A 140,118-nucleotide genomic window follows, 5' to 3' on the forward strand; every position below is an offset into this window, starting at 1 on the left:
AGCGAGTGTAAACACAACAGTATCTTTTTAATTGTGCTGTTTCAAGCCCCGCTTCTCTGTCGAATTAGAGAGCGGACCACTCTCTGTCTCTCTCCCCAAGTCTGGCAGATTAGGGGGCTTGCTGTAAGGAAATGCCGGGGTGGCTCGGTTTGGGTTGTCACCGAATCAGCTTAAACTTTGCTCAGCAAGCATGGCGAACAGCGATAACAACCAGATGCTTGTTTGCGGTGCAGAGATGGCACGGTATGGGGCAGTTGGTGGAAGGCGTGTGTGAGCATGTGTGTGCATACGTCCAGCAGACTTTTCTGCTAGTTGTTGTCTTATTTGTTAGAAAGCTGGAGATAAGAAGAGACAGAGTAAGCAAAAGGGATGCAGATACTGTAGCTACTGAGCATGCATAAGTGTGTGTGACAGAAAAAGAGATTCACAGTAGCTGAAGCAATGTGGGAGTTAGAGTTTGAATACAATACACTGTGGGTAATGTACATTGGGGTAAGCAATCATATTTGTTCTGCTTTAAAAACATTGTGGCAACTTCCCCCAAACACAGCTAAAAGTGATTGATTGGTTTGATGATATCTGTCCTGTATGTGTTAGTTAATAGATATAGGAAGATGAGAAAATTGCTCATCCCCAATGACTTACAACTAGGTCTTAGGCCTCAACCAGGACTTTGCAGTTTTAGAGTTACTGAATAGTTATCATAGTTGCCAACATGATATTAGAGCGGAAGATGAACAAGGGTTGCCAACCAAAAAGTTTAAATATTTTGTCAATAAGCAAGTTCTACAGGTTGAGGTGAGTTGAAAACAGACCTCATTTAAATTGGCTTCATTACCTTTTAAATCACAAAGATTTATTTCTTTGTTCAGTTTTTTAAGCATCCTGACCACTTCTTCAACACAAAACAGAGGTCGGTTTAAATCTCATACGTTTTCTCAGTGCTCACATGTGTACATTCTTCTTATCATGAAAATGAGATACAATTGTTTCTGTTTTTTCAATCCCAATCACTAAAAACTTCTCCAAGATCGTTTGAGATACATTTTTTATTGTACCATGTGCTTTTGTAGAAAGATCAGCTGGAATTAAATTGGTTAGGACGGCTAAGTTTTAAAAATTTAAGCGCTGTCTTTAAAAGACTCAGGCAGAGATATAACCTCGACGGTTGAAATGAGGTCCATACTCACAGAAGGAATTAACCTTTTCTGTATTTAAGATATGTGGAGAGGAGACAAGAAAGTCTCTGTCTGTCACCTCTGGCATTCAGGAGAGAGAGGAGAGGAAGAGGGGTAGTTATAGAGAAGAGGGGATGAGGGAAGGAGAGAAGAGGAGCACAAAGGAGGGGGGAGGGATGCATAAGCTCATGAATATTATAATGATACTGGTTTTATTTTTTATACCATGGGTGCTTCATAATAAAGTCAGGCCTTGATAAGTTCCCTGACATGAGATTGGCATGATACTGTTCATCACAAATGCAGAGAAGCGTGTGTGTGTGTGTGTGTGTGTGTGTGTGTGTGTGTGTGTGTGTGTGTGTGTGTGTGTGTGTGTGTGTGTGTGTGTGTGTGTGTGTGTGAATATTCCTGCACTTCTTAACTACCTCAAGTGAAGGCTATTGAGCAAGTGAGGACATTGTTTCCATTTGAGCCTTCATACATATTGTTCATATTGGTCTCAGCAATGTAAGCCTTTCACTGATTTATGGGGGGGCTTCAGGAAATGAAATCCTTTCCAGAAGGTTTTTAATCCAGCCTTGAATTTAAGAGTTTTTTCTCGAGATATAGGCTACTATACACAATCCAACATGATAAATCTGTGATTATGTGATTATTTATCACAATGTATCAGTGGATCTCTATTTTCACCTTTGAAGGGAGTCCAATCAGACGGTAGGGTTCAATCAGGCTCAACAAGAGACAAAATAATACTAAACCTCCACAGCCGAAAGAGAAGGACGGACATTATTACACCAGGGTGCAGTCAAACGATACATTTATTTAATTGTGATTCATCGCTACATTTAATCGTGATTTATCACATTTTTGATCGCATGTTTGAAATTCCATTATTTTTGCATTTCCTTGTAAAAATTGTTAGGCTTTTATTTTGAATATGTGTACTGTCTTAAGCTGAGGGGTACTCTACTTTCTGTTTGAATTCAACCAAGCTTTTATTTTGAAATAAAGTAAGGACCATCTGTCAGATTGAAGGTAACAACATTAACTTAACCAAGGAAAAAGAGACTCATCGAGGATCAAAAACTAAAAGAAAACAGCAAAAAAAGAATGGTAAAAAAGTGAAATGTTTGGTGTCATTGGTTGGTTATTACTTATGACACCACAGCTGTGCCGTCTGACAGTTTCTCAAACTTTCTTTACCATCAGTGTTACAACATGAATGCATTCATTTCATATCTTTATTCATTGCAATTACTGCTGACAGCCCAATGTTATATACAATATAATTCAATATTATGTGGTGGTTAACGTTAGAAAACACATGAATAAAAAACAGTTTAGTCATTATAATGTTCCTTCTTTGAAATATGCTGTACTTGCCTTTTATTTACTCAAGAATATTTTTTTGCAGCATTCTAACATAACTGACATTAAAAACACCATTAGTGGAAACAGGTCCTTATTTTTGGTTGAACATTGGCATGTTGGCTTTGGAATTGTGCGCATGTCAGCATGCTGACCTTCGCATTTATATTGCTGTAGTGCACTGATACTTACTTACTTGATTTACGGATACAAAAGCAACCTTCTCAGCTGTTGAAGCTCCAATTCAAAGAATCCTTTCTTTGATTTCAGCTTCACTTTTGGCAGTTTAAGATGTTTTCTATTAATGCATTGTGCCCCCATTACACTGTGCTCTTACAGTTCAGTGTCTGGAGTATTTGAGGTCTAAAATTGGTTGTAGTCAGTCTCTTAAAATAAAACAGTTCATTGTCTTGATAGTTAAATGTCATTGATATGCTATCAGTCAGGAAATATGTTTAAAATACATAAATTCAGCAGAAAAAATGAATTGATATTAATATTTTCATAGGAAAAGAAAAAATCAGGCCTGAAGAGCACTGAGGTGATGCCCATTAATCCCCTTCTATCCGACAGCAGCGTTGAAAAAGGTAGAATCGTGAAATGACAAGCCCCTAAAAAAAGTGAACGAGCACACTTGAACGATTTCAACTACAGCTCCCTTCAACCATGCCTGTGGTTTTGAAAAGGGGGTGAATATGGTTGAATTCTGTCTGTAGACTGACGCAAAGCTGAATGGACAGGCAGGTAATAGGAGGGCGAGGCATGGAGAGAGAGACAGGCATGGAGCAATCATGAAAATGAATGCAAATGGAGGCAAGGGCAGCCATGGGAGGTCCAGGAGCATGGAGGTGGGTGTGCTGAGGAAAGGATGTGTTCATAGAGCACACAAGGCATAACCCTTACATACAAATAAATGGATTTAATACAGAGAGCAATCAGTAGATATGATACATACTTTTTCTTTAGAAATGACAAAGTAAGTTAACAACTATTTTTTGGAGGACTTAAACTTTAACGGATATATTTGTCGCTGTTTATTTTTTTCATAAGTAGGAGTGTATTACTAATACTGGCCTGAACTTGCCCATTGCAGTGTCATATATAGAAGGCATTGGTGTCATTTTATAAATGTCTGCCAATCATTTTCTTTGTTCAATTAGTACAGATTAACTGCCAGAGAAAGTGCATTTGTTGCTGTATCAGCGGTAATTTTCCACCATCAAATAGTCATGTGTTAACACCATCTACTATCCTATTTTAATCTGTGGTGGGACCAGAAACTTTACTTGAACTGGCCCTACAGTATCAACCGATTGTCACAGCTTTCTCCTGCATCTCCCGGAGGTCTATTAATGTCTATAGCTTTTTAATTCTTTAATACTTCACCTCTCTTATCCATACGTTTATCCTCCACACAAGACAAACAAATAAAGCCCTGTCAGCAAACACTGTCAGAAAACATTACACCACATGCCCTTGTGATACCTACAACTACATCAAAAACTAGAATGGAAATATATATATGAAAACTGTGAGGGTACTTTTATGTGTTTGGATGAAGGGTTTACTCTCTCAAGTAAAGTGTTGAATATATTTTAAATAATGGCTATTTAATTGTGAAAAAGCAGGACAAACCATTCCAGATGTAGCTCCTTAAAATGAGTTTGAATAATGAATACATATTTGTCTGTTGTATTGTCTACAACTTAGATGTCAACTACAGAAGACAAAAGACACAAATATCAGGTCGGACAAAACGTGCTTTTCCAACTGAAAAAACAGTAGCCCAAATAACACTGCTGTTTCAAGCCTCGATATTTACGTCCCTGTGACGTTTCGCATTCAATCTCATGTTGCGGAGGCGTAATGGGGGGACTAAGTGATTTCCCCACTGTACCGTCTTCAGAGGTAGTAACAGAAGCGAGGCCGAATGAGCTGAGCCAGGGCAGCACTGTGTGAGAACCTGTTGTTTGGTGCTTCTGCAACAGGAAAGGCAATGTGAATTCACAGACTGGGACAAGAATATTACACAAACGCAAAATCAATATGAATGTACAAAGAGGTAATAACTGCTGAGCTTAGTTACAGTGCTTTTGCAGAAACAGCCTGAAAAGGGCAATTCCCGAATATCACTAACTTTTATCACTGCTATTAGAAGATGTCTATCCCTTTATTGTGCTGCTTCATATGGACAAATTCAGTTTTAATATCCAGTGCATCTTCACTTACAATAAACCAGAACTGAGTGTTTTGCTACTTCCAAATAACTCAAATGATAAAGACAATATGTAACTGAAGTATAACCTTAACAGCCTGGCATGTTTCAGAAGGAATAAACTTGATGAAGGCTGCTTTGTGATACATTCCAGTTCCCTTAAAGTTCTGTGACTTTCCAGATAACTTTGAAGGTAAGAGCTTGATGGTAGGGGCTCCTGATGAAGTGTTGCCAAACATGCATACATAATTCCTCTGTCTCTCCCCTCCCTCACTTATTTGCCCTCTTTCTCTGCACCACAGGTTCTGGCCTTCCTGCAGCTTTGAACATCTCAGCTTGTGGTTCCAGATTAATAAAACAGGAAATTAATGAATTTTGGATGAAATCCTCCCAGTTGGGGGCAGGTTGCGCCTCATTAAGGCCTGTATTATTGATCAGATTGAAAACCTCCTGTACCTCTGGAACCAAACTGTTATAAGCAGGCGCCCAGATCCCCCCCTCCTCCATAAGGAATGCTAATTGCATGGAGGTAAAGGATTAATAGCAAACTGAACATATTTTCAGACAAATCATCATCATGGCTTGACACTAAAACGAATGCCTTTAATATTCATGGGGCCAATCACACATAGTTAGCATGGTAATATTATCAGCAAGCCTAAAGGAAGTAGACAAGTAAGAAGGGATTCACACCAGATTATACAAGGCCCTCGTCCCCCCTGTTACAGCTTCATGACCAACATTATTTTACTGGGCTGAGCCGCAGTTGTAATACTTGTCATTACACAAACAAATGTTTTTCAGGTTAGCTCTTTTAAACTATTTTACATGTTTTCTTTGGAAAGCTTCTATTTATAGTGCCAGATCAAAGTGGGAAATTTACCGCTCTGTAACATCTTGCCTTCAATGTAAATGTCACAGAGGCATAATGGGACAAAGTCGTACCGTCGCTGAGCATCAGAGGTAGTAACAGAGGCATAAAAGAGGGGAAAAGGTATCATTATGAAACTGTGAATTCGACAGGGTAAACCGGCATGTGACATCTATCCATTACCCAGGTCTTGTTGATCAAAATTCAAAGAAACTTTGTTTTATTTTGCAGAATCTGTACAGTGAGATAAGTAGAACATGCAGTTCATCAGCCATCATTGTTTTGAAAGCATTCGCCTATGATGCATCATTAACATTAATGAGGCTGCTGTTTTATATGACACAGCTGTCGCCTCCCATTTGGTTCCATAACACCAGAATGGAATGTAAAATCACAAACTGGGACACCAATTCATTGTAAAAGTACGGTTGGAGTTTTGTTATTGCGCCGTTGCGGAATGGCAAAGTAAAAAAGGGTTCATGGAGGATTTGCATTATTACCCGTCACAACACAAGCTACACAAAAAAAACACTAACTTGAAAAATAAGCACACACTGACATACAAGTACACACAAACACACGTAATGAAACAATACAAGACACACAAAACAAATGTCACAACAGTAGGATCACAAATGGAAAGGACCAAGATGCAGATTATGATGCTTACAGAAGTATAAACAAAAAATAATAAAAAGGCTTTTTCTCAACTGCAAAATTTGGAAATTGTAGAACTCTGTGTTGGTGCTCTAGGAGCAGAAGTGATCATATTTGGACCAGAGTGTGAAGCTGGAGATGAGAGTAGGGTTGGCGAACACCAAGTTACTGAAGCTAAACAGTCTGCGCCTGTGACTAATTCATTATCGTACCCTTATGTTTCCCACAGTATGAAATTCTATTTTTGGTGCTGGTTGACATTATCTGTCAAATAATCAAATTTAAGAAGATAAGAGAGCTTGTTGAATGTAGTGAACTTTGCTAAAACTTGCAGGAATCTTTAGTGAGTGGCAGACTACTGACACATTCAACCAAACATAACACTTCCGGTCATCACTAGCTTACTGTTCGCTACAATCTCTCTTGGTAGAGCCAACAACCTCGACTCTTATGCAGGGGCCGAAAAATAGATAACGACAGTAATCAGTAGTAGTTGGAATTGGCTACCAAATAGTCATTTGAAAAGCTTTGGCCTCAACTGAACGGCAAGTTAGTGCCATAAACCAGACAGAAAGTCATTTGGTTTGTTACATTTTTGAATGTAACAATCCAACAACATAAACATGTCTGAGAGGTATATTGGGCTGATGTCTAGCAGAAAGCCAGCAGTATCCTGAAGCTCACAGCATAGGCTGATAACTTTGAGGCTTAATTAAACCAAGATGGGTGACATGTGTAAAAGTTCAACCCTGTAAACCATACAGTATGTTGTACCAGGCTACTGCTATGACAAATAGGCGACATGGGGCTTGATGCGGTTATATTTGACTTTTGGAGCCAGCTTCAAGTGGGAACTTGAGGAACTGCATTGTATTTGCACTTTCACATTTCCTCGTCTTTTTAACACATAAGGTTGCAGCTTGAGTGCAAGAAAGTACATCCATAGGATACAAAGATGTCCAACAAAGCAGGTTATAACCACATGTAGAGTCATGTCAAACATCTATGAAAAAACACTTGGAACAGGGAAGACAAAGAATAAGGTAACTCAGGAAAAGGGACAGATGATACACTGAATGCACATGTGAAAACAAATAGGGCTGGAAAACACACGAAGGCAGAAGGTGTGGCAACAGGAGAGGGATTTGAGTGCCTAAATAAAACAGGAAATAATGACTGAAATACCCAATATTATTGAAATAACTAAACAAAAGTACTATACACAACTATAATGTATTACACATTTTTTTATTTTATTTTTTTATTATTATAAATTGACTCTGGCTGTATTTTCTCCATTAAATGTATGACAGTGATTGAAATGAAAGGCAATTTCAGAAGCAGACAACTTTAATAAAAGAGGAAAAAGATTGTCTTACAGTATATGTCAATTATGAAATTGCTTCTCTATGTCTCTCCAAAGATGTTGAGCATTTTCTTATAAAAGAATGAGATGGATGAACTCAGTTGGGAAAATACCTCTTTTTGGACTCCGATGCCAACATGTTACCATGTCGTCCCCCCTCTGTGATGACTGTATGTAGCTGCATCACGTGGTTCCATTTTGTTGTTTTCTCTTCGGTGACTATGTTTTTTTCTCCCGAGCAGCTTGCCATGAAAAATTAAATGGATGCTAAGTGACTAATGCATTTTCGCAGTTGTGTGCGAGACAATAAAAGATTAACAATAGAAATAATTAATTTTGATTGGTGCCCGCAGAACTCAAAAACTTGTGTTGTGCCTTTATGAGTAATTCATATCTCATGCAAATTCTCCTCCACACTTACATGCAAAATAATGTCACCTCCATGTTATATAAATTCTGAAAGACTTTGAACTTATGTTCCAGCATGTTGTGATTACAATATGCCCCCGTGCACCTCAAGCCTGGCTCTGAGATTGTATTTGTTTTTATTTTTCAAGTTCCACGCAGTCATCTAATATGCATTTAACCAGAGGTAAACATGGATCCAGAGCAAGATTTCATTTTGTAACTATTAATTTGTACCTTTCTCCCTTGCATGGTTCATTGTCACACTATTGTAAACATCTCTGCTTTTGTTTTGCTGTCTGCTACTTGGCAAAACTGCATGCTTTTAACTGTCATTTAGCCTAATGCAGCATCCAGTTCTGCTTGTTTACATGATGTTTGCCTGACTACTACCACATTAGTTTCTCAGATTCCTAAAGTGATTCAACAAATAGAGTCAGTGTTACCTACAGTGCAAGTGTGACTGTACACCTTTACAATATAAAGAAGAGTCCATATTACATACAGACAGTAAGTATGACTTGACAAGTGCAATATTGTCATTATTTGGGTTTGGGATGAGTACTTCTTGTACTGCCAGGCATAACACTGGAATTGCGTTGGATATAATGTTTGTTCATTTATAACTTGTGTTAATATTTATCATAGTATTTACTTACATTTGTGGCACTTGAGACTTAATGAAATTAGAGGCATTAGTATGACTGAATCTATATGATCTCTATATGTATGTTTACTGGGCATTCTACTTTATATACTACATTTCAGATGGCATAATGCATATCTTTGCAGTGTGTGCTCCATGTATAATCTTTAAAGAAGTCACAATTCTTGAACTGCTAACATTTTATTTATGTATTAATCCCATTTGTACAGGAAGAATAAATACCACACCTGTATAAATAAATAATAACAAACATATATAAACATGTGTAAATAATAGATGATTTGGTTTACTCAATTCAGCCAATAGCTCATTCTCTTCAATGTCTACAAGAAATGTGGATGAAATATATTTAAAAAGAAAAAAAAGAGTGAAATATACCTATAAAAGACACAAAAATATATGAAGTCATAAAGCCATAAAGTCACACAGACAAGCAGAGTTCACTGGTGAGTAAAAGCACAAACACTCACACAAACTGCTTTGTGCCCCTTATGATCCCCTTGTTATCCCCGTATGGCATCTTGCTGAATGAGTGAATCTATCCTGACAACAAATGGGATATAAGACAAAGAATATGTTTCCCCTCACTCTGGCGTATTACTAATAGATAGACTGTTGGGTTGCATAGCATAAATACTTTAACCACGTCACCTCCATTTGTAACTGTGTGGTCCAAACAGATTCAAACAGGAACATATGAAATATAAATTGGCATTTTATAATGGCCCTTTGTGTATAAGTGCGTCTTAAGTGTGTGTGTGTGTGTGTGTGTGTGTGTGTGTGTGTGTGTGTGTGTGTATTGCATTGTAGTGAAGCTCTGCAGGGACTCTGCAGCCCAAGTAGACAAAGTAAATTGAGGAGGATGAGAGACCGAAGCTTTTCTGTGGGGATTTGAGATGCAACGGCGGGCCAGTACAGGGAAAATCATTTTCATCCAGTAACTTTTCTGCCCTAATTAACCCCATGTACCACACACGTGCACAAACGCTCAGACACACACACAAATACTCAAACGCAGACACACATGAACACATAAAAAATGTAAAACAACAACCCTCACACCTAAACATACTCTGACATGGACACACATAAGTATCAAAAAATAAAATAAAAAGACAAACACACACACATACTCATAAACAAAAATAAACATGGGACATTTCTAAACATCTTGACAATTTGGTGTGGTTCCCAAAGTTCTTCTATTAGCAATCTAATGTTGAAAGTACAAAGAGTAAATCCTAACATTTCAAAAATGTATTGTACTGCATAATATGTATTTTTTTCATGAAGATCAAGTGTAATCATCTCACCAGCATGAAACTCTATCATGTCACCCTCCATATTGAGCAGTTATTCTAAAAAAAACAAGACAAAAGCTATTCATTAACAAAACAGTTAAAAAATAAATAAATTGAAATGTGTATTATTTATAGATGTACGAGTTAAACGCAACACTAAAGGAAGGAGGAAAGGAAGGATGCCACAGAGGAAAGAAAGCTGCCCCGAGGTGGAAAGCGCTCATTCCTCACCACAAAAGGAAACCTAGTTAGCTGAGTAAATGCACAGATCATGTTGACCAGAAGCAACATGGTTTCTCTGAGCTTGTACTACACTCCTGTTGGACATCATGTCAACCCAGGGCTGATCCATCACACCCAGGAACACACACACTCACACTATTTGTGCATCTCAGACTGCAAGTCTGTCATTGTAAAAGCTGTGGAACATCTTGTCTGTCTTGCAAACACACCAGAGTTAAACTGATGTACTACATCTTAAATCAAGGATCCATCATTGTTCTCAGTGTAGAACATCTTCTGTCTTGTTACAAATCCAAGACAGCAAAGTGAGGCGATGATGGCTTCATTGATTTAACACAAACACACAAAGAAAATGTTACACTGACTGGACTACATTGACATAATGCATCTGCACACTCCATTAAACAGTGGCTTAATTACATGAACATAAATAGCAATTAATACCGGCATATTGATTGTGTTCCTCCAGGGAACCCTACAAGCCGAGTAACCAAACTCACATGCTTTACTCTCACTAACAGAAAGTCGTACAGAAATAATGTGTTCAGTCTCGAAATCGGTCACATTTTTGATGGCATGGTTGAAATGTCATTATTTAACATTTCAAAACTGTTCTTGTCGTGATTTTGATTTTTCATTTACTGTCTTAAGCTGAGAGCACTTTACTTCCGGTTTGGATACAAATATGATTTTATTTTGAAATAAAATAATGAGCTTCCGGTTGATTGAGGATTAACACATTAATATAACTATGGAGAAGGAACTAAAATTAAATGAAAACAGCTAAAGAGGATGGTAAAAAAGTGACGTGCTTGATGTCACAAGGTAGATGTTACTTTTGATTCGTCATCTGAGCTGTCTGGGAGTTTTGTTCAGCTAAATGAGCCATTCAGTACGACGGAGGATTAGGGCCACATTAAATAATAATAATAATAATACATTTCGAGATTAAAGTCGTAAATTTACGAAAATAAACTCGTAAATTAACGAGTTCGAGACCAGCCTGCGCGAAAATTATGAAAGTAGAACTCGTAAAGTCTTTAAAGAATAAAAGAATAAAGTCGTTATTTTAGTCTATATCAGAAGAGCAGCAGCATCCTGCTCTCAAGTGACAAACATGGCGCACCTTGTCCTAAAGGTTTCACTAATAAGGAAATAGGATACTTCCTTGTGTAATCGGTAAAAACAGTTAGTTCAAGAGACGTTTTCACTTCAACTTGCAAGATCTTGTTTATCTGTAAAATGATGAACAGGACACAAACTGGCTCTGCACATGAGACACTTTAACAAGGCAGACCGATAACAGACACAAATAGTTGTGTTGGGGCTTTACTTATGCAGATATGAAACTATGATGCTTTTAGCACATCATCATCTTCACATTGTCATAAAATATCAACACCCTGAAAAGATACTGCAAGAAACTGAAGAAAGAACCACACTGACATGGAGGAAGTTGTCTGCAGAGGAAAATACTTTAAGAGTTCTACTTTCATCATTTTGCGCAAGTTGGTCTCAAACTCGTTAATTTACGAGATTATTCTCGTAAATTTATGACTTCAATCTCAAACTTAAAAAAAATAATAATAATTAACATGGCCCTAATCCTCCGTCGTAATTCAAAGGTGCAACAGGGTTGTTCTTTTTTCATCACTGTGACTAACTAACCATACCCTGTGGTGCCTTTCCTAAAGTGCACTAAGAAGGACAAAATAGCACACGACTAATGCCATTCAAACAAATGTATGCATTAGTTTATGACCATAACTGCACTGAGTTTAACGCATAACGCTGAAAGCCCTAGTTATGCTATAAACTTTTATTTGCATAATTTTGTTATGCCACCCAAGATTTTGTCATCATTGTAATTGTGCTTTGGTAACACATGTAATGCCAAAAAGCCTATTAAATTAAAATAAAATGAAACTAAATACACTTAGTCTCAAATCAATTCAGAACATGGGAAGAAGACACACAAATACTTGAGTGGCAAAATCAAAAGGATGAGAGACTAGGACACTGAAAGACTGAAAGAAGAAAAAGTGAAAATTGGGCAGCATAGAGACAGAGAGGAGACAGAGAGAGTCTGTGGGAGTAGAGACAAGCCTGTCCATCCGGCTCAGAAAAGAGCCAGTTCTGATAGCGCTGAAAACCTTTGATTTAGAGATTATCTCCTTATCCTCTCCTTTGTGATAAGTGGACATTGGATATCTGAAGTGACTCACTGCTGCTCTCTGTCTGTCTGCCTGATTGCCTTGTCTGACACACACACACACACACACACACACACACACACACACACGCACACACACACTCACACACATCCTTGCACTCAAGCAATGGCTGGCCATACACAATAGCAATACATATTTAGAAAACATAGTCAGGTTAGGTTTGAGATCACATGCAAACCCTCAGGTTTTAGCATTGACACAAGTTGTGTGTCAATGCTCTCGCTCAAACACACACACCTCGAACAATGAGGGTGATCTGAAGGCCCAGGGGATGGATTGCATCACATTGAAACACTTAACAGACCAACTGGCTGTCTTAATGTATCTCAGACTCTTGCTCTCCGTTGTACAGCTGCTGTGAGAGATAGACTGATACTTGCAGGTGTTTCTACTAATGGATCAAAAGACAAATGGACCTTTAAAGGGGAAAGCTGCCCCACAGGGGTGGTCTGTCTAGGGGAGATAATTATATGACATATATTCTCTGTCTGGTGATTACATCATATGCTATTTTTATCAACACTGCTGAGAATATATTCTGCAACCTCAGCATAGCAATGTATCACATTGTGAAGCACATGTTTTATTATTCTAAGCCCAGTGATGTTGTCATGTAGGGCTGTCATTATAACAGAAATGGGGGGTTCAATGTTACATTGTAGGGATTAGGTTTTGTTTTGTTACTGTAACCATTTTATTTCCCAGATTAGTGCAGGTATAAATGCTTTAGTAAAACTTTTTCTTTTGGATATGACAAGCCTCTTTCTTCGAAACATGTGCATACTTCACTCTTCATTGTTAAAGATTTTATTTCAGAGAGAAACTGAAGCAGAAATGGGTGGTAAGTCTCTCACTCAGTGTCTCAAGACAGGTAGGCTACACTGAACTTAAATAAAGCCTGCTTTTGCAGCTTTTCTCTGGACTGACCTGTACTGACCAGAGAATGCATAAAGGTGAAATAGCCTCAAAGATTGAAAGAGAAAGTTTTTGGTGTCAGATTTACTCAAGTTTTCTAAAAAATAAAAATAAAAAAAGAGAGAAAAAGAAAGAGAAAAAGAAAAGAAATAAAGAAATAATTAAATAAAGAAAAATAAAATCAGCCAATTACCAAATATACATAGTAAATCTTAACTGTTGTTGAGCATATTGAGTGACTTATAGAGAGATATTCAGTATACAGAGTTATATAGAGACATACAAGCAATGACTGATATTTTTATTTTTTATTTAATCAATTAAAAGCACAATGAAAACACATTATGAGACTTATTTTGTGTGTTTTTTTTTCTTGAAGTTCAAGACTTAGGAAGACATGGTTAGGTTAGTTATATTATAAGTTATTGCCTTCTTTGAGCTTATTCGAACCAGCTAAGGCGAAACAAGCAATATGAAGACATCAGTGATGTTGTTGCATCAATTTAAAAGAGGTGAAAGAAGGAGGAGGTATGAGAGAGAGGGGAGAGGAAGAAAAAAAAGAATTAAACCATTAGTCAAATGTTATTAATGACTTGCCCATTTGCATGGGCTGGACAATTAACCATTCACAGGTGAATGTAACCGATAGGCGCTTGCTTTCTCTGAGGCAAATCGAATGTACCTTGATAACATCACTGGCATCCCTCTTTTTTCCTGCACTCATTCATTCTGCTCTGTGTGCGTGTGTGTGTCTGTGTGTGTCTGTGTGTGTGTGTGTGTGTGTGTGTGTGTGTGTGTGTGTGTGTGTGTGTGTGTGTGTGTGTGTGCGCGCGTGTGTGTGTGTGTGTGTGTGTGTGTGTGTGTGTGTGTGTGTGTGTTTGTTGTTGTTGGCAAGATGCTGGTGTCTCTTTGGTTATCAAACTATCACCAAAATTTGTTTGCACATCTATCGAGGAAAAAACAGAGGGAAGGAGGGCGGGCGAAAGAGAGGGAGCGAGGAAAGAGCCTAATTACTTTAGCCTGTTCCTCTGTCAGGTCATTAATAAAAACCTAGTTATCTTCTAGTGACGCTCAGCCAGGAGCCTCCCTCAGCCATATCTAAGCCTTATCTACTATGAAATATTTGGGAAATTTTTCTGTGAAAATAATTCAAGATTTTTGTCTGGGGTGGACATTAAGAAAAGGAAAAAAAAAAAAAACATACGGACCATTCCAGAGATATTCATGGCATAATGGAAAAGTTTCTCTAAGTGTGTGTGGTTGTGTCCACGTGTTTCAATGTGCATGTCTACACGCGCGTGAGTGTTCCAGCTGGATAAATGTGCTAGAATTACACTGGCCTTGGCTTCATAAACATTGATGGATCTGGGCAACCTGCAAATGCAGATAAGGACTGTGAAAAAATCACTGGGGCAGCTTTTTACTTCTTGGCCAATGTATATTTAAAAAGGAGTGTATACGCTATAGGTTACATATGCATTACTTATTCCTTTACCCACATACATCAATGACAAGCAGGGAAAAATGAATAGTCAATAATAGCTTGGCTGGGTTGTCCCACTGAGTCCAGCTGTGCATATTTTACACCAACCTCTATCAAATAGAAATAGTTACCTGATATTGAGTTCATTTCCTGTGGTGTAACCTCTTTGGCCTGTTTGCTCGGGAGTCTGGAAGATAGAAAACACAGCACAGAGTTTGTAAATCAGTCTGGGAACATGTGGCAACATGGTCTTTTACCTCTTATCATCTGTCTTGCTACAGGCCTGGCACTAAGTTTACATTTTTTATCCACTACCTGCTTTATCAATTTTGGCAAGCTGCTCACACGGCTTGGCTTGGGCTGCGTATGGGTGCATTAGTAAAAGGCAAAGTGATTTTTCATGGACATTATGTTGACATCACTTTGTTATTTGTCTTTTAGTGTGTGTGTGTGTGTGTGTGTGTGTGTGTGTGTGTGTGTGTGTGTGTGTGTGTGTGTGTGTGTGTGTGTGTGTGTGATTGACAAAGCCACACAACAGAAGGCTTCCACATTCACATCCCCACCTTATTTAAATTTGCAGTGACTTAGCATACACAGCAGTGTCCATCTGTTTGGTTTAGCATAGCATTTTCAATAATACATCTTTTGTACATCACTTTTTGGCTTAAGTGCACACATATTGTATATTCTTTGTTACTGACCCAACCAAGTGCTCTGACATCACGGGGGGGTCAGGTTTACATTGTGTTATGTTTTACTTATTTTATATGCAGTCCTCCTCTGTGTGTACGTTATGGTTTGGTCAACCGGTTTTAATATCCCCCACTGTTCTTCATTCTGTAAGGTCTGTTTGTTGAGTTGGCATCTGGTTTTGTCAGCATTTCAGAAGAATTACGTTATTTTCACTGCTTTTAAAGATGCCTATTACTTATATATTTCAATGTATTTACTTTTGTTTCAATTTTTTCCCCTTGACTGCTTTGTCCACAAGAGTGTGTAAAGAATGTAAGATTGTACAAGCACAGCTGTCTGGTCTTAGTTTCCAAATCCTGTTCAGGTATCACAATTTAATGCATAAAATATGTGCACACATGTGTTAAGAGTGGACGATAATCCTAAGCTTTCAGATACAACCCATTATTGCTATCCATTATCTCCAACCCCCTGTGATGACAACTCCATCCCAGCTGCTTTGAAACAGTAGTGCCCTCAGCTGTGTACAGGTCTCTGATCACACAAGAGCTGCATTCAGCAGGAAGTTGAGTCACTGGATAACTTGAAATGGATCATAAAAGATGATGTTCGCTCAAAATATCCACTCCAAAGCATTCCAATGTAACTTAACTCAGCTGAAGAGAGGGAGGAGGAGATATGTGTAGAAAACAAAGTGTGGGGAGATAACGGGAACAGGTGTCTCCATATGCTGAGCGCAAAAAAAGAGTGGAGGACTACATTCAGATGAGTTTAATCCGAGTCTTAAAGTCACCCTTTAAGAATTGACTTTATGACTGTACAAAGACATGACTAAAATCGTTTTTGTTTTTTTATGAGTGGATGTAATCACATTTTCTTTTTAGAACGAACAAAACTGTAGTTTCTGCAGCCTATAATCTTCACCAAAAACCGTGTATTGTTTATATCTTTAACTTTTTTATTATGATTCCTTTAAATATGAAAAAGCTGTAATTGTTTCAACATTTAGCCCCATGCTAACAGATTTATTTTGATATGATTCTTAATTGGCAATCATCTAGAAATTTGACCAGCACAGCCATATTTATAACTGGTAGATACCTCATGCAATAAAATAATCCCCCATTTGGATGCATAAGTTAAGTTGATCAGTTTGCGTACATATGAAGCTTCCTTGGAATTGCATTATCTTCTATACATTTATTTATGTAATAACTTCTTTTTGCATGTTACCTGAAGTACTTATACAAATATATTCAGGTTTTGGAGAACTGTTTGAACGTCTCCTGTGTGGTTAGGTGATATGATAAAAAGTTGAACCATATAATTAAAATAAGAAAAGTAATGAAAATTTGAGCAATTCTGTGATCTGTCAGTGATGGACTAAAACATATCAAACTTCGCATTTGTAGTCTTAGCAACTTACTTTACAACATATAAATGCACGAAAGACACAAGTTCTGGTTAAATATATACATGAGAAACGCTGGACACAAAACCTCCAACCCCGCTGCTTGACCTCTTCTGTCATTGTCAGAGTTGGTGAGTTTAAACAAGACCCTCAAACAAGTTTTAATAAAATGTAATATATGCTCTTTGTTTATCTTAGATGGCCCTGTAGATAAAATCAACATCATAGTTGGCTTACTGAGTTTGATTCAATCACACTGCTTTAATGTAATATCCCCCCATCCCCACCCCCACCCCACACACATATACAAACACACACCATGGTTCAGGGTCAGCCATGCCCATCTCCTCTGCTCTGCATTTAGGACTCATGAATAAGTAATGACATCTCTCATCACCTCAGAGCACTGACAGTCGGGCCAAGAGCTTTCATCTGCTCCAGCCCATGTTCAATGTTAATGTTTTTCTTCCTCCCTGATCATGTGACAGACAAGCAGCTGACCCAAAACCGCCAGAAACAGAAGCAACCTGTAAGTGCATGACGGTGAGAAAATGGAAATATCCAGCAAGATAATTTCATTTAGATTTAAAGTCATTACTCAGGCAGGGTCAACACTTGATACGCCCCAGTACAATGTAAAGTTTTAAAACAAATGTCCAGGAGGAGATCATTTTTATTAATGTTTTTTTAATCATTTTTTTGAAAGGGAATAATAGTTTGGGGACCTATAAAAAGTTGTTTTTCTTATAAGCCTATGGGATGAAAAATACAGTCAATAAAGAGATCAGTGTTTATGGAGGACTTATGGAAAGAGGTCGCTCTCAGGTCCGGGGAAAACAAAAAGATACAGTAAATTCAATAAAAAGACAAAGCAACAACAACTGACTGGAGTGTTCATTGACTTTTCGGGACCAAAACAGACTTGCCTTGCAGTATGTTCATTGCCAGTTTAAGCTCTATGGGTTAATGGAGGTGTTTAAAATGATTTTTATATTTGTGAAGGAACATGTGTGTTGTTCTTTATTGATTGTCATCCTCCTGAAGTTTAAATAGATGTCTAACTTTGTCGATCTCTCTCTCTTTCTCTCTCTCTCTCTAACAACCAGACATTAGACACAGGGGTCATGAATTAGGATTATTTATGTGAAATATTAAAAACAGTAGGATCCGTCCTCCTCTTTGGCTTTGCCAGCATGTTAACTTGCTTACACATTTCAATCCGTTTTTTCCTGGTGGAGCATAACCTCCACCTGTAGATGATGGGATTACTCTGTATCCATTAGCAAGAATGTGTAAACCCAAAGCGTGGGACCTTGTGTATCAGCATACTCATAACACAGAGACTCATACTTGAAAACAATGCCCTATACTGCTTATAGAGGTCAGCAACTCTCAATTGCCAATATCACATTATGGTATAGGGGAATATATTCTAGATTGGATTAGAACAAGTTAAAGCATCAAGTCATTAACTTATTCAACGTTTTGTTTGTAGTCTAAAAAAATATATTTCTCAGACGTATTCCCCAGCAGAACTTGTCCTTGTTTTGATGTAAGAATAAAAATCATTGTGAGTGTTTCCCAAGAAGCAACCTCTGAGGCTGAAAAATAAGTGGAAATGCCCAAAACTGCAGTTCCTCAAATGGCCACTAGTGAGTGCCTTAAATTCCATAGACTGTATAGAAGAGATGGTTGCAATAAACCTGAATTTTCTCGAGAAGCCAGCAGAAAGAGACTAGTTGCAGAAAGTCTGATTATTTAATACCAGATCAAGTAAATCAATTCATACTATTCCAATTCATTAATCATCTCAATTTCTAGATATAAGTATGCTTCAGCATGGCGTGATGTTCATTGAGTGTATCATGGTCTCATTTGGAGTAAAATAGACAGTGAGGCACACTTGAGGGAGAGGCAGCCTTGAGATGTAACAATGCATGTCCACTCTGTTATGTGCAACTATGTCACCTCAGGTTCTTATAAAAAGATGGCTGTACCAAAGGACTTCAAAACAGCAGTCCAATAAACACGTCAAGTGTGCGGTGATTACCTCACAGGTCTGATAATTCATCTGTTACATTTGTGATACATTTTGATAACTAGATTTATTCATGGATTACACTGTGAATCCTGATTCTGTTTCGGTTTCACTGCACCAAATTTGATCATTTAGAAATATGAGGAAAACCTGAACATCTGAGATGAGTGCTTTTTTAGGTCGTAGCAAATAATATCAAACCATCCACGCAAGTTATCGTCCCGTTCTACGATAGTGTTTTGTTCCTTCGTCCATTTGTCCTCCTATTTAGTCATCATAGTTGAAGAGGTTGGACGATAAACCCCCCTCCTCCTCCTCCCGACCACTTCCTCTCCCTCACTTTTGCATATTCATTTCATGTTAAATTGATGGATTAAGTTATCCCTGGCTCAAAATCAATCGTGGCTTGCATCCCCTTATTCCTTTACACTGGACCGCAATCCCAGGGAGGGAGGGAGGGAGAGACGAGGACAGAGAGAGACTGGTAGAGAGAGAGAGAATGCATTGAGACACTGATAAGGCTCAGTCCCATTATGTGTCATTTTAAACAAAGAAGCAAAGCAGCCTGTGGAGACTCCCTATCAGCTATTAAACAGAGACGTAGCATGCAGCCTGAGATTGATGATTAGCATTTTCTCCTGGTAGAATAAAGATGCCGGCCTGGACCAGTGATAACTGAGAGTAAAAGGGAAAAAAAATGCTTCCCTATTTTTCTCTCTGTGTTCTTGAGTCCATAAATATCCATATCTCTAAGAATGACTATGTATTCATCTTTTTTCTTCTATTTGTTTCCCTTTACTCTCTCTATTTCTCCCTCTCCTATCATCCACTTAACTCGCCCCTCTCTCTCTTTACCAAGGCAAATAAATGCACAGGCCATGTTGCTGTTCTTTTGTCTTGCGTCCTTGTGTAATCTGTTAGGAATGGACAACATGGAATCCCTTATGTCACAGCCGGAGACTTGTAAGTCCTGGCTAGATACAAGGCAGAATGACACAGAATGAAAGCGGGGTAAAAGGAAGGATTTAAGTAAGAGTTTGATAGGAGCATGTAGGACCATTGTTTTCTTTGCTGCAAGACCAATGTCAACCATTGTGCCAGGACAGTTTGAACACCATGTAAGGGCTGCGAGATGGATCGAGTTTAAAATGTAGAGAAGGGACGTTTGTGCTTGATAATCTGTCCACTGTTGGGATTGTTATTGTGTGAAGCCACGGTCGAAATATACAGTCACTCTTCAAAAAGTCATACAACCCTTTCATGTGCTCAATACAAATCTTGCAAGAGTTCTGCAAGTAAAAATCTGTCACAGAACTTATAACCCAAATTTACATTCACTTTTTGCTTCCCTCCGCAGTATGTCTCTGTTAAACTGTTTTCTGTTTTGACTTTTGTTCCATTGATTTAAATCCTATTACTAGGCAGATGCATTTCTCTTTTGTCAGCTATATACACAGCATACATTAAGCTATGAAACAAATATAGCACTTTGTTAAACAAGATTTAGACTGTAGCAGTGTGAAGAGTTATTTATGTTACAGGATTCAACTTTCTTTGTTTTATTAATGAACTCAGCTCTAAAAGTCAAATATGTATGTAGGTGTGACAAGCTTGTGTCATTGTTACTATGTCAGTACTTTTTTTAAAAACAATTCAAACCCCTAGGCTACAGCCAAAATACTAACTTGGCCATTCATAAAATTAACCAAAAAATAAGGTGTTCACAAATGTGTGTGCAGGGGTTCAAACATATTGCAAACATATAGTAAGAGGACGTATACCCTCATTCATGCAGATGTAGTTGCTAACACACACAGTCACATTATGGTCCTACCAATGGGCTTCCCTAGTGATCAAAAAGAAGCACTAGAGCTCCTCCACTAGCTCACAGCAAGTACTGCAACAACAACAACAAAAAGTCCTGTATACCAGAAGCAGCAGAAAAAAACAGGGATGTATCTTCTGAGAAATATAAAAGAGAGAAAGGGAGATCAAGTGTTAATTTTAAATGGGACACGTGTCTTTCTTTATCCTCAGTACAAAACACTAATCAGAATAACTAAAAAACAAAGCCAAAAATGCATTCTCAGACCCAGAGCTGTGGAAAATATTCAGCAATGATTAAAGCTGAATACAAAGATGACTATTTGAACAGAAAAAAAATTATTTGTGCATATTGCACATTTATTTGAAAATGTGCAATATGCTGATTGTAATTGCATTGTTATAGACAAATTATACTGTTTATAGTCAAAGTGGGCATGCCAGCAAAAACATGAAGTTAACACTGAAATAACTCAAAATGTCTTATTAAGATAATTCATGAAGGTGAATAAACTAAATCATACAATAATCATTTGATGACCAATGAAATGGTGTATAAAATGGTTAGCTTTGCTCAACATCAACTTGCCAGTTAATCACAGTTAAAGAGGGATGCTCGTTTTTACTTGTTGATATTCTACACTCATAAGTGCACAACGAATTATCTTGAAACTTTATCTCTGTTTTTTTTTTATCACCGGCACCGGAAAAAGAGATCCATGTAACTTTGAATACCGTCATCATCGTCGATGGTCAATTAGACTAAACATAATCTGTCTGACAGAACTAGACAGGAGAGTCAGAAACAGAGAGGAAAGAAGGGAGACACATGTTGCAGTGTTGAAAGTTGTGGAGACATTTTCCCTCAAAGGAACTTAGTAAGAATGTGTGACACAGGATGATTTGATGTGTTCAGATATCAGCCTTTCACCCATTTGACTCTGAAAAGTATCCGTCTGTGCATCCCCTTCATGTCCACATTTCTTTATTGAAGTTCCCATCAAAAGGGTCTATGTTGTTTTGACCTTCCTCATTTCAATCTGCTTGTCAAGAAATTGGCTCACAAATGAGGTGACACAAAAAAGTATGGGGTACTTTTCATAATTTTAGCAATAAAAATCAGAAAAATTTTCAAGACATCCAATGAATAAGGGGCATGACAGATTTGTTTGTTGTCCTATTACTTGCTCAATGATGTTTGAGCAAGACACTGTTCTAATGGACAGATCATTTTGACACATTATAGTTAGTTGAGAAGCTCAAAACAACTATTTTGGCACAATATTGGTGTATTGGGCAGGCATCCTTGCAATCTCACAGTAATGACGAGGATTTATTTTGTTTTGTTTGTATGTTTTGTTGCATTTTTCCCTTTATTTACAGGACAGCTGAAGAGAAAAGGACAGAGACAGGGAAATTGAGCCTGCGGCCGATGAGTCGAGGACTGTCACCTCTGTATATGGAGCACCTGCTCTACCCGCCGGGCTAAACTGGGGCCGTGAGCCCAACGCTTTTGAATGGTAAAAATAAACAATATCAAATGTATTAATCATCTGCTTTAGAGCTATCTGCATTTGTAACATCATCCTTTAAAAATAGAAATGCTGACTTTACTTGTCCTGCATTTGTGCTTATCTAAATGTCTGACAGTTAGCCTGAAACCATTTATCATGATAAATAGATGTATGACACATAAAACCAACCTGCATTTCTAAATTTAGAATAAAGAATCATCATGAAAATAATTTAAAAAAACTGTGTCCTAGTAGGCTACATGTTGTTTTCTGTGGGCTCCTGCTCCAAAACAAATGTTTTTTTGTGAGAGAATAAAGAATCTGAATCTGAATCATCCACCGCAGCACTTGTTACTGCTTCAAAACATGCCCTCTACGTTTCAAAAGAATGAAATGAAGATTTTGCAAAGACAAACCTATTATGAGACGTATAAGAAATGACAGATCTCAAAGTGAAACACTTAAAATATTTCATTGGATATGGAAAACTGAAGTGATGGGTGTGCCTTTTAGTGAGTATCGTTTAAGCCAAATCATATACATAATGGATTATTCCTACTAAATAATGAAGCATAACACCTGCCACACTGTAATGGCGGTGGTGTTGTTTCTTCAGTAACCAGAGTGTTGCATGTTAAAAGACCTGATTCTCAACCAGTGTATCATGGCTGTGTAGTGTGAGATCTTGTGAGCATGACAATAATTGTAGGAAACAAAAAAAAGTTCAAGCCACATATCCCTCACACTGCCATCTAAAGCTTTGGTTTTCTGTTTGTCACTCTGCACTCACAGACATAGGACATCTATGTCCTAGTTTCTTATCACATTTTTAGCACTGAGGCGGATCAGTGGTTTCTGTCAGCTAACACTCAACCCTTGACGATAGCACACCAGACCATGGGTAATTGTGTGTTGTGGGTTTGTGTGCGTGTGCAAGGGGGTCATACAAGAGTTTATCTGTTTCCTCTTCCTGCTTTTTATCATCTTGTTACATTCCAAAGCCATGACCTCCCCTTTTAAGCTGCTAATGCCTCCATCAATTGTTGACCACCTCAATCTTTCCCTAAGTTTCTGTCAGTTTGAGAAAACATGTTAAAAACCAAAGTTCTCGAACATTCAGACACTCAGTGTTCACAACCCAGCTTTCTCTCAAGCTCAAAGGTCATCCTTTGAATATTCCGGCAACATTTTCCAAAAGTGGCAAATGTCATATTCATTTGTACAGCATCAGTGTCACCTCCTGAAAAGCTGCCACTACAGAGATGGAGGGTGATGATATTCCCCTTCAAACATTGCCCTTCAGAAGAGGGCACTCTGCACCACTTACTGAATTCCTCACAATGAAAACACACACATAAAACAAACGGCTGTATAATCCCTCTTTACATGCCCCCTTGTGTAGCACGTCTTTGTTTTTGCCTGTGTAAAATTACAGTTGTACAGGTGTCCGGCCAGCAAAGCACCGCTGACAGACAGGCATGCAAAGGACAGCCAAGCACTTGTGTTCGCCACAAAGATCTTTCTTGTCTTACAACTGTCTGTCCTGCTCAGCATGTGGCTTTGGTTACAAAACCCTGCTCTTCTACCGCAGCAGCCGCCTTCATCTCCCCGAGGAACACAGAGGAGGACGGACGCTGCTTTCCAAGATGAGCGGCAAAGTGGCTTCCCCTTTCAAAGGGCGGAGGATGTACATGGCTCACGGATTCCTGTGTTAGCTGTGAGATAGTGCGGCACCTGGAGAGGCCAGACAGGAAGAAAGGACAAGAGACCAGAGGAAAGAGATGAGGAAAAAACACAGAGAAGCCGCTTAGATTCCATGCCAGGGAAGCTCTCTCAGATTTCAAATGTCTGTCCTGGGAAGTCATGGTTTCAAAAGTTAGCAATCTGAATGCCTACCCATCCCACCTCCCCCCAATGTTTATCAACAGTATATCGTTAAATGTGTAGTTTAGCTCTCTCACAAAATCATGCCGCATACAAAACATAAAACCCACTCCATGGGATAATTCTACAGTGTTATACTTTGAAGTTTTTAGTTTTAATGTTAAAAAAATCAGTTTCTTCCTGCATCCAAATGTAAAAAAAATATGTCATACATTTCACGTATCCCATAGACAAATGACACAAAAGGGAACGTCTTTGTTCTTGGAGCTAGAACAAGGGTAAAACAAAGGGCCTTTGGTGATTGACACATCCAGACTGTCCCCTGCCAATCTTGCACACAATCCATTTCCTCCAGCCAAAGTGTTCTCTTTGTGTGTTGAATATGTTTTGGAACATGCCGGCCATTGATTGACATGGGCGCAGGGGCTGGTAAAACATTATGGAGAAGTGAAGGAAACATCAGCTGTCACTCCATCAGTCTGCCTCAGATGTTTGGCCTGAGGGGTGTGTACTGATTTAATAGAGGTACACAAATCTGGACATTCTCTCTCTTTTTTTGGTTGTTATTATTTTGAATTTCATTCAATTCTTACAGTTCTAAAACAACCTCATTTGTTTATTTGCTCTTAAAGTATTTTCCAACTCTTGACCTGTTCTTCTGAGTGTTTGCACTGATTTGATTCTTGTATTTTTTTTTTTTTGTTGCTTATGAAATGGACTTAAATTAGTACTAATGCTTAAACATAAGCTACCAAAACAAATGAGACCATTAGTATGACTTTCTTGTCCCCTTCTGTGTTATACTTTGTGTTATATAGCTAACGGCAGGTCTTGCCTATAATGATGAAATCTTTTGAATCATTGCTAAAGTTCAAGAATTACACTATGTGTTGCTGTCAAATCAGAATTAAATGGGGCGCAAAAATAGATTATCAAATATTTTATCCAATATATTTATTTACCAAATCACACAATAATATCCTGCAGGCTTTGTTCTGTACTTCCTTGGCTTTAAAATTAGGTACATATAAATATCAGGAAACAGGATTATTTGCCATGTATCAAAGTCCAAGGACAAATTAGTTGTTGGTAAATTTAAAGGATACCTCTCAAGACCATATGTCCCAAATTTAAGCAGATAATCGTTTGTTTAACTCTTGTTTTTGTAATCTCACCTAATGAAGGCAGCCATTTTTCAGGCCGCTTCGTCACCCAGTGCAACAGGGAAATGTTTAGGAAGTGACATCTATGTAATACCCTAATAAAAATTGGATATGGGACTCCAGATTATGACATCACAGGTTGCCTTGAAACAAGACCATTAAAAATTAATTGATGATTCCTTGTGAATATTTGACTTAAATACACAATCAACTCTTAAAAATGTGTTTTAAATAACCACAGAATAGATTAAGATTTTGTCACTTACAAAGAAACTTGTTTGCAGGTTTTTTTTCTCACATCCAAGCTTAGTTATGATTACAGCATTTTTTTTTTACCTTTATTGATTACATGATTGGACCAGAACGGCATATGCCACGGCACATGAGAATACCAGATCAGCCTGACACAACACGTTTGAACCAGAACGGCTTATGACACTCATATGCCGCAGCATATGACACTAATACGCTGCATATTCCACGGCACAAGAGGGGACCAGACCAGCCTGACACAACACATGATTGAACCAGAACGGCATATGCATCTCATATGCTGCGGCATATGCCACTCATATGCGGAATCTGCCTCGGCGCGAGTGGACCAGACCAGCATATGCCGCGGCACATGAGAATACCAGAAAAGCCTGGCACAACACATGTTTGAACCAGAATGGCATATGCCACTCATATGCCGCGGCCTAAGCCACTAATATGCGGCATATGCCGTGGCACATGATTGGACCAGACTGGCATATGCCACTCATAGACTGGCACATGGGTGGCATGTACCACTCGTGCTGCAGCATATGCCACAAATATGGGTATATGCTGTGGCACATGATTGGACCAGAACCGCATATGCCACTCATATGCCACGGCCTAAGCCACTAATATGCGGCATATGCCGTGGCACATGATTGGACCAGACTGACATATGCCACTCATAGACTGGCACATGGGTGGCATGTGCCACTCATGTGCTGCAGCATATGTCACAAATATGGGTATATGCCGTGGCACATGATTGGACCAGAACGGCATATGCCACTCATATGCTGCAGCATATGCCACTCATATGCGGCAGCATATGCCACGACACGAGTGGACAAGACCGGCATATGATGCGGCACATGAGAATACCAGACCAGCCTGACACAACACATGATTGAACTAGAACTCCATATTCCACTCATATGCCGAGACTTTTTTGTCTCCTCCTGCCCGGCCAGAACAGCACTTTCTCTGTGCTCCGTGACCTCAAGGTTTACAAATTAAGTACTGGTTCCTTGTCTTCTTGCAATATTTGCACACAGTTTTTGTCTTCTCTTGTCTTTTGTCTTTGTCTGTTATCTTCTCACATCATGTTCTGTCTTGGGGAAGCCAAAATGATGGTGGTGCGTCCTCAATTTCAAAATCTTGCTCTACAGCTGCTGACACTCACGATATTATTGCGATTCTTTTTTTAAAGTACCGATGTGAACTTTGACTACTTTGAATTGATTTTTAGGTGCCTCATGATTAATCAAGTTTTTTGGCTACCATCCATATACCATTAATAAAGAGCTCATTTAGTTATTGATGTATTTATTTATTCATTTAAGAAAACATACATATTCCAACTGCTTGTTCTGAACATAGGAAAAAACTAAAACAAACTGAAAAAGTAGCAAATGCATGAAATGTACCATTTTCATATCACATGTTTAGTACAGTAAATAAGCCAAGATAAAAATAATTTTAACATACTTTTCCTTGATGTTGAAATTTTAAAATGGGTCAATTTGACCTGAATACCTTAGGAAGATTAAAATGATTGCTGTGATGAATGGTCCCATCGATAAGGCTGTACATAACTTCCATGTTGCGTGTCCGTGCTTGTGCATGAGCAACCTTACCGTGCCAAAGCCCAGCTCCTCAGACCATGTCAGGGCAAAAGAAGTGTATCGTACGGAGCACTAGTCAAACAAACAAGACTTTGAGGGTCAAATATGTTTGGGCACAGTACGGATGAATTTGGCCCTAGTCTAAATGAGCCCTTTATACGCTCTGTAATTTGAGAGCTGAAAAGCACTAAATACACATGCACACAAAAATACGGTTTTGGTCCGTGATTGTGGAGTTCGAAATTTAGCTATACTTTTTCTGCTTGAACAACATGGTCTTTTCCACTTGCAATGTTATACGGGCAAAATGTTATCGTTTTAAGCTCCATATTCAAGAGTGTATGTGTGAAAAGAGCTAATGATTTTCACCACACTGATATTGTTACAACATGAATGAAATTCATATAATGGACCTTTTGAGTATATCCAATATTGAGCAACGCTAGTGACATATTCATACTTGTTTAGGATATTGAAACTTCCCTTCTCCCCTCCAAACAGTTGGAAGGCATAGTAGTGACACCCAGTGCCACCTTGCAACTTTCAGTTTCCAAATGAAAACAACAGAAAAAATGCTGTATATATAAAATGTCCTGATACTTGTGTATTTCCAAAATGTCATATGGATTGATTCAACTCTGGCATTACAATTTTAATCAGCGGTGTAGAACCAGGTGTTTAAACGCATGCGGCAGCGCTCCAGGCCATATGAAATTGGACAAGGCACCAGGAAATTGTGTCTCCTCCAGAAACAAGTGTTTTGTGATTGTTTACCCCATGTCTTTAAATTGCATTTCTTCCTTTTTAATTTAAGCACCTTGGCTATGGGATTGGAGGGGGGAAAGCAAGAGGAAAGGGGAGGTAGAATGAATGAATAAAACCTTTTCTACTATTTCTCCCTCTTTCTATCCCTCCATCCTTACTGGTATTAACCCTGTCTGATGTGATTCCTGTCAAATGCAAATGTCACGACCTGATATGGTCAGCCCACAGGGCACTTTGACTACATGTTCTACATCCAAATTAAATATGTAGTTGTAAGGTGTGTGTACTTGTGTTTTTGTGTGTATGCGCCTGTAAAAAACACATGCACGTGTGTGTCTGACTGGCTGATCTTGACATATTTGCAATTACAAAAAAGTATAAGCAAAAAAAGGATCACTGGGAAGACAAAAATAAATCAAGTGCGATAAATAAAGTACAGGTTTCCAAATGTAACACCTTCATTTTCACTGCATGCTTTAGTACCTACAGTGTATGAATGTGCAGTGCAATCAATAGGTCAGGAAATGAGAAACTCAAGAAATCTCAAAAGAGTTCATGCACAATTCATTGTACAAAAAAAGACCAAAGCAAGCACTGATCTGAGGTGAAAAGCAACTTTTTTCTATCTGTTACCTTAATATCGATTTGGTTGTTTTTTGGAGTTGGATACAAAAGCTAGACTTTGATTCAAATTGAGCAATCAGGTTAATTTTTTTTTTTAAAAGGGAAATAAAATGGGTTGTCATAAAAAAGAAAAATGATGTGCAGTGAAAGGCAGAATGCTATATGACAACAAGTCTTTGATAAAACATACAATTGTATTAGTTAATAATTCATTTTAAATGCCCTGTGTGTAAAAACATCTGATGCATTTTCATTGTATTCAAATTTTTTAACAAATTGGGCGAAAGATTCCCTTCCGTATTAAAGTAACAGATTTGACGGTTATGTTGGTCATTAACATTTTGTACAAAATAATGACAAAAGTAGCAAAGCATACAGTACCTCACTACTCTCCAGGGCTTTACTACCAGAAAAAGTGACATCACTGGGCACAGGTTACATGCCGTCTAGCGTGTCCCAGTGGGAAAGTGACAACGAATGAATACCATCTAACGTTGAATCCAGTGACCAGTTTTAGTGCATATTCGCCATTGCTTAGGTGGTAACTCAGTGAGACAGTTGTATGAAAGTCAATAGAGAGATGATGATGAATATACCTTATTGAGGTGATTGTAACATTATTTATAGTATGTAAAGACATAGTTGCAACAACAACCTGATCACATAATGAAGACATACAGAGAAAAACTCGCCAGTCTGCCACATGTTTATGATGAAGTACCGATAGTCATCACAGACTAGTTGCATTGGCAAATAAATATGTTTAACATATAACTCACGTAATTTCTCTCTTCTTTTTATGCCCATAAAACTGGTCTGGATGGATAACGTACAGCTCTTACTTGTTTATGCACATAGATTGTAGACATGTTAGTGACATGTCCACAGTATGTGTGTAGTAAAAGTTAAACATTTAAACTTGTGACAGCAATTAAATCTCTTTTTAGTCTAAACATTCTATAGCCGACAAGTGATAGTTAAATGCCGATTTTGTTTGCGAATGATCTGTAGGATACTATACTTATACGTTAATCTGTTCTTTTATTAATGTGTGTTCTTATTTGTATTTACTCATACCCCATGAAAAGGCAGTGCACTTTTTTCCCCAACTATGCTTTGAAATTAATATTTAATCTTTTGAGTTAATCTTATTCTATATGCTTAGAACAAAAGAAAAGGTTACATCTATTAGTAGCATCTAGAGAATGACTCTATGATGACTCTGTATGTATTGGAGGAGGAGATGGTTTGGTCCATAAGTCTTAAAATTGTGCATTTGTGTGTATGTGGGTTCATGTTGTGGGTATGTAGATGTATGATGGACAGGGTGTAAGGAGTCACAGGCCTGAATGTACTGTGATGTTTCCAACACTAGGGGGAAGCATTTAACCAGTTATGAAGTTCCATTTAAATAAAACAACCCATAACACTGCATCATATAAGTATACATATTAGTATACGAATTGAATGGTTTGGCACAATCATACAATGATAACATAAAGCTTTAAACAATATAATATATTGGATATACATACTAAGTGGTTCTGAGAAATTGCACAGAACCAATAACTGCACTTAGCATTACACCCAGTCAGTTACAGACACAACACACACACACACACACACACACACACACACACACACACACACACACACACACACACACACACACACACACACACACACACACACAGAGTGTAAATAAAGCTTTTGTAGAACAAACAGCCTACAGTTCATTGCTGTCCAATAATAAACACCAGCTTTTACAAGACCCACTCTTCTGCTGCATGAGACCATCATTGTGGTCTGCTAATAGATGTAACCTTTAATTTGTAGTCTAGCTACTTAATAGCAGATGGTAACACATTCCCAGAAGCATTAAAAGCCTAAGCAACCAGTGTTCTTGATACAGGTAGATAGATAGATAGATCTTCTATATAGAAAAATACCCGAATAGATAGAAATAGATAGAAATCCCCGAATAGATAAAAAAATCCCCGAATAGATAATAAAAACATTTTCAATGTATATTTACGGAAGCCTTTGGTCTTCTATGATCAACCAGTGGCAACATAAATAGCTTTTTTTTCTCTCTTATTAATTTAAACATTTCCCCATGCTGTGTCTATTTAAATACCCCGATAAACTCTGGGGAAACGCGAAAATAAGGACATGTTCAGCCATCTGGAGAGTATTGCGAAGTTTGAAAAGGCGATATCTTGGAGAGTGTTAAAGGCAGCAGCATCACATCATGTATTCACAGCAGTAGGATGGATACAAATGATGTATCTTGCGCATGCGCTCTGACAGAAGCTGAATCGTGGCTCTGTTAGCATCCTGAGCTAGCGGACTGGTTAGGGAACACCGTGTAGAGGGAGGCGACCTGCGCACTGTAGGCAGAAATATATCGGCGACTTCAAATACTCCCAGCTAATCCTTGAGCTAACCATTATCCCTCCATGCTGTCCGGGAAAGAAAGATAACGATAATAACCCCGCCACTGCCACCTCAATTAGCCACCGTGCAGTGAAGATAGGGGGGAAACTGTGTTTTGCGTGACTAGTCTCCTTTTCAAGCAGAATTTCGTTTTCTATTTTGAATATTCAGAATTAATCTTCAACCTCGACCAACGTTGCTCCTGTGAAGAATGAGGTTGCCGAGTCACAGACAATGTGCGGTGGAAGGAGATGGAAAGAAGATGGACCAAGCTCCTCCGTTCAGAAACCCTTTTGTGCACCTCTTGAAATTTACCCCTCTGGAGAAAGCAAAGGTAAATACATTCACTGTGCAAATGTCCTAATCTTGTGCAGATACACTAACGAGCAGCGAGGTGTGTTTTTGTAGGACATTTACACCTCAGTGCGACAGTGGAGATGCTGTCATCCTCATTTAACTTTTACAGATTTTTATTTCATGTTGTCAGCTGAGCTAGTGTTAGCCAGTCAGCTAACTGTGGCTACATACATGTTGCTTTCCCCTTCTCTCTTATTGGCTCCCTTATGTGCCTTAATGCCGCTTAAATGACAAAGTCTCTTTGTTATAGGGTTTTCTTCAGCTGTAAAAACGGCATTTATTTCACATATGAGTACATACAAACAAACATATGTTTTCTCATCCAGGTATCTGCTAACAAACCACTAAATGGTTTGAGCCTGACCGCCTGTCCATGATGGGCCTAGCTTGTTGCTCTTTAACTGTTGTCACATTACATTGCTGCATGCTGCTTGCTTGGTAGCTTTTACAGGTTTTCCTTCTTATTGCAGAAATAATTAAGTATCTTTATTTAAAAAAAAAAAAAAAAAGGTAACTCCTGTAGCCACACAAGCGTTGTTAGTAAATCACGGTGCGTCCCAGCAACCAACACGTGTGGATGTGGAGGCTTTGAAACAGCATAAAAAACCTGTCAGTCGTGTCCTGTTTACCCCAAATCAAATCCTGGGTCTGCCAAGATCTGTATCGGTATATCAATTGAAGAAAAACAAAAATAGTTTGGCAAAATAGTTTTGCAGCATAGGTCAGATTTATGCAGCCCAGCCATCCTTAATTGTAATTGAAAATCAGATTACAGCTTTTAGACTTCGCTGCAAAGGGTTTTACATTACATACAACTCAACTCCAAGCTAAAAAAAAAAGTATAATTTGGATGCAGATGCATAGCCATTACAAAAATGGCTATAAATCCTCCTTTATCTGATTGGTGTTACAAAGCAGACAGCTAAAGTTGTCTCTTATTGCAACATGTGGCGTTAGGCACAGATGAAGGAAACCGCCACTCACCACAGTATTACATTGATCTAGTTATTTCAAACTGGGGCTGATAAATTTGGAGGCACATGTCGGCTCTTTGTCGTTCACCTCGTATGATCTCTCTTTGAATAGCTTAGTTAGGTAAGTGTCCACGTGTTTATGTCTGTGTGTATCCACACTTACCCTTGGGTAAGCATTAAAGTTGATCCCTCTACAGTAAAATGTATATTTGTACAGTAATTGGGTTTGACAGCCAGTCTTTAAGTATTGTTGATAGACTCATTCCACCCGTAGATTAAAGATAGAGAGAAAGACATGTTATGTCATGAGAAAATAACTTGGCACACCTTTTGCAAAGCTTTGAAATGTAAAAACAGAAGCAAGTATTCTAACTTGCAGTTTGATAGATACCAAGCAGTGTTCATCTTGTATTATATCGTTAATTAGATGTTATGCACATGTATTTCATTTATATAAACCCTCACAATTATTAGATGAGCACACTGGGTACATTGTTAAGTATTTGTAAACAATGTGGAACTGGGTCTTAGCTGTGAAACTGTTCAGTGTGATGGGAGAGCCACGGTTTTGTGAATGGCCCCTGGCATAGCAAGCATATAAGCGTATCTTGTTACAAGCTAGAAAGGTGACCTAGGGAGGTTCAAACATGTTTTTTGCCGTCTGGCTCTTGTAGAAGAGACTGAAAGGAAAAAAGGGTGGGATGTTAGGTGGATCAAAGCTAAGGGGAAAGGCAGAATTTCGGGTTACTCTTGTAATGCTAACATAATGAAGTCAAGAAAGTTATTCACAAGCACTACGGTTTATCATATTCATTTAGAACAAGTCTAATGTACCTCATAGGAAACTTGTTACCTCAGCACGTTGTGATTACATGTGCAAATTAACATTTGTTAAGAAATGTCACCCAAAAAAAAAAGACAAAATATCACTCTTTCTGCTCACATACATAACTTTACATAATAGAAGTCAGAGTGGCTGGGCACTTAAAAACAGGTTTCTCATAAACATGAAGTGCTGAAGCAAAAGTGGGTCACCATGAAGTGGTGGAATTGAGTTTCCTAGGGTTTCTGATGTAACTGAGAAAAAGTGTTTTCAGCATGTTGCACAGATCTTGCTTTTGCATCTAAAGCAGCTAGATAAAAAGTTAAGTGACATTTTTTGAGACAGAAAAAGGTGATAATACAGTAGACTGACAGATGAATCCACAGAAACTGTTTGAGTTCAAAGAGAAAAGTCATCGTATGCACCCATATCTTTTACTAACAAAATTATCACAGTTAAGTGACGGTCTGCAACTGAAATGTTTGAACTGGGTCAGAATAAATGCATGATCTGCTCTACAGTTATCATAATTCAACCAATGCATTGTAGTTTATGGTGTATGTTGTTGTAGTGTCTGGACAAATATGGATTTATTATTTTTCTGTACATTATTTTGTCTACATTATACAAACCTTCTATACAGCTCTTTTTTATGGTATCAGGTCATGTTTTGTTTTATTACCAAATGAGAATTTTGAAATTTGTGCAATCTTTAAGAGTAATCTCTGTGAATGACCAAACACTTTCCTTTTAAGGGTAGGATAAAGACCCAAAAGAGTATAATGTGTAGATCAATTTAATAAACATGTTTCTGTTTATTGATCACGATCATTTTGCTCACAGTGAAAAGGGTCGGCGTAACAGACTTTTAGAGTTAAAGAAACTGGAGATCTTTCACTTCTCACCCAACTTGTGTCCTTTCAAATACTCATCTGTTGGCTTTAAAAAAAAAAATTTTTTAACAATTCATAAGCTCAACCTTTCAACCCTTTTAATGACCCTCTTGCCTCCTTGCTCCTTGATAAGCTAATTAATTGAGCTGATTTGATGGTAAACCAGATGTAATAATTCCATTTAACTGTCATTTTGTTGTTGTTTCAGATATATTCTCTGTCCTAATCAACCAAAAGTTGATGAGGTGTCAGAGAGCAGGCTGCTATAGGGCAAAAGCTAATTTGATTCCTTCCTTTACTTTTACTTTAACAAGCCTAATTTGCATGCTATATGTGATTAATTGGGAAACCAAACAAAGACTTAAATCTTTTTAGATCCTCCCAAAGAGGCAGGAAGTCAATAGCCCATTCCCACGATACAAAGATCAGTAATTCTGTTGATTGCTGCCGAAGAGGGCAACATGTAGGTTTCTCACGAGCAAAGTTGTATTCACCAGACAGAATGATAAGGCGCTGTTTGCTGAATTTAAGGTTTTGGGTTGAAAAGGTGAAATAACTCAATGTATCATTTCATTGGCCAATTTATCACATTGCTTATCACTGAAATCTAAAGGTCTGTTTATATAGTTCAAAATAATTAATGAACTATCCTCTGCCGTCCCGCAGAAAATAATGCTTCTGCAACTTCTCCCTGACCTTAAACAAAGTTGAAAAAAGTATTCAGACTTGTTCGAGGGAAACCTCTTCATATTTCATAATGAGTAAAGGAAGCTCGTACCTTTTATTGACCTTTAAAAGGTTTCATTTCAAACATTTATATCGCAAGGGTTCTACTGTGTTTAGCAGAGCTTCCTGTTTCACTGAGTGTAAGGTGAAGATGAGTCAATGACACCAGATAGAAAGCATATCTTGTCACCATGGCTGTATTTTTGTCACTGGAAGAACATTAAGGCCTTCATAACCGTTTAAACAGTTGGAAGAAAAAAATATGACGCACTGCTATCAGCTACATGATGGGCCAACAGCTTCAAAAAGGTAGTGCTGACCAAGTAACCATGGTTTAACAATGCATTCAGAGTTAAAGCATGTAACTTTGAACTGCTTAGAGGATAGTGTGAAGTTACCATTCTAACAAATGCTTGTAACCATGCACAGCCTGTTCCCCTGTTCTTGAGCTGTGGATTGATAAGTTAAATTAGTGGCTAGTTTAAGCCTTTCATGGTCCTTTTTGTATGCGTGGAGGTAATAATAAAATATTGCATTAACTTACATTTTGTTAATATAGAAATGGCTACACCTTCCACATCCTTGTTACAATATAGGCTCTTCTTTGCCCACTACAATGTTATTTTTAGCCACATCAGTCTGAATTAATGCTTACTTTGTTCTCCTATTTACTGTTAATTCTTATTGCATGCATTTCAAAGCCTTTTAGTACAATGCCTCAGTTCACTCTACCTCCTAAATAACCTCTCTGCGTTTGTAGCTTTGCTTTTATTTTAACTCTAAGTGACATTCATGCATTCTCATGCTTTGGGTCTGAATAAATCTTTTAACAAATGCATTATACAGTGGCTCTAAAACATTCCATGTAAGTCACCTTTTACTATAGGAAAAAAGCCCTATTACTTAGTCAGTTGTTTTGCTTTCTTGTGCCAAATTGTATTCTTCCTGTGTGTGTATAAGAGATCTCTGGTTCTGGTGCTTGGATTACAACTCATTAATGTATGTTGAGAGGATCCTGGGGAAGTAAAAGGAGGAAGTATGAAAGTAAGATTTCAGTGCTTCAGTATAATTTAAAAAACACATCAATAATAGATTATGCCATCATGATGTAAACAGTGTTACTTCTCGAGGGCAATGTTTTTTTTTTCCTTTGGGAGTTGTGTGTGTGTGTGTGTGTGTGTTTCTCCAACTCCTGTTATTTAGTCTTTATTATCTGCTTATTGTTGGTCAACAAGCAAGCTTTAAATTGACATAACTGTCAGGCTAGAAATCTCCCTGAGTACGATAAGAGAGTGCGGTCAACCTCATGCTCCCCCTGGGGTTAGTTACTATCAATACAAATACTGACAGAAGATAAGCGCCACATTCAGAGAGTCATGAAAAGCTGTAAAGTAAACAGTCAACATTGAAGTTCAGGTTTTGTCAGCACCAATGAAGAACATGTTTTAAAACAAACAAAATAAAGTTACAGTCCCTTTATTACAGGAAGAATACACTAAGGGCCAGAAACACAATCTCCTTTCAAATATACAGTACCTACAACACCGAGCAATTTTATGTTGACATTTTTCTGTTTTGTATAGCAAAGCTGCAGGTTACAACTGTAATTAGCAATCATTTCTTATGATGCTCAGTAGACCATAAACGTCTCTTTTGCTTTAATGCATGATTGAAGTTACATTTCAAGTACTTTCTATCTTTTCTTTCTCGATTATTTTTGGATCAAGGTGTAATAAAATCTGCCATGTTCAAACTTCCTGACAGCAGACATGTTAAGAGTAGACTTTCTTTGTTTTTTTTGCCGTGTTATGACTTCACTGTTAAAGTACATTCATGTAGGGATAATGTAGAAAAAGTTTCAACAAACATGTTTAATTGATGTTTTTTTAACTCTGTTCTTTTCTCTTTTTCTAACTCTCTTGTAGATTGCTTTTATGACAGTCACACTGTTCCCCATCCGTCTACTCATAGCTGCATTCATGATGCTGCTGGCATGGCCTTTTGCCTTCCTGGCCTCAGTAGGGCGCTCAGAGACCACCATTGAACCCCAGTGCCTCTGGAGGAGGTGGGTGCTATTTTTTTTTTTTCTCGTGTCATTTTTCTTGACATTTTTTATTCCAGGAAGAACTGTAATTCTCATTCATCATATCAAATATAGAGAAGCAGTTTTCAGATCCAATCCGATTCAGTTTATTTGAACTTTGTGTTGGCTTCACATACAAACAGGTAGAAGCAACAACTGTAAGGTGTTTATTAAAAAATATTTTCAGGAAATGCTAGAATTGTACTTTCAATCAATCGTCATACAGAAGGAACTGTTCCATCTCGTCTGAACGTCTTGATGACGACGAGTTGTTGGCACTTGCAGTTCAGTCTGAATGTCTTCAAAGCGGGATAGTGCGAGTTCACCATGATTGCCCAACGATTGTCCTTGATCGGTGACGTGGCTCTACACCAGCGGTGTCCAAACTTTTTTTCTTGTGGGCCAAAATTGTCGTGTTAGAATCTCTCGCGGGCCACAGGTTTTTTTTTTTTTTTTTTTTTTTTTTTTTTTAAATATAGTTGAAAAAATAGTAAGGCTTTGTAGATCAGAATCTAAAGAAACCCTTTAATAAAAGGAAATCAAATATTTTGATTTCTTCGTTTTACTTTATTTGTTTTTTCTCAGAGCCTGTAACGTGGTTCATTTAGCTCAGGTCATTAAATGGTTAAACAACAGTCCGCTTGTTTGCAAAAACTTTGCATACGTTTTTTTTTCATAGTTTACAAAAAAATGTGGAAAATAGTCAAATCTGTAGATTTAAAAAAACAACAACAACAACATACATGTTACTGAACATTTTCTGTTTTAGGAATATCGTTCAGCGCTTGTTAACATGAAAAATAAAAATAAGATAACATGCCAATCTTAATCAATAAAATCTTCTGATTCTTCATTTGAAGTCACGGGCCTTAAAAAATCCCCTCGCAAATGGCCGCAAATGGCCCTCGGGCCGCACTTTGGACACCCCTGATCTACACCATAAGTCCAATATTGGATATGTAAATTACCAGATAACAGATCTGTGGTATGTCTAAAGTCTATAATGTAGGAGCTAATATCTGTGTTTTATGTGCTAATTATAATAAATGCATTGATACATTAATTGCAACAATGTTTTTGTGCCAGCCCTTTGCATGTGTTGTTAAAAATGTAACAGTGACAAGAGCACTGAGATGTTGTGCATGTCACAAATTGGGCTTGAAGATTCAATTGTTAAATTACCCATCTCATTTTAATCTGAGTCATTCTTGAGCTGTGATAGTTCAGTTGTTCTACCCTCTGTCTTCTCTGTACTCGCTGATTGTTTAATAATCTTTCCAAGAAGCGTGCGTCTACAGCAGCTCTAGGTCTCCTTTTACCAAACACTTCACTCTCAGTGAAAAACTAAAAAAACACCTGAAAGGTGAAAGACCATGTAGCTAAATATTGTTATATTTTTATAGGAGACCTGGGTTGTAATTTAAATATGTGCGATGGTTGATGAGAGATGAAGTGAAATTGTGTTCTTTAAACTGACGAGAGGTTTAACAGAGAAGAGATGGGACAAGTAGGTGAATGCAAACAGGTGGTTAGTTACAAATAGCTCAGAAAACTCATTGTCAATATGTCCCTTTGGGCTTGACAATGCAAACCACTCAACAACAGCTCTAAAGGAAATAATAGTTTGAAGTCGTTTACATTTTTAGGATGAGTGAATCCCAGTGTCTGAAATAGGTATGACAATCAAATCTTTCATATGGCATTTTTAAAAGCAGAGTTGAATCTGCTACTTAATAGCCTTCTTTGCAAATTCTCAGTCTGGATTGATTTATTGTGATGGCAGTTTAGCTTTTGACCCATGCTGGCTATGAAGAAGGGAATGGTTTTGTGAAGTGAAGGCAGATAATGAAGAAAGAGGATCTTAAATGATGTTTAAACTGTTTTTGTTGTTAAACGATCACTTTTTGTCACTGCACACTCATCCTGTTAATTTCAATTCATAATTCGTATCCTACTTGGTCCTCTAGGTCAACTACATTTTTGCCATTCGGCATTGCATTATTCTATGTATCTGTTATTCAATGTAGGAGATGTGTTATCCCAATCAACATTTTATATGAAAGAGTCCCCTCACACATGCTTTTATTATTTGCAGACTGGTGGACATAATACTGAAGATCATCATGCGGGTCATGTGGTTTGCGGGAGGTTTCCATTGGATGACTGTGAAGGGGCGCAGAGCATTGCCTGCGGAAGCACCCATCCTCACCCTGGCACCTCACTCTTCGTACTTTGATGCCATCCCAGTCACTATGACGATGGCCTCAATAGTCATGAAGGCCGAGAGCAAGGATATACCTCTCTGGGGCAGTAAGTCTGAAACAGATGTACATCATATTAAGCCGTTGTCACATGTATTGCCATTATCTCGATTGTGAAGGTGGGAATAGGTAATCTAACAGACTATGAGTGGTGGGATTCTTCATTACAGAATTACAAAATCTATTTGACAAGATCACAAACTTCTGAGCATAGGCATCGTTGTTACCTATCTTGTTCAGCCACATGTTGGCCACTACATCTTGGTCAGGTCCAAACACTTAATATGGTTTTGCTACTTTATCTGTGAAGAGAGGGGATCACCCCATCACTTAATTTTTTTTATTTCATTTTTATTTTGTTCGATGAGTTGAATCCAAGTACAACTTGGGTAAAGTTAAAAGCAGTGTATACCAGGAAATGGGTAAACACATAAAAGTAGTATCAAGGGCATACTTTCAACCGAATATTGTGCATTTAAAGATAAAAGAAAATTGGCAAACATATCAAACATCACTGCAGAAAATAACCATATATCATTATAAGCAGGCTTCATATCCTTGGTTTTGTACATTAACCAAAGGTGTCTCTGTATTTTGTTTCATTTTATTTAGATGGAAGGGACAAAATCCTACCTTAACCTCAGTCTCTTGTTATTATTATTTTTGCCAAACTCTAGTAACCCACAAGTCTGACTCAATACCTCTCCAATCAATTTATGAATTAAATAAATTAAGTCATCCACCTGCTATGTTGACACAAAACTGTTAAGAGAAACTGTTAAAGGATGATAGATAACAGCTCACTGAAGCTATGTGGGCACCATGTATGTCCACATGCAGAGGTCAAACAAATATACAGGTGTAACAGGAGATCCTATTAACTAGCTTGCGAGTTCAGGTACCTGACTAGTTGCCAGTTTAGGGATTTGTCCTTTTGGCCCTGCAGATTGATATATGTTAAAAGGCCTAGGTGTCAGTTATTTTAGTCTTCCTTTCTCCTCCTCCTGCTTAGGTCATTATCGACAGCTTTGTTTCCTTTTGGATGAATGACACTTGCCAAGTCACTGCTGCAGCCGTCATGCTGGTGTTGCAGGGTTAAGACACTTAATCTGGTTACAGTTGCTCATTGGTCCATTGTTTTCTTACTGCAATCAATCAAATGGGAGATGATATGAATAAGTTTGGTCCACGTACACTGTGCTGTCCTGAAAATGTTAAGGGATTAGTCACTGACTTATATGTGTTTATGTTATTTGGCTAGTCCTGCTAGCATTGCAGTAGTAAGCAGACCAGGCCTGACCAGACAACTGGTATCCAGAATAAGCATTAAGACCTAATCAGCTACAGTGACATGTGTGGAGTGTCTCTCACAGTACAAGCTGGATCTCTAATCCCTTCCTGTTGCAGACAGCTCACAGTAGGAATCAATTTCTCCTCCAAAGAACCCTGGCATCAATCGCTTCATTTTTCATCATACTCTTGACACACTCACCTTGAGCTTTTTTTTCTGCCTCGACATGTTATGTTAATTTTTTGGTGTACTGATCAAGACAGTGCAAGGACAATGTTTCCTCTATCTGCAGAACCCCTTTAGATCCTAACGATAATGTTAAAAAAACACTGTCGGATAAACTGCTATGTAATTTCCTTGTAATATTTGACAGTCTCACGTTTGAGACCTGTTTGCAATAGCTGAAACAAAGATACCCACCGGACTAGAGTTTGGGGAGTGACAATTGCATCATTTGTGGCTGATGGCTAGCCACCATAGAGGCCGCTACCATTATAGCATTGTGGTTCAAAAGTTGCAGCCTCCCACGCCTTACCATTGTCCCTTTTTTTTTAGTTCAGCTCACACTAAGCTCCTATATCAGCATTAGTCATGTGTTTAACTGTGACTAAGGTTTATATGCCTTTCTTTGTCACTTGTGAAGGGATAACATCAGATTACCATACTGTCTGAGCAAAAAAAATAAATAAAGAATTGTAAGTGTTTGTAACAACATATTGCGATTTTGTCTTGCTGAAATATTTCCAGTTTTAAGCTCCACTAAAGAAATCCATAATGTTTTCCTCCTACCTTTCCATTAACAAAACTTTAATTAAACAGAAGCTTGTTTTGCTAATGATTTGCTCTAACTTGTAGTTGTTTTAGGTATGTTTTCGGTTAACAGGCTATTTATTCAACAGTGCTTACAGTCATATGAATGTCCCATTAATAGTACAGCCATTCAACCACTCTATCATCACTGTGCTGCTCTGCAGGGGAGTGAAAGTTGAAATGAGGTGCCTAAATTGAGGACACCATTAGAGGATGGTTGTTCATTTAAGAGGAGATTTGTCTCTTCTATGACTGCATTTTAAAAGCAGATATAGTGCAATATTTTTCATAGTGAATGCATCAGACTGTTTGTTTTTAAAAGTTTTGATCATACTCTTTATTGCAGGAATAATTATTGTTTAAGGCAATTCAGAGTTCCCTAAAACATGAGACCATGTAGTGAAGCTTTATTTGCTTGGCTGTAAAATAATAAATAGAAGTAGTTTTAGTTTGTTTGTTAATTTGCAGTCTCTCAGCGCTTTCTGTTTTTTCTTTTGCCTCTAGCTTTGATAAAGTACATCAGGCCAGTATTTGTATCACGGTCAGACCAGGACTCCAGGAAGAAAACCGTGGAGGAGATCAGACGCAGAGCGCACTCTGGAGGGGAATGGCCTCAGGTAAATAGAATCCAAATTCCTCTGCATACATTGTATTAAGATACCAGATAACCCTGAAAAAGAACAAAGGCCTTGTTTAAATATAACGTGTCCTGAACATGGCCTGTGCCACATTGCTTTTTTCTGATCACAAAATAAATCAGTTGTTTCATTCTTCCTCATATCCTTACCAGCTTTTGTAAACGTAGTTTATGCATTAGAGTGGTCTCTGCATGAAAATACGAACAAATTCAGCCCCATATTGATTCTGTAAAACAGTGCATTTTATTTTTCAATACGGGATAATCCCTTGTCCTTGTCCACATGGACAAGGACAGGGTGCGAGATGAGTCCTGGACATGGGTGAGACATGTGACATTGACTAGTTAATTATAGATTATTTTAATGTAGAACCATGAGGGCACTAGGGAATATAATCTGGATCTATCTGTCTGAATCTGTCTGAATGTCACGGATGCTTTTTTTCGGTTTATCAGAGACTCCAGTCTTCAGTACACATGACCATGCTCTTTTTTTTTTAACTGTTGCAAGCATATATTCTAGTGTTTGAGCAATTGAATTTCGGTATATAATTCATTAAAACTTTATTTAATTTTGAAAAATCATTGATTGCACGGCCTCATTTTCATTTACATCGAGAGTACAAATGAATAAAAGTATCACGAAAACAAACAAGCAGAGCGCAGTTAAAAATAGTTGCATTCATAGTAGAGTAGTTTGTAATCATGTTTTTAATTGACCCATTTTAACAATTATGCTGAGTTTTCTTGATGTTTAAGGGGTTCCAGGTGTGTGCAGCACATACGTTTTTTCCAATTTTAATCTTTACTCGTGGCATGAGGCACTCATGGTACTCAAGTATTATAGAAGTGATGTAAGGTGGTCGATTTCCAGTGAGAGCTTTATAGATCAATATTAGCCAATGTCTGTCACGTCTTACTGTTAATAAGGTCCATCCAACTTTATCACACAGGATACAGTGATGAGTGGTATAATTAATGAACAATAAACCTGAGGGAGGAATAATAAACTGAGGCTCAGGGATTTACGAGGGAGGTTATAGCATGTCCATAAGTTACATCTCTATAGTCCAGAACAGACGTGAAGATAGATTCTATTATCTGTTTTATACAGACCGCAGGGAAATGGGCATTACAGTTTAATAATACAGATACAATATTATTGATATAGATTGTAAAAAGTACAGGACCCAATACACAACCCTTTGGAACCCCTATTGACAGTGGTAAGTATACCAACCTATTACGTACAGTAACACATTGCTGTCTATTGGACAGATAGTTCTGAAACCAACAAGTAATCAAACCCAACATCATGTAGCCTCTGGAATGCTTTCGTTAAATTGACAAACAAATCAGCATAGTATTTCCTTCCATCAGCAGCAGATATCATGTTGTTTAAAACTAATGTAATAGCAGATTCAGTACTATGTTGAGCTCTGAAATTGGACTGGTATGGACTTGACACAGAAAATGTTGAGAGAAGCATGATTAAGGTTGATTTTTAGGAAAGTGTCAAGGATTTAAGAGAGACAGAACAGTTTAGAAAATTGGCCGATAGAGCTTCAATTTATCACCACCCTTGTGCAGTGGAACTACGTTTGATCTTTTCCAGACCCGAGGGATGACTCCATTTGCAATAGAGTGATTGAACAGATAAGTGATTTGTTAAGAGATTAAAGGGGCACAGACTAGTTCTAAAAAGTATGGGTCTGTATTATGAAAACTATGTACAAGTATATTCATAAATGGAGCAAAAAGTAAGGCAGATGTTTGCCAGATGTCAATTTTTGACGAGATCATTGTGGACCCAAGAAATTACCGGAGTAAAAAGGTAACAATAAAATGTTTAACCACAGGCAAATGGTCATTTAACCAGTAAAATCCAGCATTGAAGAAAACAATACGACTTAATTCTCATCTGAATTGTAGCAACTTGCAATAAAATGAACGATAACACTTTCAAAAAGCTTTCAGTACTGTATAGTATGGCAAGCCGTTTAGGAAATTAAGATATTGAATATATTAAATGAAACATAGAATATATGGAATGAATATTTGAACATATTGAATGAAGTCTGAATATATGGAATTGAAGCTGATTTCAATTATCCAAATCCACCAGTTTCATTGTTGTCATCAAAAAGACACCCTGCTGAATATGCTGGTTTTGCAAAATGACATCAGCTGAAATATACCAATACTTTATTGAATGTCAAAACTTTTTTGAAACAGCTGTTCATACTCAAAATTACATGGATTATTTGGAATGTAGAATGCATCACCTTGAAGATCATCAGTTGATCTGGGAACACTTTTACTGCTTATGAGTAGTAATGCTCAACAAAACATTGCTTAGCGTACTTTGTGCATCCATCTTTAGTGATTTCTTAAGTCTTTTACTAAGATGTAAGCTGAAATAACACAACGGACTTCCAGTCCATATATTCAAAGTTTCATTCAATATATTCAAAGTTTCATTCAATATATTCAAAGTTTCATTCAATATATTCAAAGTTCCATTCAATATATTCAAAGTTTCATTCAATATATTCAAAGTTTCATTTCATATATTCAAGGTTTCGTTCAATATATTTTAAATTTCATTCAATATATTCAGACTTCATTCCATATATTCAAAGTTTCATTCAATATATTCAGACTTCATTCCATATATTCAAAGTTTCATTCAATGTATTAATTTCCTGAACGGCTTGCCATAGTATAGTTCCTGTTTATAATATAGTTTTTTGCAATGTGTAAACCATTCTGTCTTTCCTACAGATTATGATTTTTCCTGAGGGAACATGTACCAATAGATCTTGCCTGATCACATTTAAACCAGGTAAAGTTTCTTCCATCATCATGGTCTCGTGTGTGTGTGTGTGTGTGTGTGTGTGTGTGTGTGTGTGTGTGTGTGTGTGTGTGTGTGTGTGTGTGTGTGTGTGTGTGTGTGTGTGTGTGTGTGTGTGTGTGTGTGTGTGTGTGTGTGTGTGTGTGTGTGTGTGTGTGTGTGTGTGTGTGTGTGTGTGTGTGTGTGTGTGTGTGTGTGTGTAAATTAGGGGTTAGTCTAATGGTTTCCAATAGGACACATTTCTGATACACACAACACCTAGGTGCTAGTTAGGATTGTGTGCAGTTATTCTTGACTGGTTTTTAATGTATTTTTTTTCCTGCAGGGGCCTTCATTCCAGCTGTACCAGTGCAACCTGTGGTGATACGTTACCCTAATAAGCTGGTAAGCTAGTTTACCGGATACATAAGTAACACGGCATATTTGCAGCATTCTTTGTATATAAATCATAATCAAGTTTGTTTTCACACAGTCAATAAATATATTTTGACAAATTATGATATTATAGAACGTATGAGGGCTTGGGAGTTTTCTCAGCTCTGAATTCCTTATTTTTAAACAAACCTTTTATATTCAGCTTGAGCAGGGCTTTCCACTGACATAACGAGTTCCTGACTGTGTACCTGTGTAATTAGTGGAAAAAAAGTAGACAGCTAGGGGGGTTGGGGGCATGACCCCCTGGAGAAAAATTGTGTCCTGAAAAGCCCAAATTCTTAACAGTTAGGGAATTATTTTGCAAAGATACAATTTTGTAGGTGGGCAACATTGGCTGTAGGTAGCTCAGTGGTTCATCAACAGTACAGGGTTTGTAGAAAGACCGGTAATGAGGACCACTATCATTCAAAAACTTCTTTGCTTCAATGCTATCTACTATGGTGTGTATATATAGCATGGATACTGATTTTATCAATCACTATAGGAAATGTGCTTTTTATGCAGAGTATAAAACTTAAGTATGTCATTTAGGTTTTAAACTTGATTGAATTATGAGAGGCCTGACATGCTATTTTTATTTTTTTCTGATTTAGTTCTATGTAGCATTTGAATAGGTTTTTATTGATTGTGTCTGTATGTATACTTTGGCCCTGTAGCCTGCTTGGCATCCTACCGGTCTCGCAAAAATGTAGCCGGTCACAACACTGGGTGAAGGATAAAGTAGGAATATATAGTATCTGTGAAGAACAAAATGTTCTGGGTAATACACAAACGTTCTGCATACTCAGCAGAAAGCACAGGGGAATCCTCTTTCAGACAGTGTCGTGGTCACGGTGTGTCATTTTTGAAGCATAGAGGAAATGGTTAATGCTCCAGCCAGGATTAGTTTATGATATTTTTTCTGAACCAATCAGAACTCAAACTGTGAATTATTGCTTGCACTGCTTGATTCTGAATTGGAAATTGTTCTGCCTTTAGAACTGCCTTTATATTAGGTTTTTATACTACTAAATAATTACTCGAAGAAAGTGCAATCCACACCATAAAAAATAACAATACAATTACTGCATTGATCTTCAGGGCTTCACTGGTATCCTGTGTGTCTGTTGTCAGTTTAAAAGCTTGCAAACCAGTTGAGACTTGTAATTATGGAGATGCATATTGTTGTGCACATGGGACTCATGTAGCAACAGCAGTAAGAGTGAGTGTATTATTTATGAATCCATAATTTACATTTGTTTATATAATTTATGAATCATATTTGCTTCCCATTGTGCTTCAGAACAGCCCAGAGAAATAATGATATTTAGTCGAAGCTTTCGTAGAGAAAAAGTGAGTTTTCCATGTTGATGTTTTAGCAACTTTGTGCTGACCAATAGAGTTGTTTCAGTCCAGTTATGAAAGGAATTCAGTGAAGTGTGCAGAGCAACTTTCTGATGGCCTGACTGGGAATCTGGCTAATCATGGTATGACTCGGAATTCAAGTGCAAAGCTCTGCTCAAGCTTGTTGTTCTATGGGAAACTAGGTGAAATAAAGACAAAGGGTGAAGGGATTGTTGGAGGACTTTGACGTTTCTTCAAAAACCTGTACTGGTTTCTATTAAAGGAGACATCATGAAAAGAAGCAATATTTGATATCAGTTGCTGTAATAGCATATTTTGATAGCATATTTCAGCCTAATGTACAACTCTGTGTATGCATGTTTTTATAGTGCTAGCATGCCTCTCTTTGTGCTGTATTTGATTTCAGAAATGTCCATGAGACAGTTTTCTATCCAAGTTAAAAAATAATAATAATGGACTGTGTAGCAAAAGTCTTTTTTGTTTGTGAGACCTGAGTCGTTTCAATCCTGTGCTTAGAGGTTAAATGTATCTCATAACCATTTGAAGTTAATGAGTGTTAAGATGTCAAAGATTGGTATTGGGGCCAATTGAGCTACTTTTAATATATTGGTATTACCTTGTATTTTCAAACATGTCTTATATTTGAGCTATTCAGTTATACAGTATACATAATGATTTGATGATGAATCATTTCAAACTTGAATGAACAGTCACTTAAAACAATACACAAGAACAGATTTCCTGCCTATCTCGAATTACTTAGTTATCAGGTATTTAGTGTGAATTTACCGACCTCTGAGTACAGATAAAGATGTGCTCCAAAACTGCAACATGAATATAAATGATATATATGAGTATATCTTTTTTTTTTTTTTTTACTTCATGTTTAATGTCTTTGCTTTCCATATTGTTTAGGACTCGATTACATGGACGTGGCAAGGGCCTGGAGCGTAAGTACACGTTTTTTATGTTTCACTCACTGCAAGGATACAATAAGTGGTGTAACAGTTCACAGAGGTCAGGTTCAGTTCATCCCTCGGTCCGAGTTCAGTACAGGAGAAAAGCAACAAAAAGTCCCGGATCTATATTTCTAGGTTTTCCTAATTAATTGTGAAGTGACAGTAGTTCAAGTTACAATTTGTTCTAACTAGTGTTCTTTAGAGAGTTGCTAAAGTTGTGTATTCAACTTTTTCTTTAAGCGAGGACAGCAAAAAAAGCAAGACACAAATGAATACTGTAACATCTCCTGAATTGAAAATATACAATAATTACACTGTAAAATATGAACCTTTAGTGACAATGTATCATATGTATGATTTATGAAATGCGTGGTCACGTATCTTTTAGAGGCCCAGGATCCATCAGTTGTTTGTGAACAGCTAAATCTTAGTTTATGTATGCCAGTTAAGGACGAGGGACTGGCTTATATGCAAACAGGATGGGACATTAAAACAAGGTTTGTTCACTTTTAAATAATCCCATGAAGTTTGGGACCTCCACTACAGCATATGCATGTATAGTCTTAAAAACATAGAAGCTTAATGTCTTGGAACGTCTCTGCTTTTTCATCCAGAGGCTTTGTAAAAACAGCAGGGATACGTTGTTTGATACCCGTTTTCTTTTGCCTAATTGACCGTGTAATATTCATTATCTTGTCTGACGGGTTTCTAACGGCTAACCTCGCCGTGAACCCGAAGTTTCCCCTCACAACTTATTGAAAGAAGCAGGCGGGTCTTCTGACTCCGCTGTGTCATCTTCATACCGTATACTCTCCTCTTCTTTATGTGTTTTGTTGTGTTTGCTTCTTCTTCATGGTTGTTTCATAGCAGTTAGAAAACAGTTTTGAGCATTACTGCTTCTTGATGTGTATGCTGCCCAAACCACCATGGTCCGCACGTCACGGTCATAGAATGAAAATTCCTGAGTGGAGCAGAAAAGGAAATCACACATGGCAGTATCCACATGCCTCACTAATTTAAATGGGCATGACACATTTGAACCAAACCACGACTTCTGTGTGCCATTACACCCCTAGCTTAAACTATTCACTCATTTAACATCCAGGTTCACATGATCAGCGTGTCTGATCTGATCAGTAGAAACAGAGCTTGTGATGATTCCTGAATGACTTTCACTATCAGGAATCAAAGCATGTTTGTCATTGAAAAGATTTTGCAGCTAAAACGGAAGCTCCTCTTTTGGAGATGAAAACTGCGGTCTGAACCAGAATCTCGACAATGAGATCTCAAATAGACTGGAAGCAGATTAGTCATGGCTGCAGGAGAAAGACTGCCCTTGTTATCAGTCTCTGTGGTGTCCTCAGAATACCTTGGCCTGTTTTTGTTCAGCACCATCGATGTGATTATTCTGTGAATGCAGTTTGATGTCACCTAACGACAAATGATCAGAACTTCTTACTATTCAGCTTAAAAGTCAGACATTCTGTATGTATGTCAGGCTTAAAGTCATATTTCTCCCCCTTAAACATGCTGTGAGTTTAATAGTTTAACCATGCCAATACTTGTTTTCATACCCTCATTCATTTGACCTGAGATGCATCCTGGAGATAACATACCTGGAATTGGTATTAAAGAATATGCTCTATTGACACAGACCCAAAAAATGTTTCTTTGTTTCTGTATTTCTTTAATTTGTGTGTCATTGTTTCCTGTGATTATCCAGGTTTGAGATCTTGTGGCTGACACTCTGCCAGTTGCACAACGAGTTTGTGATTGAGGTAATAAAAATGTCTGTACTGCATACATTTATATAACCCTTTAGATGATGCCCTCTTTATTCTCAAGGATCACAGCACTTAGAGTATTACAAGTGATTCAATGTATGTTGAAAAAAGACTCTGGTAAATGATGCCTTTCCTATTTTCAGAAAATGTTTGATGAATGAATGTTGGATTGATGATGAACAAATAAGTGTACCCAATCAGTTTCTTTTTATTATTCATACAATATAAAAGATGAATTGTGATGATATTTGGTTAACAAATCATCTTCGGCTGTCTGCAGTTCCTCCCCATCTACACGCCGTCAGAGGAGGAGAAAAAGAACCCAACTCTTTTTGCTAGCAATGTGAGACGTGTCATGGCAAAGTAAGTTCAAATACTTTTTTCATATGTTATTCATTTTTGCCAGAGGGGATTGATGGGAGCTAAATGTGTTGTTATTGTTTAGGTTTGTTTGGATGTGTAAACCACAAATACAACAATAAACTGATTTTTTAAAAGGGGGCATAGAGCTGTGGAACATCTTGTTTGTCTACATGGGCATAGTCACAACTTACTGTTTCATTGTTGTTTGATTACAAAATATTAGATATAAACGTTGCATGTATATGTTTCCCTCTATCCCTCTCAATGAGTGTGCATCCTGCGTAAGGTCATACCTGTCCTTCTGCTTGGAACAAAACTCCCGAACTGTGATTCAAATTCTGTATCATCCAACGGTTTAACCTCTATTTAAAGTCCTGTAAAAAAAAAAAGTGCTAGGGTTAAACAGAGTTCTAACACTGCCACACTCTGTGTTTGATGGGAATCTTCACTTTTGCAATGGAAAAAAAACCCATCCTTCTCAACATCCTAGTATCCATATGAGCTACTGCTCTGGCCTTAATAAGCCTTCGGGCAGGTATCAATTTGCACAAACTGATGTCCCGTCATTTCCTCCTCTATGCTGTGTTCAGAGCCCTGGGGGTACCCATCACAGACTATTCATTTGAAGACTGCCAGCTGGCCATGGCAGAAGGCCAGCTGAGACTGCCAGTGGACACCTGTCTGCTGGAGTATGCCAAGCTTGTCAGGAGACTGGGGTGAGTCGCTTCAACCTTCCAATGCATTCCTACGATTGAAGAGAAGTAAGCAGGGTGAGGGGCAAAATACTCAGGAAACACCACAGGGACCGAGATTCAGTGTCTGGATGTTGTACCCTCTTTGTGAATCTCAGCAGATGCAACTGGTCGTGTGCACAGGTGGGAAGGCAGTTGGAGATTGTGTACTACATACTGGTTGGTCAGGTGCCTGCAGAGGAGGGAATCTGTGGAGGGAAATAGTCTGATCTAAACTCAAAAGTACACTTTTTTGGTGAACCCTTCTTTGGCATGTAAAAGCCAAGGTGGGTGGGGGGGGGGGGGTTGAAAGGGAGTAAAACGTGAATAGATTACAATAATTCTTGAAAACATTGACAGAAAAAAACTGTCTGTGCCACAGGGACCATTATTCCTTTTTCCTTCTTCCTTGAATGTTTATTTACTGAAAGTCCTTGTTGATACTATGGTCAAGCTATTTATTAACAGAGTTGCTTGGCCTGCTGTTCCAGGTTGAAACCCCGTAACACAGAGAAGATCCTGCAGGAGTACGGGAACAGAGCCAGGAAGCTGGAGGGACAAAAGCTGGACTTGGATGGTTTTGCTCAGTTCCTCGACGTGCCAGTTTCAGACATGCTGCGAGACATGTTTGCTCTTTTTGATGAGGTAAAGACAGGGGATTTTTCCAAATTGTATAGTAAGATAGCTGACACATCTTAAAGGAAGCCGAATGAAGAACTGGAATCACAGTCTCTTGCTTTTTCGTTCTGGGAAACAAATGTCTTTTGACACCCAAACGATTAAGATTTTAATGCAGCAATGTTTCCCTTAGCTTAGCAACAATCACCCACAGGTTCTTCAATGAAATAAATATTTAGTCCTGCTCACATCCTCTGTCTATATCTTTCCTAACATGTTTTGTTCTTCTGTTTTTTAGCATGAAGATAACTGCATGGATATCAGAGAATTTGTGATAGCCTTATCTGTCGTATGCAGACCTGCCAAAACTCTGGAAACTATGAAACTGGCCTTCAAGGTATGTTCCACCACCAGACAGACTAGAGTTTCCTGTTCTCCCATCTGGTCAGTCACAACAGATGCATTTAAATGCCTTATTGCAGGTTGTCTTGTGTGTTTACTCTTCTGTCAAACCTCAGTTCTGTCTTGATAGTTAGTGATTATCATGCTGGTTTCTGTCTGATTGTTCACTCTTCTTAGGTCTTTCTTTCCTTAGATGTTTTTTAGGAATTATTTGTGGCAAAAAAAGAGCAGATCAAAAGTCTTGATAAACAGCTCCGTTGGCAAATGTGGCACCATGCAGGGTTCTCAACTGGATAAACAAAGTAGAGGAGGAGAGGCAGGAGAAAATCATAACAAAACAATCCTTTAACTTTTAATAAATGTCAATGACTTCTTCCAACCAAAACAAGAATCTGTTTGGCTGTGGACTGTACTGACTTGAGGGATCTTTGACATTTTATCATTAAGTTCATTGTGTGGTTTAATTAATAGACTGGGCATCAATTTTGTGTTTCCAGATCTCAAATGACCTCACCAGTATAATATATCAATATATCAGCACCTGTCGCAGGTTAGGTTTTAGGGTTCACTTTTGGATGAAAAAGAGATGGAGATTTGTTGTCCATATTAGTTCCATTTTCCAAATGGCAAAGCTCAGATTTGATTGTAAATTCATGTATTCATAAGTTGAGCAAGTTCTGTGACACTAAGGCTCAAGAAATCTATTGAGTATACATTTATTTTTTAATATCTATTTAATATATTAGTTTAGAAATGAACTCCAAGTTTACTGCTCAGACAACTCTGTCAGAGCAGCATGCCTCACAGAGATGACCATCTGCATTTCTCCACTTTGTACCTCCTCCAGATGTTTGAGGCAGAAGAGGACGGTGTCATCACAGAGATGGAGCTGGCAGTTATCCTGAAGACAGCGTTAGGAGTCAGTCACCTCAACGTGTCACATCTGTTTACTGCCATCAATGTAGAGGACACAGGGAAGATCACCTTCGGTAAGATGTACAATGAAATAATGTGTCACTGGTTGACAGTACTCTACTACACTACAGAAATACACTTAATCATTACATGTGAGACAGATTTGTCATCCTGGCCCTTTTTAACACTGTTTTTCTTGTTGCCTTTGTCTCTGGCGCCCTCTTGTGGTCTTTCTACAGACAAGTTCAGAAGCTTTGCAGAGCAGCACCCAGACTTTTCTGAGGAGTACCTGCACACAGAAAATGAAGGCCTCCACAGCAGCCCCTGCCATGGTCACTATACAAATCCCAGCCTGTCTTCCCCGGACCCGCAAGGCACTGCCACCCCCAAAATAGCTAACGGTATCTGCCCCGACTTCAGCCCCAACGACCGCGGCACAAAAGATGGACTCCACAAGAAACACAACTAAAACGGTTAAAAATATGTTGAAGCAGAAAAGTAACCCCTCTCCTGGTGAGAGGGTGCTGAGTAGGTAGTTAACTTGTTTTCCTGACCCTTATTTTTTATTTGTATTGTTTCCATGAAATTACTGAAGCTATGTTCAGCCTGGTAACAGCTTTTTTTTTTTAAATTTAAACAAATGTTTTTTTTTATGATTTTTCATAGCAAAGATCGTCAAAATGCCAAACAATGGATGTTTCAGATATAATGTTTGAATACTTAAAGGGCAAGCACTTACAAAGATTCATGGGGCAATTTTTTTATTTTTTTCCCTCTAACATAGTGCGAACTGCATGTTTTTAACATGAGGGAAGCAAGAAAACCAGACCGCCCTAGATGGTAAAGTTTTCATTTATTTGCGACTTTTATCTGTTTCCTCTCTTTATGGGTAGCTGCCTTTTTTTAGCTGAAAGTGCAGAATGCATGGGCTCATGTTATTTTGAGCAGTGTTGAAGATCATTCATGTAAAGAAGGGGGACCCGAGGGTACCAGTGACAATTGTGTGACTTCTTTCTACTAGCCACATTTGAGGCAAACCCCGGGTCTCTGTGGTTTGATGGTCATATTTGCTATGAGCTTGTTACATATATATGAATATATACAGTGATATATTTTTATTTAGCTCAGGGTTCAGTGACAAAAATGAAAAATGTAACTTGTATGATGTCATCATTTTTGGCACTCACTGGGGTCCCGTGCATGTCTCTGTTTTCTCAGTACTCTTCTCACCTTTCATTCCTCTTTCACATTCACTTCATCGATGTTATTCTTTCAGGTAAGCTTATTCAAGTGTCTTCTTTAATTGTTGAAATTTCACAACGTGGACCAAAAATGCATTTGGTGGTTTGATGTCACCTGTCATCTTAGTGTTTTTCAATCCTTATAATAGCTAAACGGGGAGCCACTGAAAGCACATTCAGTTTGTTGGCTTTGCTTGGCAAGGTCACTCGTCTCCCCTTTGCTTTACATTCATTCCTACCTTTTTCCACAGCGTATTATCTATCAGCCTAATGTGTGAAAGGATTGAGAGTTCAAACATTGGGCCCTTGGTCACGTATAGATTTGACCCTCTTAGATGTGCATTGGGAGAAACTGTATGCTGCTTTAATTCACTGACAGGGATCCAGGCACCTTTAAAATCTGTGTCGATATTTAGGGCCAGACACAATCGGAAATATCAAACTTTGGTTATATTACTACCAGGTCTTCTAACATTGGTCCAATTGGCAAAACTACATTTGTCCCTAAATGTGTTAAAATTGACCTCTCAGTAAAATAAGAGTTTGATCTCAGTCTGCAAAAATTGCAGCTTTGCATTCATTTTTAATTCTTTTTTTAATCATTTATCAAAGTACGCAGTTACCTCTATTAATACTGGGGTATGACTGACATCCTTTAAATTAGTCCAGTACTCTGATTTAATACAAGAAACCTGACCTGAATGTGTTGACTAAACCTGTGGTGAACGCTAACGGTCTTTTCAATCATCTGAAAACAAATAACTCTGTTTCTGATAAGAGCACACATAACAAACCTTTAGATTAGAAAGACAAAATGAAACGTTGTATTGTGGCACAACTTTTTCACATGATGTGATTTTTGGGGAAATTAATAGTAAAAAGGGAATCTCTCTCCTGAGCAGATGGAATGATACGCATCAGAATCTGTCTGTTGCCACTTAATACTTGGGATATGTGCATTCATGGCTTTGTGCTGTTGTCTTTTTGTTTATGGCTATCACATGATACTCAACCTCAGTCTTTTCTTCTTATTGAAATGATTTCATCGTGCCGGTGAGCGTCACATTCCCACCACGTCCATGACCATGCATACTGTACATGTGACCTTGTTATGGCTTTCAGTGAAGCAATATTTCACATCTCTTAAGCCTTCTCAAGACATATGCTTTTGAAGAGTTCTGATATGTATTTTGAATATTCCAAATGCAGGACATTTAGTGAATTTTTGATATACGTATATGAATGATTTTTATTTCCACTGCCATGACAAAAGATCTGTGATCTTCTCTCCTCAGCAGATTGTATTGATGGTGAAAAATGAGCCACATTTCTGTTTATTCTTTGTATAATACTGCGATTGTTTTTTTGTGCTGTATTCCTCCAACACAGTGTAAAGTTTTATTGTTATATTATTACTGTTATCGCTGAGTTGACTGCTTAGAAACAAAATGCAGATTTCTTATGGAAGCCGATAGCCTTGAATCTATAGAATTTTTATGCTAAAAAAAGAGAATGTATAGACAATCCTGTCACAATCAGAAGCTACTCACAGCGCTGATCTCTAGTGGACATTTTCTGAAGAAATCCTGGTTTTAAAAATGTACAATTTTTAATCCTGTTTAAAACCTCCTTTAATTCACTTTTTTTTTAAGTTTTATGTTTAAGTCGTGCAGATTGAAATGAGCAGCGTTCAACTGCACGTGTGTGTCAGGCCTTGAGGTGAAGCCTTCCACCGCATGACGGGCCGCATCACAAAAACACTCCTGACTGTCCGCACGTTAAAAACTAACTTCAAATGTCGATTAACAATCCTATAGTATTTCCCCATTACTACTTTTTTAAATGATACATATTTGTGCTTGCACTTTAGATTCTTTATCTTTGAAAGAAATATCACATTGCTGTAAAGCATTTTAAGTTTCTAGGTTACAGTATTGTACCTGGTTTTTATTATGAATCCTTTCATTCATATATTTACTGCAATAGGAATTGGAAATCAGTCATTTAAAGAAAGCTGTCCCTCGCCCATGTTTTCTTGTTATACTATAAAAAATGAGTTTGGTTAGTTGAAACACACTTTTAAAATCCACTGTTCTGCTTTATCTCAGTCTTGTGGACATTTTATAGCTTGGAATGATTCTTGTCAACATGCAAGACTTACAAAAACATGCCGATTTGACTAACTTACAATCGTTTTGCACCCTGGAATGGTCAAGTGTTAAATGTACTTCTAAGTAATGTGAACTTATAGTAGGTGGAAATTATATAATTCACTTTGTATGTATGAGGGAAATGATACTCTTCTTTTTTTTTTTTTTTTTTTTCATTGGTGGGGAAATCCAATTTTGACTTAAAAGCGAAACAAGGAACTGATGATAAGACTTGACCCAGGATGAAATATAACGAGCCAACCCTCAGGCTGTTTTCTTTCTTTTTAACTGAAAGTTTCATTTGAAGGTCAACAGGATGATATTATATTTCATCAGCCAGCTGAATATCTACATTTCTACGTATTTATCGTCTACACTCAGAATAATCTCACATCGGGGCTGTATGAACAATCTGGGACCTTTTTTTTTCACACCTGTTTCACTTCCCTTTGTCCATGATACCTCCATGGAGGTGACCCTGTTTTTCTACTTGCTGTCAATGGAAAATGTAAACCTGCAAGAGGTAAATATGTATATTTATGCTACTGCTGCCTGCCTACCACAGTTTGTCCAGCAGTGAGCCTAAGACGAAAGACTTGTGTACTCTGACAGAGAGCGATAGTGTCTTTCCGATGGCTTAGTGTCCGTGGACCAAGAAACCGAACTCTCTGTTTTCTCTGTAGCTTTACTTCCTGTCTTTTTCTATACTCAACAGGTTTTATTTTATTAATGCCTTTTGATGATGAAGAGTCATTACTGCAAGCTACTTTGAATTTGTCTGTTCAGGACTGCTATGATATAACTTGTTAATGTGACTCTTGGATCGAATTAAAAAAAAACAGTAACACACAGTTGTCTCTTTCACAGAATGATTGTTGATGTGTGTTTGGTTGTATGATTTAATGGTGAGGGAAAGTTGTTTGATTTGTGATTTGTGTGAACAGCAACCAAAATATCTTCCTCTTCTGCCAGCTTATTGCATAAATGTCTCCCTCTTGAGGTAGCATGATGTAAGTGCAGATTTAAGTGCTGAACGTATTCAGGCTTGGAGGTTGTTTTCTATTATTATTCTTCATAAAGATGAGTGGATTGTGCAGCTGATTTTGGTAAGACCCTGGCCGCAGTAATCCCTGACATCAATCTTAGAGTGGAAATGAATGTCATAAACTAAAAGTATGATTTATGACAAATATTTTGAAGTTGAGTTTATCACTACATTTAATGCACAGGCTTTCATTGAATGTTTATTTGAGCTCCCCCTTACCTAGATGGTGGTATTTTTGTCTTTTTTCAAAATTACCTATTTCTTGCATTTTATTTGAGATTGTCTTGAACATGATAATTTAGAAGGGATGATTACTTGACCAGGCTGTCTTCAAATTTCCAATGAAAGACATCAACCACACTTTCAGAAATGAAGACATTGTAATCTGAACCTGTAATGAGCCTTGCATATTATTGTAGTCGAGCTGATCCACCTAAATCTGCTTTGACATACTTTATCCCAACAATTGGGAGATGGATTTTTATGATGAAAGACATAGCATATGGTACCAATACCATAGCCTGTAGCATTGGTGACTTTTCTTCTGGTGCAACCCAGCAGGTCAAAGATGTGATAGTTTATCTCAATATCTATATGTATTACTTCAATGTTCTAAAGTTCCCAGATATATTCTAATGACTTCACTTATCACATGCATTTCCTTCTAGCTCCACATTGTCTATAGACTCATTGGATGGATTTCCACAACAGGTACAGGTAGGCTACATGCTTTTTTTCTGTCCATCATAAATTAATTTATTTTGTGTCATATCTCTTGCAGCAAGCATGGTCATTTAAAAAAGGTGATGATGAAGGTCAAGGTTTACTTCGAAAACCTACTCAAAATAACAAACTGAATTGTAAATTAAAGTCCCAATTCAAGTTATCGGATTGGCCATCATAGTGTCTAAGAACTTAAATACTTTGAATACTCGTATCTGCTGCATGTTCTGTTCCGTTTTAAAAGTGCAGTCCTATTTGTTCATTTACACTGACTTAAAAATTGCAACAATACTCATTTTACAACATGGAATAGATTAGCCTATTCACCTCAGCTTTGTGTTTGGTGAAAATAGGCAAATGTTAGACTGCTAACTCGCTAATAAGCGGTAAATCTTGAGTGTTATAATGCCTGTATATCACAACTGCTAAAGCAACATGATGGCATTGTTATTGTCAAACTTTGTAAAGCCACTCAGTTGTTAGCTTAAGGAGACTAGTCAGTTAGCTGAAAGTGACATCTCTTTGAGGAATCAGCTTATGCTTCTATTTTTTCCATGACACTTGAAATAAACTGCATGTGATGTTTTCTTATTAACTCCACAGTGAATGTTTTAAATAAGCACTTGCTAATTTAATGTTTAACTCCTCTCTTGCAGAACTTATTATGCATCATTTCTAACTTAATGAGACTCCCCGCTGTGTTGCTCAGCAGGTGAAGTGGTAGTTTCTGTCTGGGGGGAAAAGTTTTAATTGTCTGGAATCAGTGGTTAAGGTCATGACTCAATAGACGAAGAATTTGTCCTCATTCTTCTTTTGTGTTTTTTTTTGTCTTCCTGCAGACAGCACTCAGACAAAGAAAGTCAGGTGGAAAGAAGATGTGGTTGATCTGATTTTCAAGTACATTTTCTTAATTTCAAGATTCCAATCACACAGCTTAACAGTTAACAGGAAATAACAGATTTTCCTTTTCAATGGCTCTTTTTTCAGGAAGGGAGTAAAAGTAGTAGCAAGCAAGCCAGTCTGTTTTGAGAACAGAAGATTCTGAAAAGCCCATGATCATCAGTGTTTCCCCTACCATTAGCCCCCCCCCCCTTGAAGGTCATATTATTATTATTATTATTATTTATTTTTTTTAGCTTTATTTTTGGGCTTTTTGTGCCTTTACTGTAGAGATATGATAGGAGATAGAGTCAGAAATCAGGGGAAGAAGTCATTTAAGGATACCTTTCCGATAGAACAGGACAGCTGTCATTAAAAGTAACGCATGAACACCAAGATTCCTTCAAATGTTTGTGTCGCCGTCCGTCTGCCCGCACCCCCTCCCCCCTAAAGCTGTAAACCTAGGGGAAACACTGATAACGTTATTTGTGTTGTATCATTTTAAAAATCCGCTTTTTCTTTTTTTCCTTGATTTCTCTCCCATTCCAGCCCTCAGCCCTCTCCTATCCCGCTTCCGCCTTTACCTCAACTGTTTTTTGCTCTTTCCCCCTCCATCTCCTCTTTGACCTCCCTCTCTGCGGGTCTCAGCTGTTGCATTTATGAAAACAAGACACTCGATTATGTTCACCTCACCATTGTCAAAGCTCCTTCGGAAACCTCATACATCCAGCGTTGCTTAAATCGACCCAACAATTTCTGATATAAGGCCTGAGGCTTGATGGATGATTGCACTTTAAAAGTGTGTGTGCTGAGGTGAGGGCGGTGTTGGTGTTAGGGATTAGTGGCCAATTGATCACTATGATGGGCTTGCAAAAATAACGGGCTGTCATTCCAGATGTAACGATCATAAATCTGTCCGTGGGGACCGGGCTGATTGTGTAATTTGATGCCTCAGTCCTGTTTTGGTTGAGTTTGAAATGGGTGAGGTTTTTGTGCCAGAGCTGATTGTATTAATGCCTGTCAGACATTACAGGTAATGAGATTTCTGCTTATTGACAGGATGGGTGCAGTTGCTGGGTGGGTCTTTAGGGTCTATTTAAGGATGCAGCAAGAAGAGAGAAAAAAAAGGGCAACTGATTTCATTGAATTTTACAGAATATGTTGACGTTTTAACTCTGGAATTACAGCCCCTTGAGGTCTTTTATCTTATTTTCTCAGCTGATCATGTTCCACAACAATATACAGTATCTACTAAACTTCAGTATACTATTCACTTCAGACATTTCTCTTTGTGCTTTTGTCCCTTCACAGATTTGTATTTGAGGGAACTGGATGGAAAACTTTGATTTTACTTACACCCATGAACCAAAGGGGACTAAAAACTGAACCAGCTTCAAGTGTTTCTATGTTTTCAGAACACCATGTATATCTTATGCAAACAACAATCAAAAGGTCCTGATGAAGCATATTTTAAATGTCAGAAATGAAGAGGTTGTCTTTCATTCTTTGTGAAAATTCTTGTATTTGCATTGAAAAAAAATGCATCATGTCAGATCAAGTCCACATGGGGCTAAATGTTTTTTCATCCACTGATCCATTCTTCATTTTTCTTCTGCTCATCTGAGGCTGGGTCCCAGTGGTAGCAGGCTAAGCCATGGACGGTGTAAAACATGGACCTTGTCTCAGTGACATCACCTATTGGTTTCTGAAGTGAAGTTTTGAAGCACACTGATGGCCGTGGCCATATTGGAAATGCTATCTCAACCTATTATTTGGTTAACTACAGTAAGAGGCAAAGCATTCAAGCTGAGGCGGGCCTTCAGCCTCCGGGCAAACGGCTACAAAACGTCCACTTGCAGTCAGACCAGTTATGCAACTTATCATGCATAACTTTTATCATTCATAAACTGATATTTCTTTACAAAACATTTTATTGCTGCTGTCCAATGTGCAAGTTAACAAAAGAGACAAGACATCTGGGTCTTCTGGAGCCAGTCTCAAGCGATCACCCAACTGCAGTATTTGCAGATTTTGTAATTTTTTACCGTCATTTGTCAACACCAGAGGATGCCCCTTGGCCAAGATGACCCTCTTTCTGGCATTGTTTTCTGGCTTCTCCAAGGGAAAGCAAGGCATCCCCAGGTCAGAGGGATTTATAATTCCTATAGCTGCTTCTGGGTCCATCTCTGGGTCCCCTCTAAATGTGCCCAAGAGAACTTCCAAAGGGAGACAGCCATCAGATACCCAACCCTTTCAACTGCCTTTTTTTTTATTTAGAAAGATTAGCAGATCTGCTTGAAGCTTCCTCCCGAGGTCTGAGCTCCACAACATATAAAAGGAAAAGTATTTTGGCCACTTGTGTCTGTGATCTCACTCTTTTGCAATTACCATGCTTTCCTTCATTAGCACAGGTGAGGGCTTGAAAGTAGATGGACTGATTCATCAAAAGCTTTGCCTTCCAGGTCACCACTTCTTCACAGTTATGGCTCAGCCAACATAGCCTAACAATGTCCAGAACCTTCAGCATCTCAAGGAGAATCTCATCCATGCCTGGCACCTAGGCAGTGATGAGCTTTAGGACAAACTCAACAACCTCTACAAAAGATATATAGTCTTTCCCTCTTCAAATCCCAACTCCCCATCACGGGATGTGATGGCGGTGTTGACTAGTTCCTGAGTGTTTTCTGTCCATCCCTAGTCGACAAAGAATGTGCCATCACTAGTTTTCCTTCCCTGCTGAATACAGCCTTGGAGAAGCCTTGCTTTCTACTCCTGATTTGACAAACAGTTTGCCAGAAATACCTTGAGGCCAAATAAAAGTCCTTCTCCATAACTTACCCAAATTCCTTCTAAATCCAGGAAATTACTTTCAAGACTATCCAAGCCACAGCCCTCCTGTTCACCCAGTACATGTCTGCTACTTCCAGAGACCACTTTGCTACAGAAACCCCCCAAAGGTCTTTCTTTAGCCTGAAAGCTTCCTTCTCTCAATTAATAGGTTCATAGGTTGCGGCCAAAAGACAAACTCCTACCAGATGCTTCTACAATGGGGGTTTTGAATACGGCTCACTTAGATTCCCTTGGCAAAGATAATAAATTGTCACGTCTGTGATTGAAAGCTGCGACCGAAATATAACCTCTAGTACCATTATTCCAATCAGACCATCTGTTGCTTCAGGATTTGATGACATACCGCCGTCTTCGGTTGCATCATGTCCTTGCTCGTCTGAAGGTGGTTCACATTGTGTATGTGCTCCTTCATGTGTTTCTATGTGTGTGTCTCAAACCAGTTCATCCTCACTATAGATCAGGTTTTACCTGATTTGTTAAGCTTCTCATGCTATCATACCTAACCACTTGGTGGTGGTACGTTTCCAGCTATGCTCCTTTCTTTACATTAGGGTCCAGGACATATGGTTGCATATTTTAAAAATGTAACAATAGAGATGGTCATCAACCTTTGGCCAACAGTATGCTGAACCCAGGTACACATACGAATCACCTTGTGCTCAAACATGATGTTTCTTATGGCAAATCAGTCATAGCCTTCTTGTCCAGGACTTGCCTAGAGCAACCCCCATTTCCCTTTGTGTACCCACACCCTCCTACCTCCTGTTACCTGGTATGCCTCTGGGAAATGGCAAAAGTCCATCCTTTTTCAAGGAATTTGGAATTTCTTGGTGGCATTTCACATTCTTAGGACCAAACTGCCATGCTTGGGATCAGCATGCGAAGGCAGCTGCCTTCGACTGCTGTCAGGCTTACACTATATTTGACCTCCTTGCATATCCATGTAGGTGGGCCCAAAAAGCAGCAGTTTCACAAAGTTATTTCCTGGTCAAAAGATGCTTGTCAGAGAGCTTTCCACCCTTAGAGTGATATATTTTCTAACATGTTTTTTTTTGTTGTACCAAATTCCAGTAACTGACTAATCAGTAATAAATCACCCAATTTCATTTTTATCTAGAAAATCTAGTTTATCAAATCTTTGCATAAGGACAACATTGGTCGTTAAAGCTTATATTAAAACAGTGCATCAAGCAAGGGGTGTATACTACAGGATAATATTACAAAGGAAATATCTGGTACATTTTAACAGTGAAAGCCTTTCAGTGGTCCTTCTGTTTTGAACATGAATAAACAATCTAATAAAGAGAACATAATCCTACAGGTATTTCCATGCCTACCTATAATGTCCTGTAAACAAAATCTATAACGTGCTTACATCACATTACAACATACATTGCTGCTGAAGGGGATGACAGGACATTTAAAATTATTAAACTGGTAAGCAATCTCATTGTATCTGTTTTTAGGTTGACATAATTCAATTATTTGTTTAATCAAGAGGTTTAAATTTGCATTTAAAGAAAAGTCATCAGGAAAACAGGTGAGATAAAATGCAATGATGGGAGAGAGGAGGAGGAACAGAAGAAGCTTGGATTGGGAGGGAGGGAGGGAGGGAGGGAGGAGAGTGACGGTGATGGGGGGTGCTGTTGATTGTTTTTCATACAAGAGTGGTATCGCGGACAGATCTCTATACCAGACCACAGGGTACTCTGGGAGCCTGGAGCCTAAGAGGGTGGGAGAGCCAGCTATAACTCATCACACTTTACCAGATCCTGTCATCTTTTTTTTTTGACCTCACCTGCATCTCTTAATCTTTTTATCCTTTCTGTATCTCTTAACATATTTGCTCAAATCTCGGTCTGACTAACTTCTTAAGGACATTCTGCATAAACATGCTCAGCAAAAATTTGCAAAGCTCTGAAGAACATCATCACAACTGGAATTAAATTGTCCAAAGTGATAACTGGAGGAGATTTCACCCGGCGTTCCCAAAAAGTGAGTATTTTGTTCAGAAAATTTTATTTTCTCTGTTAAAATTTTCCACTTTGTTCTGATATGTTCTTAAACAGCATATTGGCTTAACCTTTAATGTTGTTTTTTGTCTTGTGGTGTTTGGAATTATTCCAAATACATTGTGAAATTTGGCAACATATAAGCATTTTTTCTATGTTAAATGCTGATATTATGAGCTGGTGAGATTGTGTTGTTTTAAATTTTGTAAATTTCCCACAAGGTCCATAGAAGAGCAGGTTGATATTCAGGTCAAAACAAATTAAAGACTAATTCAAAAGACCGTTAAATGTTAATAAGAAAAAAAGGGAATATTTTAATTTGCTGAACTTGAAGATAAATCTTTTATACAGATACAGATCATTTATTATTATGAAGAAATAATCTGGGCCTTCAGCTTATTTCTTCACTTGCTACAGTTACTGCCAAACACAGTTTAAGCAAAGACTTCTCAAACCAAAAATGTGATTTAGGTTATCCGAACAGCTTGTTGTGGTAAGAGAGGGTTGGTAGACACTGGGCCAAATCTGTGAGCAAAATGGCGATCAACAAGTGTGAAATGAAATGAGCATGCTGTGATGGCCATTTAGACCCGCTCCCCACCCCCCCTGGTTTTCCTCAGCCTGGATCCCATTACTCAGGGTCCTTTTTCTCCACCCTCCTTTTGCTGTTTTTGGGATATCAATACAACAACTTAACATGTCAACCAACTGTGTGATACAACTCTTACAAATGTGACTTTTATTAGCAGTATTTTATACTTTTAAGTTTCTAATACGTTGTCTTTTTATGGACTGTTTTTTCTTTCTTTGTGTTGTACCCCAAAAAGTCTGGTTATTTTTACATTTACATAACAGTTTCCCCAAAAAGGTACGGCACAAGTGTCATTTTTATGATTTATTTGAACTCAGCATTCTTCAGCGGCGCCTAACCTCCCTCCTCTCCAACAACCGCTGCCGTTTAGCTCCAGACGGCTGTGCACCACTTCATGCTTACAGAGAAAAGCCCCTGTCGGCCTGATGTCTTCAGTTGTAGCCCCAGAAAAACCCACCTCCAACACCATGGGCCCCAAAGAGGTCAGTGCAGTTCTGACACAGTTGTAGTTGGGTTAATTATATGCCATTCATTTTTTATGTCGAAAACCTAATTGCATCACTGCATGGTGCAAGGCTCTTAATGAAATGCATTTCTCTCTGAAATGGTCTGTCCAACTCAATTTATACCCAAAGAGCTTGGCTGACAAAAAGAGCTGCCAATTTTCTGAAAACAAAAATATCTTGTATAATAAGTATACACAGTGAACTAAATAATGAAGAAAAACATAAAGACTGGTGCTTTAAGCATAAAAGGAATAAAGTTCATTGTTACTGGCTTGCAAGTGTGATAAGTGAGAGAGAAGATGACATGAGGTTAACACTTTGGGAACTGAAAAAAAATGTCCTTGTGCTCAGTAATTAAAACAAATATACTCTACATGCTTGTTATGGTGATCTAGGCACTTTACTTGTATTACACCTTAGCTGCCTTTTGTAACATCTACCTATGTGTGTAAGATTTTAAAGACATGGTAAACAGGGTGAGTTTATGTGGTTAATATTCTAATCTACCAGTAATCATAACATTTTAACTGTAATTTACCTTATCATGATTGAAAAACCAATTGCACCTGATTATGTAATAACCCTACGACTTCTAACCCTTTAGGTGGAGCTGATCTTGGTGAAGGAGCAGAATGGGGTTCAGTTCACCTCGACCACCTTGGTGGCTCCCACTCCCACTCAGACGGAACCCAGTGGGGAGGAAGAACGGGAGACCTGGGGGAAGAAAATTGACTTCCTCCTGTCCGTGATCGGTTTTGCTGTAGACCTGGCCAATGTCTGGAGATTCCCATACCTCTGCTACAAGAATGGAGGAGGTGAGGAAGCGCATGTCAGTCTTAGTCTATAAGGAGTCTCAAACTGGGAACTTGGTTAGAAAAACATGTAAGTACGTGTAAGAAGAAGAAATGAGAAAGAATGGAATAAGAGAGTGAAGAAAGCAATAATGAGAGAGGGATAGAGAGAGGGGGAAAGTGGGGTTTTACAGTAAGTGAGTAAATAAGATCTTCCTCTGAGACTAGTGCAGGACAGATATAAAGACTTGACTTTGCAGTTTCTGTGCATGGTTGTGTTAAAAGAAAAAAGTTGTGGCGAATCACAGTAAATTACTTATAGGAGAGGAAAAGGTGAGATAAAATTTGAATTAATGGACGCTGTATATTATGCACGCATACATTTGCATGCATGGGTTATTTTGCACATGTATGCAGATGTGATTGGTATAATGTGCGTGCATTTGTGCTGTATTTGGGGTGTTACAGCTTTGTATTCCCTGGGTTGTTGTTTGAGATTTTTTTTAGCTCTTCACAGAGATCAAAATAGGGGAAAAACCACCACAGCTGCACCGAATAGATTAGCACCAACAATCACTGCCACTAATTATGGCTGTTTAACATAGAGCTTTCATTATGTTTCAGAGCTGTCAATGATACTAGCCATAGTCAAGGCTTGTCATGTGTCACTGAATCCAGTATGTTTCCGTACCTGAATTGACATAAAATAGTATTAGCGCTTTAATTTACAGAACCCTAAATTAAATAATTTTTGTTTTGCCATGATTTGCAGGATTAATGCTTTTATTTGATCACATACCAAAGAGAGTAGAGATCAAATGTAGCAGATAAAAAAAACACATGTAATAAAGTTATTAACCAGCTGCAAACCAGGAACTTTGTAATAAGTTGGCAGTATCTTACCCCACCAAGATCAACCCAACCAAAACCATTCATGTGAGCGTTGTTAGTCACACATGTTTTCCGCCTATACTTGTATCATGTGTTGGTTTGAGGTTCCTATTCCTCAATGAACTTTGCATAGCTTTTAAAAGCCACCCTGTAAAGAAAAAAAGCACCTTTTAAAGTTTTAAAGTCTGTGATGAACTGTTGATCGTTGACAGCTGACATCCCTCTGCTTGGCATCTCGCCTCTGTGGGCTTTCGCCTTCAACCATGGCATGTAATTATTTGCCTGATGTGTCAAGAAAAAAAATAAAATCAAGGATGAGGTGCCAGTTGAATGACAAGGAATGCTGTCCTTTACTCAGTCACTCATTTGTTATATGTTTTGAATCATATGACTATATTATTTTTGAATTTAACCTGTGTCTGTGTGTGCAGGTGCATTCCTGGTGCCATACTTGTTCTTCATGGTGATAGCTGGCATGCCTCTCTTCTACATGGAGCTGGCTCTGGGACAGTATAACAGGGAAGGGGCAGCAGGGGTCTGGAAAATCTGCCCCATATTTAAAGGTAGGACATGACACTCTCTATGCCACACAAGTTGATATACAGATAGACAACTGCCCATATTAAAGAATGTACTTGTACTTAAAATATCAATCTATCATGCCGTGGCAGCATGAGTTTCATTCTGTCCCTTTGTCCGTCTGCCTACGTGCCTGTCTATCTTTCTGATAGTAAACTTCCTTTAATATGTACATGTCTCTCTGTCTACTTGTCTGCCCACATGCCTGTCTGTCCACATGCCAGTCTCTTTTGTCCTCTTGTCTCTGCTCTGAGAAGCGACAGGCGTTATTTATCCTCCGCACAACATCAGGTTGTGCTGGCACTCAGATGGAAAGCAAATGAAAATTGGGCTTTTAGACTCCTGTCCTGATTGTCCAAATTCTTCTGTCAAACAGTGCCGTGGAACACCGGCTGACACTCTTCAGGGGTACTTTTCAACACATCGATAAACAAAGCGCAGTTTAGGAAGATGACATCCAAACTAATTGAGAAGCAGACATTGGAACAATATAGTTTCCCAACACAAAAACACTTTGTTTGCTTTAACTTGTCATGCCTTTCACACAGTTGCTATGTTAGTCAAATTTATATCAATTTGTTGAAGAATTTCCAGGTTATAGTTTCACTTAAATCCACGCCTGCGATTAAAAGCTGCGACAGAAATATAACCTCTAGTACCATTATTCCAATCAGACCATCTGTTGCTTCAGGATTTGATGACATACCGCCGTCTTCGGTTGCATCATGTCCTTGCTCGTCTGAAGGTGGTTCACATTGTGTATGTGCTCCTTCATGTGTTTCTATGGTGTGTGCCTCAAAGTGTTAGCCTCCTGTGTGTGCACATTAGCCGTCTGTTAGGGACCACACTGGGTAGGTTGACGTGCTAATCACACGCTTCACTCTCTCCCTGTCTCTCAGTGGGGGGATAACTGTAATTATTCAAATACACACATACACATGCACATATTGACAGTAATTATTCTGATCAACAAGCTGGTTTCCTCTAAGGATCAATGCATTCAAAGAAAATGACAGGGAAAGGGAGAGATGGAGAGATAACATGGCCGCATGTGGCGCTAACAAAAGGCATCGCTGCCCGTACAAATATCACATCCACATTACAAAGGGATCAATAAGGCTCAATTGTGGTCATGCCTCTTAGCAAAGGTTAACACTTAAATTCAACCTTAGAAGAGTGGTCAGGGTTTCAGATTTACAGAAAGGGCAGATGGGTTGATAATAAAGAGGCATGAAGAGGCGATCTATAAGAGTTGTAATGCTTTCAAAGGCTTCTGTGCTCAAACTGTGTGAGAGGTCTGGTATTCTGGTGGTGGAATCTCACCATACATTACACTGATGCCTACGTTCTCTTGTTTTATTCCTGCTGGACTTGAGTGCAGCTTTTGACACTGTGGAATCATTCCATCATTCTGCAGAATCTTGAAATCCTGGGTTGGTTTCAAAGAGTCAACTCTTTAGTTATTATACTCCTATAAACGTTTCTGCTGTTGCTGAAATCCCCTATCTTCTGTCTTCCCTTCCACCTAAATGCTTTCTTCAAGGATCATTTTGGGTCCATTGCTTTTCTCAATGATGCGTCAGCTTGGTGAAGCCACTCATAATCCTAATACAAAATTATTCCATGACTTTTGAGGCATATAAGTAAGAGAAAAGATAACATTTGATTCTTAATGCACGTGCAACGGGTGAAATGCACCTCTCATTATGCTGCAGCCCAAGTAGAAGCCTGGTGCTCTGGTGCGGTTTGAAAATACTTAAATCAGTGATGGCGTAGTGGGATGTTTGATTCAACTGCGGTGTCCCCTTTTCTGTCTTTGAATGTCTATAAACATCAACCATTGTCTCTGATCAACAGGTGTAGGCTTCACAGTGATCCTCATTTCCCTCTACGTTGGTTTTTACTATAACGTCATCATCTCCTGGGCAATGTTCTACCTTTTCTCGTCTTTCACTGGCGAGCTACCTTGGGTCCACTGCAACAACACCTGGAACAGTCCAAACTGCTCCGAATGGGCTGAGAACGGCTCAGTCAGTGACATTTACAAGGCCACCCCTGCACAGGAGTTCTTTGAGTAAGTCAGCCGGAAGCACTGCTCTGCCATTTATTTGTCACCAAACGTTTAATCAATGCCATAGATGTATAGTCAGTTTAAAGCCCTTCTAGGATTGTTAACATACTTGGGTATGTAGAAGTCAGACTTACATGGTTAAATATTGAAGCTAAGTCAAACTGTCTTTAATTATATTATTATCAGTGTAGTCATTTTACTGATTATTTCATCTGTTTTCGATGGCTTTAAACTGCAATATTCTTTTCCAAAATTAAGTGACGCTACTTTCTGGCTAATGTGTTCATGTTAGATTGTATTTTGTCACATTTAAAGTCTTTAAACCAACAGTAAATGTGGAAATTTCCAAACATATCAAGTCAAAGGAAACACATTTGATATGTACACCTACTCACAAGTGTTTCTTGCTTTGGCTTAGCTAAGATTTCTCTGAGCTGCGTACATACCAACCACACTTTTCAAGAAAAAAGAATTTCAAAAGTGAAAATGACGCAATGTATCCATATCAAATAATAGCAGTAGATTTGTTGTTCACGTCAGAGTTTGGCTGCATTTAGCTCATGTAACACACTTTCCTGTGAAGCCGAGTAGGTGTCTCCTTTTTCAAACATGTATGGTGTGTTGTGACAGTTGAGACATGTCAACCACACAGCTGAATAGGCAGTGTGCTATTTACATAGAACCACCTGCAGACAATTTGACCACATCAGTTGAACGTTGGCTTATCATACTCAGTCTCATCTGCTTGACTGTGCATGAAACCATCTGACTCAAAGTGTGATCATTCCATTTAGCATCAATATCTTTGCAGATAATTGTTATTTGATACGTTATATGAGTGCATTTTAACTTAACCTAAAGTAACATTTTGCAGCAATTGCAACAGATGTCAGAACCTCTTCTGTTGCCAGATTACCTCAGGCGTCTTACATGTCCGCTGACATAGATGAAGCCCAGGTACTTTGCTTCCAACAAAGACAGGTGTTGTTGTAAAACCATTAAGCTCAAGACCAAAATCTATTAATATAGTTCAACTGTTGGAGTGAATAATAATGATGTTTATGAAGGTTGCAGTACTGTCTGTATTTGGATTGTCATTCTCAGAACTTTGCCATATACACCCTGAAAGCGCCAGTGGCACATCAGGGATAAGAAAGGTGCTGCCAGGTTATTAGTGAACCTTTGCCTCTAGCCTGGTCTCTAAGTGCTTTTCCTCAGAACAGAATCTTGGTTCAAGTTTAGGACATGCCGTGTACTTGCTTACCATTGCACTTGCTAGGACATAAAGAATAACTTCAATAGTTTTCTAGGTAAACTGCCTTTTCAGACACCACATGGGGTCAAAGAATCCACCCTGAACTCTTGTTTGTGTGTTAAAGACATCAGATGTGTCATGTATTTCAGTTATATACTGTATATAAAGGTTTAGAAAGTAAGAATGCAGCTAATTTACTCATTTACATCTGACATTACATTTTTTTTTTATTTCTTTTTAACTATATTCCAACCTCTTTACAATAATATTAGGAAGAGAAAGACATGGCATCATTTATCATTTATCTCATATATCTTTATTTATATATATATATATATATATATACTGAAATATTTGTAGCTATGGTACTTACATTATTAAGCAATCTTCTACTTGTGGGATTAGCTTTATCAACAGCAAAGGCAATCAGAAGATTATGTTTTAGGCTAGATCTTTGGAGCTTGGGATAGTGCTTACAATTTTCTGGAACTTTCCCTTCACTCTATGCCTCTATTAAGTAAGGTCTTCTCTAGGTGAAGTGCCAAATACAAGACATTATGCCACTGTTAACAGTCTCTTCGCTGTGATCACAGTTCTGACCAGAATATTCCTTTCCTCTAGACGAGGTGTGCTTCACATCCAGGACAGTAACGGTATTGACGATCTGGGCCGTCCACGTTGGCAATTGACTGCATGTCTGGCTGTAGTGATTGTTCTGCTCTACTTCAGTCTCTGGAAGGGGGTCAAGACCTCTGGAAAGGTAGGAAGTGACTAAGTAGCTTCATTTCTGAATGTGAAAAGCAAAATAATACTGCAATTCCTGTAGTTTCTTTTAGTGAGAATCTTTGAAGTTAAGTATTACGTTTGAGGAAATATGGTATAAGATTATGCTGCTTACTTCAAGATAACAGTTTATGTACAATATAGATTTTTGTAAATGCATGTATATTTGTTAAGCTTCCTCTCTGTATATTGGGTATCTGTATCTGTGTGGCTAATCCGTTTGTGTTTATCTGCATGTGTGCGTGCCTTGTGTGGCCCTTTCAGGTTGTATGGATCACAGCCACTATGCCCTATGTGGTCCTGACTGTGCTGCTGCTCCGGGGAGTCACTCTGCCTGGAGCCATCGATGGCATTAAAGCCTACCTCTCTGTGGACTTCTTGAGACTCTGTGATGCCAAGGTGAGTGTGTGATGAGAGAGGGTATCAAGCTGAGCGTGCAGAGGGGGTACAAGAGAGGAAGAAAGTAAAAAAAAAGGCTTGACATTTTTAGTTTTATGTTGTTGTTTTTTTTTTTATCAGAGTGGAGGTGCTTTAAAGTCTTGACTTGTTTCTTACAACATATTTGGTCAACTATCATTCTCAAGCCTTAAGCTAGACTTAATCAATGGATAATGGTACATGGTAAGTTTTATCATTGCCTGTGCTTGTGCAATACCAGTAACAACAGCAACAAATAAAGTTTAAAAAGACAACTAAAAGTCAGTATCCACAGAAGCGCATGGTTTATCTTGCAATGTTTTCTAGAACGCATGAACACTAGAGCTGCATTTGAAACCCACAGCTCTAAGCATGTAAGTGAAATTCTGCAGTCCTGCATTTTTTTTTTTTTTTTATTGCCAAGACTGCACAACAGTTACATTGTAAAAGCACCCTGTATAAAGAGATTGAGCAGAATTTAACTAAAATTTTGAGAATTGGAAGGATAGGATTATCAAATGTATGCTCTAGTGACACACAGCAAAACAAATTATTGTACACACCACACAACAAATTGCCTGACTTTATCATTTATATTTTTATTATTCTTTTAGAATTGAGTTACAAAAGCCCTGATGAGCAACGTTTCCTGTAAACGTCACAACAAATGAGTTAATGCATTAATAATCTGAGACAAGAATAACCACCACTCTCCTGAAATTTGATGCTGTTGATTTGTATTTGTTTTGTGTTGCTGCAACACCCACATTTCTTTTCTTATCTTTGACCCTGTGGGAAAAAATATTCCAAATATTTCAATGTTAAGTACTGTTGAGTGGCATTTCAATAGGACATTTAGTTTGTGTTCAACTGTTGTAATATGTCCCTCTCTGTGAAACCTACTTTCAAATCAAACTATATCTTATTTACCTGAATAGACACTGAGGAGCTCAATAAGTAAGCATGCAGGACTAAAGGACGCAGTTATGGAGAATGAGATAGAACGCGAGAGGGAGAGGGATAGAGAGATGCACGGCAGCAATCAGAGAATTAGATTAGGTAGATGCATGGAGCAGTAATTTGCAAAATTACCCCCCGTATTCACTAGCGTCTTTCATCTACTGCTGTTGAATGAGTTTCCTGCAATTATCCCTAATAATGGCTTTTTTCCTCTCCTGTGCCTTTTGTTTGCCGCTTCACACAAGTGTGCTTGTTCTGTCGCTCCTCAGGTCTGGATTGAGGCAGCAACACAGATCTGTTTCTCTCTGGGAGTGGGGTTTGGTGTGCTAATTGCCTTTTCCAGCTACAACAAATTCAGCAACAACTGCTACAGGTAATGACACACAGGGAGAGGCAGAAGGAGATTTAAAGATGGCGACAGGACTGGGAGTAGCTTCCACCCCCCACACACACACACACACACACACACACACACACACACACACACACACACACACACACACACACACACACACACACACACACACACACACACACACACACACACACAAAAACGCAGGCACACAACATAAGCAGTTGAATTACAATAACCTTTGACTCTCCTTGAAACTGCTATGTCTTGTACACCTTGCTGTGCAACTGTCAGCCTTAAGACCAATCAAAACTGTTGTGCTCTTTGAAATCAACCGCACCCTGCCAGAGGCTTTCATCCCCCCTTTTTTTTCCTTTTTGAACATTTCTGATTAAGTGACATCGCCCACCTTGAGGATTCTTCTTTGAACATAACAAAAATGCTTAAACTACATAATTCAGCATTATGTCAAAAAATTTCTGACTTTGATGTGTCGTTTGTAAGAAATCTGTATGATATTGTGCGTGTGATAATTTATTCCCCTTTATTCCTCTAATGTATTCTTTCAAACACCAAGGTTCAATCAATCAATCAATTTTTATTCGTATAGTGTCAACTGTCAGCAGTTCACTGTACAAAGATAATTTTCTCTAACATTCCTGTTTAAAAAAAACTCCCTTTTGCACTATTTAAGACGAGAAAAATATGAAGTCAGGCTGTGCAATATGTCACATTGAAGGCAGCGAGCAGCGTTGAACTGCTAGTCTAACAACGATGATTTTAAATGTATTTTAAATATGAAAATTAACAAATGAATGAGGATTAAATATGTAAAATAAATCCTTTTTTAAATCTAGTCTGATGTGATAGTTCTGATGTGAACTATCACATCACACTAGCTAGTCTCACCACAGAGAAGCATTGACCACCTGACTAATCTATAAAATCTATTAAGGCTCTCTAAACTATGGTGCTGCCAAAATCCTTATAGGGCGAGTTAGCATTCTTTTCACATCTAGGCCGAGAGGCGAAAGCCTTGGCCCGCCCCTGTCGAACTCCTTAGTTGACAGGTTGGTCAATTGGCGGATCAATAATGTTGATACAGATCGTGTGATGGATGATAAACAATTGATAAACTGTTGATTTTCTTTAACCTTGTCATTCTTGGTTGTTGTTTCCTTTTTTGTTGTATTGATGCAGAGACGCCATCATTACCAGCTCAATCAACTCTTTGACCAGTTTCTTCTCCGGCTTTGTGGTCTTCTCCTTCTTGGGGTACATGTCCCACAAGCACAACGTGGCCTTGGACAAAGTTGCCATCGATGGTAAGCTATCAGTATTTGTCTGTATTTGAGTACTAGATGGCCTGGTGATTGCATCAATCACGCCTTATGTACAGAGGTTGTTGTTCAGTAGGTTGCCTGAGTTCAACTCCCACCCTCGGCACTGCCAAATTATTTAGTTTAAAGTTAGGAAGTAAGTTAAGACATAACACTCTTTTGGGGCACTGGTGGCGCAGTGGTTAGTGCGCACGCCCCATGTATGGAGGCTACAGTTTTCCAAGCGGGCGGCCCAGGTTCGAATACAGCCTTGTGCCTCCTTTTCCCGCATTTCATTCCCAACTCTCTCTCTCCCTGATTTCCAACTCTATCCACTGTCCTATCTCTCCATTAAAGGCACAAAAATACCAAAAATAAATCTTTAAAAAAATAAATAAAAAGAAGACACTTTTTGTTTCAGGAAGACCTCACATTTCCTCCAGAACCTTTACAGAAAGCAAATCATATTGCATTTATTTTTTTCATTTGTGTATTTAGTTATGAGCCAGACCGTCAATTATTGGTTCTTATTATTATTATTATTATTGGTATGTATGTCACATAGTCACATACATTTGTTTTTTTCAGCACAAGAGTAACTAAACTCTTTGACAATATGATTATCTTGGCAACACAAAGCAAGGCTTTTTAAGTCACTACCTTTTTTATTTTGTGCTGTCTATCACTTTGTTTTTTTCTTGACTTTAGGTGCTGGTTTGGTGTTTGTTATTTATCCAGAAGCAATTGCAACCCTCCCTGGTTCATCCATTTGGGCGGTTATTTTCTTCATTATGCTGTTGACTCTGGGCATTGACAGTGCTGTGAGTTTGCACCCATATCCACACAGTAACACATCTACTTTATTCGTAGAATAATAAGCAGCGGCTTTTTTCAGACATCCATCTGGCAAATGAAGTGGACCAAATATTACACTAAAGTCAATGACTTTGTGTTCCATTCTAACTCTTGCGTCTTGTTTTGCAGATGGGTGGGATGGAATCGGTGATCACAGGGCTGTGTGACGAGTTTAAATGTCTCCACAAACACAGAGAGCTGTTCACCCTCTTCATTGTTGTCGGCACCTTCCTCATATCACTCTTCTGTGTGACAAATGTAAGTAGCATTCTATGTCGTCATTTGTAACTTATTGATCTTGTTTGTTTGGAAAAGTACAATTTCCCAGTTTTAATCCAGCGTTACTATGTTAAATGTTCATTTATCTGCCATTATTAAGTATTTGACTCTTCCTGCATTTTCCAACCAATTAAAAAGCTTTGTCGAAGCTAATGATCCAATCAAGTTCATCCCATTGTTATGTCCCGCCTTCTATCTTGTGATTGGTTATATCGCCTTCAATCTGGAAATATGTCACAGCATAACAGCTGGATACTCTTGAATTTCTGTTTCATGGGTACTTTAATATACATCTTTAGACATGTTTTTTCTCTTCTATTTTCTTTTGGTGTAACACACTTTCTGAACATTATAGAATAACACAATAACAATAAATTCATTATATCTCTCCAGGGTGGAATGTACGTGTTCACCCTGCTGGAATATTATGCTGCAGGAACATCAATTCTCTTTGGAGTGCTTATTGAAGCTATTGGCATCGCATGGTTTTACGGTGAGACGGATCGACAGGTGAAAAGAGGAAATAGAAACAGATGATTCATATTTTCATGGTCAGCAAAGCTGATGCTATATTAAGGCTTTGATGAGAAATCTGTTGGCATAGGGGAGCTGTGACTCAGATGCACATATATCCATTAGATGTCAGGATACTGCAGCCAGTGGGTCTATCCCCAATAATGGTTTTTGCCTCTTCATCTCTGCGCATGTATTGTGAAGGTACAAGGATATACAGCCACTGTGTTCAGCTAGCAGTGCTGAGGCACCACATAAAGTAAATTGCTGCTAGGGAACAAGCTCTTCCCATGTGTCATTGACAGGAGTCAGCTGTCTAATAGCTAGGTTGAAGATTGTTGTGGGTGGCAAGAGGAGGCAACAACAAAGTCAATTTCTATCTCCAGATGTCCAAACACTACAAGAACTCAGTTTAACAGAGTTTTAAAATCATCTCAACAAAACTTTTTGTCTTATTGTTGTCGATGTTTCTTCTTAATTTGGTTTAAGGTTTTTAAAACACACCAAATCTTTTTATGTGATTCGTATGAAACAAACTTCTTCACAAACTGCTTATTCATGTATTTTCACCTATTGCACAGCACACTGACTCGGGAACAGACTTTTCATTGCGTGTCTTTTGAAACATCATCTGGAGGAAATTATTATACAATCAGTCTTAAGATCAGGGAAAATACTTGACCTGAACTTCTGTATTGAGTTTCTTGTATCATGTCTACTTAACCTGACTGTTAGAGGATCCATAAAGGGCTAAATACTAACCGGGCCTCAGGCAGTGGGGTCAGCACATTGCCCCACTTTGGTGGGTCTCGACCTTGGCAAGCCAGATAAATCAAGCCTAAGGCTTGAGCAGGCCTTTTTTCCCATCCTCATAACTGCTGACAGAAACCCTTGACCCCTGCCCACTGTGGTCTTTTCTTCTGATATCCACTACAAAGTACATGAAGCTGTGCTGGAAACCTGCTCGTCAGACTGGATATACCCCTCTGCAGAGAGAGAGAGATGCCTCCCAGGTAGAAAGGCATGTGAAAGAATTGTACAGCAAGATTTATGAGGAAAAGCAAGTAATGGGGAGGGAAAGCTTCTATCACAGTTAGCTCTCTAGATTGCGTTTAGTTACCACAAATCAATTCTCTTACTTAAGGAACCACACAGACAATAACTTAATACCTTGATAATGTTTCTAATACCTGATATTTTCAGAACAAGGACTGTACACCACACCTGATGTGAATCTAAAGAGCAGTACTATATATTTTTAAAATAATAATAGCATGAGCTGTGTTTAACTGTGTGTTTGGAGATGATTTGGAGGTTGAATGAACAACTTCCACTTGTACCAGGGGTGGACCGATTCAGCGATGACATCGAGGAGATGATTGGCCAGCGACCTGGGTGGTACTGGAGGCTTTGCTGGAAGTTTGTCAGCCCCTGCTTCCTTTTGGTGAGGCAATGCTCAGACTCATTATTCATAGGAGTCCTACCAAATCCATATTTAAAACACACAGAAATGTTGACTTTTACCACAATATACTGCTTCCAAAAGTTCAAGAGTTTATGGTTATCTAGTGGGCAAAAGTTGAACAGATCCGTCCAGATGTTGCTTGCTTATTGCCAGTTTGTCCACAAGTTTTCCTACAGGCCTCTTTTGTGTAGGATAAGATTCTTACCTTACTCAAAAGAGGAATCCAATTTATTGTTCTTACCGTAAGAACATGCAAACATAAATGTCCAGTATGAAATGAGATGCATTGCAAAGATCATTAAACTGATGAGCGGATGTTTTTTGTTAAGATTCAGAATTCCGAAATCAGCCTGATTCTTGTGTGCCTGTTGATGCTTTTGTGTTTGCTTAATATTTCCCTGGGAGGTTTAGAGGTGTGATTTAAGGTTATCTCAAACACATGGCTTAACATATCCAGAAATATTGAATACATAAAGTGTAGGGTTTTATTGATTCATAAACAGAAATCGTTCCTTTTATAACCTCTTACACTCTTGTGTCTAAAATATACGTTTAACCACTGGATTTGAATTGAAGATAAAACTGATGGTTCCTCAAGTCTTTTTCACTCCAATCATTTTCTTCCAGTTTATGGTGGTGGTGAGCTTTGCCACTTACAACCCCCTAAGCTACAGCTCCTATGTGTTCCCTCCATGGGCTAATGTGGCGGGATGGTGCGTGGCCATGTCCTCAATGGCCATGGTGCCTCTCTATGCCATCTACAAACTCTGCACACTGCCTGGAAAGTTTTGCGACGTAAGTGCATTTTCCACCATAAATATTCATCTTCCATCTTAACTTGGCTTTGTCTTATGCCACCTCGAACTCTTAACGAAAGATTTCTAACTTTTCATGTGAACATTGCTCCTCTCACTGTCTCCTGAAACAGAGACTGGCATATGCTATCACCCCAGAAACAGAGCATCATTTGGTTGATAGTGGGGAGGTTCGGCAGTTCACAGTGAGTGCTGGATTATTGTTTTTTTCGAATAATCTGTTATTTGTTGATTTCCCAGGCTATGATTTATCTCACAAGCATGTCCCTTTTCCCCACAGCTGCGTCACTGGTTGGTGGTGTGAAAAATAGAGTAGAGTGAAAGAGAGAAAGAGAATGAGAGTATGGGCATTGGGTGGATGAGTGTGTGCACAGCAAAGGTCTGAAGAGATAAGAAGATGATTCGATCTCTATGTTGGTGGAGGTGGTTGAAGAGGTGTATAAGTGCCGACAAAACAAAAAAAAAAACGTAAATTGTAGTGTTCTTTAATTTTAACAGTGGATGTGTGAAGCTGTGCATTGACCCTCTCCACCACCAACACAGGTGAATGGGATTTAATGAAACTGCAAATTCAGTCTTCAGACAACTTCTTCCAGGAATATGAAACTAGTTTATGGAATACTGTGCAAGATTAAAAATTATTAATCTGCACTAGTTACAATTTTGGAAATGTCCTACAATTGCGCAAATTCTTTAGAAGTAGGCAGTAAAAAGAGAGGACCAATTTTATCACTTTACATTGTGTCAAGTGCAAAGTAACACAAAATAAAATAAAACTCAAAGCTGCATGTTATTTCATTGAGACACAGTGAACAATATAGAGATTTAGCATTTTGTAAGTGTACATGGTTTGAATATATTGAGTTACACGCAGCATCAGGAAGAATTATTTTTAAAATGCTGGATCTTTTTTTTCAGTTTTTCATCAGCCAATCATCTTAAAGCAGTTAGTCGCTGTAGTATTTGTCTTGTAGGATCTTCACTCTTCTCTCCTTTTACTCAAAGGTCAAACATTTGATGAATGCTGCTGGTTTTTATGGATCCCAGTCCATGTCTGTGTGTTATTTGTAGTGTTTACCAATTGACTTGCTCTTCTTTAAGACTGTTATGACTCACCGAGTAAGGCAAACTTTGAGCTGAAGACTCAAACTTTAGTTTACATTGAAACAATCTAACAGAAGGAGTAATAATTACACAATCACAAAACGCTGTCTGTGTAAACTCCATTCAGCTTTCTCACTGAATGGAGGAAACAAAGATGTCTCATTGCTTACAAATCATTAGAATTGATGGGCTTCCTCTTAACATGTTCCAGCTTGCATTTGCATTAACATCTTCCCAGTAGTGCGGTTAAAGAGTGATCAAAAGTTAATTTGTTCGAAGTCCACCACATGGTAGAGCAGATTCTAAAAAAGTTCTTGAACTAGACTTGTCTGTAATCCGAATTAAAGAGATGGAAACAACTGCACCTAAGCACTATCAACATATGAAAACTACAGTTTTAATCATTTTAACATCCAAATAATAATCAGTGACACCTAAGACTGACATTATCTACCACACTGCTGATCCAATCAACCAAAGACAAAAAATAACTCATAAAATATCTTCTATTCCTTTCTCACCTGAGAATACATCGCCAAGGGAATTTCTTTCAAAAGACCAATTGATTGTTAACTTCATCATGCCAGAAACGGAGGCCAGAAGCTGCCAAAAAAATACATTACCAACTTAATAAAAAATAAACTAGTATGCAATGAATTGCACCAGAAGTAATATATAGAAAAAACAGGGGATTATTTTGATGATAGAATATTAAATACATTTATATTTTGATTTTCTAACAAAGTAAGCCATAGACTTTGCTGTAAAAGAACAGACAACAACAACAGGTTACTGTTTTCAGCTGAAATTGTTATCGTGTAAACAGATCCTTAGTGAGATGGCAAAATACTGGGCTCAGCAGCTGGGACCAAACAGCTTCAAAATGTTACTGTTAAAGTTGTGAGGTCATCTACAGCTATTTACAAAAGTTTAGTTAAGTTCACATAGTTAAGTATAATAAAATTGGCAGGGGGAAGCACTTTTAGACAACCCAATTACCAAAAGGCAAAAGTTGACCCCACTAAATAGCATTCAACTAGAATAAAAGCATTTTAAATAAGACATATATAAAAGAATATGTAAAGGTAGAAATAGACAAAATCATACGTAAATAAATACATTATAAATTGGGGGATATGTTGCAAAAATCATGAATACAAAAAAATAAGTAACATTATATTATTATATGTATTGTTATATGTATTATGTGTAACAATACTCAGAAATAATGCAAAAAAATAATAGTATATTTTTAAAAAAGTTGAATAAATTGCAGAAGCTAAAACATGAAGTAGGTAGAAAGGAATGTAATTTGATATCACATTTTATTCTACATTCATTTTAAATTCTGGATTTATGAATTTTTTTTCTTTTTTTGGCAGTTTCTGTCTTCCATAGCCAGGCCAATATTTATTCCCCGTTACAACAGGGTAGTGCCAATACACATTTATGTCTGCACAAAGATTCAGTTGGTGATTTGAAAGCTATGACTGTCACGTTATCAGAAAGCATAAAGCTTTAATTTTACTGTTTACAGAATCTTATTCAGAGTTTCATGACTGTTTAAAAAGCTGCTTTTTATGAACTGGAAATGAACAGTGTGTAATGTAATATATGAAGTCATTCCAATTATTTATGCGTAAAAGTTAATGTAATGTAGAGGGGCTCGTATCGTATTGTACTGTATGATACTGAATAACAAGACCAACAAGATTATATATATAAATATATGGATTATTGTTTTGTTACTGTGTGGTAGATATATACATTAGTTATAACGATCTTGAGGAGAATTACACGGAAAATTCACATGAACCTTCTTCTCATGAAGTCTTTCTGTTTAATCAGAAACCATCAAACATTTCAAACTGGTCAGAAATGGCTTGTATTCACCTAGTGGTACATGTAACACACTAAAGGGTTAATTATGTCCCAAATTGTACGCCTGTGCTGCTGTACTGTGCCTTGTGGTGTTTCTGACTGTATGACTTTGTTTTGTACTGTCAATTAAAGTATGATTAATTAAATTAAGACTTTATGTCCATCTGTGTCCTTTTTCTTTTTTCTATTTTGCTTTAAAAATGATAATTATACTGAGGTGGTGGTGGTTAGTGCACGCACCCCATGTATGGAGGCTTTAGTCCTCCAAGTGGGCGGCCCAGGTTCGAAACCAACCTGTGGTTCCTTTCCTGCATGTCATTCCCCACTCTCTCTCCCTGATTTCTGACTATTTCCATTGTCCTATCTCCACAATAAAGGCACAAAACACCCAAAATGAAAAAAGCTAAAAAATGTTGATTATACTTTTTATCCCTGCTGTCACTGATTTATTGTGTCCATGTCTGCCATGGTCAGACAGTTTCACACACGTCAGGAATTTAGCCAATTTGGCAAAATAACCATTTACTAGAGTTATAATATTTTTATAGAATTCACCTCCTAACAAATCATTCCATTGTTGCACTTATACTTTACCAAAGTTTGAGAATGCATGCAACAACAACATGTACATTTCCTTCCTCCTGTAGCAAAAGGGTCAGGGTCTCTCTAAAAACACTTAATGATCCATCCTAATGATTATTTCAATATTACAAATGAGAAATCTGTCATTCAGACTACAATCCATGCATTGCCTAATTTTATCCAAACAGAGGAAACACTAATATGGAAAACAGAACAAAGCCCTAATGCAATGACGAGAATCTATAACTGCTGTTGTCTCTTTAAAGATTGCTCTGCATGACCTGGAATATACACTTTTCATTACAGTAATCAGAGAGTCAAAACACACTGTCTGAGGGGCTTTCAGATTTATTGATGTGTTTTCATCAGTGGGTGACCCCCAGTATTATCTCTAAGTGAGATATTTCTTGTAAGATATACTCTTGTGACCTTTTATAAAAGGAATATTTATTTCAGGCAAGGCAGGCTAACCTCCTGTTGTGCATGTAGGTGTAGCATCCAATAATTATACTCTACTTCAGTAGTTTCTCTTTATGGCTCATCTATTGGACCCTTTATGGACAGAAAGACAAAAATAAATACTTTATGGATACAATGTGTCATCTTTGTCATGTCACTCTAATTCACCCCTGACCAAGCACAAAATCCATGCCCCATTTGTCCTTGTGTGACTAACATATGCTTACAATACCATACAACCAACAGCAGCTGAGTAGAGGGAATTATTACTTCAACAAATACAAACATTATTCATTTATTTATTTCATTGATTGTCACAATGAAGGTTTATTAAATATATATATTTACTTTGTTTTGGGTTAATAGAGATCAATAATCAACTCATTGAGTCTCTAATGTGGCACACTACAGCTTTAGTGGATGAGATCAGAAGTTCATTAGCATTAAGCCACATTAACTTAAGTGAAATACTGTTGTAGCAATAGAGACCTCAAGAAATATACAATGTTTTCCAACTCAATTGTACATTTGTGGCAGTACACCTGTTGATGTGACTCATGCCAACAGCAATCTGTTATTTACCTTTTAAGCTTCCTTAAAGAAGTGTGTTTATAGAGGCTGCCTTTCTTCCATTTGATGACACTGCTAAAGGACAGTGACAGATGGTAGCTGTGAGGCTTCCAATTCTTGTCAAACTACGACAATTTCAAAGCAATTTCGGCCATGTGAGGATAGGGTTTAAAAGGTGCAGTTAAGACATCCAATAAACAACACCAATTATGTGTAATTCCATGCCTTGCCAAGGACATTTAAACTGACAGGATATACACAGGGAGAGGTTGAGGGATAAAATACTTTCTTAATAAGAGGTGCCCTGCACTTTATGATATTGCCGTTGCCTTAAATTTGTGTCAAGAGGGTTTTCTGCAATTGTCAGCCAACCAGTACCATATTTCAAGGCCATATCCCAGCCCCCTTCCTTTTTTTTTTATTTCTTACAGGAAACTCCGGTGGCTTTTTGGCCCTACAACTAAGGTACCAAATTTGCCAGATAGTCTTTGAACTAAGATACACACACACACAATCCACAACTACATAAAATTTCAACCCCTCTGTCCCCACACCTTGGCAAGCCACAACCTCATTCAAAGAGCATGTGCACTGCTGCACTTTGTGCAAGCGGAAAGGTATGATGGAGCAAGATAGCTTAAAATGTCAGGACAGAGTTCCACACAAAAGCCTACATATTGAAGAAGAGCTTGACTGAATAATTCAGTCCTCAAGTCCTCTTTTCGCAACATTACAAAGGGAGTTCCTCAAGGTTCAGTGCTTGGACCAGAGTTGTTCACCATTTATATTAATGAGATTACCACTTCATTACACATGTGGGATCTCCATTTTTAGAAGAGGTCAAAATGCTCCAGCAACACTTGTAGTAAGAAGATCAACTTTATTAACAATTTAGACTGACGCGTTTCGGCTCGTGGCCTTCATCACGGTCATCCCATCTTTATGCAGATGATACTGTACTTAATAAATCTTCAAATACCATTCATGATGCAACTCTAAATCTGCAGCAAGCATTTAACCTCTCACAAAATAATCTGCACAAGTTGAAACTGGTCCTGAATTGTACAAATTCTGAATGGAAGATTTTTCAAATGCAAGGCATATTGACTATAGCAATGTTACAATTCAATCTGGTAAAAATACATTATGAAAGACAGTGCAATATTATAAATATTGTGGTATCTGGATAGATTAAAAAATTAATTTAACAACACACATTGAAAATCTCTTAGCTAAACTAAGACAACAACAATGCTTTCTTTTAGAAATAACCCTCGCTTCCCTTCCTTTCGAACAATATTAAGTTTGTTTATGGCTGTAAATTCTGAAGACGCATGTTGATGCACCTTTAAGTTTGATAAAGTACTCGCCTTAGAGAAGATTTATGAAGAGATTCTGAAATGAAAGAAAAGTTGAGAGATACAGAGGTAGTTTATTTAAAAGTGCTTTATAAATAAATAAAGATGCTGATCTCCCCTTTTTGTTTGAGCAGGCAGGCATGTTGTTCATGATGTGTCCCATAGCTGTCTCTGGAAATGAATCTCAGTGCAGTGATAAACTACATCAAAAGGTTTTAAAGTAGTAGTGGCTGTACGTCCATTAAAACTTCCCCATAATCAATTACAGAAAGGAAACCTGCTTCAATATTTCTTGTTCTAGTGAAGTAAGACATACAAGAATTAATAAAAATGCATTGTACACAAATAATAACCGAAAACCAAACTAAATCATTTCAAAACAACTTACTGCAGAGCAGTAAAAGCTTAATTGCATTCTCCCATCAGTCTTCAACGTCATTCATTCAATTCATCAGATGCCAAAAAAAGAGTAAATTATCTCTATCAATCAATAAAGCACATTTAAAAACAGGACGGCTGACCAAAGTGCTGTACATCGCACAAAAGAGCGATAAGGTGAAAATACAGGAGCGAAAAACAACTTCTCTAATGAATCCAACAGAAAACAAAAATCGTTCCTCTTTATTTTTTCAAGGATACTTTCAATCTATAATTAGAGTTTGTTACCTACATCTTTACAACAACTCCATAGGAAATGAAAAATACACCCTTATCCTAGGGAAAAGGAATTTCATAGTAGCATAAACGGTGAATTCAGGAGGTGTTCAACTGTTGGCTTTTTGTCATTAACTCTTTTTGTGTGTGTTTATCTCGAGTAGCCCTAGGTGTTCTTAAAGATGCTCATAAATTGCTTAACAAAGAATGCGCTTTGTGTATATTTTAACCAGAGCATAATATCAATATCTCCTAGTGCTGCTGCAAAAATTCATAAATTATAGTCTATTTCTGCAGCTGCTTCCTCCTCGTTTACATAAAATAGGCAACAACAGCCCCATCAGGTGGACAAAACGGAGAATCACACTTCTTTAGCAGTATTAGATAGGTGATGTGCAAGTTTAAGGACTGCATTGTTGCCTGCGAATTGGTCGTAGGTCACATTCTATTTTTAATGATGACTTTGTCATTTATATCATATGGAAGTTCTGCCGATGCTTTTGGCCCTTCATGGCTTTAAATACAATATCACCCAAAATGCCCAAATATCGCTTCTGTTGATGAAAGAGGCAATGGCGACACTGAGGTGAATTTTGATGACGGCTATTTGAGGTTTTAGTCATTGGACTTTTTATTATAATAAATCACAGAATTCAATGTAGGCTGTGAAAGGTGTATTGCTTTATTTGAGAGCGAAAGACTGTGTAAAGCAAATACATAACATTTAATTTATTATGAACTCATTAAGGCTACATTACTCTTTTTTTAAAATAAAAATCAGACTTTTGTATGCTATTATGGATTTCCCTAGCTTTTAATTGCTACAACAAAACACGTGCCACTTGACAATATTATGCAAAAGAAAAAGGGTACAGATCACCCTGTTGTCCCGCAACACACAAATAATACACAAAACAAACATGTTTTTAGTCCCACATTCAGCATGTCACCGGCAACAGCGGGTGTGCAATTGGTCTCTTGTTGCCCAATTAACTCTCTCATGTGGCTGTTGAAGAGTTTACAGCGTCTGTGTCTTACAAACACACACATTTTAAAGTCACAGAGCTTGTTATGTACCTGTTTATCTAGCACCACGGCAGTGCGCTTGTGATCAAATAAGGGTATTTTTTTAACATTGGTTAATGATTTACCTGTTGATTGCGAATGTGTAATGTCCCTGGTAATAGGTGCGAGAACAGCGGCTTGTTCCCATAGATACATCCCAACAGATGAGCTCCCATGATACCCAGCTGACATCGGGGTATACTACAGAAACCAGTTTGGCTCTTAACATCACCTGCTGCTGCGTAACGGTGGACACGAACTGGAAAACTCTGCCACATTTCCTCCGTAGTCGACATAGATTCTACAAAAATGATAGATAGTTTTCACGTTTAACGCCAGGATCAGCTTTTCCGTGTATGTGGTTTTATTTTTAATTAGTCATTAACGCACAAATAGTAGCCTATCATTGTGCCGGACACCCTCGTGTTCCCTCTGCTGACCTTCTCGAAGATCTGCGTGCCACGTCCAGCTCTTCTCAACCCTAAACGTGGTTCCTGGATGGGCGAGCTCTTAATGTCATTATAATGGCCTATAAGCCTTTATCTCGCAATTGGGATCAGTCTGTTTTAAGATTATTATAACAAAGATCTTCCCCGTCGCGCGCCCACCTGATTTTTACGCACAACTATGAGCTCGGAGAAGCCAAACTTTCTGTCCCAGCCGGTCGTGAAGAACATTTTCATGTTCCGCAATGGGGATCCGTACTACGAGGCACGACGGCTTGTGATAAACCAAAAGAGGGTGTCAAACTTTGAGACCTTACTCAAAGAGGTGACTGGCGGGATACAAGCCCCGTTTGGAGCGGTGAGAAACATCTATACACCGAGAGGAGGGCACAAAGTGGACTGCCTCGATAGCCTTCAGACCGGGGAACAATACGTGGCTGCTGGGAGGGAGAGATTCAAAAGGATGGAGTAAGAACAAGCTAACATTTGTCATTTTTAAAAACACGTTTCAAATATTTGTTCAAAGAGAAAAAAATAACAGCATATGCGTTAATACTGGTACATTATACCAGATACCTCTGTAAGTGCAGGTGTAGTCTGCATACATGCATGCTTGTCAGTTGGGACTTCCTAACTAATTCAAGTCTCAATAAAAGTATTTTGCACACTCTGAATTTTGCCACGGGCAGTGTTAGTCATAACCCATGTACATGCATCATTTTAAGCTTTTACGACGGACCTTTTCGTTTGGTCACGGTGTTAAAAGAATAAACAAGTAAACATGCTAAGTCACAGCATGGGGCAGATGCGATCAGCACTTATAAGTGTGCGTTACCCGGGCCTATAAATAAGCGGATTTATAGCCTACTGCAGATAATGAGCTTTGTGCAACTGGTTTATTCATAGAATGCAGTGGTGGAAAAGTTGGAATTGCTGGAAGCAGTGACAATGTGTTATAGCCATTGAGTTGTAAGCTGGCATGCTTCTTCATTACAGTAAAATCAGTAAATTGCCTGTGAGATATGTCTGGCGTGATCTGCTGCAGAGCTGATGGAAAAATAAACGCACATTTTATATTAAAAATCAAGTATTGCCTCGCCAGCCACATACTTTAAGTTAATACGTTTCTACCAATAATGCGTAAAGCATGGCTGGTATTATGTTTTAACTAATATGTGCTTACATAAGAGGAAGGCTACGGTATATATTAATTTTGAATTGGTTGTTGCAGCACAGCTAGCATCAAGAAAACTTAAGATAATAATTCAAATAAGTACTTGATGAAATAAGATACAATTTGAGGATGTTACAAAATACCCCTATTGACTTTATGGTTTGCCTCCAGTTATCTACAGATTGGCACAAGAAAGAAGAGACTGATGCAGACTCTACCAATTCAGGTAAGTGGAAAGTGCTGGTAGAGTAAAAAGAAGGCTCAGTTTCCCTTTTTTTTTTAAGAAAATCACTGTTTAGAGAAGTCAGTCAAGAAGTGTAAACACTACTGGTTGCATGCAGAAAAAAAAGCAGTGTAGTAGCTGTAGCTGTATTTTCTTTGAGACCAGATCACAGATGAATCACTAAAGGAGCTGTGTTATTAAGTCAAATGTTGGAATTTAAGAAGAGACATAAAAAAGAAGCGATGTATAAAAATAAATAAAGAGGAATAGAGCTGCCTGGAATAACCCAATATCTGTATAATCTTTGGCAGCACTCTAATACAATCTGCGGTGATGGAACTTGTTTACATAATTTACATGGTCTTGTCCATCATCCAGGCAGTCTTGGGGTATAGCACACACTTATATGATCTTGCCAAAAAGATTCTCAGGTTCCTCTCCGCCTCATTTGATGAGGCAACACATGTAGTGTATGTAAATTACAAGAACCCAAACACATCGGACATGTTTGTTTGTTCATCTGGAGTTCCACTGTTTATGTTCTGTTATGGTTTTATGGGCCAGAATATATACCTCGATAATGCACATTACTTCTATTTTAAGCATTGTTTAAAATCAAGTTATAGCGATGTTATGAAACCCCTCACGTGCTGTGTTTTCAGTGCATGGGTTCAGGGGCAATACTCTTGAAGTGCCACTATGTGCAATACACACGTGGATTTGAAAACATCACCTCTGCACTACTGCCCCCACCCGCAGTGTGAAGGTTTTTAGAAAGATCATTTAAGCAAGGTGTAATGTTGAGCATTGCTCTCCATTGTTCTCTGTGAAGAATCACTTTGTTGGCGTCTCAGTGGCCATGCATTATTGATTTTTGGATCATAATCATCCCGGCCTTTCAATGCATCTTTAATCACCATCTATGAAGTAGCGGCCAAAACAAGAACAGCTTAGAGTCAGGTAGTCCACAGGCTCATGTATCTTGGAAGTCAACTGCAGGTCTTCTTTCAAAATAAGTTGTTTACATGTTAAACAATTTTTGTCATAAAAGTTCCCACTGAAGGCAGCACACAGCCCATTTACTTTTGATTTGCCAATGACTTTTATCCCTGGCTAAAACCTAAGTATATTATCTGTATGTGTCCTGCCTCTGTTTTCTGTGACATGTTAATCATACAGACATAATCAGACACTATTCTCTGCTGTCTTGATGTTGTCCTATCACTGGATAACAAGAAGCCTTTTTCTGAGCAATAGCCTTAAGGACTTCTTGTTGCTGCTGTGATTTTGTGAGGAGCATAATGAGAGCCAATTAACTTCACAAGGACCCTGCTTCCCCCTCAATACCCTTCTTAACCTGCCTGATTGTGTCAATTAATGATGAGAACTCTTTGCTGGCTGGATGGAGGGCAAGTTGTTTCTTGTGCTTATTGATTCTAGAGCATTATTTGATGGGCAAATCAACGGAGGTTTGTCTGGTATATTTTTCAATATGGCATGCTTCCTTTTTTAATAAAACAAGGTCACCTACTTTTGTTTCTTTCTTTTTAACATTGACCCTACCTTTTTTTATTTAAGCTCAATGTTCCTCCCAAGCAACAGTGTACACAGACAAAACCCAGCCACTGTTTTATATAAAATGTAGTTTTTATTTGTAATAGGCTAAATGGTCATGGTAGTGTGGGAAGAGTCGGGGTCAAGGAAGCTGGAGCTTTCAGCAACCAAGGGGGTGAAGACTCAGGGTGAGGGAACAACTCTTCGGTTAGGTGTCTCCACTAATAAATCTATTGTTGAGAGGAGAGAAGAAATAAGAGAAATTGGGTTTAAAAGGAATTGCATTGCAAGTTAATTTAATTTCTTAAGTATTGATTTCATATCTTCAGTATTGAAGATACCTCCTCTTCATTAGCATTCATTATTTTGCATACTGCTATGTTAGCTTAGCACAATTAAAGCACAAAGTCATGCTGTTTGTTTGTACAAAACTACCTGTCAATTAAAAGTAAAAAGAAAAATGCTTACTAATGCTCCCCAGGGACAGATCCATGTACCGCCTTAGTGGTTTTAGTTTTTTTTACAGGCTTCAATACATGCTCATTCTCCGAACACATCTACTTTTGTCTGATGATGATATAGCTACGGCCAACTTATGGGTCTGCAAGTGTCGGCATTGGTTAGTGATAAAGGACTTCCAGCCAGAACTTCCATTCCTAAATGCTACAGCGTAGTAACATCATAGGCGAGGATGGAGTTAAGCGATGGCATGGCTTTTATTCATCTCTTAAACTAATATCTGCTTCTTTAAAATGATATCTGCATGCAAGAGCATAACAATCCACTCTTTAAATCTTTGTCATTTTTAATAGTCAGCATTTGTTTTGTTTTTATTATTTCAGCTTGAGCGGTTACTTAGAAGTACCCCGTTGTAGTATTTGTTTTGCAGACAACGTGTCTCTGCTGGATTATTGAATACCTCAGGTCACATCCTGAACCTTGTTTTATGAAGTAACTTTTCAAATCCTATTTCTAGCCTTCAAACCTCGGTTGCCAAGCCACACTCAAAAACCCCAGAGGACTTCTAATATACCTCTTCAGTATCTCTCTTTCTCGCCCTCAAAGGAGTCAAATGTTAGCCTGAGAATGACAGTGGGTTAGCAGGTGCTATAGGACGAAACCTGCAGTGCTCACTCTATTCAACCTCCCAACCTCAAAGGATTACCAAAGGCTCATTCTTTTGCTGTCACAAGGGTGAAGGACTTTATTATTTGACATGTGAACAAAAGGGCGCCATCTCTCCCTAAAGGCTTTGATGTCTCATAATCCTGTTTATGTTGTGCTGTTTACTAAAATAATCTTGCAGCAAGAGAAAAGGGGATAGAGTTTTCTTTTTCTTTTTACTGTTAGTTCTCATAATGGCTCTGATGCTTAAAACTGTTATGTCTCTAGAGGGTCTACAGAAGTACCCTTCCCTTCCCTGGCACAGGACAGGTACACTCAAGTTGTTCGTTTAGTTGCTAGCTTAATTGTTGATTCCAGTTTTAGCATAGTTCCCAAAGGAAGGTCTGTTGTTTTACTTCATCCACTGGGCAACAAGAGTTTTTTATCAAGGACGAGTGTGCAGGATTTAGGGACATCTAGTGGTGAAAATGTAGATTGCAACAAACTGATAGCAAGACAACAAACAACGGATAACCAATATCCCCAATTTTAAAAGCATCGTTTGTTTTAAATCTCCTCTGTTTTTCTTCTTTTTCTTTATCTCTCAGGCCAAACCGCTGCCACCAAATCGGATCATCGTGTCAGCTCGATTCCTGAAGCCCCTCAAAGAGCCATGTACAATATTGTAAGTGCCTCTTTAACCTGTTGATTCTGCGTGCAAAGTGTACAGACATGCTCGTAGAAGGATGTGTGCAGTTATCCTTTGATTTGAGTATTATTTAAAATAGACATGGAAACTCTCTCAGTCTGTTGTTGATGTGCAAATCTGAATTACAGTTACTGTAAGGACTCCTAATCTCAGAGCATAGACTTCAATTTAAAGGGAATTGTAATAGTAAATTACAAAAATGTTTGGCTTTAACCATTGTGTATTTTCTGTACTCAGTGTGGTAGCAAATGGTGATGTCTTGAACCCTGCCATGAGACTGTTAATCCACCAGAGGATGCTCAGCCAGTTCGACAAAATACTTGAGATGGTCACAGAGAAGATGGGTTTGAGAGTCCTGGGCGGAGTTCGTAGGTACAAAATGTGCTTTCACTGCACACATGGACAGCTTATATTTCCGTATAACGTTATGATTCTCTTTCTATGCAAAACATCAAAAAAAACTGAACAGCAAAAGATGACAGAAGCTTCAAACTCCCACCATATGTTCTGTCAGTATAGCAATGCTCTCATAGGACTTTCCAGCACCTTGCTGCATACATTTTCATCTAAATGAAAAAGCTTCCTGTTAAAAATGTCTGCACCAACGATCATCTTTGCTCATGTGATTAATGACATGAGAATGATTAATGACATGAGAATGATTAATGAGTAAATGTTGGGTTATGTTTAAATTGTCTCAATAAATAGCTACATTTGTGATTATGGGAGGATATCTGCCTAATCCAATGGGGCACAAACTGACACAATTACATCTTTGAAGCTATTAGAGCGTTGACTCTGCGTCTGTTTTCTAGTCTGTATACCTATGAAGGCCACCAGGTGACTGATGGGAATCATCTGGAGAGCAGGCAGCTCTATGTGGCTGTGGGGAGAGAGAGGTTTAAGAAACTGCCATACAGTGATCTACTTTTCACCAAACCCAGAGAGACGAGGAGAGTCAATGGGTAAGCACTGCACCAAGAAAATATATTAGACTGGACTCGATTTTTATGTGATATTATATTAAAGAAATATAATTTTTTAAATAAAGTAAACTGGCTTTCATCCTTGAAAATAGCCTTTGAATGTGTTGAGAAACACATTATTTTCAAGTCCATTGTTGGGTTTAGTGTGCATACTGTTTCTTTTTTTCCTATCACAAGCCAATAAAAAGTATGAAAACCAGCCATAATGGTTTAAATATATTTTACTGAAAACTACCAAAAAAGTTGAAGAACATGTGCTTGTGCTTGCAGGTTCAGATATCCTGGCAGTGTCACAGCACCCTCTGACCTCTGTATGGCCTCTGTTCCTTATGTGCACCATATATTTATTATCATTCCCTTGACCTCTAATGAGAAGATTTAAGCTGCTCCATATTTAGTATATGTTTAAGGAATTTAAAATATACTGTTCGGGTCCAGTTCGATCTGTTTGGACATTTGACAGCAGTAAAAAAAAAACACTAGCACTAAATCTCATCGTTTTAGCCTGAAATTTGATGACTGTCAAAAATATCTAATTTACCACATACCAATTAATTTAGATAGTAGGCTACATGTTAGTTCAAGACACTAAAAATGTATATTTTTCTAACTTATTACTAGCTATGCAGGCCTTATTCTTGGCTTAGATTTGAGTTTTTGCAGTTTTTGGGAATCTTGAAATCGTGCATCTGTAAATACCATGTCTGTGTGTATTTTTAGTGGACAGTAGTGGGAGAGTTCAAGAGCCATCAGTGACACTGTCATGAGAGCTGGCTGCGTTCACACCACATGTGCCCATGGTTCCTGCAGAAACAGGTACCTGATGGGTCATGGAGGAAGCTCAAAACAGTGAAAAAGTAAAAACGGCACAGGAATGGTGCACAAAAGGAACAAGGGTCATATAAAGAGAAACACTAATGAGTACGCATACACATCAAAGGTATCCTTTAGTTTGTAAATTCTGTTGCTATTCTTGAAGAGTTGTGGAAACTTTCAAATACAATACTATGGCTACCAGGGCTTGTTCTTGGAAACCTCTCAGTTTGAGTTGGTGTGTTCCAGTGAGGAAAGTAATTATACTCCTCCAGGGCAAAAATCTTCTTTCAAATCTCCTGAGCCTTCATCTTTTAGCTCCAACGACTGTTATACAAATGAAAAATGTGCTGCATGTTTTATCTTTTCTGCTTTAGTGTTTCATGTAGACTAATGACAACAATATTTATTCAGTCTTCCACTTGAACATGGGAAAACGCTTTGTAGTTTTCCAGATTTTAAAATCTTAGAGAAACACTTAAACAGGCGTATTTTTATACCGTATTAGGTATTGATCAAGTAACTGTAATCAGAGTCATTGTTTGTGTTTTACTTTGCATGACACATTTCAGGTGTGTTCATGAATCACCTTTGTAAAGCAAATGCTTTATATAATACATAAAAGTTATTTTTTTCTGTTCTGTTCACAGAATGAAAGCTTACTCTCTACCGCCCATCTACAGATTCTCCAAGCAAAATGGAAATGTAAGAGATGTTTCTGACTTAAGATGGAATTTTTGGATGTATACATATTTTCTTATATCTTAAAACTGAAAGAAGACATTCAACAAATTAATCATTTGTTAAGTATTCTGGAAGTAACAGAAAATTAAAACAATTTTTAACATTTACTCGATCATTAAGTAGCTTTAAGTTAAAGGATTGGTAGACGGAGAGAAGATGTGGAGTTGCAGTTATTTTGACATTCATTCCAAAATTGAAGGAAAAACTTTCGGTTAGCAGAAACCAAGAATCAGAGATACACTGTTTGTGCCTTTTAATGTCTTCATTAAAAGTATGTATATATTTCATATGTATATATTTATGTTACTTTACTCTTGGTCTGTCGCTGTCTCATCAACTGAACTAAACTTCTGTCTTCTCCAGGCTAAGTCTACAGTCATGTGCAGCGACAGTGGAGATGGAGACTCCAAGGCCTCTCCTCCAGGCCACACAAGCAACAACAAGGAGCATCTGTCCTCCATTGTCAGAGACATCTCTCAGGCCAGACTCTTCTCCCTGAGGAAGAAGAGGAGTGGACAGAGCATGACCCTCAGCATCGCTGATAATGGTAATGCAGAAGCACACACAACTGTCTGAATAAGATCAGTCAATCAATTTTTATTTGTATAGTGTCAATTCATAACAAATGTCATTTCAAGACAACAATAATCCATCATGAGCAAAGTTACAATGGCAAGAGAAGACTTCCTTTAGGAGGCAGAACAAGACTCATGATGAACAGCCATCTGCTGAAGCTGTGCTGGGCTTGAAAAAAGGATAGATGGAGATGCAGGAAGAAGGATAGGGACAAGCAGACCTTACTCAATAATAATAAAAAATAATGTGATAGATTTATAGCTACGATGTTCGTAATAACGGTAAAAGTACGTGTCGTATTAGCAGTAATAACTTAGTATTTTAATTATAGAGGTTGAAGTTGGGCTGATCCCTTTAATATGCACTAAGAAGCACTAAGTTTAAACTTGCTGATTCCCATCCGAACAGCTCCAAAAGCATGGGTTTGAATTTCCCGTTTTAACTTGTCTTTGTCGGTGTAATGTGTAGATTAAAGGCTTGATTCTTCACACTTAAATATAATATAAATCAAGTATATCCTCTGAAAATAACTCTGTGAGTCATGACTTTCTACAATGGGTGTAACACCCGAGTCCCACTGTCTGTGATGTTTTCAGAGTTTTCAGAGTCCTATCTTCAGTTTGTTTACATCGCCAGGACGGCCGGCTGACTCCTCCCCTCGTGTATAAAAGTTGTTTAATTAGACTAGAGAAAAGAAGAATAACATAATGTACTCACTGCTTAACTGTGTTTCTAGATCACGCTCATTTCAGGTCAATTTACATGCAGTGTGAAGATACGAGCATAATAAAGATCGCATTAGCATGCTAACACAACAATGCACCGCAAGTTGTTTTGGTTTCATGCTGGTGCTCAAGGGCGACATCTGCTGGATCAAAAAATCACATAAAGCCTTTAAAGAGATTTGTGGAATTATGTGGTGTAGATAAAAAATAACAACAGGTTACCGTGGTAGAGTCGGTCGTCTCTCAACCTGAAGGTTGGGGATTTGATTCCCAGCTTCTGTAGCCACATGTCTGATGTGTCCTTGGGCAAGACACTTAACTCCAAATTGCTCTAACTGATTCGTCAGCGGAGTATGAATGTGTATGAATGGGATTAGTTACTTCATATAGCCACTAGGTAGGAGTGACAGAGTAGATTAGAGAGTAGAAGTAGAAGATTAGAAAAACACTTTTCAAGCTCAAGTCCATTTACAATCTTGTTTATCTTATATATATATATTAAAGGATTTAGAGACCTTCTAAACACTAGTTTTTAATCTATTTTCAACAAACAAAAGCAGTTATATTTACAGTAGGTCTAAGGATTTGGGATTCTTCTTCTCATCCTCATGTCACATAATCTTACTTTAAGTGTAATATGGCCCTTTAATGTCTGAGTGTCTGAATTGTCATCTCCCATAAATAGTATTTTAAACATGAGACACAAACAGGGCTTTGACACAGTCAGGATTATAAAACATAAAGATATATGATGTAATGCATGGCCTATGAAATCTTACGTAACCTGCTGCTGTATTAAATGTCCACACAGTGGCACTGTTGCTCTACATTAACATGTAGCAAGAAGTGTTGAAAGTAGGTCTAGAATGATGACATTTACTTCTATAACAAGAAACACATTACATCATCCTCTGGGTTCACAATCAGTACAATGTAATGTCCTGGAGAAACTCTGAATTTCAGCTACTTTTGTGCACATTGTCAGCTGGTGAACCTCTGAACATTAAGATGTTTTTTTTGTGTAGCCCCTGAACACAAACAGATTTTGTAAAGCATTTATGGAAAACAGTTTTTATGAAAGTACTGAATGATGTATAACAACATTAGAGGGAATAGTGAGCATATTTCTCCCCATCTCATTTTAAAGTTTTCCAGTAAAAGGGATGATGATGTTCCCTTAGACTGCTTCTGACCTTTATGTAAGGACTTCTGCAGTACTTAGTTACGTCATCCTGTAGCTCATGATAGATGTAGCCTGTTTCCTAGTCTGGCAGCAGAGTTGACAGCAGAAGCCCAGAGGAGCGTGGAGAATTGTGTCTTTGGTTCAGGGGAGCTGGCATTTTGCATCAAAAAGAGAGGGATGGGGGATGTGTGTGCATGATGTCTTTGTCTGCGTGAACATGTGTGCTTTTGAAACCTGTAATTTCACCCTCAGAATCCTGCTCTGAACATCAGATCGTGTGGCATGTCGCATTACCGGAAGAGAAAAAAAACATGTTGCATTATTGGTCCCCTTGGGTGACATTGACCAAAGATTAAATTAACAGAGAGACAGCTCAGAAAACAAGATCAGGCATCAGGCAGGATGGTTTGAATGGCTTTAGAGAGCATATCAAATCTTGTGCACCCTTCACTGTTTGACCTACAAAGTCTTTTTCAAGTGCTGTCATGTTTAAGTAACAATTATTTCTGTTATTTGTCCAGCTGAAAATCTGGATTTAGCCGTTTCTCACTGCTCTCATTGTATGGCATTGTCAGCTGGTCTCTGTCCATGGTGCTGAACAGATGTTCTGGAAACTACAGTAGGTTGATGTTTGCCAAAAGTTTGTCTTCATGATTTATTTTAATTTATCTCTATATCTATAACAAAAAAATGCTGTGATCATCGATTAGTAGAAGGGGACATATCCTCTGTGATGTCACCTATATGTATGTGAACCTTCCTTTCGATGCTCAAGTTTGTCTTTTTTCCATAACCATTTGTTTTTCAAAACCAGAAGCGACGTCAGGTTGGATACACATTGATACATCTCTGTAGAGGTATACAGGTCATTGTGGTAGGGATGTGTCAATTGCAGGTAGCCACACCCTAAACAGTATGCTGCTTTTTGTCCATTTAACTCTAAATGGGACCATTATTTACGAAATGCCCATCATGCTGTGTTGTAGAAGAGTAATTATGAAAATGTTAACTGAGGTAATATGTTAAGTTGGAGTAAGGTCATTTTCACAACTGGTTAAATAGATCAGATTTCTTTTCACTTCAACATCAGCTTCACATAAGAAAGATGGATAATAAAAAGAACAAAGAAGGCACTAAAGAAGACAGATTAAAAAAGGGAAAGCTTTCTTTTTTTAAATGGGCCAAAGTCAATAAAAGTTTTCAATAAAAACAAGCCCGTGGCTTGCTCACACCATGCCAGGTGGAGATGATACAGGTAAACTAGCAGTGTAAGATTAAGATTCCAGCTGTGCAACACAAAACACAACATATAAAGCACCTGGAAGCATTTATGCTCATATGCCCTGAGAAAGGCTGATGTTGCAGAAAAACTTTCTTAAAATGATAGTTCTGAACATGTCCTTATGTGCGCCGAATTAGAAATGAGATTTTATGATAAAATACACTATGAATCATGGACCACAAAACCTATTCAGAACTAGTCGAAGAACAGTGGAAGTCATATACACACCCTATTCAAAAATGCTTGTTTTTACATCAGAAATTATAAACTCAATTTTGGTCTGATTAGTTCATGTCCTCATGGGCATACACTGACGTTGTGCATAGTAAGACGCGAGCCTGACCTAATTGACAGCTGTCGCAGTGAAGCTGTTTGTCAGGAGGCTCTAACCCTCTTCAGCTCTTAGCCTGTTGTTAGTTTGACTGAAAGTTAGGCTGAGACAGGAATTCCAGCATGACCGTTGCCGCCAATGAGCCTGCTGTAACAGATGGGTGACGTCACTTCTATTAATATTTACTGTCTTTAGTCTGGCCCTACTAGCCATACTGGTTCTGTGGTCCATGCTATGAATAACAAGGTTGTCGAGAATTGTGCACCATTTCGTACTACTGTACGAGTAAGGCTAAAATTACAAATCTCTAGTTTATGGTACCATATTATGCTTTTTCTGGTTTTATATGCTCTTTACTGTGTTTTCCAAGTGTCCTGTGCATGTTTAGACACATCTATGTGCAAAAATTCAAAGTCTGCGGAAACGTGGCTTCTCCTACCTCCTCCTGCATGCAATGCTCGGTTCTAGCCCCCCTCGAAAATGTTTTGCCAGTGTGACGTCTTGTCAGTGTGAGATCACTGATCTAAGCCCATTGGCTCGTTGTGGCAAGCCCTGCAGTAGCACAGTAGTGCTAAGGTGCTAATGTTTTTGCTCCCCGGCCCTCGGGACTCTGAACATGGGCACTTCAGAGCCTTAGAGAGAGAGTCAGAAGCGAGCCGGTGCATGGAGCGGCAGTACATGAAAACAGACACTTTTTTCAAACTTTAGCTATTGTGAACATACTTTAGTAGGTACATAGATTAAATATATGAACCCCAAAAAGGGCATAATATGGGCTCTTTAAGTGAGCCATGAAATGAGCCATGAAACCTCAGAGTTTCAGGCTCAGTTGTGTCTAGCACTGAGATCAGACACTCATTACGAATATTTACTGAGATAATCAATCATTTTAGTATCAGGTTTTATACTCTGACATTTTTTGCAACCACTGTGGTCACTTCCTGCTGGTCATCAGGGAGGATGCAGGTTTGATGTAGTTTCCATAAAAGAGTTTGAAGCTAGATGCTATGTGCTGTTCTTATTTACAGTTTATGACTTAACGTTTGTGAGTTCTGAATTCCTAGTTGTACGTTTGGCTGACTAACAAATTCAGTCCATACCTGTTAGCTGCTAAATTTAGCATTGTCATTATGTTGTCTAGCTTAGCTTCTCACTACAAACACAGTGTTTTTATCACTTTTGTATAGTGATGTACTGACAGCGTGGAGTTTTTCTGTTTTTCTGTGTATTATTCTGCCTCTTGGGAAATCCTGCCCTGACTGGTTATGAGGTAAACACATCCCATTCTGGTGCCAAAGGGAACACATCCAAAAAAAAGTTGTCAGACTGGCAGCTGCTGTGGAAAGAGCACAGCATGAAACCCACACTGTTGATATCTGGTGTGCTGGAACATTGGAGTGAAAACAAAGGATTATTATAAAGGTGTCATCTTATTACAAATACACCGAGACAGGCATTGAGACAAACAAGGAAATGATGGAGAGAGTGAGAGAATAGAGGAGACAAATAAGACAGAGTGACCCTGTAACTGGAGATTCTCCCTCTCTGCTCTGTTCGGACTCTGTTGTGACAGGACGGTCGGTTTTAGTGTGTGTGTGTATGCCAGCCCCATTATTCACTGTCTATCAGCTGCTGGGAAGCAGACTGAGGATAACTCCAGCAGTTTCTGTCTGGTTTATTGTAAAGCTTCTGACTTTTCTGCTTCATTAGAGTGAACACAGCAGTGAGTGACAGCAGAGACAAGGGGGAGGCAGCGCGACAAGTCATGCAGTAAAGGTCATGGAATGAATTTGAACTCGCTATAACAAAGACATTTGGCTTCAAAGACTTAACCAACAAGACACATTGCCTGTTTTATCGTGACCCACATACTTTATGTATTATTATTATTTATAGGGGAATTATTGTTCCCATTTAGCCAGTGTTAGCTTTAGCTTTCTGAAACACAATCACACTCAGGCTGTGGGTAACTAATTAGCAACTGTTGCTAACCCTGAAATAGAAATAGGATGTTTATCAGTGTTGTTTCTCTCCTTTGTGACCAGTTCTGTTGATGGCTCCCTTAAGAAAGAGGGAAACATTTGGAAGAGGAGCAGGAGAAAGAAAAAGAGAGATGGAAAAAGAGGAAAGTTTTGACAGAATAGGGGACATAGGATATAAGGAGAGAGAAAAATCTAAGAGTTATAGAAAATGGAAGAAATGGTTGAGACGATGAAGGAAATAAGGAAAGATGAATAAAAGAATACAAGTGAAATCGAGGAGTGAACATGATGAATAGCCTGAGATGGTGCAGCATGATGTGAAAAGAAGGCCTTGAGATGTGGAAGGTTAGAGGGGAGGGTGGGGTTTGGATAATTGCCTTTCATTTAGATAATCTCTCCATTTAAAGTCATCAGAGCAGAATTTGACTTGCCTTTGCCCCTTGCTGGGGCCAAATTGCAAATCTAAAAAATCAACAAAAGAACCTTGTACTTCAAGGAGGACAGACAGACAGACAGAGAAAAAGGGGTGGACAAGAGGAGGGGGGGGGGGGGGGGCAACAGAAGGGGAATAATGAGGGGGTCTGCTTAAAGGGTTTTCTGATTGATTATTTTTAGACACCAACATACTGTATATACCTCTCTGAAGGAAGGGAACACACTGTTTTTGAGCTTTTTATTTGCAAAATGATGTATACCTTCAAAGTCGACTCTGTACATGATGAATACCTGACAAATCTGGAAATTGCTCCTCTTAACAGGGAAATAATTATAGCACTTTGAATTATAACACTGATATTCTGAAGCACCTCACTCCATCAACATATAACGCGATGTAGTATCTTCATGTTCATATTTGTTGTTGTGTGTGTTTCATTTTGTAATTGTTGTAGACTAAGCCCATTAATTGAGTGGGAAAAAAAACTACATTCTAGAGGAGGATGATATGACTGTGGTGATAGACTTCTATGACTATTCAAATAACCCAAAACCATTTCTTTCCTTCACTCCACTCAAAAACAACATTAGAGGGGGGGAAATAAGAGAGTTTATTCAATTGATGAAAAATATATTGTCCCTAAAGAGACAAAATAACGTGATTAACTGTGATTAAAATAAATGCATACATTTCAGACATTAATGAATTGCAATTAACTAGTTAATGCCGACACCCATAATTTTTAAATGACATTGAATCACATTTATCCTGGGAGATATTTTGAAAATTACCTTAAAACAGAGCAACACAGAAAAAAAATCGCTCAAAAAATCTTCCAGCAAGTCCAGATAATTACAGATCCATAGCTTTCTTCAGTAGGATCAGGATGTGTATCACAGCAGAGCTAGCCATGGCAGCTGAGACCAGGTCAAGGTGGTTGTTGCTGACAAGAGCGTGCAGTAGGAACCTTGTCACCAGTGAAGGCTTAGTTAATCTTTGCTGCCCCACTCAGGCGAGGCATACAGCGGTGAAACGCTTGTGACCCTGAGCTACCAGCTGAGATTGCTGAAGGATTCCCTATGGTACAAATGCTCTGTCCTCCCCTACCATCAAGGAATATCACTGAGGGTAGTTGAATCTTATCACCCTCATTTCATATGACTCCTGAAGTTTCTGCTTGTAACAAAGCATCACCTATGATTTTAGAGTCATTTTACATTTTCAATATTTCAGTCAGGTTCATCTCGCATTTAGTTCACATGCCTAAGTCTGTTGAAGGTGAGTCTCAAACTGTCAGGACTTCCATTTAAAACTTGCTTTTCATGTACTAAGCTCGATCTTTTAATGTGACAGGAGCCATTTTAATTTCTACTACATCATAGATCCACATTATGTCCCGTCATCTTATTTTTTAACATAGGAAGGTTGAGGTCAAGGAAGCTTTAAGCAGTGTTTTTAGGAAAAAAATAAAATCATTTAAAAAGGTCAAATTCCAAAAATATCTTGTACTTTGCAAATTAAACGTGAAGACAGGTAGACTGCTGCCTATATACGCATGTGTGTGTGTGTGTGTTCCTGCGTGCCTTTCCACATGCACAAGCCATCCAGATCAACCTTCTGCCTCTGGTGTCATAAAATGTGATGCTGCCTTGGGGAATTAGCCTTGTTAGCATATGTATCTCTAATTCCTGTCAGAATGGAACAGGGTTCAAAACAGCATCGGGAGGCAGGAGACATGTGCACAAAGAGGCTGTGTGTCTTAAATCTTGTGCTTGAGCTCAGCAGCAACGGATGAGAAATTGCAACATTTCAAGCAATTTTTTTTTTTCTCCTTGCCAAGTTCTCAGAAAGTGAACACTGGTTTAAAAATATTCACATGTGGGTTATGTGCAGCCTCTTTTTTTATGAACATTTTTGTGTCACATTTCAGAAAACACGGCCATCTTTCCCAATCCTTCCTTCACTCATTCTTCACCTCCTTTTAATCTCTCCCTTTTCACTTCGGCAGAAAAAGGTTCTTCATGACCCTTTGATGCAGGATTACTGGATTAAAGAGTGGGGTGGCTGTACTAATCTGTCACATTAATCTGCTAACAAGTGTTTCAGCTGTGACATACAACAGTGCTGGCTGTGACATCTAAAGTATAGGGTTAGGTTAACATGTGACAACTTAGGTGACAAAATTTTCGTCATTTCTGTCACCTCTAATCTAGCTGGTATTCTGTTTTTTGTAGTTTTTTTTTTGTTTGAGCTGGTGTGGAGGAGTTGTGATAGGAGTCAGCATCTGTAGGGTTTAAATCAGGCTTGACACTGAAACAGCTCTGACATTCAAAGAGGGAGGCAAAAGTAAATATGGAATATTTGTGTTGACATGCATTGGAGCTGGGCTTCAGAGGGTATCTAAAGGTGCTGTGTTGACAGACAAAGTACTTTGTGTTCATCACTGTCGGTTTACATGCAGTAAATGTTATACAATCCTGTCACTTAGTAACTGTTTAATTCTGTATTATACTGCTCAGGGTATGTCAAAGTGGTCAAATAAACCGTGCTGCAAATTGCATTTTAGAATAAGAAAATATCCAACCAAAAAGATTTGTAGTGGAATAATGTGTAGGGAACTTCTATGTAATCATTTCTGGTCTTCCTTCATTGAAACAGATGAAAAAATGAATTTTACACTTAGTCATATTGCTATAGTTAGACAGGAATACAACTTTTATCTCATAAAGACACAGGATGGTATGGTTTCAGGCAACTGTAGGAAAATTGAGAGAGAAGAAACTCCACCAATGATTTTGAAGATGAAATTATTTCACTGAAGCCATGACCTTTATAAATATGACTCTGCCTGTCTGAGTGCTACAGTGTTAAGCAGAGCTTTCCTCTGATTTAATGTCAAAGCTATCTAAGCACAGAGCTGCACACATTGTAGATAAGAAGGATTTTATATACAGGAAAAGTCTGCCACTAAGATATACAGTTCAGAATCCATTTAGTGTGATGACTCCTGGAGAGAAAACATCAATGCAAAGGATTACTAATAAGAAAAGACGATCACAGGGGACATTACTGCTGTATTTATTCTTCTTAAACATAATATAGGACGAGCTGTAATCTTGTACAAACGCATACAAGATGATGATGATGACGACATTCTAGCCAGCATCCAATCTGCTCATTGAAGGGAGGCTTTTCACCCTCCTGTCACCTACACACTTACTGACATCTTTTGTCATTGGGGTCAATTTGACCCCAGCAATTTAAACCTCGAGAAAATGATTATAATTAAAATGGTTACCCAAGTGTGTCAGGTACTTTATGTTTGTTTGTTGACTATCTGAATAGCCCTTTGGATAAAACATGCCCCACCCCCCTTATACATTCAGAACCCCTGTTACACGACTATGGAGAAATATGCAGATCACTATAAAATCTCACTTTGAAAGAGATGTCTTTTTGGTGTTTTAATGGCTTTATATTATTTCATATTTAAGTACATATTTTTGTTATCTATAACATTTGGAATAAAAAAAAAAATCTGTTATCAAGAATAGTAGCATGTATAATGTTCGGGGTCAATTTGACCCACAGGAATAACAAACACAATTTCAAAGAATTTCTTGATTTAAAAAAAAACCTAGACCGAACACCACACAAGGGTTATTCAGCCTGGGGTCAAATTGACCCCAAAGAATGCCGATGTGTACAACATGTGTATAGGACATTGAGAACATCTCATCATGTTCATTTTATGTTTACTTAGTTGTCCCCTTTAAATTAGGAAAAGTCATTAAATATGAAGCAAAATAAATGATGTCATTCATTTATTTTTTGAGACATTAAACATTGAATGGTGTCAAAGAGTGACAACGAATTGCAATCTAAGAACAATGTTGGATTTAAAGAAGACATATTTGTAAGAAAAAGACACTTTTCACTCTTAGTATGAGTGAAAATGTCATCCAAAGCCACATAAGTCCTCGTATAACCATTTGCTGTGCTCCTTGTTAAATGTAAACTGAACCTTGTTTGTAGAATGAATTATGTACCACTTGTTTTACAAATTCTGATTCCTTCTTTTTCACTAAGTTTGCAAGCATCAGCATTACAAGTATGATAAATTGATATGATAAGTTGGAAGTCCCTGATCTGTGATATAGTGCAATATATTCAAAAAAAATAATCAACCTGATTTTTGCTACGATTATGGTATTTTTTTGTGCCATATAAACCTAATAAACATATTGTATGTTATAGAGAGAGTGCCACATGAACAAACACAATGTTCAGTCATTAGATTTCTCACTACAGCGGATTGTATTTGTGGTCCTCACATTACTATAAACTCTGTACGAGCTGGCGCTTTTCTATGGTGACTGGTTGTACAGTCTTTACATTTTTTAACAAGGACCTCTGTCAGTGACTGGAGCACACTTGCTGAGCTGCAACATTTCATAATTACAATTAAGAGTTACTACCCATGTTGTTTTACACCCTGCCATGACTGTGCCTGAGTGTAAATCAGCTGAGTGGGTTCAATCAGCTGGGTGAAGATAAGCTGTATACTGTACTGTATATGGTGATATATAAGGCATGATCAAGACATGAGTGTGTATGTTACTCTCCACTGCTAATCCACTTAAAGTGAAATTGGCTGGTGGAGCATGTCAACGATTTTTCCTCACTTCGCTTTTGTTGCATGAATACACTATGTTCTGTTAAAACTGTGATTTGTATTTATTTAGAGCTACAGCCTCTTCCATTCAGGGATTGATTTTTGTTGAAGTGGCTTTGAAGGAACAGAAAGAGCCGGTACCACAAAGTGCTGCAATCATATTGACCGTGGCATACAAAGCATTTCCAAGTACATATCTACCCAGAATGCTTGTGAGGCAGGTGTTAACCTGTCAGAGTCCATAACGCCAGATTGCCTTATGGTGCATAGCAGGAGAAAGAAATGATGCAATAAAAAAGTGCATCGCACTAAGCTGTGGTGATATGAGGCATGATTTTGTTCAGCAGTCTTTCCTTTCAAGCACTGTGTTGGCTTTACAGCCTAGTCTGGTTAACTTAATACTCATTATTACTACTAGTATTAAAGGTAATGGCTAGACACCAATACTCTCCTGGTGTTATGCTCATTAGAAGGGCAAAAAGTGGAGTACAAAAGAGAATATCTTAATTATTGCAATATTTTTGTTTTTGAGATTTTTTATTTTCCAAATTGAATATGCTTTTTAAAAAATCACCAGACTATAGGATTCAACATTATTTAGATGTATTCTCGCCTCTTTTCCCCGAAGTGTAATACTGATAACGCCTATCTTCTTACGCTAGAAAAATGATGAGACGCTTCCTGAGAATCGTTAAGTGAATGGCTTGCACAACATTAAAAGCAGCAGATTCTCCAGCACACTGACTCCGAGGCTGTTAACAGAAACATACATCCTCATTTACCTGTCTGTGCTTCCATTTATATGAAGACAAAATGCATTCATGCTCTAGTCGGAAACAGCTTTCCTCTGGAGTCAAGAACATGATTACACTGGATGGCTTTTACTCAGAAATGCGCCCTGGAGGAGTGGAATAACTTTAAAACATCATATTAGATTCCTGCAAGGAATGATTGCACACTCTGACTCTGCAAAGAAAACACTGTCTTAATGCACATCACAACATCACTATGACAGTGAAAATGTTTATTTTTCAAACTTTACAGTTTGTATGAATATAAGATAATTAGTGACACAACTTTGTGTTCTGCAGAAGAAATGAATATGAAGACTCGTCTGGTAGCTTGCACTGTGTTGTGACGGTTCAGATTCAGGGTTCATCTGAGAGCAGTTGTCTCTCCTGCGATACAGATCATTGTTTTATTTATCACGTTGATGAATGTACTCCATACATATTTCATTGAATAGTATTTACATCATGTTACCTGGTTTAAACTGCACTCTGGATTCCCCTGGCGTGTTGGGGTTACTGGAATTGGATGAGCACATCAAATGGAAACACAGATCAAAGCAATGCAACACAATATTGTGCAACTCTGTGTATCTAGGGATCACAAACAGCCTGCTTTTTGTTTTACAGAGCAGGCCCCTGAAACTAAATTCCTGCAGCAGTAAAGCCATATATATGTGTTTGTTTAGCTCTAATGGGAGAGATGGAGTCTGTTTGTTGAGGAGTGGGAGGTTGTTTTAGTTCACTCTCTGCTATCACTTCATCTGTGGTTGAGTTTTATTACAGTTCGGTGAAACAACAGTCATTTATAACTTTAACTTCCACAAGGACGGAAGCAAAAGCCATTCATATGAGTAATTATACACAATTACACATGCATTCTTGTTTTAGTTAATACTGAGATGAGATGTTGTAACACCGCTGAAATGTGAGTGTGTTTCGTCTGATAGTAAAGACGACCCATGCATGTGTTTACACAAACTTGCACGCATATACTCAAAAACAGTCTGATCCTTTTGCAAATCCTAGAACCCAAATCTATAGGATTTAATGAAGAGCAAGGAGCAAAGAAGGCGCAATTCTAAATATTGTGTTTAATTTGATTAAGCATTCTCATGAGCCGATGCCTCATCCTCAAATCAAGTTAGGATGTTTAGAGTTGCAGAGGCTCATCCACTGCTTACTGCTTACACTTCATCGCTCAGCCCTCACTGCTCTTAATGAATGCGGCGATTTCCATAAAATATTCTTAAAGAGGTCCGTTATTATTACCATAACGTTTCATCTCCCACCATAGCTAAACTTCAATCAGTTTTGCATTTGAAATGCATTAAATGTCTCCATAAACTCCTCTAATCTGTACTGGAGTCATTTTTCTTCTTTAACTGTGTGTATGGAAAGGGAAACTAATATTAAAGACATTAATTACACTGTTCTCTTCTTCTTTCTTTTTTTTTTCCTGCACTCGTTTGGCGCTTGGTTCTGATTGGAAATTTCAGTCTCATCCGATGCTTCAAAAAACAAGTGTGTAATTATGTTGTTTATCAGAGCGTGGAGTTGTATTGCTCTTATGATGTTTTAGGTTAATTACTCAGAGGCTTTTGATGGACACATGAAAACTTTAAATAAATAAAAAGTGTGTTCATTTTGCAGTCCGGCACACATGCCTTGTAGTGCTGATACCTTCAATAGAAATAAACATGTTTTTGATGTTTTTAGTGTAAATGATGTCTTCATTAAAATCCCCAAGAACCAAAGTATCATTGTGCTGCAGATCAGATGGGGAATGATGACAATGGAGTGTTTCCTCTGGGGGATTTGTGACAGATATGTTCTGTGTAGTCTTGCAGAATGTGAGTATGGTTCATTAGATTTATGTTTTCTTTGTTTTTTTTGTTTTCCTTTTCTCGCAACCAATCTGCTAGTCGCAGGTACTTTATTCATTCCTAAACCATTATGTGGCTAGAATCATATTGAATGCAGCTTGCAACAAAATGTTATAAATTCTGAAATTCAGAAAAGCCTATTTAATGGATGAACAAGTAATTTGTCCATAATCAGAAAAAAAAACGTTTTTGGTCAAATTCTATATAATATTTTAAGCCTATGTGTGATTGGATTGGTACAGAATTCCTTAAAATCAAAAATGAAGGCAAAACATCTACCTTAATGTACATGTAGTGATCATTCTTTTGCTAGTACAAAATGATGTGTTGGTATCAAATTGGTATTCTGAAGCTTTTTACTGGACTTGCTTGCTGTCCCCTCCTGCCTTTTCCTCTTGAGCTTATTAAATGTTTTCTTGTTCTCCCTGGCACTCCTCCATTGTCTGGGGGAGGTTGTTTACTTGCCTGAAGTAGTCGTCAGTTGTTTTTTTTACCTCTCCACCACCAGGTGTCACTCTTGTGCTGTGTTTGTTCAAGAGCTCTCTGCACAGAGCATGTATAATTTCAACAAGTCACTTACTTGAGGAAAATGAGAGCTCCTCTTATTAATCTGAGTGGTTTTATGATTTCTAAGAACGATGTGATTTGCTTTGACTGATTAATTCAGGTATGAGAGTCTTACAAAGCAGTCAGCACATAAAGGAATATTAAACCAGTGACAGTACAAGAGCTACAGTGGACAAAAGTTGATGGTATTTGGGCTTTGTCTTAATTTAATCTTAATTAGCACGCACAGGGCCTATTTTGAATTGTTTTATGTCAAAGTAAAATACACAATCTAATGCAGCGGTAGCTTGAATTTCTTTGTCATTTAATTACACAAATTGTGTAGTGTGTGACGCAGATCTCTTATCTTTTAACATCTTTGTTTTGTAATATCTGGACTACAGTTTGTTATGTTTTTTTAAACAAATGTGAGATTAAATGTTAAGTAGATGACACCGTTTATTCACCTGCATGTTCTATAAACCCAAACAAGTCCATATAGGATGCAATATCACACATCAGGATGAAACACGTAGATATAGCCGCATGCCATTCAGTCACACTGGACCATTCTGTAAGCAGTTTCTTTAGTCTTAAAGAAATATTGTGCTATTTTTATTTTCTCTGTTCACAGATCAGCTGGAATCAAAGGCTGATGATGGAAACTCTGAGGACAACTCCCCTCAGGAGCAGTCAGTGGAAGAGGTAAACATACTTTAAGTGTACATGATAGACTTTTAAAGGTACAGACAATGGCATCTTTGTAAGGAGACCTGTTGATTGGGATCAAAGAATGCAGACACCTTTCCTTAAATAATGATGTTTGTTCAGTTTTTTTTATTCATTCTTTCTTTCAGCAAACCTAACAAGTATTGCATAATGACGTGTGTATTAGTCTGCTGTAGAGCACGACTTATATCAGACAACTAACACCTAATGAGCTGAGGCTCTCTCCCTGCTGAAAACTGGTTTGCTAAATCTGTCACTTCTTTTAAATCTCCTCAGAAATCATTCTAATCATATATTTATTTTTGTGCTGAAATGCCTATTTAAAGGCAGGGTTGGTCATTTTCTCTCAGATACACTTTTTTAAGATTTTGGTTGAAATTGTCTTAAGGTCCTGACAGATATTAATAACTCATGTGCTCTGAAAAGGGAACGAAGAAAATGTGTCATCTGTAGCATTTGTAATCCTGTAAAAACTTTGACCAATGTCTGCCACGAGGTACCAATCTGATGAACCAACCAATCAGGCCTCCCTGTCTCCCGGCTTGTTCTCTACCCCATGCATGCACGAGCTCACACTCAAAGCATGAGCTGAGGTCCGCTTCTGGACCATCGGCGCTCGTGCATGTAAGTGAGTAGTCTGGCTTTTGAGGGAGCACAGAGGGGAGGGGGTGGATGTAGACGGATCACTGAGGGAAAGCTACTTCCAAAATCATGCTAGTTTTTGAAAAATTACAAACCCTGCCTTTGACTGTTTTGTCTCCTTAATGCTTTTAAATGTATAAAGTATGTTATTATAACACATTTATTATGCATATTTGTTTTTATTAACATTTAAGAACAACTCTTTTGCAAATACATCATTAAACCTCCATAACATGTTAATTAATAACTATTATTAGAGAGGCCCTGTTGTAAGATAAGAAGCTGCTGTTTCATCACTTTGTCTTGCATATTTAAAAGATTCCTAACAAAAAACATGTACACATTTTTTTATGCTTCCGCTCCATTCATTTTGTACTCTCTTTATAGAGCTGTCTCTCTTTTCACAAGTAGGTCACATATAGAGAATAATTTTAAACAATCCCATTACACTGTATGCCTGTTAAAATATTTAGAGCTATAAATTTGTCTCTTTGGCGTGATTGCATTACAGAAACCTGCAGATGATGATACAAAAGCCGCAGAGGAGACAGGAGAGGAAAAGGAAGAGGCTGCTGATAAGAACACGACAGAAGAAGAAGCTTCAGTCAGCAAAGAAGAACATGAGGAAAACCAGGATATAAATGGTGAAAAGGGGGGTAAAAAAGAGGTAGAAGCATCTCCGGGACTGGAGGAGAAGGAGGTAGAAGAAGAAATAAAAAATGAGGTTACAGATGAGGAAAAGGAAGAGGTGAAGGGCGAGGTGCAGAGGTCCAGAAGTAACAGTGATAAGACTCAGGATAGTGAAGAGGAAAAGGATATAAACCATAGATCTTCTGAAGGTGAAAAGGATGAGCAAGACACAAATGTAGACGAAGAGAAGCAAGATAAAGAGAGTGGAAAGGGGGAGAAGAGCAGAAAGGACCAAGTTAATGATGTAGACACGGGGGAGGAAGAGAAGGAGACCGAAAACAGCAGTGACCCGGGGAAGACCCGGTCAGATAACGATACAATAGAGAACGATAAGAGAAGGAGCAGCAGTAGCAACAGTAGCCAGGACCAAGACAATGCAAGCAGAACCAAAAGGGGGGGAACCAAAGATACAGGAGAAGAAGAGATGAAGGTGAATGGAGGGGTCAGTGAGGATGATGAGGAGAAAAGTGAAGCAGAGCTGGACTTTGAGGAGAAAGATACAGCCATACGCGAAGATGCCTCGGCAAACGGAAGGAAAGAGGAGGACGATGGTGAAGAGAATGAGGGCAAAGGGAAGGATCAGGAAGGAAAAAAAGAAACAGCAACTTAAGGGTTAAGTTGTGATGAAGCAATACTTTGCAATACATATCAAATCGAATGAGAATGGCAGAGCTAATTCCCAGAAAGCAGAGCATGAATGATGAAGACATATTTCACTTAATGGCCTTGTAAAAAAACTGCAATCTTAAAGACGCAGTGTCCAAATATGAACAAGTTAGAAGCTTTGAACATCTGTTTGCTTATTGATGCACAGAAATATTATCATGATTTCAGGTATGTATTCTTTAACTATTTATCAAAACATTATATACAACTATCATGTGTGAAACAGATAGAACAAGTAAAGTTTGTAGTTGTTTAACAGACAAAAAGAAGAGAAAGGTGTAGCAATCTATTCATTAAGTTCTACTTTTGACTCTTGGGCGACAATAATAAATTGTCTGTCTGCACTGTAATGAATGATGCTTGAAGAGGGAAATGCAGTGATGCAAACTAAATATTTATATTTTACAGGTATGGTGATGCTAGCTGTGACTTGTTAAATGTGTTTTTCTATATATGGTATATTTGTTTATGTCCCAAAGTGTAATTAGATATGTGAAATATTTAAGCGTACAGCAAGTGTCTGAATGTTCATCTAGATTGTTTGATAATGAATGTAGTTTATAAGTCTCCTATGTAAGCTTTACCTAATTATAATACTTTATCATTTAGCCATTATAGCATATCTGTGTATTTATGTCTTCATTCTGACAGAGAATTGAAGAGAAAATCAAAGTTAGGCTCTTATTAAAACATGCTTGAATATAACAGATTTTGCATTGACTCTTTATCCTTGTCACTTCACCTGGTTGTTATTCAAAATAGAATATCAAAAATATATCAATATTTAAAGTGTGGTAATGTGTTTTATAGTTTTATAGCAGTGTTTACTATACAATGAAAAATATTACTTCAATTGGACAAGGTTTTCTAATAGTTGCTTATCTATGACATTCTAATCCCTATACTGCTGTGAGGACAGTTTAAATGCCTCTTCTTTGTTAAAGACGTTTGAATTACAAAACGTCTTCTTAAACAATTCAATGCAATGATAATTGTTATTATATTACACTATTTCCTTCCTCTCAGTCTACATTAAAGAAACTAGCAAACATGAAGTTCACAATAAAATATAAAGTGCATGGTGTGTAACATTTTGTAGAATTGTAATACAATGCCATGCTATGCTATGCTACGATGTGCTTTGATGTGTAAGGTTGTGCTATGCCATGATAACATTTTATTTTCTTATTTTAATTTCTGCTTTGCTATGCTATGCTACCCTATGCTACGCTAAGATAAACTAGGTTATGCTATGCTATGCTATGCTTTTTATATTCTGTGCAATGCTATGCAATGCTTAGCTATCCTACGCTGTAATTTAGAACTTGATATGCTTTGCTATGCTTAGCTATGCTACCCTATGCCATGCTAAATCAGTTACAGTATGTTGTGTTAGTTATGGTTTGTTATGCAATGCTATCTTATGAAATGCCAAGTTATGATTTAGTTTTTTGTGTTTTTATTGCTGAGATACTTTTTTTGTAGGCCTACTAGTTATTAGTTATAAGAGCCCATATTCTGCCCTTTTTGGGGTTTGTATATATAATCTATGTATCTACTTTTGTACGTTCACAATAGCTAAAGTCCAAAAAAAGTGTCTGTTTTCATGTACTGCTCCTCCTTGCTCCCTCTACGCTCTGAGTCCGTCAGCTACACTCTGCTGAGCCCACACTGTTAGACCCCACGTGGGCCAAGTCTGCTCTGATTGGTCTGCCGATCTGCTCTGTCGTTATTGGTCAGTTGCTCAGCACGCTTCTCGGAAATTTCAACATGAGCTGCAGGGCTTGTCACAACAAGCCAATGGGCTTAGATCAGTGATCTCACACTGAAAATGACGCCGCACTGACAAATTTTTATAGAGGGGGGCTAGAACCGAGCGTTGCATGCAGCTAATGCTGCAGCTAACAGGAGGACGTAGGAGAAGCCGTGTTTCCGCGGACTTTGAATTTTTGTATATAGAGTAACATTTAGATGTGCCTAAACATGCACAGGACACTTGGAAAACACACTAAAGTGCATATAAAACCAGAAAAAGCATAATATAGGACCTTTAAGTATTTAGTATTTATATTGCTGGAAAAAAAATGTTTTACAAAAAAATCTGCAAACAAAAAAATGTGTAACAACTGTAAAACACATGTAGCGTTGAAGGTGCAATGTTTATCTTCTAATCTTTTTTATAAGGAACTAGAATGTAGAAATAGTTAAAGAAAGCTGACTTATACTGACTTGTACTGACTTATAGTCAGAGGAGCTGCTTGTGAACAGACAAGACAAGCAACTGCTTGGGGCCCCTGGCCACTTAGGGGCCCCTGAGGGCTGAATACTTGAATACCACAGCAGTGACTCAAAATGTGCAAATTTTGCAAGACCAATGAAACCTCCCTGATTGGGGCCCCATCTGACAGCACTCACTCTCATTGCCCTGCTTTAAAAGTACGTTTGTCAATGAAAACACTTAAGGAAAATGAAGAGGAATTATTTGTTTATGAGTAAAAAAAGAAAGAGGGAGAGCATCAGGACACTGGTGGTTGTAGGGGCCGACAATTCGTTTTTTGCCTAGGGCCCAAACAGACTCTAGGATCGCCACTGCTCTTAGGTACCACAGTAAATGTGTTTTTACCTACATGTATTGTCGATGTTGCCTTGTAAGGAGTTTGCCTAACCAGTAGACTTTGTCAGCATTGTGATAATGTCAATGTTTCCGTACAATCTGATATTTAAAGCTCAAGGCAAGAGCCTGTTAGTAAACAGATGATGTCAGAGAAGAAAGATAACAACATGACAACATGATGAGCAAGACCATAGCTGTAGGTGTTTTCAGACATTTGTTGAATTGTGTGCAGGAGAATTATGTGTGCAGAAAAAATAAACTTACAGTTATATCTTATATACAATCATTTGCGTATTAATCATGTCTTAGAACCAAGGTGCAAACATATTAGCATGTAGTGCTTTTGTGTCTTTCTTGGGTAGAACTATAGGTGGGACAAGATCAAGAATATGATACACAGCATGTTGCTCTTTCTTCCCATGTAACAAGGATTCATAAAGTCACTATGAAATTGCCTCCCACAAACAGGAAGCTATAGTGTGAACTGTGATCTGATTCAGTGTCTGTGATGTCTTCACCTCCCTCTTCTCCCTGCATCTGCTCAAATTGGGATTCATGCCGTCAACGTATTGGTGAGTCACCATCCCTGGGGAGGGGGGTGGGGGGGAATGGGTGAGAGAGAGAGAGAAAGAGAAAGGGTGATATAGAAGAGAGGGAGGAGGCCGCAGGGGAGGGTGTGTGTGAGTGAGTCATATACAGCCTGACTGGTCGGGGTGATGATCCTTAAGGTGCTATTTCTGGAGCTACCATCAATTCTGTCTTATCTCCTCCAGTGGTTCCTTTTAGTGTGTGTGTGTGTGTGTGTGTGTGTGTGTGTGTGTGTGTGTGTGTGTGTGTGTTAATAAGGTTCTGAATAGCCAGCACTTCCCTTACCTGAATGGCTCTCCTGATTGATTACATTAACAGCTTCCACACAGAGTAATGAAGGCTCATCCTAATGCTCCACCATTGACAGTTTTGAGTGTTTTATAAAAAGAAAACCAAATACTCCTCTGTTTGTCCTCATTGTAGTTAAGGGGATGTACTCGACCTATCTTTCAGAACAAAAAAAAAATCCTTAAACGTAAATCGAATGTGTAACTCATTGGTTTCTCAGGCACTATAAGGATAAAAAATGTCAGTGGTTTTGCACACTTCAAATATGTGATTTCACAATGAAAACAAGGTTGAAAGCAGTGCAGAAGTACAAGAATAACATTTTACACAACAAAGAAGTACACTAAGGTATGAACTATAACTGTTCTTTAAGGTAACATGTGAATACACAAAGTTTTTTTTCTTCTTTTAATTAGCAGTTAGTTGATTTAGAAGACAAATGCAATTGTCACAAACGTTAAGCTGCAGATACTTTTATTGTGTTCTTTGAAAAATAGACATACTGTATATATAGACATTGATATATATATATATATATATTTTCTTTTCCAATCTGACCTGGATTATCAGTACAGTCACTTTTTCATTTAACGGTAGAATCCACTGTTACATCAGGACATTTAAACTAGGGACCCATTTTTCTTTGATGGTCAGATTAAAAGCAAAAAGCAAAAACAAAAGAGTCTTTCTGAATATGAAATTTTGATACAGAACTCAACTTTGGTCAATGTGAGGAGAGAAAGAATTGCACAAATCACAGCATGAAGAACTACAGGTCAGCACATTTAATCGACCCCTTAATAACACCCCGGTCACACTGGAGATTGGCTTTTCATGTTTACGGTTGGTTTGCAGCTTAACAGTAATACAAATGTTTTAATTTTTATTGTTCATAATGTGCCGTTCTTCATAGTTAGAGCTACATGTTTCTGTTGTATTTGAGACCAAATGCGTGAAAATGACATCACTGAATCATTCAAAGTAAAAGTAGAGCTACAAAAAAAAGTGGAGGTTGTTAGAATAATAGTGAAAGGTCAACTAACATGAACATTGTAACCCAGCATAGCATTCATTGATTTATTCAGTAAGTATATGGTGTTGATGTGGTGTGGATTTAAAGAGGAGATATTGATAAGAAGGGTTCTGCAACATAAATGCAGCAATGTGTGTAGGTTGATTGCACTTGTACAGTGAGTACGACAATAACATTTTATAACCAAGAAAATGTTGTTGCTCTCGATGGATTAAAAGGCAAAGAATAAAACAAACAAAAAACAACCACAAGCATGATTTAAAGTTGCATGGTTACAATAATAAAAACTATATTTAAAATATTCAAAATAATACAACATGAGATGATAAATAGCAGCGGAACATGACCGTATAGCAGCCAGTTGTGCACGTAAGTCAAAGTGTTCAAAATGTATAAAAACCTTCCTTGTTCAACATCTGTTTTACACAAGTGAATATGAAACCAGCAAATCAAAACGTTTCAGCCTTGTTCACATATGCTTTGTAGTTTCAAGTTTTTGTAAGAGCACAGGAAGGCAGTTATTATATTTAAAGCGCCTGGAGATCCAGACAGATTGAAAACAATGAGTTCCACGCTGTCAAACACGATGGAGCTGATGTGATCTCACAGGAGAGCTGGTCATGCTCCCCTCACACCCCCTCTTATGTAACATCTCTGTCACGTTGCTGCCTCTCTTGATGCTCCCTTTGCACCATTTCCCCACGCAGCACCTGTACTCGTGACAACTAGCTGAGATCATTTTTTGATGTGAAGTATTGCAACAATGCTTGGACGGATAGATGTGTGTCTACAGGCTGGTGTTTGTTATAGATAGAGAAGCGAGGGTAATCACGTGTTTCAGAAAAACAAGAGAATTAAAAACAAGAATCCATCATTAACGTCTTATTTGTATCATCTAGAAGGTAATCCCTGGATAAAGTGACAGACAATGTTGTTCTGCATGCTCTGTCTGGTTCGATGTAACTCCCATCCGTCTGTGCCGTCTCTTCTATCGATCCTGTCTGAAAACTCACTGAAGGTCAGAGGCCTAATACGGCAGAAGAAAATGTCAGCGTGAAATCTACCCTTTAAATTCTCTCCTAATCTTTTCAGGTAATCTGTAGACTTCAAGCAAAGTTTCTTCTAAGCCTCTTCTTTTCTTGGCGTGTAAAAAATAATTAAAAAGAAATATAAATCACTACATGGATTGTTATTGTGCGGTTTTGATTGACAGCTCTCACTGTGGTGATTTTCTGTGTACACAGGATACACAATGAGTATTCAGTCCATAGAGACTGAATCTGATCTTCTACACAGAGATAATGGTTGATGTGTTCATGGCTCGTTTTTGATCATTTCTGTGAATGGAGCCAATCAGCAATTACTTCAAATGGTACATCTGCTGCTCTACAACCCCCCCCGCCCCCCTAGCTGCTGTTGTATATTTATTTCTGTCTGTGGCATGTTTTCTGGGCATTTAGCTCAGAACCTGCATTGTTAAACTAAAAATTGAATTTCATACTAGTGATGTTCAAGCGAAGGAGATAAACTTTGCTCAGCTCGATCAACTCTGCGCTTATATAACCTTAAGAATCGAGCTGTAATGTCAAACAAAGCAAATAAAGATGAAGAGCCACTCCTATCAGTCATGTGAGTTGACCTTTCAAAATGAGAGAAATGCACACGGATCAACTTCCACACACACACTTGTTTCACACTCACACACCAGTTTGCACTCCAGTCAATCTTCACACATACACACACACACACACACACACATTTCTTCACTGTACGACTTCATGTGGTCTTCTGTCAGGTCTCTGACTTTGTGGTTGTTGGCTGGATGTTCTGCACTTTTGAAAGTGTGACTGGAACTTTTCCCTCGCCGGGTGTTGGCGCCCTCATTATGGGGGTACCTGGGACAAAAGCAGTGTCATTATAGGGAATGTTCATTCAAAAACAGTAAGAAATCTGTCTGTTCTTTTTGTCTGTCTCTATTTAGAGCCTGGAGTTTCTATCAGTGTGTGTCGTAAAAAAAAAAAAAAAGTCAGTTAAGATCGAGAGCTTACCGACTGTTGCGTGCAGATCGGCCAACCTCTCCTTAAATTTCTGCTGCAGATACAGCTCTTCTTTGGAGTAACTTTTAGCAAAGGCAGACAGCAGGAGACCCATTGCCATGGAGGTGCCTCCCACACAGAACAGCACGGCGCCGGTCAGCTTGCAAACATCCAGTGCACGGTTGAAACTGACCGCATGGCTGTTGAAGAAAAATTTAAGTTTTCAATTGATATAAGCATCAGCATTAATAACCTTAGATATTAAATCTGGCCCACAAAGTCAACAGTTCTTAAATACAATTAGGTATACACATAATTATGTATGTCATTTTAACGTACGTACATATTTGTGCTCCAGTGAAATGGTTTACAATAATGTGGTAGGGGGAAAAAAATTACATTTAAATAAGCTGTATAAAATATAAGAGAGACTAAGCCTTTATGTCTTTAGACTCATCCTTTTATTTTCTTATCAAGATTTATCCTTTAATCTTCTTTATGACTTCATTTAATGATCAGGCTATTTAATCATCAGTAATCATTTTAGATCTGATTCCAGCTCTTCTGTATCATTTTTGGTGTTCTGTGTGTTGCTGTGTTTTGTGTTTTCAACGTACAGGTTTCTCCAGATCTTTTCTAGTACTGTACATTAAGTTGAATACAATGCCATTGCGTCCCTCACATGTATAAACTGATCTCACCTGTCAACAAATAGGAGATCATCCTCGCCAAATGCTTCGATCCTGGTTGGAGTGCCGTAACCCACCAACACAACAATGAGGCCCACTACTAAGATCAGAGTGCCGAACACGAGACAGACCTGCAGGAGGATAATTATAGCACAGTATTAAGTCAGATCAATTATTTCAGAATGACTACTATCTAAATGACATCCAGATATCAGCAGGTCAGATGTTGTTCTATTTGATCAGGACGAATGTTAACCTCACCTTCCAGAGTAAAGAGCTCCACCTACTCGGTGATCTCTGAATCTGAAAATCTTCATCGCGTTCCCAGATGGAAGCTGTGCATTCCTCGTAAAACTAGTTTGGAGATCAGAGACATATCATGCATTAAAAATGGAAAGTAAAACCTACAAGAAATCAAAAAGTCAACAGGAAAAAACATTATCAGATGATAACAAAACGACACTGTGAAGATAAAGTGTTCTGTGATTGGAAAGGTTCATGACTTCCAGAAGCCTTTCTTGTTTATGTCCTTGTTTGTGTAACCTTTGTGAGTGTGTTGTACCTGGTGAAGGTAGGAGCGGACTCCATACTGCTGGCAGTTCCCGCTGGCTTGAGCTTGCTCACCGTAGTCCGACCCACAGATCTCTGAGCAGGAAGTCATCCTTCACATCTGTCTACCTGTGTGAGTGCACAAATACAATTATGTATGCATGAATGCATGACCAGTCAGTTGTTGTGAGAAACCACCTACACACTTGCCGTACACTTTCATACATTCATATGCACGAACATGTACCCTCACACACAGAGCTAGGGAGTTATGTAATATCACACCGAAGGCATGGTTGCCTCAGTACATTGAGATTAATGATGCATACTCTCTCTGTCTGCCGTTATTAAATAAACTGTGAAATATTATATCTGTCCTCCTCCTTGGATTCACTTTTATATCAGCTGCATACTCGAAGTGCTGACATATATATTTTCCCCATTTTGCATGTAAAAATCACAACATCAGATTTGTTTCCTTTTGCCTTGCATCAAAATAAAGCAGAATATTTGCAGTATGTTGTTTGATATAAATAAAAGACACACTGTGTAAAAAAAGGTTTGCAAATGCTATATAATTTTCAAAATGTAAATCAAGTTTTGATTTGTTGAATCTGTAGAAATAAACGTTGTCCTTAAAAAATAAATGTTTTTAAGGATCAGTAACATTCTATAGAAAGTATTTATCAAAAAGAAATGTGACTTTACATAAAACGAAAATGAAAATAAGGCTCATTGGGTGAATGTAACAAGCTGCTCTGTAATAGCTGTGCACACATTGTACGTTATATCATGTGTTTTATATTACTTTAGTGTTGCTATAAAAGATACCCTTGCGTAATAAGAACGAATAACATTAAAAGAATAGGAAACATTTGTTCCAGGAAATAACATTTTTTTCACACATTATCAATCCTCTAAGTTTCCTTTTGAGATCCAGAAAACATTTCACAGCTCAGTGCCTCTGTACAAACACACTCACACCAAATCCCAACTGCTGCGTCTGAAGCACAACAACAGTAACATACTGGGGACATAAGTGGGAACAAAATGTTGATTGTCGTGTTAGAAATGTTCTTTGTAAAATCCAAAAGAGTAAGTAATTGAATAATAATCTGTAACACAAATATATAAAGTCAAAGTTCATACACAGCGACATATGCTGTCATGACATGTATCATAAAAATGGACCAATAAACTTCCCTTTACGAAGAAGCAGTGTTGGTTACTAGCGTGACTCATCACATTTAATATCCAGCACAACTGCCAAATGAATGGCTTTACTTTAACAGGGTAAGGCACTTAATTAGGTATTAAACAAAAAAAAAACATGATCATGTCTTGGTAATTTCTGCTTTTCTATTGTTGACAGCTGTCACGACACATTCAGCTGTTTCTTCTAATGCTATTGTCAAATTAAGTTTGTATAACCCCAAATCACAAGTCACAAGTCACAAGTCACCTGTGGAGGAGGATAAATTACATGTGACACCCTCTATCCTTTGACCTTTGACTAAGGGTGGATCTCTGTCATTGAACTGATCAAATGTCAACCCGCACATCACTAGGATAAGGGTTTTAAGAATGTAAATCTTTTCATAAGATCATTTAAAAAACGGCAGGACAACGCTTTCCTGTTTCCTTTCTGATCTTCATCCACTGAGTTTGTTATCTGGCTATCCTTATAGTTGTTCAGTTTATATGTTGTTCTCCATAAACAAATAACGGAGACGGAGAAGGTCATGTTCCTAAAAAATTAACTTAACACAGTGTACTGGAAATATCAGCGTTTCAGTCCGATAAGATGACATGAATTTGATGGGTGAAATGCAGCATTCAGAAGAGACACACAGTTCCTCATGTTAATCATATTACAGCTTAATTTCTTCCTGCTGAGGAGTCTCATGAGCATCTGCCTCTGCCCAGATGTTATTAAGTCTGTCTGTATCCAAATCTGCATCTTATTCAAGAAAGCTTCAATAAAAAAAGAGAAAGAGAGACCCTTGATTATAATCCACAGTTACTCTTCAAGATAGAGAGGTTCCATTGAGGCCTATTTGCAATTTTAAACTGAACTTGAATAATTGTTGCTTTTCAAAAAGGGGCAATTATTTCCCTAAATGTGTTATTTCATTATGAAATGAATCATTTTAATATATGTGTATTTGCCTCATAAGAGTTGTCCTTGTCCTTGTGTGGTCTATTGAAACATCAACACATACAGAAACAGACACACACGTAAATGGCCATAGATATATATTAAAAAAAACTCCCTACATTTTATGTCTGACATAGGCCTTTGTAATTTAAACCAATACCATTGAAATAAATACAAAATGAAAAAGAGGGGTCAAATCAGCTTGTAGATGTACACACTGACACTTAAAAGGTCAGAGACATCCCCATTCAAATGCATCTTCTGGCATTTCTTTCCTTTTTTTTCATACTAGAGAAATAAAACTAAATCTTCCAAGATGTCGATCTATCAACACATAAATCACACACGGTTAAAAAAATGAAATCAGAATCTCTATCACTATCAAATTAAAGTTAGGATGAGCTGTGTTAAGGTTGCCCCCTAACATGTCCTTTCAGAGCCGATAGCTGTCCATGGTGCTGAGCGCCATTATTACATCTAGCCCTCAGCCCCAGCAGGAAAACACACAGACGTAATGTGTGACGCCAGTCTGATAACAGACCTCATCCATCCGTCCTCCCAACCCCCCATGAGACTCACATAGACACACAGAACGCTTTATTTTCATCGTAGAAATGCAGGCTTTACATGACAACATTTCGTTTATATCAGGTAATTTGACGTCCCACCCACCTTGAAATGTTATTCTCTAAATCAATAAAATACTCCTGCATGTACAAGCTGAAGGTGAAAGTTATGTCTCATTGGATTAAGATACCAACGCCCTGGATGCTTATCATTAACACTGAAGCGGAATAAATTAGGAACAAGGCTGCATCACAAAGTTTGAGCTAACATTTTCTTTCGACATTTCATCCCTGCATAAACGCTAATTCCAGATGTGCAAGATGATATCGCGTGCAAAGATGACCCCGTTGAAGGAACATAAGCAGAGTATACGATTTCCCGATTTGTTTTGCACAAAAACAAACAACCCATCTTTCCTCGGAGCTTCAATAGTAGCAGAATTATTCGCAAATGTGATTAAAATCGTCATTTACCTGTCATTACCAGCTCGGAGAGTGATCACTCGCTGCTGTTCCCTCAGCCGGGTCCCATCACTCTACGGTCACCTCTCTCTCTCTCTCTCTCTCTCTCTCTCTCTCTCCCTCTCTCTCTCTCCCGCTCTCGCTCTCCCTGTCTCTCTCTCTCTCTCTCTCTCTCTCTCTCTCTCCCTCTCTCTCTCTCCCGCTCTCGCTCTCCCTGTCTCTCTCTCTCTCTCTCTCTCTCTCCCTCTCTCGCTCTCCCTGTCTCTCTCTCTCTCTCTCTCTCTTTCCCTCCATCGAGGATTCAGATTTTCGAACGTCCTACTGCGCAGGCGTAACTTCCATAACAATATAGTATGATTCAATGGCGAATGTAAGGATTGGAGGGGTATCTGAAGACATCCATTCAAGACTCTAAAGTCATGTTTACATGTATTAATGGATGAATGAGATATAGATAGATAGATATAATAGATAGATGGATAGATGAATAGATGCACACACCGTTTGCAGAGTTCCAGTCACATTCCAGTTCACTCTATTTTTAGTGTTGTCACTTACGTACACTGTGGAAGTGTTAGTCACCCTCTGAAGCTCCTTAGAGGAAGGAATGACCTACAGAGGCAAGCCGAATCACGACTCACATACCCCTGTTCAATAAAGAAAGAGTCTACTATTGAGCTGTATTTAATGATTTATTCAGTTAGAGTCGATACATCAAAATAGGAAAAACCTTTTAAATTCCATATGTTAAAGTTTTTCACAGTGACTGATCAGGCTGACTGTTAGATTACAGATTAAAATCCCTCTGTACAAAACAAAATGTGAAACAAATCAAGGTTCAGTCAGACAACTCACTTTTGCTTTTGTTTTGAAATATTTGTTGCAGCAGCAGAACATAGTTTGTGCTTGGCGTCTGTGCCCCGATCTCATCACTCCTCGCAATTTTAAATTACATGCAGAAATTTGAGGAGTGATGATATGATATCTTAAAGCCCTCCTAGTCAGAGCCTACAGGTGGATGCTTGGGGGGGGGGGGGGGGGGGGGGGGGTTGGTATTGGGGCAGTGCAAGAGCTGGCAATGAAAGAGCAGAAGAAAGAATCTTACATCTTAAAAAGACCACCAACAGGAAGGAGGTGTTGTCATCCCCCATCACACCCAGTAGCAGTCATGAATTAAAAAATAATTGTAAAATCGCTGATGTTCATGCTTTTGGAGGTCATGTAGAGACTTTCATTTCAGTCTGTCTCGTTTCCAGATTTTAAACTGCTTTAAAGAGAGAGACTAATAACGCATTATTGATGTATTACCAAAACAACTTAGACGTCTAGTGGTCCTTGAAGTGGTCAAGTAGCAGAATTTGAGTGAGCTGTGAAAAAAAAACAGGTGATCTGAGGCAGGAAACCCAAGATGTACAGCTTGGAATGAATATTGGATATGTCTCTGTTAGCAGGTAATATGTCACGATGCAGAAACATATGCTGTGTTGAACCAGAGGCAGCACAGGGACATGGAGAGGTTTGAGGAGCTGTCTCCATGACGATGATCTTAAGTATATCTCTAAGCTGAAGAAAGGTTGTTATGTCTCAGGGGAGATGCAGTGGTCCTCTATGCTCAACACATATGAGGAGAGGTTTATTCATTTAACTACAATGAAAATCTTTTGGTTTGTTTGGGTGTGCTTCACCATTAGGTTATGTTGATGTGTACAGCTGTTGTCATGTATTCCTCTTTAGTTATGTAGTGTATTTGTTAGTGGTTGTTCAGATCTCATTAACAGTAAGAAATCTTCTTGTGTCACCCACTTTCTTGTTGCTTTACTGTACTTCCTGACTTTGTGTGCCCTGCCCTTATTGTTTACACCTATGTCTTGTTAGTCTCACCTGTGTCTGATTACCCTGTGTGTATTTAGTCTGAGTGTCCATTTCTTTTTAACTTTTGTTCCCTGTGTGGATGTTCTTTTCCTGTTTAGTTAGGCTTTCTAATTTTTCTTTTGGAAAATGATTTCCCCAGAAAATTGGGAATCTAAAAAACTCAGATTTTGTTTAGGCTTCTTTGTTCATTACATTTATTATGACGCTGCGTCTGGGTTTTTAATTTTGTATTACTAACGTTGCTAAATTTACCACTAAAATTAAATCAAAATCATGAATTATTCATGACTTATCTTTGTATATTTAGGTGTACCATGTATTACATTGAATGGAATTTACAAACTACAATGGTTTACGATGTATTTATGTTTAATGTTGGTGGTTGATTTTTCTTTGAAATATGTAACTGCTATTGGTTAGTGTTTAATGAAAATGCATTTCACAATCTGTTTTTACTAGACAGACACAACTTGGTTTATTAGCTATGAACTGCAGAATATAGTTGACTAAGGATAGGGAACCCATACACTTTCCTTTGTCAGATTCATGTGTTTGGCCACCTCCACATGATCGTGAATTGTACAAGATTAGTAAGTACAACAACAATAGACACAATATCAGTCCTTAACAGCCTTTTCTTAACAGTCTTTTTTTAACTATGATACATCTTTCAACTGACTGGTGCAGCTCAGAATCAATGTATTTGATACATGAGCTTTTAAATATCTTTCAATTCTTGTGTATTAGTATTTCTAGAGAGGTTCCAACATGTATGTTTTTAAATAGCCAAGAACTAAAACAGCTTGAAATAATTATGGAAAATTTTCAAACACACAAAGTAGTGTGAACACAGACATGCAATGTTTGACTTTTAAACACTTATTTGTGTTTTTTCTTTGGGCCAAATTCTTTTCACAATATAACAAAATTGGTTTGAATGAGCTCACAGTATTGCGTGTGTTCATGAGAAACACTCTCAGGCCAAAGGAAGTAATGGACCTTTAAAAATCCTGTTCTGAAGATAAATTAAATACAATAAAGAATGAGAAATTGTGACATTAGAATGCCCTGGGTTTAATCATAGGTGAGTTCATCTCCAATATATAACTGGTTAACAATATAATCTGGAATGTCACATTGTAAAATGACATGTGCACGTGCTATCACATTGCAGCATACTAATAGACTTTTGTTTGGAAGAAAATGTTCCGTCATCTCTCTCTCTCTCTTTTCTCTCTCTCTCTACCTCTCTCTCTCTCTCTCTCTCTCTCTCTCTCGCTCTCTCTTCCTGTATAAGCTAAGCATCTCAAAGCGGAGAGAGGCGGTTTCTATGGCGACGTGAAAAGGTCACCTTCAGGAAGTTCTCTGTGAGCGTGTACAGCATGCCAGTGGGATAATCAGGCTTCCCGTAATGACTGATAACAAACCACAGCTCATTAGAGAGAAAGAAAGGGAGCCGGTGGGGAGGGTGGGAGTGGGGTCTGGAGAGATTATTAATCATAGAGAAAAGAAACAAAAGAACATTTATACTAATGGCATGCCACGCTTATACTCTGTGTATATCTCCGTTAGAGGAAGGTGTTGGACTCACAACATTTTGGTCACAAATGCAAATCCCACCTGCAAACAATAAATATAAAATTATGAGCAAAAGGTTCGCTTAATGCATACATGTTGTGATCAAATCAATATGATACCTATAAGCATATGACTCTAACTTCTAACTAAGTTAATTTAGGTAGATGATTAAACTGTAAGCCAGCAGCAGACTTTGTTACAATAAAATAATAAATAAACACATTTATTAGACGTCTTTGTTTCTGGAAGCATGGATATTTAGGCAGGAATAAACTTGGTTGAGTGGACTTACACTCGGATGACACCTGGACCTGAAGTCACAGGTATTAAAGACAATGTTACGACAACATGGCAGAACATTGTGACCTACATTACAAACAAAGCTGTGGCTGTAATAATAATACTCATATTTTAAGAAATCCAAACATGTAGACAATGTTTTTTTCAAAAGTCCATCAGAGTAGTGGGTCTTGTAATCAACTGGTTAAATATTCCATCTTCTCCCTCTCTAAATGTATTTCTATAAAAAAAAAATAAACGGCGGGATATTTTCTTAATTGTTCTTACAATAAATATAACTTTCATTCCAACATGCATCCATGACAGAAAATGTATTTCCATTCACTTTATAACATAGGACATGACTTTGATCAAAGCTTTTCCTTTATTTCTGTATATTTTGGAAATAGGTCTAGGCGTCTTAGTCATGCCCTTTTCTCTCAACTCAACATCACAACCTGGATGTTCCATTACATATAGACCAAGATGGTTGGATTTGTGATCAAGTCAAATCAACGAAGAAAAACTATCAAACCCTCTTCTTAAGATTTTGTCCATGACAAATACAGAGAGTAAGCCACAGACCTTTACAAACAGGACTCTTGTCATGACTTATTTTAATGAAGTGCAACAGGAGCCTTATGTCTTGGTGTTATTTCCTTTATGTTTTCCTACGTGTCCTTAAGCAACCACAAAACTGTAAAATCTTAGTGAAGTCTTAATGAAGACTTGATCAGTGCATATTCTGTAGTTTTCAGACAAAAAAAATGCAAAAATTCATAAAGAATGCCATAGAAAAAAATATTGGTTCTTTGTGTCATGAAGCTGGCAAAAGATTTAGTGGTTAGTGATTTTTTTATTGTGTCCAATATTCTCTGTGCAGTATCTTTTTATGATTACGTGTAGAACCAACAAACACATAATGACGTTTACAGTGATACTGCTGTAAATGAAATGAATTGATAAATCATTGAAGCAGCTCATTAATGAACCACTGTAAACACCAGCACTGGAAGCACAAAAAAAAACGTTTCCCACTAACAAGGCTGCCATCTACTGGACATCAGTGGTTCTGCAACAACAAGGAATACATGTTGTGAATATGCTGAATTAATATGAAAATCCTAAAAAGCCAACACAAATACATCTAACATTACCATATGATTTACCCCAAATCCACAACAAATGTTTGCTCATATATTTGGGTTCATTAAGATTGTGGTGTTATTACATAAATAAACTTCAATATACACATGTGCAATGAGGATCTGACATGAAATACATTCAAACAACTTTTGTCCTAGACTATGAAATACCTCTTCAAATGTTGTGATTTATTTCTCTGTACATTTATTAACATAAGACATAATGTTACATAAGACTATTAGAAGCTATTGTTATGATTATGGTAACAATACCACCCACCCCTCCACACCACAACCCCCCCCCCATTCCTCCCCCTGATATTTGATGATAGATGAGAGGGAGGAACACCTGATCCATCCATCTCAGAAACCTTAGCCTTGGTGTTATTGTCCATTCTTCATCTTATTGATTCTTCTGTCACTCTGCGATATCAGAGCTGGAAGCTCGGACTTTGCACTTGGGCTGTGCAGTATTTCATAAACCATTGACTGGAGGGGGCAAAAAAATGTTGCTGTGATCGAAGTGATCATTCTCTTTTGGACAAAGCTGTCAAAGTCTTAGCTGTATGGACATGAAACTCTGGAAACATTTATACAGACTCAAAGAACAGTGGTGCGTGTGAATAAGCAATTCATGAACTGACATGACAGGATCACTCTCGTAAAATGCTTTTAATTATTTTTTGTCATATGACCTGTTTTAGACTAACCAGGAGTTTACACCAAAGAGCTTTGGCATAGCGTCAATATTTAGCTCCTTCGAGAAATACTTGAAAAATCACAGACCAGCATCATCATTTCTTAATACTTCTGAGTAATTCAAACAAATGAGAGGAAACATTATATTTTAAGTAAAATCTGTAAAATAAATAATAATTCATAGGACAAAATATTCATATAACCATTATTAAATCTTAATTCCAATTCTAACACATCCTCCCCCACTTCTAATGACATCCACAGATTAAAATTGTGGCCATAGGCTATCTGTTTTACTTGGCCTTCAATAAATCTAGTTATGAGAAAACATTGTGTCCTGTAATCATTTATTATCAATCTGAGGAGCTTCGGGGGGGAAACACAGAATCAGGTTAGGATGGGGAAGCCACGGTTGGAGATTTCTGAAGCAATCAGTCAAAAAAAAAAGGTGGAGCTATGTGGGCAAAATATACTGTGATATTGAGAGTTTTCTTTGTTTTGTTGTTTAGTTTTTTTCATAAAACACACAATCTTTGACTCCCAGTTCAAAATGAACACATATCCTTTTTCTTCTAACATTTTCTAGGCTCAATGTTACTGTGTTGAGTATAAAACAAATCTTACAGGATATATTTAAGGTATATTCAGGTAATAATGATGAGAAAACAAAGCCTGTGGAATATCTACAATGTAAAGAAGTTAACAGTGATTGTTAGGTCAGACATTTTGCTGTGAAGCGAATAACTTTTAGTCTACTAATTTCTAATTCTTGAAAGTCTGGTAGGAACAGTCTATATTGGAACGTGCACGGATATTCATCACAGAAATGCATCATTCATAAACAATGGCCAGTGATTCATTTAAGCTTGCTGACAACTATTCTCCTGCAGGCCCCACAGCACACATGGGGAAAAGAACAACCCACACACACACAGTTTCTGGGGCTACAGCCTGGTGCTCCTACAGTGATCCTCAGCTTCCCCCATATTTTAATTGTCCGCTTTCAAACATTTTCTCTGAGTGATCATCAGTCACGGGTCTATGGGGGTTGATATATGAGTCTGAGCTGTAATCGTCTCTGCTTTGCTCTTCAGGCACAACATCACTTATGAGAGACACACTTAACAGCAATTAATCTTGCTGGATCACACCCCACAGACTCACTCACACACAGACACACAGACACACAAACACACACACACACACACACACACAGAGACAGACAGACAGACAGACAGACACACACACACACACACACACACACACACACACACACACACACACACACACACACACACACACACACAGACAGACACACAGACAAAGACATTGACAAACAGACAGACACACTCTCTCTCACACACACACTCACACAGACAGACACACACACACACACACACACACACACACTCACACAGACAGACACACACACACACACTCACACAGACACACACACACACACACACAGACAGACACACAGACAAAGACATTGACAAACAGACAGACACACTCTCTCTCACACACACACTCACACAGACAGACACACACACACACACACACACACACACACACACTCACACAGACACACACACACACAGACAGACACACAGATGTATTTTTCAAGCCATTTAGGGAAGTATTGCCTGACAAAGTAAATAATTGGTAAACTACCTTAAAATGTTGCAGGTCAGGTTGTTATCAAGTACTTTTTGGGGAAAGGTTGGCTTACAGTAATTAAGATTCAATAACCATCCACACAAACCTCAGTAAAATATAAACCTTCAGACCTATTACAAAACTAAGTGAGGGAAAAAAAACAGGTCAATTTGCTCTTTACACCGTTTCTCAAGACTGTTTGGGCGTGGCAGATCACATTTTGATCCACATGAAACTTTACTTCTTCCATCAAGGCTCAATATTCAACTACTGTAAATGGACCATCAACAGTTTGCACTAAAATGTGGTAGCAGAAAAGGACAAAGACAATCAACACTCAACACCCGAGGCCATTAGTAATAAACTATGGGGAGGCTTGTGCTCGGTATAAATAGCCAAAGAGCATGTTATGTAACTGTTGTTATGATTTTCATTGGAATTACTTTCCAAACTTTCATGTCACACCCAATCCAAACCAGTACAAGAATTGTTTACAGAAAGTTAAATGATGTTGTAATTAATGTTGAAACAAATGTTCTTAAATGCTTACAGTAATTTAAATAAACCCTAAAGTACATAGTATATTGGATGCACATTTCCATATTAAAGCTCCTTTGAAGAACTTCTATTGTGTTGTCAATGTCACCGCCTAAAGACAAAGTGGTATGTTAGATTTCTTTACTGGTCATAAACCTGTACATGTGTAAATCATGATTTCTGATGCAAAATCTGTTCTTGCTGTGTTTATACTGTCATTGTAAAGGTACACAGAGGCTGTGTCTGCAGGCTGCTGTTAATCACTTCATCTGACACCTTCCCTATGAAAGCAGAAAATGAAGTAAGTAGATTGACTTTACATTAGGGAGCAGGACCACGCCTAAACCACACCTTCAATCACCTGACTAGCTGACTTACTGTATACCTAGCAATCCCACTCCACTCTGTTTGTCTCATCTCTTCAACCCACCTTCCCTGCCATTCCTCTCATCCATCCACCCTCCTTTCTCATCCCTTCATCTTGTTTGTCTAATCCTAGGCACAGTCTGGGCCATGATCAGTTTGGGTAAGAATTATGCAAATCTGGCTATCTTGGTCTACAGATCCACAAAATGCCTCCTAGGAAGCCAGGGTTCATTTGTAGTCAATGACTACATGTATGATCATCTAGGCTTTTGAGTCTTTTATGTTGCTTCTTTGGAAAATGTTGCTTTTCCAGTGCAAACAGTCCAAGCTTAAAGGTGGCACACAATTCGAGCTTCTAAACAACCCCCTGTAAAAAGCATGTCACTTTCTTGATATTACTGTAAAGTTACTCTGAACCTACTACATGCCACCTTGCACCTGCCTCACAGTGTGCAGTGTAAGTGTGAGTTCCAGCTGGACTTTAACACGGCACACACTTCAGTAACTCTCCCATCTTTTGCTCTTTTTTGTTTTTTTGTATTCTGCCGTTTCCATCTGCCGTTCAGTTTACTCTCCTCCTCGACCCCCTCATGCTCCGGTTCTCTACCCCTCTCTTTCTCCCTCTCTCTGTAATTGGTCATTTAAATGAAAAAAGCATCAAATTGGAGGATTAGAGGTGCATGTCTCTGTCTGTCGCTCTCTCTATGTGTAAGAGGGAGACAGGCAGTCCCATGGTGATAGGGCAGACACTCTCCGAGGGATGTCCTTAAGAACAAAAGCATCTGGAAGAGGCCTCCTTTGCTCCCTCGGTTACCTTGGTTACAGACTGGCAGCTTGTGTTTGTATAGCATTTCAGTATTTGCTGCAAGAATTCCCTTTTTTTTGCAGCTGAAATGCCCTTAAACTTTTTTTGTTTTTCTTTCATATTCATGATAAAAGATATTGTTTTGATTTCAGATGTGAGGTTATAAATTACATTTAAGGTTGCAATGTTTGTAGGACTGGAATTATCTTCAATTGACAACCAAATGTTGGTCAATGCAGGCACTCAAAACTTGAAAGGATTGCCTGAGTGTGTATTTGTGTGCACCAAAGTGTGTGTTTACATGTGTATAGACAGGCTGTCTGGCAAGCCACTGTCACCACGTGGCAACAGCCAACCACGCTTCACTTCTGGCCGCGCCAAGCTCTCCAATTACAGAAGCTGGCTCTGCCAAAACCCCCTCTACTCCTCTCAATAGATGGGATGACTGGGCTGCATCCTCTGACACACACACACACACACACACACACACACACACACACACACACACACACACACACACACACACACACACACACACACACACACACACACACACACACACACACTGTCTCCTGCCTGTCTCCCCTCCCTTCTTCTCGTGGTGCACCTGCCTCCCTGCTCTCCAGGCCAGCTCAACTCCTATCAAAGGCACTGAGCTCTTTTCTTCCAGAAAGCTAATCCAACACCTGTCTCCAGGCTTTATACTGGGAATAGAGGAGTGTGTGCTGAGTGAGTGAATGCGAGAGTACAGTGTGTGTGTGTGTGTGTGTGTGTGTGTGTGTGTGTGTGTGTGTGTGTGTGTGTGTGTGTGTGTGTGTGTGTGTGTGTGTGTGTGTAGAAATTGTAAGGGAAGAGAGTGAGACAGTTTGCGGTTTCTGCAAGATCAAGAGCAAAAAAAAAGAAGAAATATTGAGTGTGTGGCTCTTTTGTGTGAGGATTTGAGAATGGACATATGGAGACTACAAGGCAGACTGTATTCTTTCAGTGGTAATGGACTATCAAAGGGCATTTTGGGAATAGATGGGGTTTTATTTTGCAGGGGGTCAGATTAGGAGTAACCAGGAGACTAAGAGAGCTTTCCTTGCATTCTGAATGATCCCAACTGTTACTGTTGAAGGTTTTTTATTAATGACAAAGACTGACGATATACTTAGTAAGTTGCACACTCATTATGCAGCACATTATGTCACACAAAAAGCCTTTAACAAGCATGTCAAATAACAAATACAAAGAAGAGACAATAAACTTAGTTTATTGCCACAATTCTATTTAATGGATTTACTTGTCACATGAGATGTGTTCAGTTACTATTGAAGTCTGGGGTTTTTCATTACTTTTTTTTTTTTTTAGCTCTAGGCTCTCACTCTAGTTTTTGTCTCACTTTTGGTTTAGCTTCGTTGAGTTATGTTACCTCTCATGTCATAAGTGACATCCACAGGAATAGGTCCCAAATCAAAGCCCTGAAAATCACAATGGTAAGTGTTGCATACTGCTCTGTGTACTGAAAATGGATGGTGTTCTTGCTCTTGTCGCTCTATAAACATGTGGAGTCGTCGAAAATCTTTTCACCATTTTTTACAGACTTTAATTTAACAGGACGACTCACATCAGGCCCCTCTGAAGATTCGCCTCCAGCAGCAGGGGTCTCTCAAATTGGAAATTGGAGGTAAAATAAATCTAAGATTGCTTCCTTCCCTGTAGAGCCCCGAAAATGGCTGCAGGGGAGATATTAGAGGGAGGGAGAGGACTGCGAAGGAGAGTTAGATGGATAGAAAGGTGGGGGTGAAGAGGAAAAGAGAGCGGGAGAGAGAGGAAGAGACTGCTAAGAAAGGAAATAAACAGAAGGTGAGGGGAAAAATGGAGAGAATTGTGGAGAAAAGGAGAGAGAGAGAGAGAGAGAGTTAATCGAGCATTATTCACTTTAGCCATCAGGGCTTGAAATAGTCACTTTACCAGCAAGGGTTTCTGAGATCTTTGGTGTGTATGAGAGAGTGAACATGCATGACTGTGTGTGCATGTCTGTTCTTGCAGATGTGTCATGGATTTTGCTGCATGTGGCTATGCACATGGGTTTATATATGTAACAGTATATGTAGTCGTTATGGGGCGAGCAATGATTGGATACACCTAACCGCGGCATGTCAAAGTCCCATGAACATGTCACTGAAAATGAAACATTCATTCTATTTGAATCAGACGTGCGGATGTCATGTAGCAGCTGATCAGTCACACTATACATGTTGTGTTACGCTAATTGTGTTACGAGGTCAAGTCACAGAGATAGCACAATGCATGTCAAATTGATTAGTCACAAGTATGGTAGATCAACTCATAACATGTGGTATGAAATTACAGTGTCTATGGGTTGTCTGATCCAAGAGTTGTGATATGCAAGGGACCAGGAAGGAAGTTTGACCCAAAATCATGCTTAATATTTGTGTCAGAGACAGTTTTTTATCAACATTACAAGCACTTAATGGAGAGCTCCATGATAGCCATTAGGCAATCTGAAAAATAGTCGTTATAGTTTGTGAGTGTTAGGAAAAAGTTCAATTGGTAATGAGTCTTCACAAATCATGTATGTGTGATTGGTAAAAGAGCTGCGCATCTACCAATCTGAATGTAATTCTCTTTACAATAAATTGTACAAGTCAGTGTTAAATTGTCTTTACTTGGGCCCTACTTTCCTGCACTACTAATCATGACACCACAATTTTTCTGAAGCAGCCAGAAGGAACAAGCTTTAGAGCAGACTGACCTATTGTTTTTGTGAGTTTCATGGCCATAATATATGATACGATACAAATTAATCAATTGGATCTTATTTGATTCGATACAATCTGACCTAAATGACCTTGCCCCCCAGCTTTTAATATGTGCATTTACAAACTATGTATTCATATATATTTTTTAAATTTGGAATAATCCCTGCCTAGAGGTACAGAACACACTTCTACTCTCTTTCCCTTCCTGCTACACACACACACGCACACACACACACGCACACACACACACACACACGCACACGCACACACACACACGCACACACACACACACACACACACACACGCACACACACACACGCACACACACACGCACGCACACACACGCACACACACACACACACACCGCACACACACACACACACACGCGCACACACACACACACACACACACACACACACACACACACACACACACACACACACACACACACACACACACACAGTTGAGTTGAGTGCCTTAGAGGTAATTTATATACTTTTCCATTGCAATGAGATTATAACTATGTCATCCGGTACTGGCTAGGCAGAGCTGGTGTAACTGGAAGCATGATGAAAAAGGACAACTGGGTCTTTTTCTCACTCTCAAGTACACACATATACACACACACATACACACACCAGCCAGGCTGTTAAACTCATATCAGCAGAGGCTCACTGGATTAGCATATCTGGGTGAGATAAAGAAGCAGACGATGGTTACTTAACTTTGACTTAATGTCCCCCATCTGCCTCTTTCTATCTCCTGCTCCTGCTGTCTGACTGTCTTTGTCATTCCTTCTGTCTGTGTAACTGAATGGCTTTTTATTCCTGCCCCGTGCTCATTCTGCCTCATTTTGTGACTAATTGTCTTAGTTTCTGTCTTTCTCTTGCTTCTACTCTGTCGTCCTATTCCTCTCCTGTTTTTTTTTTCTTCTCTTTCGACTCTGCCTCCCTGCATTTGGCAGATGATGATATCAATGAAAGCACATTCGTACGACAATAAAACCCTTATCACATTGCATCCACCATGAGGCTGGGGATTATCTATTTTTGCATTTAACTGGTCTGTCTCTCATTGCACATCACTGACACTGCAAATCAAGGACATCTGCCGGAAAGTAAATTTACAAAGTCCACCTGCAAACATAGACACAACAGACATGTATGCAATAAACACATCAGATTAAACACACCAACACACAAAATGCATGCAAACACACACAGATACAGGGATAAACAAAGTTTATACCCCATGCTCAAGAAATGTCACGGGTATGTACATGAGATACAGGACTGTGACATTTTATTCCCACTTTTTGGAATTTTGGATTATCCAGATAAGGTCGAGATGGAAATACCTTGCATGGTGTCTAAACAGCATATCAGAGTGGTTTAAATGGGATATTTCTTAGGCGCCTCGCTTCCATGCGCTTATAAATACCAATTGCTTTTTTTGAGGTTCTACATTGCATTTTCTTGCAGACAGTGCTTCATGGTTTTGAATTGTACTAAGGTGTTGCGAAAATGTGTCAGAAAAAAAATTGTGGATTGTTAGCCACATACAGATGTATTTTCTTTAAATACAATAATTACCCAAATTAGAGGTGATAACTTGAAATTTGCAGTTGTAAATTATGGAGCAGTAACTCACATTTGTGATGTATAAATTAGCCCAACTTGCACAGTGAATGTGACTCATTAGCCCGTTTGAGTCAAGCTATATAACATTACATCCACCATAACTTAATCAAATATTAGTATTTGAAAGCCAAAGTCAGCACGGGGTCAACCTCACCTGATTGCCTGATTTGAGCAGAATTTGTCCCGTATGAAGGCTGCACATTACCAATCACCAAAGCTAATAAAATCCACCCACATTTCATTCTACAATTTCATCTCTTGCACAACCTGAATAACTGTGATTCATGGACATAAATGCTTCATTTGAAACAATGGCAGTTCAAAATGTCACAGGCATACATAATCATAAGATTGACCCCTGAGTGACGGTTAAGAAACCAACTGCAATGAAACCTATGAATCTCCATTTTGGTGTAAGTTAGTGTTTTCATTTGTCAGAGCCTAATGGCGCTATTAGGCAGCTCATTGGCATTTGCTGCCCCACACAATGAATTCATGCATATGGCTGATTATCCCAAAAGAGGACATACGTGTTCAGACCTCCTCGCAATAACATATACACATGCAGCCTGTAATGCATTTGGCTCTACTCGGCAGGCATAATGATAATTTATTCTGTTCACTGTCACCTGTCAGTGTAATTGAGATTTGCTTGCTACTGACCACCCATACCGTCTGTCTGACTGAGTCCCCAGGGTAAAACAGTGATTGTGGATGCAGCCAGATACAGTAATTCAAACAGATAGCTACTTGTTAAAAAAAGGGTATGCAGTCATGTTCTGTACATGCATGCAAGTATGTGTCGAATACACTAATGACAAGAGAGAAAATCTGCAGGAATGCAAAAATGATCACATACACATTAGTGTGCACAATTGTGTATACCCTAAACACCTGTGCACACATGTAGAGAAACACAAGAAACTTTATCATTTTGTATGATTACTGAACAAATACACATAAACACACACCTTGTGCAAACACTTAAAATAAACCCATAGGTGAGGCATTGTAAGCAATCTGAAATGATCTACATTGACTTCAACAGTGATGTAACTCCGAGGGGGAGTCTAGTTAATGCAACATGGAAAACATTTTTTAAAGTTACATTGTAGTTGATTTGCAATCATCTTAAATAAATTAAGATATATGCTTTAAATAGGTGTAGTCCCAACTTTCTTGGCTGCTGTTTCTGTGCAATGAGCTGTTAGAGCAAACCATCTTCTGAACATCTCTTACTTCCTCTGAACTTCCCTGTAATGTCAAGATACCGCTCTTTATTTTTCTCTTTCTCCTTCCCCTTCATCATCCCTTCTCTAATTTACCTCAATGACGGATCCCCAGCCCGCCTCAGATAATAAGATACTCCCACTGGCCTACGACTCATTCCCCCAGCATCCATCACTCCCCGAGTCACATTACTGCCCTTTACAAGCACCAGGATGTTTTTCTCCTTAATTGTAGCCGTATACATACCTCAACCCTCGGTAATAATAAATGGTCTTGTCCTCCATTATGGCCATTAGGGAACTCACACTGAGAGTAGCATGCCGCCCACAGTGAGGAAGGCTCGCTTGGCGTCGGGTGTTGTAGTCAAGGAACGAAACATTGTCCCTGGAAACCCATGTAAAGGCTTCTTTTTATCTTTACTAGGAAAGTGCTGCAGATATGATCTCTCTTTCTCACTTTTTTCCTGCTCTCTCAGTCTTGCTGCTCCAGACAAACACACATAGAAGAGAATAGAACCAGCAGGCTGGACAGGAGAAGAGCAAAGAAAAGACTTAAGTCTCAAGGGATTGAGCAACATTATACGTCTGCTGCCAGATGTCTCAGACAGCCAGACAATTACTATTCAAGACCAGAACCCATCCAGGCCAGGAGATGGCAGTATGTTCCCATCACATCACTGAAACCCTGTGTTGTACTGTATTCATAGAAAAGCAGGTTATTTCACACAAAAAAAAAAAAAACATTCAAAATTAGATGCACAGTAGGGCTTGAATGAAAAGGTAGAGGTTGAATGAGTGGCTGTCTAAAAGCTTTTAACCATCCTGGCATTTATATAGCGTTGGCATGCAAACATTATGAAATGTCAAAACAATTAACAAATTACAGAATAAATGCATTGCATGATTTTACGCAGTAATGATGTATTTCGGATTGAACAAGAGACTTTTCCTCATCTTTCATAACAGATATTTTTAGTGAGCATTAAGTTAGCATTTGAAATGTTATTTGGAAAGCTGAAACACGCAGCAGGGCGCAGCTTTCTTTCTATTTTCCTCTTTTCCAAGCACATTACAAGCATAGTTTTTGGTCCTGACATTATTTTTTTTAGTTTCGGTTATGTCTGTTGTCTTCTTTTGCACATGCCACTGAAGGAAATTTATGAATGAGGCCGCTGTGAGCAGCGTAGTAACAGCAGACGTCGGCAGTGTCTTCACTCTGCCACTGAAAATGAACTCTGGTGTTGTTGTGAGGTAGAAACTGATGATGTCATCCTCTCCTGTGAAGAGCAAACAGGTGCAGACAAGGATGCGGAGCCCTTGCATATCATTTTGCACTTGCTGCCTAGTGATAACACTCGTGTCATATAAATAATCTGTCAAATTACAAAGTGTTTTTAATTGTGGAGGCAGTTGACAATCATTTTGCTAATAAGTAAGAACATCCGCCTGAATCATTTCACTGTACCACATTTATTATCCGTTCAGTTCTAGCTAAGATAGAGACACCTGTGTTTTCTTCTTTTATAATCTGTAAACACATCAGTGTGTTGATTTCATATTACCAATAATTTTTCCTAAAAATGTACTTTACTTCTAAAACTTGAAATGTTAGTACTATAACCACAAAGCACAGCCTGTTTTGGGTCTCAGAGGAAGAAAAAGGTTTCAACTGTCTTCCTGCATGACAATTTCCAATGCCTTCAGCAAAGTCTACAACTTGCAGTTTCTGTTCAGCTGTGCAGCTCTTTCTTATATTTTAAACAATGTGGAGTTTGCAATCCTGTTTGCTATTCAGTAAAGGAACGGTAGTTGAGCTGTCGGCTTACTGTAACAATAATAGTCATAAAGTATGGATCCATAACTTGTGACCAATTTTCATACTCTCATCTTCGCTGGTCACTTGTTGTCTTGACTTGAAGTCTTTTCAATCAAACCAGCCCTCCAAAAGGTTTATTTACTAAACTCTATACAGTACTACAGTTTCTTTTTGTTTTTTTTGCACAGCATAGAGGCTAACTTATAATGCACAAGGAATTGGGGAGAATTTTCAATGATGTCAGGTAGCGTGCAGTGGCTGCACTTTCGGGTCATGACAGCGTATGTTTCAGCATTTTATACTGATATATTGGTCGCACAAGTATATAGGAAGTAGTCAATTAAAAAAAAAAAAGTGTTAAAAGTGTCTTATACACCAAATATCATGGCAAGCAGAAGGCACATCTTAGAACCACTTTGCATTAAACCCCCAGTAAGGTTTATTCAGGTCATGTAGATTTTGGTGGAAGAAGTTACAGAAAACAAAATCACTAGGTAGAAATAAACAAACTTGTTGCTGATGGTATTGTTTGCTTTCAAATGTCTTATGAGACAACAGTATTCATTTTATTGCGTCTCACAGCAAATTAAAAGTCTTCACAGGAGCTTTAATTAAGACAATACGTAATGTTTTTGTGTTCCCATGACTATTTTTGACCATCATATTGGTTTCATTTGAAAAAAAACCTTTTTTAAAGTTTAAGACACTTTACTTGATGTTGTGTCCTTGTCCCATTTCCCCTTAACGAAAGCCCCACTTTCTACACAGATTGATCTTATGTGTTACACTAAGACATTTCATCTCTTTCTCAGCTGTCTGCTGTCATGTCTGTCGCTGCATGTCCCTGATACCAACAGGCCAATTTACAGATGGCGACACAAGAAACAGACAGGGAAATCATTACGGACAGATTCATAAATATCGGCCACTCTGTTTCTTTTAATGGTCAGGAGTCAGAAGTTTAAGGTATGGGAGTCCTGCAGCTAAAAGACTCAAGGATAGATCAATGTCAGCCGTCAGGGGGAATGAAAACCAGTCTGGTGGAAAAAGGGGGAAGAGGGAAGGAGCTTCAGGCACTGAAAAGTCATATCATAGAGTCGTCAGGGTGGGCTATGGTGGTTTCAAATCATGAATTCTTTAATGTACTAAGTCCAAATGGTCCCCTGTGCCCCCGCAGTGCCTTGCCTGGCAGTCTGAAAATAATTGAGGACTTGAGCTGGAGCAAAGGGAGGGGCGAGTGAAGTGAGGGAGTGAGGGGACGGGACAGGGAGAGGAGGAAAAGGGAGAATGAGGGAATGAATAAATGACAGAAAGAGAGCGATGGAGTCTTTGCTCTTTACAAAAATTACCTTACCTCTACACTTACACAGCTCTCTTGTGACTTAGAGGCCATCATTTGTTCTGTCCTCCTGCCCCCCCTGTATCACTCACTCCTATGATGAAGCTCTGGTGGAAGGTGAAGGTAATCTAGTGGCATTTCAGGGAATGGACCTCCGAGGAATACTTCTTTCATCTGAGGTCATTAATCGCAGCGTCCAATCACCTCACTCGTAGATCAATAGCACAGTCTCGTGCTAAAAATGAAGGCATGAAAAGTGATGCTGAAGTATAAAACACGTCGTTTATATTCTCCATCAGCAAGTTTACAGCCAGCTGTGTCAGGGACTTGGTGCTGTGGCCTTTCAGATCATCTTGAAGGAGTTGATCTGGACGTTTGGTCGATTATGATTTTTGATTAAAGGCTCAAAACTGCCTGCATGTCAATTTCTGATTAGTCAAAATTGGAAATCCTTTCGGGTGTTTTTTTGTGAGTGTGTTTAGTTTTTATATCTGAATTTACAGCTGCTTTGAACAATCTCATTTAGGAAAATCTGTCCCTGAAAAGAGTGTTATGGCATTTGTTTAATAATGAAAACTGCTGCGAGGCTGCAGCAGTAAAAGCAGGGCTCTAAAACCAAGGTTAGAAACATTGCTCTGGGCAGCAATCCTCGATCAGTGCTGTTGGGGAACCTTGATAATTGCCTTTCCTGGTTTCTCAGTTCAGTGACTACTGGCCACTGACTCTCTTAGCTGGTTGGGTGTTCATTAGAAGTCCTCATTCAGTAGTTAGAAGGGATATGAGTTTTCAGCCAGCCCATTAAAGGCCAAATGTCACCAATTTAACTGTGTGCAAGGCTCATAAAAGAAGTCATGCATGCTATTGATGTTCAGTACCTTTCCATTCTTCATAACAAGCTGCTTGCACAGAGCTGCAGCGTGTAGAATGGGTATTTCTAACTTTAAATGGGCTGATAATGAGCATTCTTTTTCCATTACAATTCTGTATCTGTCTATTATAGATCGAGAAGTATTTGAAACCTAATGTTTTGGATTAGCACTCACAATGCTTGTAAAAACATTGGATCATTTAAAAATGTTTCAAGGTTATACCATTACCTATAGTT

At 38.3% G+C, this 140,118-nt stretch overlaps 4 protein-coding genes across 4 annotated transcripts; 3 read left to right on the forward strand and 1 right to left on the reverse strand.

The window, feature by feature from the left end:
• Positions 1 to 31,021: 31,021 nt before the first annotated feature.
• Positions 31,022 to 56,636, forward strand: LOC109984418 (lysophosphatidylcholine acyltransferase 1). The gene is made up of 14 exons (XM_020634564.3): positions 31,022 to 31,472; positions 36,837 to 36,976; positions 39,090 to 39,304; positions 41,861 to 41,973; positions 44,778 to 44,838; positions 45,173 to 45,231; positions 47,542 to 47,576; positions 49,309 to 49,363; positions 49,650 to 49,732; positions 50,323 to 50,448; positions 50,955 to 51,108; positions 51,380 to 51,478; positions 52,331 to 52,472; positions 52,638 to 56,636. The coding sequence occupies exons 1-14, from the start codon at positions 31,350 to 31,352 to the stop codon at positions 52,865 to 52,867; spliced, it is 1,635 nt and encodes a 544-aa protein (XP_020490220.1). The 5' UTR covers positions 31,022 to 31,349; the 3' UTR covers positions 52,868 to 56,636.
• A 6,343-nt stretch (positions 56,637 to 62,979) lies between these two features.
• slc6a3 (solute carrier family 6 member 3) lies at positions 62,980 to 80,876 on the forward strand. Its single transcript, XM_020634540.3, has 16 exons — positions 62,980 to 63,281; positions 64,261 to 64,372; positions 65,001 to 65,211; positions 66,510 to 66,641; positions 68,515 to 68,731; positions 70,605 to 70,743; positions 71,031 to 71,165; positions 72,413 to 72,516; positions 73,696 to 73,820; positions 74,523 to 74,635; positions 74,799 to 74,927; positions 75,342 to 75,441; positions 76,805 to 76,905; positions 77,554 to 77,721; positions 77,855 to 77,926; positions 78,022 to 80,876. Exons 2-16 carry the CDS (start codon positions 64,316 to 64,318, stop codon positions 78,043 to 78,045), a joined length of 1,827 nt encoding a protein of 608 aa, XP_020490196.1. The 5' UTR covers positions 62,980 to 63,281; positions 64,261 to 64,315; the 3' UTR covers positions 78,046 to 80,876.
• Positions 80,877 to 85,538: 4,662 nt separating this feature from the next.
• Positions 85,539 to 114,401, forward strand: LOC109984428 (doublecortin domain-containing protein 2). Its single transcript, XM_065958091.1, has 9 exons — positions 85,539 to 86,328; positions 87,206 to 87,260; positions 90,524 to 90,600; positions 90,862 to 90,996; positions 91,440 to 91,589; positions 93,074 to 93,128; positions 93,531 to 93,714; positions 108,212 to 108,282; positions 109,460 to 114,401. Exons 1-9 carry the CDS (start codon positions 86,042 to 86,044, stop codon positions 110,246 to 110,248), a joined length of 1,803 nt encoding a protein of 600 aa, XP_065814163.1. The 5' UTR covers positions 85,539 to 86,041; the 3' UTR covers positions 110,249 to 114,401.
• On the reverse strand, positions 114,252 to 121,450 carry nrsn1 (neurensin 1). Its single transcript, XM_020634544.2, has 6 exons — positions 121,300 to 121,450; positions 118,115 to 118,230; positions 117,814 to 117,906; positions 117,565 to 117,683; positions 116,876 to 117,063; positions 114,252 to 116,722 (listed from the first exon to the last, which is right to left on the reverse strand). Exons 2-6 carry the CDS (start codon positions 118,211 to 118,213, stop codon positions 116,619 to 116,621), a joined length of 603 nt encoding a protein of 200 aa, XP_020490200.1. The 5' UTR covers positions 118,214 to 118,230; positions 121,300 to 121,450; the 3' UTR covers positions 114,252 to 116,618.
• Between the last annotated feature and the right edge of the window lie 18,668 nt (positions 121,451 to 140,118).

The sequence above is a fragment of the Labrus bergylta genome, chromosome 8 (assembly GCF_963930695.1).
Source record: "Labrus bergylta chromosome 8, fLabBer1.1, whole genome shotgun sequence".
Classification (NCBI taxonomy): domain Eukaryota; kingdom Metazoa; phylum Chordata; class Actinopteri; order Labriformes; family Labridae; genus Labrus; species Labrus bergylta.

What these genes read in the sequence shown, in the direction of transcription:
- slc6a3 (XM_020634540.3), top strand. Translation starts at nt 64,316, where the DNA reads ATGTCTTCAGTTGTAGCCCCAGAAAAACCCACCTCCAACACCATGGGC. An exon ending in CCTGCACAGGAGTTCTTTGA is followed by an intron (nt 68,732 to 70,604) that starts GTAAGTCAGCCG and finishes CCTTTCCTCTAG; the next exon opens with ACGAGGTGTGCTTCACATCC. An exon ending in TCAGCCCCTGCTTCCTTTTG is followed by an intron (nt 76,906 to 77,553) that starts GTGAGGCAATGC and finishes ATTTTCTTCCAG; the next exon opens with TTTATGGTGGTGGTGAGCTT.
- LOC109984418 (XM_020634564.3), top strand. Translation starts at nt 31,350, where the DNA reads ATGAGGTTGCCGAGTCACAGACAATGTGCGGTGGAAGGAGATGGAAAG. An exon ending in CCCCTCTGGAGAAAGCAAAG is followed by an intron (nt 31,473 to 36,836) that starts GTAAATACATTC and finishes ACTCTCTTGTAG; the next exon opens with ATTGCTTTTATGACAGTCAC. An exon ending in GGATATACCTCTCTGGGGCA is followed by an intron (nt 39,305 to 41,860) that starts GTAAGTCTGAAA and finishes TTTTGCCTCTAG; the next exon opens with CTTTGATAAAGTACATCAGG.
- LOC109984428 (XM_065958091.1), top strand. Translation starts at nt 86,042, where the DNA reads ATGAGCTCGGAGAAGCCAAACTTTCTGTCCCAGCCGGTCGTGAAGAAC. An exon ending in TGCAGACTCTACCAATTCAG is followed by an intron (nt 87,261 to 90,523) that starts GTAAGTGGAAAG and finishes TTTATCTCTCAG; the next exon opens with GCCAAACCGCTGCCACCAAA. An exon ending in AAAGAGCCATGTACAATATT is followed by an intron (nt 90,601 to 90,861) that starts GTAAGTGCCTCT and finishes TTCTGTACTCAG; the next exon opens with TGTGGTAGCAAATGGTGATG.
- nrsn1 (XM_020634544.2), bottom strand. Translation starts at nt 118,213, where the DNA reads ATGACTTCCTGCTCAGAGATCTGTGGGTCGGACTACGGTGAGCAAGCT. An exon ending in TCCGCTCCTACCTTCACCAG is followed by an intron (nt 117,907 to 118,114) that starts GTACAACACACT and finishes TCTCCAAACTAG; the next exon opens with TTTTACGAGGAATGCACAGC. An exon ending in CGATCTGCACGCAACAGTCG is followed by an intron (nt 116,723 to 116,875) that starts GTAAGCTCTCGA and finishes CTTTTGTCCCAG; the next exon opens with GTACCCCCATAATGAGGGCG.